General features: G+C 47.5%; 1 protein-coding gene across 1 annotated transcript; it reads left to right on the top strand.

Annotated features, from left to right (window-relative positions):
• The first annotated feature begins 24,483 nt into the window (after nucleotides 1-24,483).
• On the top strand, nucleotides 24,484-119,054 carry LOC140077902 (complement factor B-like). Its single transcript, XM_072125505.1, has 18 exons — nucleotides 24,484-24,592; nucleotides 57,778-57,978; nucleotides 58,915-59,100; nucleotides 59,385-59,558; nucleotides 66,096-66,191; nucleotides 81,990-82,123; nucleotides 85,756-85,894; nucleotides 86,100-86,231; nucleotides 86,621-86,716; nucleotides 87,250-87,387; nucleotides 87,594-87,697; nucleotides 97,536-97,653; nucleotides 100,920-101,064; nucleotides 101,285-101,364; nucleotides 105,962-106,065; nucleotides 107,206-107,338; nucleotides 115,416-115,465; nucleotides 116,772-119,054. Exons 1-18 carry the CDS (start codon nucleotides 24,559-24,561, stop codon nucleotides 116,934-116,936), a joined length of 2,229 nt encoding a protein of 742 aa, XP_071981606.1. The 5' UTR covers nucleotides 24,484-24,558; the 3' UTR covers nucleotides 116,937-119,054.
• Nucleotides 119,055-144,179: the final 25,125 nt, after the last annotated feature.

Here is a 144,179-nt window from a genome sequence, read left to right on the forward strand (position 1 = left end):
GATACAGTCAGTAATAAATGTGAAGCAGTCAGTAATAAATGTGGAGCAGTCAGTAATAAATGTGATGCAGTCAGTAATAAATGTGGAGCAGTCAGTAATAAATGTGATGTAGTCAGTAATAAATGTGGTGCAGTCAGTAATAAATGTGATGCAGTCAGTAATAAATGTGATGTAGTCAGTAATAAATGTGGATCAGTCAGTAATAAATGTGATGTAGTCAGTAATAAATGTGGAGCAGTCAGTAATAAATGTGGAGCAGTCAGTAATAAATGTGGAGCAGTCAGTAATAAATGTGATACAGTCAGTAATAAATGTGGTGCAGTCAGTAATAAATGTGATGCAGTCAGTAATAAATGTGATGCAGTCAGTAATAAATGTGATGTAGTCAGTAATAAATGTGGAGCAGTCAGTAATAAATGTGATGCAGTCAGTAATAAATGTGATGCAGTCAGTAATAAATGTGATGCAGTCAGTAATAAATGTGATACTGTCAGTAATAAATGTGATGCAGTCAGTAATAAATGTGGAGCAGTCAGTAATAAATGTGGAGCAGTCAGTAATAAATGTGGAGCAGTCAGTAATAAATGTGATACAGTCAGTAATAAATGTGGTGCAGTCAGTAATAAATGTGATGCAGTCAGTAATAAATGTGATGCAGTCAGTAATAAATGTGATGTAGTCAGTAATAAATGTGGAGCAGTCAGTAATAAATGTGATACAGTCAGTAATAAATGTGATGCAGTCAGTAATAAATGTGATGCAGTCAGTAATAAATGTGATGCAGTCAGTAATAAATGTGATACAGTCAGTAATAAATGTGGAGCAGTCAGTAATAAATGTGATACAGTCAGTAATAAATGTGATGCAGTCAGTAATAAATGTGGAGCAGTCAGTAATAAATGTGATACAGTCAATAATAAATGTGATACAGTCAGTAATAAATGTGGAGCAGTCAGTAATAAATGTGATACAGTCAGTAATAAATGTGGAGCAGTCAGTAATAAATGTGATACAGTCAGTAATAAATGTGATGCAGTCAGTAATAAATGTGGAGCAGTCAGTAATAAATGTGATACAGTCAATAATAAATGTGGAGCAGTCAGTAATAAATGTGGAGCAGTCAATAATAAATGTGATACAGTCAGTAATAAATGTGGAGCAGTCAGTAATAAATGTGATACAGTCAATAATAAATGTGATACAGTCAGTAATAAATGTGGCGCAGTCAGTAATAAATGTGATACAGTCAGTAATAAATGTGGAGCAGTCAGTAATAAATGTGATGCAGTCAGTAATAAATGTGGAGCAGTCAGTAATAAATGTGATGCAGTCAGTAATAAATGTGATACAGTCAGTAATAAATGTGATGTAGTCAGTTATAAATGTGATGCAGTCAGTAATAAATGTGATGTAGTCAGTTATAAATGTGATACAGTCAGTAATAAATGTGATACAGTCAGTAATAAATGTTGAGCAGTCAGTAATAAATGTGATACAGTCAGTAATAAATGTGGCGCAGTCAGTAATAAATGTGATACAGTCAGTAATAAATGTGGAGCAGTCAGTAATAAATGTGATGCAGTCAGTAATAAATGTGGAGCAGTCAGTAATAAATGTGATGTAGTCAGTAATAAATGTGATACAGTCAGTAATAAATGTGATACAGTCAGTAATAAATGTGATGCAGTCAGTAATAAATGTGATGCAGTCAGTAATAAATGTGATGCAGTAAGTAATAAATGTGAAGCAGTCAGTAATAAATGTGGAGCAGTCAGTAATAAATGTGATGCAGTCAGTAATAAATGTGATGCAGTAAGTAATAAATGTGATACAGTCAGTAATAAATGTGATGCAGTCAGTAATAAATGTGATGCAGTCAGCAATAAATGTGATACAGTCAGTAATAAATGTGATGCAGTCAGTAATAAATGTGATGCAGTCAGCAATAAATGTGGAGCAGTCAGTAATAAATGTGATGCAGTCAGTAATAAATGTGGAGCAGTCAGTAATAAATGTGATACAGTCAGTAATAAATGTGATGCAGTCAGCAATAAATGTGGAGCAGTCAGTAATAAATGTGATGCAGTCAGTAATAAATGTGGAGCAGTCAGTAATAAATGTGGAGCAGTCAGTAATAAATGTGATACAGTCAGTAATAAATGTGATGCAGTCAGTAATAAATGTGATACAGTCAGTAATAAATGTGAAGCAGTCAGTAATAAATGTGATGCAGTCAGTAATAAATGTGAAGCAGTCAGTAATAAATGTGGAGCAGTCAGTAATAAATGTGGAGCAGTCAGCAATAAATGTGGAGCAGTCAGTAATAAATGTGGAGCAGTCAGCAATAAATGTGGAGCAGTCAGTAATAAATGTGGAGCAGTCAGTAATAAATGTGGAGCAGTCAGCAATAAATGTGGAGCAGCCAGTAATAAATGTGGAGCAGCCAGTAATAAATGTGGAGCAGTCAGTAATAAATGTGATGCAGTCAGTAATAAATGTGATGCAGTAAGTAATAAATGTGATACAGTCAGTAATAAATGTGGAGCAGTCAGTAATAAATGTGATACAGTCAGTAATAAATGTGATGCAGTCAGCAATAAATGTGGAGCAGTCAGTAATAAATGTGATGAAGTCAGTAATAAATGTGGAGCAGTCAGTAATAAATGTGGAGCAGTCAGTAATAAATGTGATACAGTCAGTAATAAATGTGATGCAGTCAGTAATAAATGTGATACAGTCAGTAATAAATGTGAAGCAGTCAGTAATAAATGTGATGCAGTCAGTAATAAATGTGAAGCAGTCAGTAATAAATGTGGAGCAGTCAGTAATAAATGTGGAGCAGTCAGCAATAAATGTGGAGCAGTCAGTAATAAATGTGGAGCAGTCAGCAATAAATGTGGAGCAGTCAGTAATAAATGTGGAGCAGTCAGTAATAAATGTGGAGCAGTCAGCAATAAATGTGGAGCAGTCAGTAATAAATGTGGAGCAGTCAGTAATAAATGTGGAGCAGTCAGCAATAAATGTGGAGCAGTCAGTAATAAATGTGGAGCAGTCAGTAATAAATGTGATGCAGTCAGTAATAAATGTGGAGCAGTCAGCAATAAATGTGGAGCAGTCAGTAATAAATGTGGAGCAGTCAGTAATAAATGTGGAGCAGCCAGTAATAAATGTGGAGCAGCCAGTAATAAATGTGGAGCAGTCAGTAATAAATGTGGAGCAATCAGCAATAAATGTGGAGCAGTCAGTAATAAATGTGATGCAGTCAGTAATAAATGTGATGCAGTCAGTAATAAATGTGGAGCAGTCAGTAATAAATGTGATACAGTCAGTAATAAATGTGGAGCAGCCAGTAATAAATGTGGAGCAGTTAGTAATAAATGTGGAGCAGTCAGCAATAAATGTGGAGCAGTCAGTAATAAATGTGATCCAGTCAGTAATAAATGTGGAGCAGCCAGTAATAAATGTGGAGCAGTCAGTAATAAATGTGGAGCAGTCAGCAATAAATGTGGAGCAGTCAGTAATAAATGTGATGCAGTCAGTAATAAATGTGATGCAGTCAGTAATAAATGTGATACAGTCAGTAATAAATGTGAAGCAGTCAGTAATAAATGTGATGCAGTCAGTAATAAATGTGAAGCAGCCAGTAATAAATGTGGAGCAGTCAGTAATAAATGTGATACAGTCAGTAATAAATGTGGAGCAGTCAGTAATAAATGTGATGCAGTCAGAAATAAATGTGATGCAGTCAGTAATAAATGTGGAGCAGTCAGTAATAAATGTGATGCAGTCAGTAATAAATGTGATGCAGTCAGTAATAAATGTGATGTAGTCAGTAATAAATGTGATACAGTCAGTAATAAATGTGATGCAGTCAGTAATAAATGTGATGTAGTCAGTAATAAATGTGATACAGTCAGTAATAAATGTGATGCAGTCAGTAATAAATGTGGAGCAGTCAGTAATAAATGTGATGCAGTCAGTAATAAATGTGATACAGTCAGTAATAAATGTGGAGCAGTCAGTAATAAATGTGATGCAGTCAGTAATAAATGTGATGCAGTCAGTAATAAATGTGATGCAGTCAGTAATAAATGTGATGTAGTCAGTAATAAATGTGATACAGTCAGTAATAAATGTGATGCAGTCAGTAATAAATATGAAGTAGTCAGTAATAAATGTGATGTAGTCAGTAATAAATGTGAAGCAGTCAGTAATAAATATGAAGCAGTCAGTAATAAATGTGATGCAGTCAGTAATAAATGTGGTGCAGTCAGTAATAAATGTGATGCAGTCAGTAATAAATGTGATGCAGTCAGTAATAAATATGAAGCAGTCAGTAATAAATGTGATACAGTCAGTAATAAATGTGGTGCAGTCAGTAATAAATATGGAGCAGTCAGTAATAAATGTGATACAGTCAGTAATAAAGGTGGTGCAGTCAGTAATAAATGTGGAGCAGTCAGTAATAAATGTGATGCAGTCAGTAATAAATGTGATACAGTCAGTAATAAATGTGGTGCAGTCAGTAATAAATGTGGAGCAGTCAGTAATAAATGTGGAGTAGTCAGTAATAAATGTGATGAAGTCAGTAATAAATGTGGTGCAGTCAGTAATAAATGTGGAGCAGTCAGTAATAAATGTGGAGTAGTCAGTAATAAATGTGATACAGTCAGTAATAAATATGAAGCAGTCAGTAATAAATGTGATGTAGTCAGTAATAAATGTGATGCAGTCAGTAATAAATGTGATACAGTCAGTAATAAATGTGGAGCAGTCAGTAATAAATGTGATGCAGTCAGTAATAAATGTGGTGCAGTCAGTAATAAATGTGGAGCAGTCAGTAATAAATGTGATGCAGTCAGTAATAAATGTGGTGCAGTCAGTAATAAATGTGATGTAGTCAGTAATAAATGTGAAGCAGTCAGTAATAAATATGAAGCAGTCAGTAATAAATGTGATGCAGTCAGTAATAAATGTGTTGCAGTCAGTAATAAATATGGAGCAGTCAGTAATAAATGTGATACAGTCAGTAATAAATGTGGTGCAGTCAGTAATAAATGTGGAGCAGTCAGTAATAAATGTGATACAGTCAGTAATAAATATGAAGCCGTCAGTAATAAATGTGATGTAGTCAGTAATAAATGTGGAGCAGTCAGTAATAAATGTGGAGCAGTCAGTAATAAATGTGATATAGTCAGTAATAAATATGAAGCCGTCAGTAATAAATGTGATGTAGTCAGTAATAAATGTGGAGCAGTCAGTAATAAATGTGGAGCAGTCAGTAATAAATGTGATACAGTCAGTAATAAATATGAAGCCGTCAGTAATAAATGTGATGTAGTCAGTAATAAATGTGGAGCAGTCAGTAATAAATGTGCTGCAGTCAGTAATAAATGTGGAGCAGTCAGTAATAAATGTGATACAGTCAGTAATAAATATGAAGCCGTCAGTAATAAATGTGATGCAGTCAGTAATAAATGTGATACAGTCAGTAATAAATGTGATGCAGTCAGTAATAAATGTGATGCAGTCAGTAATAAATGTGGAGCAGTCAGTAATAAATGTGATGCAGTCAGTAATAAATGTGATGTAGTCAGTAATAAATGTGATGTAGTCAGTAATAAATGTGATGCAGTCAGTAATAAATGTGGTGCAGTCAGTAATAAATGTGATGCAGTCAGTAATAAATGTGATACAGTCCGTAATAAATGTGATGCAGTCAGTAATAAATGTGGAGCAGTCAGTAATAAATGTGATGCAGTCTGTAATAAATGTGATACAGTCAGTAATAAATGCGATGCAGTCAGTAATAAATGTGGTACAGTCAGTAATAAATGTGATGCAGTCAGTAATAAATGTGATACAGTCAGTAATAAATGTGATGCAGTCAGTAATAAATGTGGAGCAGTCAGTAATAAATGTGATACAGTCAGTAATAAATGTGGAGCAGTCAGTAATAAATGTGATGCAGTCAGTAATAAATGTGATACAGTCAGTAATAAATGTGATGCAGTCAGTAATAAATGTGGAGCAGTCAGTAATAAATGTGATACAGTCAATAATAAATGTGGAGCAGTCAGTAATAAATGTGGAGCAGTCAGTAATAAATGTGATGCAGTCAGTAATAAATGTGATGCAGTCAGTAATAAATGTGGTGCAGTCAGTAATAAATGTGATGCAGTCAGTAATAAATGTGATGTAGTCAGTAATAAATGTGGATCAGTCAGTAATAAATGTGATGTAGTCAGTAATAAATGTGGAGCAGTCAGTAATAAATGTGGAGCAGTCAGTAATAAATGTGGAGCAGTCAGTAATAAATGTGATACAGTCAGTAATAAATGTGGTGCAGTCAGTAATAAATGTGATGTAGTCAGTAATAAATGTGGAGCAGTCAGTAATAAATGTGATACAGTCAGTAATAAATGTGGAGCAGTCAGTAATAAATGTGATGTAGTCAGTAATAAATGTGATGCAGTCAGTAATAAATGTGATACTGTCAGTAATAAATGTGATGTAGTCAGTAATAAATGTGATGCAGTCAGTAATAAATGTGATGTAGTCAATAATAAATGTGATTCAGTCAGTAATAAATGTGATGCAGTCAGTAATAAATGTGATGTAGTCAGTAATAAATGTGATGTAGTCAGTAATAAATGTGATGCAGTCAGTAATAAATGTGATGCAGTCAGTAATAAATGTGGAGCAGTCAGTAATAAATGTGATACAGTCAATAATAAATGTGATACAGTCAGTAATAAATGTGGAGCAGTCAGTAATAAATGTGATACAGTCAGTAATAAATGTGGAGCAGTCAGTAATAAATGTGATGCAGTCAGTAATAAATGTGATGCAGTCAGTAATAAATGTGATGTAGTCAATAATAAATGTGATGCAGTCAGTAATAAATGTGATGTAGTCAGTAATAAATGTGATGTAGTCAGTAATAAATGTGATGCAGTCAGTAATAAATGTGATACAGTCAGTAATAAATGTGATGCAGTCAGTAATAAATGTGGAGCAGTCAGTAATAAATGTGATACAGTCAATAATAAATGTGATACAGTCAGTAATAAATGTGGAGCAGTCAGTAATAAATGTGATACAGTCAGTAATAAATGTGGAGCAGTCAGTAATAAATGTGATGCAGTCAGTAATAAATGTGGAGCAGTCAGTAATAAATGTGATGCAGTCAGTAATAAATGTGATACAGTCAGTTATAAATGTGATACAGTCAGTAATAAATGTGATGTAGTCAGTTATAAATGTGATGCAGTCAGTAATAAATGTGATACAGTCAGTAATAAATGTGGAGCAGTCAGTAATAAATGTGATGTAGTCAGTAATAAATGTGATGCAGTCAGTAATAAATGTGATGCAGTCAGTAATAAATGTGATGCAGTAAGTAATAAATGTGAAGCAGTCAGTAATAAATGTGATACAGTCAGTAATAAATGTGATGTAGTCAGTAATAAATGTGATACAGTCAGTAATAAATGTGATGTAGTCAGTAATAAATGTGATGCAGTCAGTAATAAATGTGGAGCAGTCAGTAATAAATGTGATGCAGTCAGTAATAAATGTGATGCAGTCAGTAATAAATGTGATGCAGTCAGTAACAAATGTGGAGCAGTCAGTAATAAATGTGATGCAGTCAGTAATAAATGTGGAGCAGTCAGTAATAAATGTGATGCAGTCAGTAATAAATGTGATGTAGTCAGTAATAAATGTGTAGCAGTCAGTAATAAATGTGATACAGTCAGTAATAAATGTGGAGCAGTCAGTAATAAATGTGATGCAGTCTGTAATAAATGTGTAGCAGTCAGTAATAAATGTGATGTAGTCAGTAATAAATGTGGAGCAGTCAGTAATAAATGTGATGCAGTCTGTAATAAATGTGATACAGTCAGTAATAAATGCGATGCAGTCAGTAATAAATGTGGTACAGTCAGTAATAAATGTGATGCAGTCAGTAATAAATGTGATACAGTCAGTAATAAATGTGATGCAGTCAGTAATAAATGTGGAGCAGTCAGTAATAAATGTGATACAGTCAGTAATAAATGTGGAGCAGTCAGTAATAAATGTGATGTAGTCAGTAATAAATGTGGAGCAGTCAGTAATAAATGTGATGCAGTCTGTAATAAATGTGATACAGTCAGTAATAAATGCGATGCAGTCAGTAATAAATGTGGTACAGTCAGTAATAAATGTGATGCAGTCAGTAATAAATGTGATACAGTCAGTAATAAATGTGATGCAGTCAGTAATAAATGTGGAGCAGTCAGTAATAAATGTGATACAGTCAGTAATAAATGTGATACAGTCAGTAATAAATGTGATGCAGTCAGTAATAAATGTGGTACAGTCAGTAATAAATGTGATGCAGTCAGTAATAAATGTGATACAGTCAGTAATAAATGTGATGCAGTCAGTAATAAATGTGGAGCAGTCAGTAATAAATGTGATACAGTCAGTAATAAATGTGATACAGTCAGTAATAAATGTGGAGCAGTCAGTAATAAATGTGATGCAGTCAGTAATAAATGTGATACAGTCAGTAATAAATGTGATGCAGTCAGTAATAAATGTGGAGCAGTCAGTAATAAATGTGATGCAGTCAGTAATAAATGTGATGCAGTCAGTAATAAATGTGGTGCAGTCAGTAATAAATGTGATGCAGTCAGTAATAAATGTGATGTAGTCAGTAATAAATGTGGATCAGTCAGTAATAAATGTGAAGCAGTCAGTAATAAATGTGATGCAGTAAGTAATAAATGTGGAGCAGTCAGTAATAAATGTGATGTAGTCAGTAATAAATGTGATGTAGTCAGTAATAAATGTGGAGCAGTCAGTAATAAATGTGGAGCAGTCAGTAATAAATGTGGAGCAGTCAGTAATAAATGTGATACAGTCAGTAATAAATGTGGTGCAGTCAGTAATAAATGTGATGTAGTCAGTAATAAATGTGGAGCAGTCAGTAATAAATGTGATACAGTCAGTAATAAATGTGGAGCAGTCAGTAATAAATGTGATGTAGTCAGTAATAAATGTGATGTAGTCAGTAATAAATGTGATGCAGTCAGTAATAAATGTGATGTAGTCAATAATAAATGTGATTCAGTCAGTAATAAATGTGATGCAGTCAGTAATAAATGTGATGTAGTCAGTAATAAATGTGATGTAGTCAGTAATAAATGTGATGCAGTCAGTAATAAATGTGATGCAGTCAGTAATAAATGTGGAGCAGTCAGTAATAAATGTGATACAGTCAGTAATAAATGTGATGCAGTCAGTAATAAATGTGATGCAGTCAGTAATAAATGTGGAGCAGTCAGTAATAAATGTGATACAGTCAATAATAAATGTGATACAGTCAGTAATAAATGTGGAGCAGTCAGTAATAAATGTGATACAGTCAGTAATAAATGTGGAGCAGTCAGTAATAAATGTGATGCAGTCAGTAATAAATGTGGAGCAGTCAGTAATAAATGTGATGCAGTCAGTAATAAATGTGATACAGTCAGTTATAAATGTGATACAGTCAGTAATAAATGTGATGTAGTCAGTTATAAATGTGATGCAGTCAGTAATAAATGTGATACAGTCAGTAATAAATGTGGAGCAGTCAGTAATAAATGTGATGTAGTCAGTAATAAATGTGATGCAGTCAGTAATAAATGTGATGCAGTCAGTAATAAATGTGATGCAGTAAGTAATAAATGTGAAGCAGTCAGTAATAAATGTGATACAGTCAGTAATAAATGTGATGTAGTCAGTAATAAATGTGATACAGTCAGTAATAAATGTGATGTAGTCAGTAATAAATGTGATGCAGTCAGTAATAAATGTGGAGCAGTCAGTAATAAATGTGATGCAGTCAGTAATAAATGTGATGCAGTCAGTAATAAATGTGATGCAGTCAGTAATAAATGTGGAGCAGTCAGTAATAAATGTGATGCAGTCAGTAATAAATGTGGAGCAGTCAGTAATAAATGTGATGCAGTCAGTAATAAATGTGATGTAGTCAGTAATAAATGTGATGCAGTCAGTAATAAATGTGATACAGTCAGTAATAAATGTGGTGCAGTCAGTAATAAATGTGATGTAGTCAGTAATAAATGTGTAGCAGTCAGTAATAAATGTGATGTAGTCAGTAATAAATGTGGTGCAGTCAGTAATAAATGTGATGCAGTCAGTAATAAATGTGATGCAGTCAGTAATAAATGTGATGCAGTCAGTAATAAATGTGGTGCAGTCAGTAATAAATGTGATGTAGTCAGTAATAAATGTGATACAGTCAGTAATAAATGTGGAGCAGTCAGTAATAAATGTGATACAGTCAGTAATAAATGTGGAGCAGTCAGTAATAAATGTGATACAGTCAGTAATAAATGTGATGTAGTCAGTAATAAATGTGGTGCAGTCAGTAATAAATGTGGAGCAGTCAGTAATAAATGTGATACAGCCAGTAATAAATGTGGTGCAGTCAGTAATAAATGTGGAGCAGTCAGTAATAAATGTGGTGCAGTCAGTAATAAATGTGATGTAGTCAGTAATAAATGTGGAGCAGTCAGTAATAAATGTGGTGCAGTCAGTAATAAATGTGATGTAGTCAGTAATAAATGTGGAGCAGTCAGTAATAAATGTGATACAGCCAGTAATAAATGTGGTGCAGTCAGTAATAAATGTGGAGCAGTCAGTAATAAATGTGGTGCAGTCAGTAATAAATGTGGAGCAGTCAGTAATAAATGTGATACAGCCAGTAATAAATGTGGTGCAGTCAGTAATAAATGTGGAGCAGTCAGTAATAAATGTGGTGCAGTCAGTAATAAATGTGATGTAGTCAGTAATAAATGTGATACAGCCAGTAATAAATGTGGTGCAGTCAGTAATAAATGTGGAGCAGTCAGTAATAAATGTGATACAGCCAGTAATAAATGTGGTGCAGTCAGTAATAAATGTGGAGCAGTCAGTAATAAATGTGGTGCAGTCAGTAATAAATGTGATGTAGTCAGTAATAAATGTGATGTAGTCAGTAATAAATGTGGAGCAGTCAGTAATAAATGTGATGCAGTCAGTAATAAATGTAATGCAGTCAGTAATAAATGTGATACAGTCAGTAATAAATGTGGAGCAGTCAGTAATAAATGTGATACAGTCAGTAATAAATGTGGAGCAGTCAGTAATAAATGTGGTGCAGTCAGTAATAATTGTGGAGCAGTCAGTAATAAATGTGATGCAGTCAGTAATAAATGTGATACAGTCAGTAATAAATGTGATGTAGTCAGTAATAAATGTGATGCAGTTAGTAATAAATGTGATGTAGTCAGTAATAAATGTGATGCAGTCAGTAATAAATGTGATACAGTCAGTAATAAATGTGATGCAGTCAGTAATAAATGTGGTGCAGTCAGTAATAAATGTGGTGCAGTCAGTAATAAATGTGATGCAGTCAGTAATAAATGTGGTGCAGTCAGTAATAAATGTGATGCAGTCAGTAATAAATGTGATACAGTCAGTAATAAATGTGGTGCAGTCAGTGATAAATGTGATGCAGTCAGTAATAAATGTGATGTAGTCAGTAATAAATGTGATGCAGTCAGTAATAAATGTGGAGCAGTCAGTAATAAATGTGATACAGTCAGTAATAAATGTGATGCAGTCAGTAATAAATGTGGAGCAGTCAGTAATAAATGTGATACAGTCAGTAATAAATGTGATGCAGTCAGTAATAAATGTGATGTAGTCAGTAATAAATGTGGAGCAGTCAGTAATAAATGTGATGCAGTCAGTAATAAATGTGATGCAGTCAGTAATAAATGTGATACAGTCAGTAATAAATGTGATGTAGTCAGTAATAAATGTGATGCAGTCAGTAATAAATGTGATACAGTCAGTAATAATTGTGATGTAGTCAGTAATAAATGTGATGCAGTCAGTAATAAATGTGGAGCAGTCAGTAATAAATGTGATACAGTCAGTAATAAATGTGGAGCAGTCAGTAATAAATGTGATGCAGTCAGTAATAAATGTGATGCAGTCAGTAATAAATGTGATGCAGTCAGTAATAAATGTGATGTAGTCAGTAATAAATGTGGAGCAGTCAGTAATAAATGTGATGTAGTCAGTAATAAATGTGGAGCAGTCAGTAATAAATGTGATGTAGTCAGTAATAAATGTGATGTAGTCAGTAATAAATGTGATGCAGTCAGTAATAAATGTGGAGCAGTCAGTAATAAATGTGGAGCAGTCAGTAATAAATGTGATGCAGTCAGTAATAAATGTGGTGCAGTCAGTAATAAATGTGATACAGTCAGTAATAAATGTGATGCAGTCAGTAATAAATGTGGTGCAGTCAGTAATAAATGTGGAGCAGTCAGTAATAAATGTGGAGCAGTCAGTAATAAATGTGATGCAGTCAGTAATAAATGTGATGCAGTCAGTAATAAATGTGATACAGTCAGTAATAAATGTGGAGCAGTCAGTAATAAATGTGGTGCAGTCAGTAATAAATGTGGAGCAGTCAGTAATAAATGTGATGCAGTCAGTAATAAATGTGATGCAGTCAGTAATAAATGTGGAGCAGTCAGTAATAAATGTGATGCAGTCAGTAATAAATGTGATGCAGTCAGTAATAAATGTGGTGCAGTCAGCAATAAATGTGGAGCAGTCAGTAATAAATGTGATGCAGTCAGTAATAAATGTGGTGCAGTCAGTAATAAATGTGGAGCAGTCAATAATAAATGTGATGCAGTCAGTAATAAATGTGATGTAGTCAGTAATAAATGTGATACAGTCAGTAATAAATGTGGTGCAGTCAGTAATAAATGTGGAGCAGTCAGTAATAAATGTGGAGCAGTCAGTAATAAATGTGGTGGAGTCAGTAATAAATGTGATGCAGTCAGTAATAAATGTGATACAGTCAGTAATAAATGTGGAGCAGTCAGTAATAAATGTGATACAGTCAGTAATAAATGTGGAGCAGTCAGTAATAAATGTGGTGGAGTCAGTAATAAATGTGATGCAGTCAGTAATAAATGTGATGCAGTCAGTAATAAATGTGGAGCAGTCAGTAATAAATGTGGTGCAGTCAGTAATAAATGTGGAGCAGTCAGTAATAAATGCGATGCAGTCAGTAATAAATGTGGAGCAGTCAGTAATAAATGTGGTGCAGTCAGTAATAAATGTGGAGCAGTCAGTAATAAATGTGGAGCAGTCAGTAATAAATGTGGTGGAGTCAGTAATAAATGTGATACAGTCAGTAATAAATGTGATGCAGTCAGTAATAAATGTGATACAGTCAGTAATAAATGTGGAGCAGTCAGTAATAAATGTGGAGCAGTCAGTAATAAATGTGATACAGTCAGTAATAAATGTGGTGCAGTCAGTAATAAATGTGATGTAGTCAGTAATAAATGTGATGCAGTCAGTAATAAATGTGATACAGTCAGTAATAAATGTGGTGCAGTCAGTAATAAATGTGGAGCAGTCAGTAATAAATGTGGAGCAGTCAGTAATAAATGTGGAGCAATCAGTAATAAATGTGATGCAGTCAGTAATAAATGTGGAGCAGTCAGTAATAAATGTGATACAGTCAGTAATAAATGTGGTGCAGTCAGTAATAAATGTGATACAGTCCGTAATAAATGTGGAGCAGTCAGTAATAAATGTGATGCAGTCAGTAATAAATGTGATACAGTCAGTAATAAATGTGATACAGTCAGTAATAAATGTGGAGCAGTCAGTAATAAATGTGGAGCAGTCAGTAATAAATGTGGAGCAGTCAGTAATAAATGTGGTGCAGTTAGTAATAAATGTGATGCAGTCAGTAATAAATGCGATACAGTCAGTAATAAATGCGATACAGTCAGTAATAAATGTGGTGCAGTCAGTAATAAATGTGATGCAGTCAGTAATAAATGTGGAGCAGTCAGTAATAAATGCGATACAGTCAGTAATAAATGCGATACAGTCAGTAATAAATGTGGAGCAGTCAGTAATAAATGTGATGCAGTCAGTAATAAATGTGGAGCAGTCATTAATAAATGTGGTGCAGTCAGTAATAAATGTGATACAGTCAGTAATAAATGTGATACAGTCAGTAATAAATGTGATGTAGTCAGTAATAAATGTGGTGCAGTCAGTAATAAATGTGATGCAGTCAGTAATAAATGTGGAGCAGTCAGTAATAAATGTGGTGCAGTCAGTAATAAATGTGATGCAGTCAGTAATAAATGTGATGCAGTCAGTAATAAATGTGATACAGTAAGTAATAAATGTGATGTAGTCAGTAATAAATGTGATGTAGTCAGTAATAAATGTGGTGCAGTCAGTAATAAATGTGATACAGTCAGTAATAAATGTGGTGCAGTCAGTAATAAATGTGATACAGTCAGTAATAAATGTGATGTAGTCAGTAATAAATGTGATGCAGTCAGTAATAAATGTGGTGCAGTCAGTAATAAATGTGATACAGTCAGTAATAAATGTGATGTAGTCAGTAATAAATGTGATACAGTCAGTAATAAATGTGATACAGTCAGTAATAAATGTGATGCAGTCCGTAATAAATGTGGAGCAGTCAGTAATAAATGTGGAGCAGTCAGTAATAAATGTAGAGCAGTCAGTAATAAATGTGATACAGTCAGTAATAAATGTGGAGCAGTCAGTAATAAATGTGATGTAGTCAGTAATAAATGTGATGTAGTCAGTAATAAATGTGATGCAGTCAGTAATAAATGTGATACAGTCAGTAATAAATGTGATGTAGTCAGTAATAAATGTGATGTAGTCAGTAATAAATGTGGAGCAGTCAGTAATAAATGTGGAGCAGTCAGTAATAAATGTGGAGCAGTCAGTAATAAATGTGATGCATTCCGTAATAAATGTGGAGCAGTCAGTAATAAATGTGATACAGTCAGTAATAAATGTGATGTAGTCAGTAATAAATGTGATGTAGTCAGTAATAAATGTGATGCAGTCAGTAATAAATGTGGAGCAGTCAGTAATAAATGTGGTGCAGTCCGTAATAAATGTGATACAGTCAGTAATAAATGTGATACAGTCAGTAATAAATGTGATGCAGTCAGTAATAAATGTGATGTAGTCAGTAATAAATGTGATGCAGTCAGTAATAAATGTGATGTAGTCAGTAATAAATGTGATGTAGTCAGTAATAAATGTGATACAGTCAGTAATAAATGTGGTGCAGTCAGTAATAAATGTGATGTAGTCAGTAATAAATGTGGAGCAGTCAGTAATAAATGTGATGCAGTCAGTAATAAATGTGGTGCAGTCAGTAATAAATGTGATGTAGTCAGTAATAAATGTGATGTAGTCAGTAATAAATGTGATGTACTCAGTAATAAATGTGATACAGTCAGTAATAAATGTGATGTAGTCAGTAATAAATGTGATACAGTCAGTAATAAATGTGGAGCAGTCAGTAATAAATGTGATACAGTCAGTAATAAATGTGATGCAGTCAGTAATAAATGTGATGTAGTCAGTAATAAATGTGATGCAGTCAGTAATAAATGTGATGTAGTCAGTAATAAATGTGATACAGTCAGTAATAAATGTGATGCAGTCAGTAATAAATGTGATGTAGTCAGTAATAAATGTGATACAGTCAGTAATAAATGTGATGCAGTCAGTAATAAATGTGATGTAGTCAGTAATAAATGTGATACAGTCAGTAATAAATGTGATGTAGTCAGTAATAAATGTGGAGCAGTCAGTAATAAATGTGATGTAGTCAGTAATAAATGTGATACAGTCAGTAATAAATGTGATGTAGTCAGTAATAAATGTGATGCAGTCAGTAATAAATGTGATGTAGTCAGTAATAAATGTGATACAGTCAGTAATAAATGTGATGTAGTCAGTAATAAATGTGGAGCAGTCAGTAATAAATGTGATGTAGTCAGTAATAAATGTAGAGCAGTCAGTAATAAATGTGATGCAGTCAGTAATAAATGTGATGTAGTCAGTAATAAATGTGATGTAGTCAGTAATAAATGTGATGTAGTCAGTAATAAATGTGGAGCAGTCAGTAATAAATGTGATACAGTCAGTAATAAATGTGATGCAGTCAGTAATAAATGTGGAGCAGTCAGTAATAAATGTGATACAGTCAGTAATAAATGTGAAGCAGTCAGTAATAAATGTGGAGCAGTCAGTAATAAATGTGATGTAGTCAGTAATAAATGTGATACAGTCAGTAATAAATGTGATGTAGTCAGTAATAAATGTGATGCAGTCAGTAATAAATGTGGAGCAGTCAGTAATAAATGTGATGCAGTTAGTAATAAATGTGATGCAGTCAGTAATAAATGTGGTGCAGTCAGTAATAAATGTGGTGCAGTCAGTAATAAATGTGATGTAGTCAGTAATAAATGTGGTGCAGTCAGTAATAAATGTGGAGCAGTCAGTAATAAATGTGATACAGTCAGTAATAAATGTGGAGCAGTCAGTAATAAATGTGATGCAGTCAGTAATAAATGTGGAGCAGTCAGTAATAAATGTGGAGCAGTCAGTAATAAATGTGATACAGTCAGTAATAAATGTGGAGCAGTCAGTAATAAATGTGATGTAGTCAGTAATAAATGTGATGCAGTCAGTAATAAATGTGATACAGTCAGTAATAAATGTGATGCAGTCAGTAATAAATGTGGTACAGTCAGTAATAAATGTGATACAGTCAGTAATAAATGTGATGCAGTCAGTAATAAATGTGGAGCAGTCAGTAATAAATGTGATGTAGTCAGTAATAAATGTGATGCAGTCAGTAATAAATGTGATGTAGTCAGTAATAAATGTGATGTAGTCAGTAATAAATGTGATGCAGTCAGTAATAAATGTGGAGCAGTCAGTAATAAATGTGGAGCAGTCAGTAATAAATGTGGAGCAGTCAGTAATAAATGTGATGCAGTCAGTAATAAATGTGATGTAGTCAGTAATAAATGTGATACAGTCAGTAATAAATGTGATGTAGTCAGTAATAAATGTGATGTAGTCAGTAATAAATGTGGAGCAGTCAGTAATAAATGTGGAGCAGTCAGTAATAAATGTGGTGCAGTCAGTAATAAATGTGGTGCAGTCAGTAATAAATGTGGAGCAGTCAGTAATAAATGTGATGTAGTCAGTAATAAATGTGATGCAGTCAGTAATAAATGTGATGTAGTCAGTAATAAATGTGATGTAGTCAGTAATAGATGTGATGTAGTCAGTAATAAATGTGGAGCAGTCAGTAATAAATGTGATGTAGTCAGTAATAAATGTGGAGCAGTCAGTAATAAATGTGATGCAGTCAGTAATAAATGTGATGCAGTCAGTAATAAATGTGGAGCAGTCAGTAATAAATGTGGTGCAGTCAGTAATAAATGTGATACAGTCAGTAATAAATGTGATACAGTCAGTAATAAATGTGGAGCAGTCAGTAATAAATGTGATGCAGTCAGTAATAAATGTGATGCAGTCAGTAATAAATGTGATGTAGTCAGTAATAAATGTGATGTAGTCAGTAATAAATGTGGAGCAGTCAGTAATAAATGTGATACAGTCAGTAATAAATGTGATACAGTCAGTAATAAATGTGGAGCAGTCAGTAATAAATGTGGTGCAGTCAGTAATAAATGTGGAGCAGTCAGTAATAAATGTGATGCAGTCAGTAATAAATGTGATGCAGTCAGTAATAAATGTGGAGCAGTCAGTAATAAATGTGATGCAGTCAGTAATAAATGTGATGCAGTCAGTAATAAATGTGGTGCAGTCAGTAATAAATGTGGAGCAGTCAGTAATAAATGTGATGCAGTCAGTAATAAATGTGGTGCAGTCAGTAATAAATGTGGAGCAGTCAATAATAAATGTGATGCAGTCAGTAATAAATGTGATGCAGTCAGTAATAAATGTGATACAGTCAGTAATAAATGTGGTGCAGTCAGTAATAAATGTGGAGCAGTCAGTAATAAATGTGGAGCAGTCAGTAATAAATGTGGAGCAGTCAGTAATAAATGTGATGCAGTCATTAATAAATGTGATGCAGTCAGTAATAAATGTGATACAGTCAGTAATAAATGTGGAGCAGTCAGTAATAAATGTGATGTAGTCAGTAATAAATGTGGAGCAGTCAGTAATAAATGTGAAGCAGTCAGTAATAAATGTGGAGCAGTCAGTAATAAATGTGGTGGAGTCAGTAATAAATGTGATGCAGTCAGTAATAAATGTGAAGCAGTCAGTAATAAATGTGGAGCAGTCAGTAATAAATGTGGAGCAGTCAGTAATAAATGTGATGCAGTCAGTAATAAATGTGGAGCAGTCAGTAATAAATGTGGTGGAGTCAGTAATAAATGTGGAGCAGTCAGTAATAAATGTGATGTAGTCAGTAATAAATGTGGTGCAGTCAGTAATAAATGTGATGTAGTCAGTAATAAATGTGATGTAGTCAGTAATAAATGTGGAGCAGTCAGTAATAAATGTGATACAGTCAGTAATAAATGTGGAGCAGTCAGTAATAAATGTGATACAGTCAGTAATAAATGTGGAGCAGTCAGTAATAAATGTGGAGCAGTCAGTAATAAATGTGATACAGTCAGTAATAAATGTGGAGCAGTCAGTAATAAATGTGGAGCAGTCAGTAATAAATGTGGAGCAGTCAGTAATAAATGTGGTACAGTCAGTAATAAATGTGATGTAGTCAGTAATAAATGTGGAGCAGTCAGTAATAAATGTGGTGCAGTCAGTAATAAATGTGATGCAGTCAGTAATAAATGTGATGTAGTCAGTAATAAATGTGGAGCAGTCAGTAATAAATGTGGAGCAGTCAGTAATAAATGTGATACAGTCAGTAATAAATGTGGAGCAGTCAGTAATAAATGTGATGTAGTCAGTAATAAATGTGATGCAGTCAGTAATAAATGTGATGCAGTCAGTAATAAATGTGATACAGTCAGTAATAAATGTGATGCAGTCAGTAATAAATGTGATGCAGTCAGTAATAAATGTGATGCAGTCAGTAATAAATGTGGTGCAGTCAGTAATAAATGTGGAGCAGTCAGTAATAAATGTGATGCAGTCAGTAATAAATGTGGTGCAGTCAGTAATAAATGTGGAGCAGTCAGTAATAAATGTGGCGCACGTTCACACTAAGCAGTATCAGCTCCTTTAGGTGACATTATTCTGTCTGAGTTGTGTATTATAATGTTCCGCAAGAGCTTTAGTGTAAATAGGGAGGTTCTGCAGCAGCTGGTGCTGGTGTATTAGAAGGTTCTGATGCTCCTGTTCCTGTTTCTTAGTGACTTAGGAAAATGAAGCAAGGAGTCCAGAGATTTAACTCTTCCTCTGCTTTCTTGCGGCTAATGGCTCTTCAGACAAGCAGTGTAAGGGTTAAACCTTCTGACTAGTCGGTGCTGAGGAGGCACGGCCCATATACTGGTTCTGAGCAGGAGCCGCCATACTGATGGGTCTCACCACTGTCAAGGGTTTCTATTATGGAGAATATCAGGGACCGGCAGTAAAAAGAAGCTCCGCCCCCAGCGCCAGAACTTCTACCGTTACATATAACAGAGAGACATGCGCAGCCGCCGGCGTTACTATTACAGCTATTAATAGAGGATATAAGGAAACCTCCTGCAGCGCTTCATCTCCTGCTGCTCTATGTTATTCCCCTCCATTAGAGAAAAAGATAGTGGAAACCCCTATGTAACACTGAGGACCTATGGTTGGAGGGGGCCCCAGCCAAAAATTTGCTATGGGGCCACTCATTCCTAGTTACCCCACTGACTATGATACTATGATCAACGAGACCCCCACACGCCCATACGTCAACGAGACCCCCACACGCCCATACGTCAACGAGACCCCCACACGCCCATAAGTCAACGAGAACCCCACACGCCCATACGTCAACGAGACCCCCACACGCCCATACGTCAACGAGACCCCCACACACCCATAAGTCAACGAGACCCCCACGCGCCCATACGTCAACGAGACCCCCACACGCCCATAAGTCAACGAGACCCCCACACGCCCATATGTCAACGAGACCCCCACACGCCCATACGTCAACGAGACCCCCACACGCCCATATGTCAACGAGACCACCACACGCCCATACGTCAACGAGACCCCCACACGCCCATAAGTCAACGAGACCCCCACACGCCCATACGTCAACGAGACCCCCACACGCCCATACGTCAACGAGACCCCCACACGCCCATAAGTCAACGAGACCCCCACACGCCCATACGTCAACGAGACCCCCACGCGCCCATACGTCAACGAGACCCCCACACGCCCATACGTCAACGAGACCCCCACACGCCCATTAGTCAACGAGACCCCCACGCGCCCATACGTCAACGAGACCCCCACACGCCCATACGTCAACGAGACCCCCACACGCCCATACGTCAACGAGACCCCCACACGCCCATACGTCAACGAGACCCCCACACGCCCATACGTCTACGAGACCCCCACACGCCCATAAATCAACGAGACCCCCACACGCCCATATGTCAACGAGACCCCCACACGCCCATACGTCTACGAGACCCCCACACGCCCATAAATCAACGAGACCCCCACACGCCCAAACGTAATCAAGACCCCCACACGCCCATACGTCAAAGAAACCCCCACACGCCCATACTACAACAAGACCCCCACACGCCCATACGTCAAAGAGACCCCCACACGCCCATACATCAAAGAGACCCCCACACGCCCATACGTCAAAGAGACCCCCACACGCCCATACATCAAAGAGACCCCCACACGCCCATAAGTCAAAGAAACCCCCACACGCCCATACTACAACAAGACCCCCACACGCCCATACGTCAAAGAGACCCCCCATCACGCCCGTACGTCAACGAGACCCCCATACGTCAAGGATACCCCCACACGCCCATACGTCAACGAGACCCCCACACGCCCATACATCAAAGAGACCCCCACATGCCCATACGTCAATGAGACCCCCACACGCCCATACGTCAACAAGACCCCCACACGCCCATACGTCAACGAGACCCCCACACGCCCATACGTCAACGAGACCCCCACATGCCCATACGTCAATGAGACCCCCACACGCCCATACGTCAATGAGACCCCCACACGCCCATACGTCAACGAGACCCCCACATGCCCATACGTCAACGAGACCCCCACACGCCCATACGTCAACGAGACCCCCACACGCCCATACGTCAACGAGACCCCCACACGCCCATACGTCAACGAGACCCCCACAAGCCCATACGTCAACGAGACCCCCACACGCCCATACGTCAAAGAGACCCCCACACGCCCATACGTCAAAGAGACCCCCACACGCCCATACGTCAACGAGACCCCCACAAGCCCATACGTCAACGAGACCCCCACACGCCCATACGTCAAAGAGACCCCCACACGCCCATATGTCAACGAGGCCCCCACGCGCCCATACGTCAGAGACCCCCACACGCCCATACATCAGAGACCCCCACACGCCCATACGTCAACGAGACCCCCACACGCCCATAAATCAACGAGACCCCCACACGCCCAAACGTAATCAAGACCCCCACACGCCCATACGTCAAAGAAACCCCCACACGCCCATACTACAACAAGACCCCCACACGCCCATACGTCAAAGAGACCCCCACACGCCCATACATCAAAGAGACCCCCACACGCCCATACGTCAAAGAGACCCCCACACGCCCATACATCAAAGAGACCCCCACACGCCCATAAGTCAAAGAAACCCCCACACGCCCATACTACAACAAGACCCCCACACGCCCATACGTCAAAGAGACCCCCCATCACGCCCGTACGTCAACGAGACCCCCATACGTCAAGGATACCCCCACACGCCCATACGTCAACGAGACCCCCACACGCCCATACATCAAAGAGACCCCCACATGCCCATACGTCAATGAGACCCCCACACGCCCATACGTCAACAAGACCCCCACACGCCCATACGTCAACGAGACCCCCACACGCCCATACGTCAACGAGACCCCCACATGCCCATACGTCAATGAGACCCCCACACGCCCATACGTCAATGAGACCCCCACACGCCCATACGTCAACGAGACCCCCACATGCCCATACGTCAACGAGACCCCCACACGCCCATACGTCAACGAGACCCCCACACGCCCATACGTCAACGAGACCCCCACACGCCCATACGTCAACGAGACCCCCACAAGCCCATACGTCAACGAGACCCCCACACGCCCATACGTCAAAGAGACCCCCACACGCCCATACGTCAACGAGACCCCCACAAGCCCATACGTCAACGAGACCCCCACACGCCCATACGTCAAAGAGACCCCCACACGCCCATATGTCAACGAGGCCCCCACGCGCCCATACATCAGAGACCCCCACACGCCCATACATCAGAGACCCCCACACGCCCATACGTCAACGAGACCCCCACACGCCCATGCTGTCCAGGACACCATTAGAAATACTCGCTCTGCCGGGATTTTGGAAGGTTTCCTCTTTGTTTCCACCTTTTACCTTTTTGGCGAGTATTCTGTAAACCCTTTCCTCATTATCTGCCCCCCTCCTGCACTAATATGACCCCTGACATATGTACCTCTAATTACCCCTACATGACCTCCATGTGCCCTAATGAGACACAAATAATGGAGTTACCCAGCATTAGCGAGACAGCGCCACATCCGTCCAGAGCTGCAGTACCAGACACGACCTGTAGACAGGGGAGGCGCTGTCATCCTGGGCAGTGATGCTCGGGTTATATGCCCTTACATGCCTTGTCCTTAGATCCCCACAAGCCCATACGTCAACGAGACCCCCACACGCCCATACGTCAAAGAGACCCCCACACGCCCATACGTCAAAGAGACCCCCACACGCCCATACGTCAACGAGACCCCCACAAGCCCATACGTCAACGAGACCCCCACACGCCCATACGTCAAAGAGACCCCCACACGCCCATATGTCAACGAGGCCCCCACGCGCCCATACGTCAGAGACCCCCACACGCCCATACATCAGAGACCCCCACACGCCCATACGTCAACGAGACCCCCACACGCCCATAAATCAACGAGACCCCCACACGCCCAAACGTAATCAAGACCCCCACACGCCCATACGTCAAAGAAACCCCCACACGCCCATACTACAACAAGACCCCCACACGCCCATACGTCAAAGAGACCCCCACACGCCCATACATCAAAGAGACCCCCACACGCCCATACGTCAAAGAGACCCCCACACGCCCATACATCAAAGAGACCCCCACACGCCCATAAGTCAAAGAAACCCCCACACGCCCATACTACAACAAGACCCCCACACGCCCATACGTCAAAGAGACCCCCCATCACGCCCGTACGTCAACGAGACCCCCATACGTCAAGGATACCCCCACACGCCCATACGTCAACGAGACCCCCACACGCCCATACATCAAAGAGACCCCCACATGCCCATACGTCAATGAGACCCCCACACGCCCATACGTCAACAAGACCCCCACACGCCCATACGTCAACGAGACCCCCACACGCCCATACGTCAACGAGACCCCCACATGCCCATACGTCAATGAGACCCCCACACGCCCATACGTCAATGAGACCCCCACACGCCCATACGTCAACGAGACCCCCACATGCCCATACGTCAACGAGACCCCCACACGCCCATACGTCAACGAGACCCCCACACGCCCATACGTCAACGAGACCCCCACACGCCCATACGTCAACGAGACCCCCACAAGCCCATACGTCAACGAGACCCCCACACGCCCATACGTCAAAGAGACCCCCACACGCCCATACGTCAACGAGACCCCCACAAGCCCATACGTCAACGAGACCCCCACACGCCCATACGTCAAAGAGACCCCCACACGCCCATATGTCAACTAGGCCCCCACGCGCCCATACATCAGAGACCCCCACACGCCCATACATCAGAGACCCCCACACGCCCATACGTCAACGAGACCCCCACACGCCCATGCTGTCCAGGACACCATTAGAAATACTCGCTCTGCCGGGATTTTGGAAGGTTTCCTCTTTGTTTCCACCTTTTACCTTTTTGGCGAGTATTCTGTAAACCCTTTCCTCATTATCTGCCCCCCTCCTGCACTAATATGACCCCTGACATATGTACCTCTAATTACCCCTACATGACCTCCATGTGCCCTAATGAGACACAAATAATGGAGTTACCCAGCATTAGCGAGACAGCGCCACATCCGTCCAGAGCTGCAGTACCAGACACGACCTGTAGACAGGGGAGGCGCTGTCATCCTGGGCAGTGATGCTCGGGTTATATGCCCTTACATGCCTTGTCCTTAGATCCCCGATTGTCCTATTGATAATGCATTGGGTAAGATCCCGGCTCCTCCCCTCCGCAAACACCTTGTGCAACCCGAATGTTTATTCATCTATATCATTTACAGGATTTCACCCGTCCTCACCCCCTGCTATATACACTGCACCAAACCCTCAGCGAGCATCAGACGGCAGCAGGACACACAAGATGTTCCCTCTGCTGCTCCTCGTACACATCGCAGGTGAGTGACCGGGGGGGGGGGGGTCCCCAATATTTATTCCGGTTTCCTCATTATTTGATATGTAAAATGTTAACTATAAAATGGTAAATCATATTCATATTTTCGGACACCACATGGAAGAAAATTGTATAGTGAATAATGTACAGGACGTCCCCGGTTTACATACAAGATCGGGTCTTTGGGTTTGTTCTTAAGTTGAATTTGTATGTAAGTCGGAACTGTATATTTAATAATTGCTGCTCAAGCCAAATATTTTTGGTCTCTGTGACAATTGGAATTTAAAAATGTTGGATTGTCACAAGAATCGGGAGTAACAATAAACCTCATTACAGACGCCTGTGATAACTGTTACAATGGATTATTGTAGCCTAAGGATAAAGTACAGGAAATTACCAGCATCCAGAGGTCTGTTTGTAACTAGGGTTCGTCTGTAAGTCGGGTGTTCTTAAGTAGGGGACCGCATGTATACAAAACCATATACTATAGACCTAGAACTATTAAAGGACATTTCCCACCAGGATGAAGGACTGTAAAGGTGGATTTCCTTTAAATAATGTGGTGCCAATTAGTGAGACATTGGGGCAGATTTACTTCCCCGGTCCTGTAGCGATCCAGCGGCGCGTTCTCTGTGAAGAATTCGGGTCTTCTGGTGATTCCTCCGAAGTCCACCAGGTGTCGCTGCTGCGCTGAAGTCCGCCGAGGTCCGCCGGAGTGCACATTCCTATTCCTGGTGCCGGTAAGCTAGCGACATTTTTTTTAAAAAATACGGCGGTTTTTCCGGATTCGTCAGGTTTTCTTATGGCCACGCCCCCGATTTCGGTCGCGTGCATGCCGGAACGAATGCGACACAATCCGCTCTTGTGCGCCAAAATCTCGGGGCAATTCAGGGAAATTTGGCGCAAATCGGAAATATTCGGGTAACACGTCAGGAAAACGCAAATCGGGCCCTTAGTGAATGACCCCCGGTGTCTGAAAAAAATATACAACCACATAACTTAATGGGGGACATTTACGCCCAATATCCTGCCGCTTCCCCACTCAGGTCCCCGGAGTTCACCTTATTCTTCCTGGTGCATGTAAGTGCATTGTCCGTGTATAATGTGCTGTGCGGGGAGTCACGAAGATCCTGCGCCCGATATCCTGCATGTGTCGCTTCCCCGCTCAGGTCCCCGGAGTTCACCTTCTTCTTCCTGGTGCATGTAAGTGCATTGTCCGTGTATAATGCGCTGTGCGGGGAGTCACTAAGATCCTGCACCCGATATCCTGCATGTGTCACTTCCCCGCTCAGGTCCCCGGAGTTCACCTTCTTCTTCCTGGTGCATGTAAGTGCATTGTCCGTGTATAATGCGCTGTGCGGGGAGTCACTAAGATCCTGCACCCGATATCCTGCATGTGTCACTTCCCCGCTCAGGTCCCCGGAGTTCACCTTCTTCTTCCTGGTGCATGTAAGTGCATTGTCCGTGTATAATGCGCTGTGCGGGGAGTCACTAAGATCCTGCACCCGATATCCTGCATGTGTCACTTCCCCGCTCAGGTCCCCGGAGTTCACCTTCTTCTTCCTGGTGCATGTAAGTGCATTGTCCGTGTATAATGCGCTGTGCGGGGAGTCGCTAAGATCGTGCGCCCGATATCCTGTATGTGTCGCTTCCCCGCTCAGGTCCCCGGAGTTCACCTTCTTCCTGGTGCATGTAAGTGCATTGTCCGTGTATAATGTGCTGTGCGGGGAGTCACTAAGATCCTGCGCACGATATCCTGCATGTGTCGCTTCCCCGCTCAGGTCCCCGGAGTTCACCTTCTTCCTGGTGCATGTAAGTGCATTGCCCGTGTATAATGCGCTGTGCAAGGAGTCACTAAGATCCTGCACCCGATATCCTGCATGTGTCGCTTCCCCGCTCAGGTCCCTGGAGTTCACCTTCTTCTTCCTGGTGCATGTAAGTGCATTGTCCGTGTATAATGCGCTGTGCGGGGAGTCACTAAGATCCTGCGCCCGATATCCTGCATGTGTCGCTTCCCCGCTCAGGTCCCTGGAGTTCAACTTCTTCTTCCTGGTGCATGTAAGTGCATTGTCCGTGTATAATGCGCTGTGTGAGGAGTCACTAAGATCCTGCCCTGATATCCTGCATGTGTCGCTTCCCCGCTCAGGTCCCTGGAGTTCACCTCCTTCTTCCCGGTGCATGTAAGTGCATTGTCCGTGTATAATGCGCTGTGTGAGGAGTCACTAAGATCCTGCCCTGATATCCTGCATGTGTCGCTTCCCCGCTCAGGTCCCCGGAGTTCACCTTCTTCTTCCTGGTGCATGTAAGTGCATTGTCCGTGTATAATGCGCTGTGCGGGGAGTCACTAAGATCCTGCACCCGATATCCTGCATGTGTCGCTTCCCCGCTCAGTTCCCTGGAGTTCACCTTCTTCCTGGTGCATATAAGTGCGTTGTCCGTGTATAATGTGCTGTGCGGGGAGTCACTAAGATCCTGCGCCCGATATCCTGCATGTGTGGCTTCCCCGCTCAGGTCCCCGGAGTTCACCTTCTTCTTCCTGGTGCATGTAAGTGCATTGTCCGTGTATAATGCGCTGTGCGGGGAGTCACTAAGATCCTGCACCCGATATCCTGCATGTGTCGCTTCCCCGCTCAGGTCCCTGGAGTTCACCTTCTTCTTCCTGGTGCATGCAAATGCATTGTCCGTGTATAATGCGCTGTGCGGGGAGTCACTAAGATCGTGCACCTGATATCCTGCATGTGTCGCTTCCCCGCTCAGGTCCCCGGAGTTCACCTTCTTCTTCCTGGTGCATGTAAATGCATTGTCCGTGTATAATGCGCTGTGCGGGGAGTCACTAAGATCCTGCACCCAATATCCTGCATGTGTCGCTTCCCCGCTCAGGTCCCTGGAGTTCACCTTCTTTATCCTGGTGCATGTAAGTGCATTGTCCGTGTGTAATGCGCTGTGCGGGGAGTCACTAAGATCCTGCGCCCGATATCCTGCATGTGTCACTTCCCCGCTCAGGTCCCTGGAGTTCACCTTCTTCTTCCTGGTGCATGTAAGTGCATTGTCCTTGTATAATGCGCTGTGCGGGGAGTCACTAAGATCGTGCACCCGATATCCTGCATGTGTCGCTTCCCCGCTCAGGTCCCCGGAGTTCACCTTCTTCTTCCTGGTGCATGTAAGTGCATTGTCCTTGTATAATGCGCTGTGCGGGGAGTCACTAAGATCCTGCACCCGATATCCTGCATGTGTCACTTCCCCGCTCAGGTCCCCGGAGTTCACCTTCTTCCTGGTGCATGTAAGTGCATTGTCCGTGTATAATGCGCTGTGCGGGGAGTCACTAAGATCCTGCACCCAATATCCTGCATGTGTCGCTTCCCCGCTCAGGTCCCTGGAGTTCACCTTCTTTATCCTGGTGCATGTAAGTGCATTGTCCGTGTGTAATGCGCTGTGCGGGGAGTCACTAAGATCCTGCGCCCGATATCCTGCATGTGTCACTTCCCCGCTCAGGTCCCTGGAGTTCACCTTCTTCTTCCTGGTGCATGTAAGTGCATTGTCCTTGTATAATGCGCTGTGCGGGGAGTCACTAAGATCCTGTGCCCGATATCCTGCATGTGTCTCTTCCCCGCTCAGGTCCCCGGAGTTCACCTTCTTCTTCCTGGTGCATGTAAGTGCATTGTCCGTGTATAATGCGCTGTGCGGGGAGTCACTAAGATCCTGCGACCGATATCCTGCATGTGTGGCTTCCCCGCTCAGGTCCCCGGAGCTCACCTTCTCCTTCCTGGTGCATGTAAGTGCATTGTCCGTGTATAATGCGCTGTGCGGGGAGTAACTAAGATCCTGCACCCGATATCCTGCATGTGTCACTTCCCCGCTCAGGTCCCCAGAGTTCACCTTCTCCTTCCTGGTGCATGTGAGTGCATTGTCCGTGTATAATGCGCTGTGCGGGGAGTCACTAAGGTCCTGCGCCCGATATCCTGCATGTGTCACTTCCCCGCTCAGGTCCCTGGAGTTCACCTTCTTCTTCCTGGTGCATGTAAGTGCATTGTCCGTGTATAATGTGCTGTGCGGGGAGTCACTAAGATCCTGCATCCGATATCCTGCATGTGTCGCTTCCCCGCTCAGGTCCCCGGAGTTCACCTTCTTCTTCCTGGTGCATGTAAGTGCATTGTCCGTGTATAATGTGCTGTGCGGGGAGTCACTAAGATCCTGCATCCGATATCCTGCATGTGTCGCTTCCCCGCTCAGGTCCCCGGAGTTCACCTTCTTCTTCCTGTTGCATGTAAGTGCATTGTCCGTGTATAATGCGCTGTGCAGGGAGTCACTAAGATCCTGCCCCCGAAATCCTGCATTTGTCGCTTCCCCGCTCAGGTCCCCGGAGTTCACCTTCTTCTTCCTGGTGCATGTAAGTGCATTGTCCGTGTATAATGCGCTGTGCGGGGAGTAACTAAGGTCGTGCGTCCGATATCCTGCATGTGTCACTTCCCCGCTCAGGTCCCTGGAGTTCACCTTCTCCTTCCTGGTGCATGTGAGTGCATTGTCCGTGTATAATGCGCTGTGCAGGGAGTCACTAAGATCCTGCGCCCGATATCCTGCATGTGTCGCTTCCCCGCTCAGGTCCCCGGAGTTCACCTTCTTCTTCCTGGTGCATGTAAGTGCATTGTCCGTGTATAATGTGCTGTGCGGGGAGTCACTAAGATCCTGCGCCCGATATCCTGCATGTGTCGCTTCCCATCTCAGGTCCCCGGAGTTCACCTTCTTCTTCCTGGTGCATGTAAGTGCATTGTCCGTGTATAATGCGCTGTGCGGGGAGTCACTAAGATCCTGCACCCGATATCCTGCATGTGTCGCTTCCCCGCTCAGGTCCCCGGAGTTCACCTTCTTCTTCCTGGTGCATGTAAGTGCATTGTCTGTGTATAATGCGCTGTGCAGGGAGTCACTAAGATCCTGCACCCGATATCCTGCATGTGTCGCTTACCCGCTCAGGTCCCTGGAGTTCACCTTCTTCTTCCTGGTGCATGTAAGTGCATTGTCCGTGTATAATGCGCTGTGCGGGGAGTAACTAAGATCCTGCACCCGATATTCTGCATGTGTGGCTTCCCCGCTCAGGCCCCTGGAGTTCACCTTCTTCTTCCTGGTGCATGTAAGTGCATTGTCCGTGTATAATGCGCTGTGCGGGGAGTAACTAAGATCCTGCACCCGATATTCTGCATGTGTGGCTTCCCCGCTCAGGCCCCTGGAGTTCACCTTCTTCTTCCAGGTGTATGTAGGTGCATTGTCCGTGTATAATGCGCTGTGCGGGGAGTAACTAAGATCCTGCGCCCGATATCCTGCATTAGTCGCTTCCCCGCTCCGGTCCCTGGAGTTCACCTTCTTCTTCCTGGTGCATGTAAGTGCATTGTCCGTGTATAATGCGCTGTGCGGGGAGTCACTAAGATCCTGCGCCCGATATCCTGCATGTGTCACTTCCCCGCTCAGGTCCCCGGAGTTCACCTTCTTCTTCCTGGTGCATGTAAGTGCATTGTCCGTGTATAATGCGCTGTGCGGGGAGTCACTAAGATCCTGCACCCAATATCCTGCATGTGTCGCTTCCCCGCTCAGGTCCCTGGAGTTCACCTTCTTCTTCCTGGTGCATGTAAGTGCATTGTCCGTGTATAATGCGCTGTGCGGGGAGTCAATAAGATCGTGTGTCCGATATCCTGCATGTGTCGCTTCCCCGCTCAGGTCCCCGGAGTTCACCTTCTTCTTCCTGGTGCATGTAAGTGCATTGTCCGTGTATAATGCGCTGTGCGGGGAGTCACTAAGATCCTGCACCCGATATACTGCATGTGTCGCTTCCCCGCTCAGGTCCCCGGAGTTCACCTTCTTCTTCCCGGTGCATGTAAGTGCATTGTCCGTGTATAATGCGCTGTGCGGGGAGTCACTAAGATCGTTCCCCCTATATCCTGCATGTGTCACTTCCCCGCTCAGGTCCCCGGAGTTCACCTTCTTTATCCTGGTGCATGTAAGTGCATTGTCCGTGTATAATGCGCTGTGCGGGGAGTCACTAAGATCGTGCACCCGATATCCTGCATGTGACGCTTCCCCGCTCAGGTCCCCGGAGTTCACCTTCTTCTTCCTGGTGCATGTAAGTGCATTGTCCGTGTATAATGCGCTGTGCGGGGAGTCACTAAGATCCTGCGCCCGATATCCTGCATGTGTGGCTTCCCCTCTCAGGTCCCCGGAGCTCACCTTCTCCTTCCTGGTGCATGTAAGTGCATTGTCCGTGTATAATGCGCTGTGCGGGGAGTAACTAAGATCCTGCACCCGATATCCTGCATATGTCACTTCCCCGCTCAGGTCCCCAGAGTTCACCTTCTCCTTCCTGGTGCATGTGAGTGCATTGTCCGTGTATAATGCGCTGTGCAGGGAGTCACTAAGGTCCTGCGCCCGATATCCTGCATATGTCGCTTCCCCGCTCAGGTCCCCGGAGTTCACCTTCTTCTTCCTGGTGCATGTAAGTGCATTGTCTGTGTATATTGCGCTGTGCGTGGAGTCACTAAGATCCTGCACCCGATATCCTGCATGTGTCACTTCCCCGCTCAGGTCCCCGGAGTTCACCTTCTTCTTCCTGTTGCATGTAAGTGCATTGTCCGTGTATAATGCGCTGTGCGGGGAGTCACTAAGATCCTGCCCCCGAAATCCTGCATTTGTCGCTTCCCCGCTCAGGTCCCCGGAGTTCACCTTCTTCTTCCTGTTGCATGTAAGTGCATTGTCCGTGTATAATGCGCTGTGCGGGGAGTCACTAAGATCCTGCCCCCGAAATCCTGCATTTGTCGCTTCCCCGCTCAGGTCCCCGGAGTTCACCTTCTTCTTCCTGGTGCATGTAAGTGCATTGTCCGTGTATAATGCGCTGTGCGGGGAGTAACTAAGATCGTGCGTCCGATATCCTGCATGTGTCGCTTCCCCGCTCAGGTCCCTGGAGTTCACCTTCTCCTTCCTGGTGCATGTGAGTGCATTGTCCGTGTATAATGCGCTGTGCAGGGAGTCACTAAGATCCTGCGCCCGATATCCTGCATGTGTCGCTTCCCCGCTCAGGTCCCCGGAGTTCACCTTCTTCTTCCTGGTGCATGTAAGTGCATTGTCCGTGTATAATGCGCTGTGCGGGGAGTCACTAAGATCCTGCGCCCGATATCCTGCATGTGTCACTTCCCCGCTCAGGTCCCCGGAGTTCACCTTCTTCTTCCTGGTGCATGTAAGTGCATTGTCCGTGTATAATGCGCTGTGCGGGGAGTCACTAAGATCCTGCACCCAATATCCTGCATGTGTCGCTTCCCCGCTCAGGTCCCTGGAGTTCACCTTCTTCTTCCTGGTGCATGTAAGTGCATTGTCCGTGTATAATGCGCTGTGCGGGGAGTCAATAAGATCGTGTGTCCGATATCCTGCATGTGTCGCTTCCCCGCTCAGGTCCCCGGAGTTCACCTTCTTCTTCCTGGTGCATGTAAGTGCATTGTCCGTGTATAATGCGCTGTGCAGGGAGTCACTAAGATCCTGCCCCCGAAATCCTGCATTTGTCGCTTCCCCGCTCAGGTCCCCGGAGTTCACCTTCTTCTTCCTGGTGCATGTAAGTGCATTGTCCGTGTATAATGCGCTGTGCGGGGAGTAACTAAGGTCGTGCGTCCGATATCCTGCATGTGTCACTTCCCCGCTCAGGTCCCTGGAGTTCACCTTCTCCTTCCTGGTGCATGTGAGTGCATTGTCCGTGTATAATGCGCTGTGCAGGGAGTCACTAAGATCCTGCGCCCGATATCCTGCATGTGTCGCTTCCCCGCTCAGGTCCCCGGAGTTCACCTTCTTCTTCCTGGTGCATGTAAGTGCATTGTCCGTGTATAATGTGCTGTGCGGGGAGTCACTAAGATCCTGCGCCCGATATCCTGCATGTGTCGCTTCCCATCTCAGGTCCCCGGAGTTCACCTTCTTCTTCCTGGTGCATGTAAGTGCATTGTCCGTGTATAATGCGCTGTGCGGGGAGTCACTAAGATCCTGCACCCGATATCCTGCATGTGTCGCTTCCCCGCTCAGGTCCCCGGAGTTCACCTTCTTCTTCCTGGTGCATGTAAGTGCATTGTCTGTGTATAATGCGCTGTGCAGGGAGTCACTAAGATCCTGCACCCGATATCCTGCATGTGTCGCTTACCCGCTCAGGTCCCTGGAGTTCACCTTCTTCTTCCTGGTGCATGTAAGTGCATTGTCCGTGTATAATGCGCTGTGCGGGGAGTAACTAAGATCCTGCGCCCGATATCCTGCATTAGTCGCTTCCCCGCTCCGGTCCCTGGAGTTCACCTTCTTCTTCCTGGTGCATGTAAGTGCATTGTCCGTGTATAATGCGCTGTGCGGGGAGTCACTAAGATCCTGCGCCCGATATCCTGCATGTGTCACTTCCCCGCTCAGGTCCCCGGAGTTCACCTTCTTCTTCCTGGTGCATGTAAGTGCATTGTCCGTGTATAATGCGCTGTGCGGGGAGTCACTAAGATCCTGCACCCAATATCCTGCATGTGTCGCTTCCCCGCTCAGGTCCCTGGAGTTCACCTTCTTCTTCCTGGTGCATGTAAGTGCATTGTCCGTGTATAATGCGCTGTGCGGGGAGTCAATAAGATCGTGTGTCCGATATCCTGCATGTGTCGCTTCCCCGCTCAGGTCCCCGGAGTTCACCTTCTTCTTCCTGGTGCATGTAAGTGCATTGTCCGTGTATAATGCGCTGTGCGGGGAGTCACTAAGATCCTGCACCCGATATACTGCATGTGTCGCTTCCCCGCTCAGGTCCCCGGAGTTCACCTTCTTCTTCCCGGTGCATGTAAGTGCATTGTCCGTGTATAATGCGCTGTGCGGGGAGTCACTAAGATCGTTCCCCCTATATCCTGCATGTGTCACTTCCCCGCTCAGGTCCCCGGAGTTCACCTTCTTTATCCTGGTGCATGTAAGTGCATTGTCCGTGTATAATGCGCTGTGCGGGGAGTCACTAAGATCGTGCACCCGATATCCTGCATGTGACGCTTCCCCGCTCAGGTCCCCGGAGTTCACCTTCTTCTTCCTGGTGCATGTAAGTGCATTGTCCGTGTATAATGCGCTGTGCGGGGAGTCACTAAAATCCTGCGCCCGATATCCTGCATGTGTGGCTTCCCCTCTCAGGTCCCCGGAGCTCACCTTCTCCTTCCTGGTGCATGTAAGTGCATTGTCCGTGTATAATGCGCTGTGCGGGGAGTAACTAAGATCCTGCACCCGATATCCTGCATATGTCACTTCCCCGCTCAGGTCCCCAGAGTTCACCTTCTCCTTCCTGGTGCATGTGAGTGCATTGTCCGTGTATAATGCGCTGTGCAGGGAGTCACTAAGGTCCTGCGCCCGATATCCTGCATATGTCGCTTCCCCGCTCAGGTCCCCGGAGTTCACCTTCTTCTTCCTGGTGCATGTAAGTGCATTGTCTGTGTATATTGCGCTGTGCGTGGAGTCACTAAGATCCTGCACCCGATATCCTGCATGTGTCACTTCCCCGCTCAGGTCCCCGGAGTTCACCTTCTTCTTCCTGTTGCATGTAAGTGCATTGTCCGTGTATAATGCGCTGTGCGGGGAGTCACTAAGATCCTGCCCCCGAAATCCTGCATTTGTCGCTTCCCCGCTCAGGTCCCCGGAGTTCACCTTCTTCTTCCTGTTGCATGTAAGTGCATTGTCCGTGTATAATGCGCTGTGCGGGGAGTCACTAAGATCCTGCCCCCGAAATCCTGCATTTGTCGCTTCCCCGCTCAGGTCCCCGGAGTTCACCTTCTTCTTCCTGGTGCATGTAAGTGCATTGTCCGTGTATAATGCGCTGTGCGGGGAGTAACTAAGATCGTGCGTCCGATATCCTGCATGTGTCGCTTCCCCGCTCAGGTCCCTGGAGTTCACCTTCTCCTTCCTGGTGCATGTGAGTGCATTGTCCGTGTATAATGCGCTGTGCAGGGAGTCACTAAGATCCTGCGCCCGATATCCTGCATGTGTCGCTTCCCCGCTCAGGTCCCCGGAGTTCACCTTCTTCTTCCTGGTGCATGTAAGTGCATTGTCCGTGTATAATGCGCTGTGCGGGGAGTCACTAAGATCCTGCGCCCGATATCCTGCATGTGTCACTTCCCCGCTCAGGTCCCCGGAGTTCACCTTCTTCTTCCTGGTGCATGTAAGTGCATTGTCCGTGTATAATGCGCTGTGCGGGGAGTCACTAAGATCCTGCACCCAATATCCTGCATGTGTCGCTTCCCCGCTCAGGTCCCTGGAGTTCACCTTCTTCTTCCTGGTGCATGTAAGTGCATTGTCCGTGTATAATGCGCTGTGCGGGGAGTCAATAAGATCGTGTGTCCGATATCCTGCATGTGTCGCTTCCCCGCTCAGGTCCCCGGAGTTCACCTTCTTCTTCCTGGTGCATGTAAGTGCATTGTCCGTGTATAATGCGCTGTGCGGGGAGTCACTAAGATCCTGCACCCGATATACTGCATGTGTCGCTTCCCCGCTCAGGTCCCCGGAGTTCACCTTCTTCTTCCCGGTGCATGTAAGTGCATTGTCCGTGTATAATGCGCTGTGCGGGGAGTCACTAAGATCGTTCCCCCTATATCCTGCATGTGTCACTTCCCCGCTCAGGTCCCCGGAGTTCACCTTCTTTATCCTGGTGCATGTAAGTGCATTGTCCGTGTATAATGCGCTGTGCGGGGAGTCACTAAGATCGTGCACCCGATATCCTGCATGTGACGCTTCCCCGCTCAGGTCCCCGGAGTTCACCTTCTTCTTCCTGGTGCATGTAAGTGTATTGTCCGTGTATAATGTGCTGTGCGGGGAGTGACTAAGATCCTGCACCCGATATCCTGCATGTGTCACTTCCCCTCTCAGGTCCCCGGAGCTCACCTTCTCCTTCCTGGTGCATGTAAGTGCATTGTCCGTGTATAATGCGCTGTGCGGGGAGTAACTAAGATCCTGCACCCGATATCCTGCATATGTCACTTCCCCGCTCAGGTCCCCAGAGTTCACCTTCTCCTTCCTGGTGCATGTGAGTGCATTGTCCGTGTATAATGCGCTGTGCAGGGAGTCACTAAGGTCCTGCGCCCGATATCCTGCATATGTCGCTTCCCCGCTCAGGTCCCCGGAGTTCACCTTCTTCTTCCTGGTGCATGTAAGTGCATTGTCTGTGTATATTGCGCTGTGCGTGGAGTCACTAAGATCCTGCACCCGATATCCTGCATGTGTCACTTCCCCGCTCAGGTCCCCGGAGTTCACCTTCTTCTTCCTGTTGCATGTAAGTGCATTGTCCGTGTATAATGCGCTGTGCGGGGAGTCACTAAGATCCTGCCCCCGAAATCCTGCATTTGTCGCTTCCCCGCTCAGGTCCCCGGAGTTCACCTTCTTCTTCCTGTTGCATGTAAGTGCATTGTCCGTGTATAATGCGCTGTGCGGGGAGTCACTAAGATCCTGCCCCCGAAATCCTGCATTTGTCGCTTCCCCGCTCAGGTCCCCGGAGTTCACCTTCTTCTTCCTGGTGCATGTAAGTGCATTGTCCGTGTATAATGCGCTGTGCGGGGAGTAACTAAGATCGTGCGTCCGATATCCTGCATGTGTCGCTTCCCCGCTCAGGTCCCTGGAGTTCACCTTCTTCTTCCTGGTGCATGTAAGTGCATTGTCCGTGTATAATGCGCTGTGCGGGAGTCACTAAGATCCTGCGCCCGATATCCTGCATGTGTCGCTTCCCCGCTCAGGTCCCTGGAGTTCACCTTCTTCTTCCTGGTGCATGTAAGTGCATTGTCCGTGTATAATGTGCTGTGCGGGGAGTCACTAAGATCGTGTGCCCGATATCCTGCATGTGTCGCTTCCCCGCTCAGGTCCCTGGAGTTCACCTTCTTCTTCCTGGTGCATGTAAGTGCATTGTCCGTGTATAATGTGCTGTGCGGGGAGTCACTAAGATCGTGTGCCCGATATCCTGCATGTGTCGCTTCCCCGCTCAGGTCCCTGGAGTTCACCTTCTTCTTCCTGGTGCATGTAAGTGCATTGTCCGTGTATAATGCACTGTGCGGGGAGTCACTAAGATCCTGCACCCGATATCCTGCATGTGTCACTTCCCCGCTCAGGTCCCCGGAGTTAACCTTCTTCTTCCTGGTGCATGTAAGTGCATTGTCCGTGTATAATGCGCTGTGCGGGAAGTCACTAAGATCCTGCGCCCGATATCCTGCATGTGTCGCTTCCCCGCTCAGGTCCCTGGAGTTCACCTTCTTCTTCCTGGTGCATGTAAGTGCATTGTCCGTACATAATGCGCTGTGCGGGGAGTCACTAAGATCCTGCGCCCGATATCCTGCATGTGTCACTTCCCCGCTCAGGTCCCCGGAGATCACCTTCTTCTTCCTGGTGCATGTAAGTGCATTGTCCGTGTATAATGTCCTGTGCGGGGAGTCACTAAGATCGTGCGCCCGATATCCTGCATGTGTCGCTTCCCCGCTCAGGTCCCCGGAGTTCACCTTCTTCTTCCTGGTGCATGTAAGTGCATTGTCCGTGTATAAAGCGCTGTGCGGGGAGTCACTAAGATCCTGCGCCCGATATCCTGCATGTGTCACTTCCCCGCTCAGGTCCCTGGAGTTCACCTTCTTCTTCCTGGTGCATGTAAGTGTATTGTCCGTGTATAATGCGCTGTGCGGGGAGTCACTAAGATCCTGCGCCCGATATCCTGCATGTGTCACTTCCCCGCTCAGGTCCCTGGAGTTCACCTTCTTCCAGGTGTATGTAGGTGCATTGTCCGTTTGTAATGCGCTGTGCGGGGAGTCACTAAGATCCTGTGCCCGATATCCTGCATGTGTCTCTTCCCCGCTCAGGTCCCCGGAGTTCACCTTCTTCTTCCTGGTGCATGTAAGTGCATTGTCCGTGTATAATGCGCTGTGCGGGGAGTCACTAAGATCCTGTGCCCGATATCCTGCATGTGTCACTTCCCCGCTCAGGTCCCCGGAGTTCACCTTCTTCTTCCTGGTGCATGTAAGTGTATTGTCCGTGTATAATGCGCTGTGCGGGAAGTCACTAAGATCCTGTGCCCGATATCCTGCATGTGTCGCTTCCCCGCTCAGGTCCCTGGAGTTCACCCTCTTCTTCCTGGTGCATGTAAGTGCATTGTCCGTGTATAATGCGCTGTGCGGGGAGTCACTAAGATCCTGCGCCCGATATCCTGCATGTGTCACTTCCCCGCTCAGGTCCCTGGAGTTCACCTTCTTCCTGGTGTATGTAGGTGCATTGTCCGTGTGTAATGCGCTGTGCGGGGAGTCACTAAGATCCTGTGCCCGATATCCTGCATGTGTCACTTCCCCGCTCAGGTCCCCGGAGTTCACCTTCTTCTTCCTGGTGCATGTAAGTGTATTGTCCGTGTATAATGCGCTGTGCGGGAAGTCACTAAGATCCTGTGCCCGATATCCTGCATGTGTCGCTTCCCCGCTCAGGTCCCTGGAGATCACCTTCTTCTTCCTGGTGCATGTAAGTGCAATGTCCGTGTATAATGCGCTGTGCGGGGAGTCACTAAGATCCTGTGCCCGATATCCTGCATGTGTCGCTTCCCCGTTCAGGTCCCCGGAGTTCACCTTCTTCTTCTTGGTGCATGTAAGTGCATTGTCCGTGTATAAAGCGCTGTGCGGGGAGTCACTAAGATCCTGCGCCCGATATCCTGCATGTGTCGCTTCCCCGCTCAGGTCCCTGGAGTTCACCTTCTTCTTCCTGGTGCATGTAAGTGTATTGTCCGTGTATAATGCGCTGTGCGGGGAGTCACTAAGATCCTGCGCCCGATATCCTGCATGTGTCACTTCCCCGCTCAGGTCCCTGGAGTTCACCTTCTTCCAGGTGTATGTAGGTGCATTGTCCGTGTGTAATGCGCTGTGCGGGGAGTCACTAAGATCCTGTGCCCGATATCCTGCATGTGTCTCTTCCCCGCTCAGGTCCCCGGAGTTCACCTTCTTCTTCCTGGTGCATGTAAGTGCATTGTCCGTGTATAATGCGCTGTGCGGGGAGTCACTAAGATCCTGTGCCCGATATCCTGCATGTGTCACTTCCCCGCTCAGGTCCCCGGAGTTCACCTTCTTCTTCCTGGTGCATGTAAGTGTATTGTCCGTGTATAATGCGCTGTGCGGGAAGTCACTAAGATCCTGTGCCCGATATCCTGCATGTGTCGCTTCCCCGCTCAGGTCCCTGGAGTTCACCTTCTTCTTCCTGGTGCATGTAAGTGCATTGTCCGTGTATAATGCGCTGTGCGGGGAGTCACTAAGATCCTGCGCCCGATATCCTGCATGTGTCACTTCCCCGCTCAGGTCCCTGGAGTTCACCTTCTTCCTGGTGTATGTAGGTGCATTGTCCGTGTGTAATGCGCTGTGCGGGGAGTCACTAAGATCCTGCGCCCGATATCCTGCATGTGTCTCTTCCCCGCTCAGGTCCCCGGAGTTCACCTTCTTCTTCCTGGTGCATGTAAGTGCATTGTCCGTGTATAATGCGCTGTGCGGGGAGTCACTAAGATCCTGTGCCCGATATCCTGCATGTGTCACTTCCCCGCTCAGGTCCCCGGAGTTCACCTTCTTCTTCCTGGTGCATGTAAGTGTATTGTCCGTGTATAATGCGCTGTGCGGGAAGTCACTAAGATCCTGTGCCCGATATCCTGCATGTGTCGCTTCCCCGCTCAGGTCCCCGGAGTTCAGCTTCTTCTTCCTGGTGCATGTAAGTGCATTGTCCGTGTATAATGCGCTGTGCAGGGAGTCACTAAGATCCTGCACCCAGTATCCTGCATGTGTCGCTTCCCCGCTCAGGTCCCTGGAGTTCACCCTCTTCTTCCTGGTGTATGTAAGTGCATTGTCCGTGTATAATGTGCTGTGCAGGGAGTCACTAAGATCCTGCACCCGATATCCTGCATGTGTCGCTTCCCCGCTCAGGTCCCTGGAGTTCACCTTCTTCTTCCTGGTGCATGTAAGTGCATTGTCCGTGTATAATGCGCTGTGCGGGGAGTCACTAAGATCCTGCGCCCGATATCCTGCATGTGTCACTTCCCCGCTCAGGTCCCTGGAGTTCACCTTCTTCCTGGTGTATGTAGGTGCATTGTCCGTGTGTAATGCGCTGTGCGGGGAGTCACTAAGATCCTGTGCCCGATATCCTGCATGTGTCACTTCCCCGCTCAGGTCCCCGGAGTTCACCTTCTTCTTCCTGGTGCATGTAAGTGTATTGTCCGTGTATAATGCGCTGTGCGGGAAGTCACTAAGATCCTGTGCCCGATATCCTGCATGTGTCGCTTCCCCGCTCAGGTCCCTGGAGATCACCTTCTTCTTCCTGGTGCATGTAAGTGCATTGTCCGTGTATAATGCGCTGTGCGGGGAGTCACTAAGATCCTGTGCCCGATATCCTGCATGTGTCGCTTCCCCGTTCAGGTCCCCGGAGTTCACCTTCTTCTTCTTGGTGCATGTAAGTGCATTGTCCGTGTATAAAGCGCTGTGCGGGGAGTCACTAAGATCCTGCGCCCGATATCCTGCATGTGTCACTTCCCCGCTCAGGTCCCTGGAGTTCACCTTCTTCTTCCTGGTGCATGTAAGTGTATTGTCCGTGTATAATGCGCTGTGCGGGGAGTCACTAAGATCCTGCGCCCGATATCCTGCATGTGTCACTTCCCCGCTCAGGTCCCTGGAGTTCACCTTCTTCCAGGTGTATGTAGGTGCATTGTCCGTGTGTAATGCGCTGTGCGGGGAGTCACTAAGATCCTGTGCCCGATATCCTGCATGTGTCTCTTCCCCGCTCAGGTCCCCGGAGTTCACCTTCTTCTTCCTGGTGCATGTAAGTGCATTGTCCGTGTATAATGCGCTGTGCGGGGAGTCACTAAGATCCTGTGCCCGATATCCTGCATGTGTCACTTCCCCGCTCAGGTCCCCGGAGTTCACCTTCTTCTTCCTGGTGCATGTAAGTGTATTGTCCGTGTATAATGCGCTGTGCGGGAAGTCACTAAGATCCTGTGCCCGATATCCTGCATGTGTCGCTTCCCCGCTCAGGTCCCTGGAGTTCACCTTCTTCTTCCTGGTGCATGTAAGTGCATTGTCCGTGTATAATGCGCTGTGCGGGGAGTCACTAAGATCCTGCGCCCGATATCCTGCATGTGTCACTTCCCCGCTCAGGTCCCTGGAGTTCACCTTCTTCCTGGTGTATGTAGGTGCATTGTCCGTGTGTAATGCGCTGTGCGGGGAGTCACTAAGATCCTGCGCCCGATATCCTGCATGTGTCACTTCCCCGCTCAGGTCCCTGGAGTTCACCTTCTTCCTGGTGCATGTAAGTGTATTGTCCGTGTATAATGCGCTGTGCGGGAAGTCACTAAGATCCTGTGCCCGATATCCTGCATGTGTCGCTTCCCCGCTCAGGTCCCTGGAGATCACCTTCTTCTTCCTGGTGCATGTAAGTGCATTGTCCGTGTATAATGCGCTGTGCGGGGAGTCACTAAGATCCTGTGCCCGATATCCTGCATGTGTCGCTTCCCCGTTCAGGTCCCCGGAGTTCACCTTCTTCTTCTTGGTGCATGTAAGTGCATTGTCCGTGTATAAAGCGCTGTGCGGGGAGTCACTAAGATCCTGCGCCCGATATCCTGCATGTGTCACTTCCCCGCTCAGGTCCCTGGAGTTCACCTTCTTCCTGGTGTATGTAGGTGCATTGTCCGTGTGTAATGCGCTGTGCGGGGAGTCACTAAGATCCTGCGCCCGATATCCTGCATGTGTAGCTTCCCCGCTCAGGTCCCTGGAGTTCACCTTCTTCTTCCTGGTGCATGTAAGTGCATTGTCCGTGTATAATGCGCTGTGCGGGGAGTCACTAAGATCCTGTGCCCGATATCCTGCATGTGTCGCTTCCCCGTTCAGGTCCCCGGAGTTCACCTTCTTCTTCTTGGTGCATGTAAGTGCATTGTCTTGCAACACAATCCGAATCTTAAATCCTGTGCTCAGTCTGAATCCACCATATCGTTCGACGACCCGCCCCCGATCTCCGACGCATTAAAGCAGCGCAGCTGCTCAAAAATCAGATCGCGTGCGACACAATCCCCAGTTAAATACCTGTCCCAGTGCCGCAAATCCCAACAACTAGGGAAAAACCGATTAAAATGCGTCCGTGGAGCCTTAGTAAATAAGCCCCAATGGAACAAAATGGTCACAGCTTTATTTAAGAACTGAAATAAAACAGAGGAGGAGTCAGGTGACCGCAATCCACAGCTGCCTAACATACAGCACCCGGCCTGACCGCAATAAAGGGGCGGCCATTCTAGCAGAGCCCGGACACTTTAAGGGCAGTGATGACCCTAGTGAAGATCATCCCCCGGCTGCTTTCACCATTACCAGACCCCTAAGGCCACCTCCAGAGCCCTGAGGCCACTCCCAGAGCCCTGAGGCCCCTGCCAGAGCCCGGCCTGTTCACCACCAGGAGGTTTTACATCCTCTATAAATTACATTAGTCCACAAATAATTTGCCTGCACCTTCCACCTGACTCCTCCCCACCACAAAAAAAGGCCATTTGACACCTTAAATGGACACGACCACCACCAAACCACAAAATTCTATCAATAGGAATAAAACGGGAAAACTAAGAAAGTGAAAACTACCAACACAACCGACCTGCAAAATCTAGAGGCATTGTGGGACTCCAAACTAAAACCTGTCCGACAATACAGTCAGTAACGCAGGAGAACGTACAGCCGTGATGTGGAATAAATGCCCCCGGAGCTAAATGTATTCTGCAAGGAATAGACACCAAAGGCGTAGATTTACAACTCCCTCCTCCTGGGGATATACTGCAGGCCTAAGTATTATACTGTAAGCAGAAGTGGTGGTTGTTGGGTTGTCACTGCCCTGGTGATCTTTGTAATTGCAGTTGTAAGTCACTGGTCCATTCGCGATCCAGCGGCGCGCTCTCTGCGGTGGATTCGGGTCCGGCGATTCACTAAGGTAGTTCCTCCGACGTCCACCAGGTGGCAAGTTCCCCAAGGCCCGCCGGAATGCCCTGAAGTTCACCGGCCTATTCCTAGTGAAGGTAAGTGCAAGTCTTACGACACTTTTTTAAAAAAATGCGGCAATTTTTCCGAATCCACCGGGTTTTCGTTCGGCCACGCCTCCCGATTTTCATCGCGTGCATGGCAGCGGGTAACGCGTCGGGAAAACGCGAATCGGGCCCCCCACTGTCTAGTAAGGCAAGAGTTAAAATGGAGTCAGACCTCATGTCCTCAGGTCTGAAGTTCCAGAAGCAGTTTGAGAAGCAGGTCCAGTGTGCAGCTCCTGCAGAACTGCCATCCAGACGCACATGAGCAGGAAGAGGTGTCTCAGGCCGCTGCCTGACACCTTGGGCACATCAGGAGAATAAGCCCCAGAGCAGAGGTTCATCACCCGGACACAGCTCCACCTTTACCAGTCCAGCCTGAAGTTAATACCAGGCTGTGAGTAACCCTTCCTGCGGACCAGCTTTCCTGCCTGCAGAATACTGCTGCTGATGTTAAGGCCATTTGAAGTTGAATAAAGAACTGTAAGTTGATTTGCCTCCGTGTGATCCCTGTTACCATCACAGGCTTCCCATCCTCCATTACCCAGGGATTCCTATACACACCTAAGGGGTTGCCCCAGGGAGAAACCTCTTTCATCAGCCTCTACCTCTACTTTTCTTGCACACACCATCTGCTGGAGAGCTGCCAGGCTGTAGGCCCGTCCTCTGGTCCCCATACCAAGCACCGTCACCACAGCGTGCCCTAGGCAGCATTAGCTAGCCACTCCGGTATTCTGGGCCCGGCTGTCTACAGCCACCCAAAAAAGGCCCCGGTGGGGGATATTCCATAAACATGGACAGTCTATAATATATAAGACACAATTAAAGGCCACTTATGTATATAAGATGCAACCTGGTGCCATAACTACCAAGAAGCAGTGACCAAACACATAAGCATCTGAACGCAGCATGTGGTGAGTATATAGCAATGACCTGGAATGGGCTACCGTAGAGTCCATATATATATATCAGTAATATGGAGGTTCTAGAGCCTGGACATTATGTAATTGCAGCTGTAGCCTCTGCCGGGACAGGCAATAGTTAAATGGGTGTAAGTTATTGACCAATGAGTTGGCTGGATTGTAAACTGGAGTGTGATTGGAGAGGAGCTACCACCTGATGAGGGGGAGTATAAAACCTCTGTGCAGGGGGAGCCTATCATCTTTCAACACAGCAGACAGTTAGACCAGACCTACTGTCAGAGTGAAGAGAGAGTCAGTGCTCAGTCCTCAGAATCCAATCCCAGGAACTGAGTCAGGAGACTCTAACCCAGAGCTGCAGCTTCCACAGTTTGGACACAGCTCCATCTCCATTATCCCAGCATCTACTACTAGGCTGCATCTACCATCAGGCTGGTGCACTATTCCCGAGGACCATCTCAATAACCACTCCAGTATCAGAATCGAGATCTGATGTTAGACCGCTTAGGCCCGTTGCCTGCTACCTGTTGTTCAATAAAGAACCGTGAGTTGATTTGTACAACGTTGCCTCCGTCTGATCCCTGGATACGGCTGTCACCACCACGGGCTCCCCATCCATCACACAGGGGTTTCCCCAGGGAGAACCAGTACATCAGCCTCTCCCTCCATATTTCTTGCACCTGCTGGAGAGCTGCCAGGCTGTAGCACAGCCCTCCGGTCCCCATACCAAGCACCGTGACATCAGCGCGCCCTAGGCCACAACCGCCAGAGACTGTGCTGCCTAACCTTGCTGCCATCTGGGTTAAGGCCCAAGTGATTGTGTTCTACAGCATAAACTGTTATTTCACCGCCACATGCTGTCGAGCACTGCTCCAGCACCCATGAGGTTAATTCCTGCAAAAGAACTGTGTCAGCCCTGCTACATCCGGCGCTGCAGTGCCTAAAGTGTTAACCTCTGGAAGTCTGTGTGGCGCAGCAAGGAGCTCAAGCCCGCCAAAATCCTCACTGGTGGGAAACCCAGGTTGGTCGCTAAGCTCCGCCCATGCGCGAATGGCGCCAACCCCCACCTGCTAGTTCTGTGGCACAGGAGGAAATAAAGCCCGCCACAACTCCTGTCCGGAAGGACTTTGACTCCACCCCCTGACGCAAAGACACTTCCTGCCCCCACTTAATCCAGGGCCAGAACTTCGGTGTACCTGGAGGAGTAGGGAACTCGTCGACAGCATGTATAGCCCCGGGACTCTACCTCCCGCTGAGGAACCGGAGTTCCTCGGAGCCCTCGAGACCAATGCTCATGGTCTCTGCCCAGCCTGTTCGACGACCCTTTACGGGACACCGGCTGCATTGAGGCTTGACCCGGGGCTCCGTCATGCAGACGTATCTCCGGTCGGTGACGGAGCGCCATGTTCTGCACAGGCGGTACCATTTGCCTCTGCCCACTACCATGCTGGTACCAAGGGCCCGAATGACAACACCATGAGAGGAGGCCACTACCCGTGCTCCTGAGCCATTTCCAGGGCCTACTGCGGCTGAAGAGGTAACCATTTCCCCCCGCTGCTTCTACCACCACTCCTGCTGCCCCCTCTCCAGCTCCTGCCTTCCTCAGGGCAAGGGTGAAACCCTCTGCCAGCATCTCAGAGAAGCTGTCTCTGATCAACGCAGACAGGAGAGGGAGGCCTAGCGCCTTGTTGCAGGTTGGTCGAAAGAGGGCGTCTGGGTCCAAAGCCACTGGACCACAGGCCAAGTCCACTCCTTCGATAGACAGTGGGGTTTGGCTTGGCCACCGAGGAGTTTACCGGATGGGAGGTCTTTATTCCCTGCCGGTCCGTGAAGCAGCCCAATCTTCCAGTGCGACTCCACAATCTGAAAACTGGGGAGTGGATTGAGTTTAGTCTCCAAGAAGTACCCCAAGGACCCTGGGGTGCTAGTGTTATCCGGATTCCAGACACTGAGAGAGACACCTACAAGGATCTCTACGAGGAGGACTCCTGGCTGCATCTTCCAGCTGCTCCCCAATATGCAGTGCCCCAAGCGGTGACCCATGTGAGTGTCCCGTCTACCGTCATTGTGAGCACAGGCCCCATTTTCATCCATGGACCAGGCCTGGTCCAAGGAAATACCCCGGCGGCCTCTCCAGCGGCATGTATGATCGTGGCATCATATGATCAAGGGTCTTCCGTGGCTGAAGAAGCGTCTCCTTTCCAGTGGGGTGATAACCCGGCCCCAGAAGAGTTGGAGGCTGCAGAAGGAGCAATGGCCCATGAGCCCATTTATGCGGATCCACTGGCTGGTGAAGTTGACATCCTGGAGGTCAGCACTGCTACTCCTGAGCCTCAGGAGAGTAGCGACATCATCAAGGAGAATGCAGTTCCCGAAGTCACAAGCGGGTGCCCGCAGTCGGCTGCTGCCCTGCCAGATGACCTGGTTTCACCTGATGTGAACTCCAACTGTGAAAAGCTCTCTTATGGGCTAAAGCCCATTAACTACTTTTTGTAAATATGAATGTTTAATTTTCTCCCAGTTGGGCTGCACCCATTATCCCTAAAGAGCCAGAGACTTTCCTGGACTCCCATATTTATTACCAAAGTCAGAAACTTTCCTGAATTTTCCCCCAGTTGTGCTATGAAAGCACCCTTCTCTGCTGATGCAGAGCTACTCCTCAAAGGACTGTGTCCCTCATCTAAAGAGGAGACCCTTTGTATTATTGCTATACTTTTTCCTGCATCAAGGACTGTACCTAGATAATAGACTCTACCTACAAGAGCTCTCTGAGAGACTTATGGTCGGTTACACCAAGGAAAAAGTTTATTGTATTTGCACTTAATGCACTATATTTGCCCCTTGGAGTCAGTGAACCCCCTGGACCACTGCGGGAGATGGTACTAGTCGACACTTGGTACTAGTCTAAGTGGCACCTGGTCTTCGCCAGATCCAAAGTGGGATGGACTTGCTGCAGCAGGGTGCCACCAGGTTGTTCCCCAGGTACGACTAGCCCGCGGTGGCAGCCAAGGTTGCGGTACAGAATTGGAGTCCAGGCTCGTGGTCAAGTACAGGTAGGTTGTCAGGGCAGGCCGCAGAGATGCAGAGTCAGAACAGGAACGCAGGAGGGAAGCTTTCTCAATGGCATGAAGCTCAAAGATCCGGCCCGGAGTAAAGGGAGCTGCCGGTCTTTCTGGGAAACCCGAAGTGCCAGAACGGTGCGCTGGCCCATTAAAGCGGATACATCTGGAGGCCTCTGTCGGAAATTATATAGCCGAGGAATGGGAGACTGCATTTGTGAAACTGACATTTCTCCATCTTATCATAGAGACGGTTGGCCCGGAGGCGACCAAGAACTTGCCGTATGTGTGAATGATGGGTCTCAAGCTCTGGAGAGAAGACCAAGATATCTGTGAGGTAAACCACAACACAGGAGTACAGCAGATCCCTGAAAATGTCATTCACAAACTCCTGGAAGACAGCAGGAGCATTATATAGCCCAAATGGCATCACTTAATATTCAAAGTGACCATCACGGGTGTTAAACGCCATCTTCCACTCGTCACCCTTTCGGATCCGGGTGAGGTTATAAGCACCACGGAGGTCCAGTTTTGAGAACACCCTGAAACCGTGCAGACAATCAAAGAGTTCTATTATCAATGGCAGGAGATAGCGGCCCTTCTTGGTGACAAAGAAGAATCCGGCACCAGCCGGAGAGGACTTGCGTATGAAATGTCTGTGCAGGTTCTCTTTGATGTACTCGGACATGGCAGCCATCTCAGGAACAGAGAGAGCGTAGACACGGCCTCTAGGGGTGAGGTGCCAGGAAGCAGGTCCACAGGGCAATCATAGGGACGATGCGGTGGCAAAGTCTCTGCCTGTTTTTTGGAAAAAACATTGGCAAAGTCCCGGTAGCATGCTGGCAGACCCTCCTGAGACACGGAAGAAGTCAGGATAGGTAGAGGTGACGCCATGCAACGTGAGTGGCATTCTGATCCCCAACGCAGGACCTCCCCAGTCTCCTAGTTGAGGACCGGGCGTGAAGTTGCAGCCATGGAAGACCCAGGAGAAGAGATGAGGTGGAGCGTGGCAAAACATAGAAGGAGAGTCTTTCTTTGTAAAAATTGGTTCAGTGTGGTACCTGGCCCGGATCAGACAAGATTTGTCCAATGACTGAAGATATGTATAGGGGATTCTCGAGAGGAACCACCGGAATACAATGCCGGGAGACCCGGGCGGCATCCACAAAGTTTCACAGGAGTGTGGGTAGCGACACCGAAGAGCACTGGAACTGTCAGGCGTGGAGAAACTGTATTTACACCTAGGGATGTTTCTCCCAGGAGCCCTGGGTGCTGCCATCTCCTGGACGTGGGGGGACGGACAGGACAAGCCCCAAGGAAGTGCTCAGGACTGAAGTTCTCCTGACAATGTCTGAAACGTTCCTTGACGGCGAGTCGGGCTCTGTAGACCTGCATAGGCTCCACTTCTGACTGTGCGTCTGGAGGCTGGAGCAGCTTTTGGGAGACTGGAGCCAAACAAGGTAGATGTGGAAGCAGGACCTGTGGTTGCTCGTGATGCAATTCCTCAGCATGCTCCATAAACCACTCGTCTATCCGAGTGGCCAGGGTGATGAGACCACTCAGAGTAGCCGGCAAGCCGGCAGGACACAGGTGGCCAGTGCATCTTTGACCTGACAGGGCAGTCCCTTTTTGAATGTTGCGGACAACATGCCGCGTCATTCCAGGAGAGCTCGGAAGATAGGGTATGGAACTTGACAGCGTATTCGGATACAGACGAGTACCCTTGTTTTAAGTTCAGCAGTGCCGTTTCAGCTGAGGAGGCTTGTGCGGGTTCCTCAAATACGGATCAGAATTCAGCCAGTAATGCAGTATGGGTAGCCATGACTGGATTTCCTCTATCCCATAGAGGGGTAGCTAAGGCCTTTCCTGGAGAGTAAACTGACAATGAATGCCACCTTGGAGCGTTCGGTAACAAACTGGGATGGCATAAGTTCAATGTGCAGCAAGCACTGTATAACGAAGCCCCTGCACAGCTCGGGATCGCCATCATACTTATCAGGCATGGAGAGTCTGAGCCTGGGTTCTGCCGCCGGAAAACAAGCTGGAGTAACCGGAGAGGTCGCAGTAACCGTCGCAGAAGTAGTCGCTGGAGCCAGATGCTGGTGCATAGCGGTAAACAGCTGTTGCAGTTTGGCTGTAACTTGACCAAGTAGTTCTCCATGTGTAGCAATCTGCAGGGTCTGCTGGGTGACAACCCGGGAAATATCATCCAGTATCAGAAGCGGCACCTCAGCAGGGTCCTTGGCCCGATCTTACTGTCAGGACTCGGGGTCAGTGAACCCCCTGGACCACCGCAGCGAGATGGTACTAGCCAACACCTGGGACAGGACTCTAAGTGGCACCTGGTATTCACCAGATCCCACCGCAAAGTAGGATGGACTTTCTGTGGCAGGGTGCCACCAGGTTGTTCCACAGGTGCGACTAGCCCGCAGTGGCAGCCAAGGTCGCCGTACAGAATCAGAGTCCAGGCTCATGGTCAGGTACAGGGCAGCTGAGGGAGGCAGGAGGGAAGCTTTCTCAATGGCATGAAGCTCAAAGATAAGGCGGGGAGTGAAGGGAGCCGCTGATCATTATGGGAAACCTGGAATTGCCAAAGCCGATCAGCGGTGGGCTGGTCCTTTAAATCTTCGAGGGAAGAGCGGAGATGTGCACCCGACCTAGCCTGGACGGGAGCAGGAGCGTGGGGAGGTGAGTGCGGGCTGGAAGGCGGGGCATTGCTGGGACGGTCCCCATACCAAGCACCGAGGCGTCAGCGCGCCCAAGGGCCCAACCAACAGCCACTCCGGTATTCTAGGCCCCGGCTGCCTCCAGGGCCCAAGAAAAGGCCGTGCCCCGGTGGGGGATGTTGCAGATGTAGGTTTCCTACATGTAGGCGTATGTCACTTACACTGGCTGAGCCATTACAGGCGCTGAGTTGTACGCTCTCTCTTCTGGTATATGAGGTTACAGATGAGGACGCTCTCTCTTCTGGTATATGAGTTTACAGATGAGGACGCTCTCTCTTCTGGTATATGAGGTTACAGATGAGGACGCTCTCCCTTCTGGTATATGAGGTTACAGATGAGGACGCTCTCTCTTCTGGTATATGAGGTAATAGATGAGGACGCTCTCTCTTCTGGTATATGAGGTTACAGATGAGGACGCTCTCTCTTCTGGTATATGAGGTAAAAGATGAGCACGCTCTCTCTTCTGGTATATGAGGTTACAGATGAGGACGCTCTCTCTTCTGGTATATGAGGTTATAGATGAGGATGCTCTCTCTTCTGGTATATAAGGTTACAGATGAGGACGCTCTCTCTTCTGGTATATGAGGTTATAGATGAGGATGCTCTCTCTTCTGGTATATGAGGTTATAGATGAGGACGCTCTCTCTTCTGGTATATGAGGTTACAGATGAGGACGCTCTCTCTTCTGGTATATGAGGTTACAGATGAGGACGCTCTCTCTTCTGGTACATGAGGTTACAGATGAGGACGCTCTCTCTTCTGGTATATGAGGTTACAGATGAGGACGCTCTCTCTTCTGGTACATGAGGTTACAGATGAGGACCCTATCTCTTCTGGTATATGAGGTTACAGATGAGGAAGCTCTCTCTTCTGGTATATGAGGTTACAGATGAGGACGCTCTCTCTTCTGGTACATGAGGTTACAGATGAGGACCCTATCTCTTCTGGTATATGAGGTTAGAGATGAGGACGCTCTCTCTTTGGGTATATGAGGTTACAGATGAGGACGCTCTCTCTTCAGGTATATGAGGTTATAGATGAGGATGCTCTCTCTTCTGGTATATGAGGTTACAGATGAGGACACTCTCTCTTCTGGTATATGAGGTTACAGATGAGGACACTCTCTCTTCTGGTATATGAGGTTACAGATGAGGACGCTCTCTCTTCTGGTATATGAGGTTACAGATGAGGACGCTCTCTCTTCTGGTATATGAGGTTACAGATGAGGATGCTCTCTCTTCTGGAATATGAGGTTACAGATGAGGACACTCTCTCTTCTGGTATATGAGGTTACAGATGAGGACGCTCTCTCTTCTGGTATATGAGGTTACAGATGAGGACACTCTCTCTTCTGGTATATGAGGTTACAGATGAGGACACTCTCTCTTCTGGTATATGAGGTTACAGATGAGGACGCTCTCTCTTCTGGTATATGAGGTTACAGATGAGGACGCTCTCTCTTCTGGTATATGAGGTTACAGATGAGGACGCTCTCTCTTCTGGTATATGAGGTTACAGATGAGGACGCTCTCTCTTCTGGTATATGAGGTTACAGATGAGGACGCTCTCTCTTCTGGTATATGAGGTTACAGATGAGGACGCTCTCTCTTCTGGTATATAAGGTTACAGATGAGGACGCTCTCTCTTCTGGTATATGAGATTATAGATGAGGACGCTCTCTCTTCTGGTATATGAGGTTACAGATGAGGACGCTCTCTCTTCTGGTATATGAGGTTACAGATGAGGACGCTCTATCTTCTGGTATATGAGGTTACAGATGAGGACGCTCTCTCTTCTGGTATATGAGGTTACAGATGAGGACGCTCTATCTTCTGGTATATGAGGTTACAGATGAGGACGCTCTCTCTTCTGGTATATGAGGTTACAGATGAGGACGCTCTCTCTTCTGGTATATGAGGTTACTGATGAGGACGCTCTCTCTTCTGGTATATGAGGTTACAGATGAGGACGCTCTCTCTTCTGGTATATGAGGTTACAGATGAGGACACTCTCTCTTCTGGTATATGAGGGTACAGATGAGGACGCTCTCTCTTCTGGTATATGAGGGTACAGATGAGGACGCTCTCTCTTCTGGTATATGAGGTTACAGATGAGGACTCTCTCTTCTGGTATATGAGGTTACAGATGAGGACGCTCTCTCTTCTGGTATATGAGGTTACAGATGAGGACGCTCTCTCTTCTGGTATATGAGGTTACAGATGAGGACGCTCTCTCTTCTGGTATATGAGGTTACAGATGAGGACACTCTCTCTTCTGGTATATAAGGTTACAGATGAGGACACTCTCTCTTCTGGTATATGAGGGTACAGATGAGGACGCTCTCTCTTCTGGTATATGAGGGTACAGATGAGGACGCTCTCTCTTCTGGTATATGAGGTTACAGATGAGGACTCTCTCTTCTGGTATATGAGGTTACAGATGAGGACGCTCTCTCTTCTGGTATATGAGGTTACAGATGAGCACGCTCTCTCTTCTGGTATATGAGGTTACAGATGAGGACGCTCTCTCTTCTGGTATATGAAGTTACAGATGAGGACGCTCTCTCTTCTGGTATATGAGGTTATAGATGAGGACGTTCTCTCTTCTGGTATATGAGGTTACAGATGAGGACGCTCTCTCTTCTGGTATATGAGGTTACAGATGAGGACGCTCTCTCTTCTGGTATATGAGGTTACAGATGAGGACGCTCTCTCTTCTGGTATATGAGGTTACAGATGAGGACGCTATCTCTTCTGGTATATGAGGTTATAGATGAGGACGCTCTCTCTTCTGGTATATGAGGTTATAGATGAGGACGCTCTCTCTCCTCTGGTATATGAGGTTATAGATGAGGATGCTCTCTCTTCTGGTATATGAGGTTACAGATGAGGACGCTTTCTCTTCTGGTATATGAGGTTACAGATGAGGACGCTCTCTCTTCTGGTATATGAGGTTACAGATGAGGACGCTCTCTCTTCTGGTATATGAGGTTACAGATGAGGACGCTCTCTCTTCTGGTATATGAGGTTACAGATGAGGACGCTCTCTCTTCTGGTATATGAGGTTACAGATGAGGACGCTCTCTCTTTTGGTATATGAGGTTACAGATGAGGACGCTCTCTCTTCTGGTATATGAGGTTACAGATGAGGACGCTCTCTCTTCTGGTATATGAGGTTACAGATGAGGACGCTCTCTCTTTTGGTATATGAGGTTACAGATGAGGACGCACTCTCTTCTGGTATATGAGGTTCCAGATGAGGATGCTCTCTCTTCTGGTATATGAGGTTATAGATGAGGATGCTCTCTCTTCTGGTATATGAGGTTACAGATGAGGACGCTCTCTCTTCTGGTATATGAGGTTACAGATGAGGACGCTCTCTCTTTTGGTATATGAGGTTACAGATGAGGACGCTCTCTCTTCTGGTATATGAGGTTACAGATGAGGACGCTCTCTCTTCTGGTATATGAGGTTACAGATGAGGACGCTCTCTCTTTTGGTATATGAGGTTACAGATGAGGACGCTCTCTCTTCTGGTATATGAGGTTACAGATGAGGACACTCTCTCTTCTGGTATATGAGGTTACAGATGAGGACGCTCTCTCTTCTGGTATATGAGGTTATAGATGAGGATGCTCTCTCTTCTGGTATATGAGGTCACAGATGAGGACGCTTTCTCTTCTGGTATATGAGGTTACAGATGAGGACGCTCTCTCTTCTGGTATATGAGGCTACAGATGAGGACGCTCTCTCTTCTGGTATATGAGGTTACAGATGAGGACGCTCTCTCTTCTGGTATATGAGGTTATAGATGAGGACGCTCTCTCTTCTGGTATATGAGGTTACAGATGAGGACGCTCTCTCTTCTGGTATATGAGGTTATAGATGAGGATGCTCTCTCTTCTGGTATATGTTACAGATGAGGACGCTCTCTCTTCTGGTATATGTTACAGATGAGGATGCTCTCTCTTCTGGTATATGAGGTTACAGATGAGGACGCTCTCTCTTCTGGTATATGAGGTCACAGATGAGGACGCTTTCTCTTCTGGTATATGAGGTTACAGATGAGGACGCTCTCTCTTCTGGTATATGAGGTTACAGATGAGGACGCTCTCTCTTCAGTTATAAGAGGTTACAGATGAGGACGCTCTCTCTTCTGGTATATGAGGTTACAGATGAGCACGCTCTCTCTTCTGGTATATGAGGTTACAGATGAGGACGCTCTCTCTTCTGGTATATGAGGTTATAGATGAGGATGCTCTCTCTTCTGGTATATGAGGTTACAGATGAGGACGCTTTCTTTTCTGGTATATGATGTTATAGATGAGGACGCTTTCTCTTCTGGTATATGAGGTTACAGATGAGGACGCTCTCTCTTCTGGTATATGAGGTTACAGATGAGGACGCTCTCTCTTCTGGTATATGAAGTTACAGATGAGGACACTCTCTCTTCTGGTATATGAGGTTACAGATGAGGACGCTCTCTCTTCTGGTATATGAGGTTACAGATGAGGATGCTCTCTCTTCTGGTATATGAGGTTATAGATGAGGACGCTCTCTCTTCTGGTATATGAGGTTATAGATGAGGATGCTCTCTCTTCTGGTATATGAGGTTACAGATGAGGACGCTCTCTCTTCTGGTATATGAGGTTACAGATGAGGACGCTCTCTCTTCTGGTATATGAGGTTATAGATGAGGACGTTCTCTCTTCTGGTATATGAGGTTACAGATGAGGACGCTCTCTCTTCTGGTATATGAGGTTACAGATGAGGACACTCTCTCTTCTGGTATATGAGGTTACAGATGAGGACGCTCTCTCTTCTGGTATATGAGGTTACAGATGAGGACGCTCTCTCTTCTGGTATATGAGGTTATAGATGAGGACGCTCTCTCTTCTGGTATATGAGGTTACAGATGAGGACGCTCTCTCTTCTGGTATATGAGGTTACAGATGAGGACGCTCTCTCTTCTGGTATATGAGGTTACAGATGAGGACGCTTTCTCTTCTGGTATATGAGGTTACAGATGAGGACGCTCTCTCTTCTGGTATATGAGGTTACAGATGAGGACACTCTCTCTTCTGGTATATGAGGTTACTGATGAGGACGCTCTCTCTTCTGGTATATGAAGTTACAGATGAGGACGCTCTCTCTTCTGGTATATGAGGTTATAGATGAGGACGTTCTCTCTTCTGGTATATGAGGTTACAGATGAGGACGCTCTCTCTTCTGGTATATGAGGCTACAGATGAGGACGCTCTCTCTTCTGGTATATGAGGTTACAGATGAGGACCCTATCTCTTCTGGTATATGAGGTTACAGATGAGGACACTCTCTCTTCTGGTATATGAGGTTACAGATGAGGACCCTATCTCTTCTGGTATATGAGGTTACTGATGAGGACGCTCTCTCTTCTGGTATATGAAGTTACAGATGAGGACGCTCTCTCTTCTGGTATATGAGGTTACAGATGAGGACGCTCTCTCTTCTGGCATATGAGGTTACAGATGAGGACGCTCTCTCTTCTGGTATATGAGGTTACAGATGAGGACGCTCTCTCTTCTGGTATATGAGGTTACAGATGAGGACGCTCTCTCTTCTGGTACATGAGGTTACAGATGAGGACGCTCTCTCTTCTTGTATATGAGGTTACAGATGAGGACGCGCTCTCTTCTGGTATATGAGGTTATAGATGAGGACGTTCTCTCTTCTGGTATATGAGGTTACAGATGAGGACGCTCTCTCTTCTGGTATATGAGGTTACAGATGAGGACACTCTCTCTTCTGGTATATGAGGTTACAGATGAGGACCCTATCTCTTCTGGTATATGAGGTTACTGATGAGGACGCTCTCTCTTCTGGTATATGAAGTTACAGATGAGGACGCTCTCTCTTCTGGTATATGAGGTTACAGATGAGGACGCTCTCTCTTCTGGCATCTGAGGTTACAGATGAGGACGCTCTCTCTTCGGGTATATGAGGTTACAGATGAGGACGCTCTCTCTTCTGGTATATGAGGTTACAGATGAGGACGCTCTCTCTTCTGGTACATGAGGTTACAGATGAGGACGCTCTCTCTTCTTGTATATGAGGTTACAGATGAGGACGCGCTCTCTTCTGGTATATGAGGTTATAGATGAGGACGTTCTCTCTTCTGGTATATGAGGTTACAGATGAGGACGCTCTCTCTTCTGGTATATGAGGTTACAGATGAGGACGCTCTCTCTTCTGGTATATGAGGTTACAGATGAGGACGCTCTCTCTTCTGGTATATGAGGTTACAGATGAGGACGCTCTCTCTTCTGGTATATGAGGTTACAGATGAGGACGCTCTCTCTTCTGGTATATGAGGTTACAGATGAGGATGCTCTCTCTTCTGGTATATGAGGTTACAGATGAGGACGCTCTCTCTTCTGGTATATGAGGTTACAGATGAGGACGCTCTCTCTTCTGGTATATGAGGTTACAGATGAGGACTCTCTCTTCAGGTATATGAGGTTACAGATGAGGACGCTCTCCCTTCTGGTATATGAGGTTACAGATGAGGACTCTCTCTTCAGGTATATGAGGTTACAGATGAGGACGCTCTCTCTTCTGGTATATGAGGTTACAGATGAGGACTCTCTCTTCAGGTATATGAGGTTATAGATGAGGACGCTCTCTCTTCTGGTATATGAGGTTACAGATGAGGACTCTCTCTTCAGGTATATGAGGTTACAGATGAGGACGCTCTCTCTTCTGGTATATGAGGTTATAGATGAGGACGCTCTCTCTTCTGGTATATGAGGTTATAGATGAGGATGCTCTCTCTTCTGGTATATGAGGTTACAGATGAGGACGCTTTCTCTTCTGGTATATGATGTTATAGATGAGGACGCTTTCTCTTCTGGTATATGAGGTTACAGATGAGGACGCTCTCTCTTCTGGTATATGAGGTTACAGATGAGCACGCTCTCTCTTCTGGTATATGAGGTTACAGATGAGGACGCTCTCTCTTCTGGTATATGAGGTTACAGATGAGGACGCTCTCTCTCTTCTGGTATATGAGGTTACAGATGAGGACGCTCTCTCTTCTGGTATATGAGGTTACACATGAGGACGCTCTCTCTTCTGGTATATGAGGTTACGGATGAGGACGCTCTCCTGGCACGGTGCTGTGATCACTGCGGCTCTAATGCTGGGAATGGATGTTGGTGTTTAATACAGATCTCTATCTAGATCAGGGAAGTGGAAGCTGTGGCCTGGGCTGAAAGTGAAGAGCGGCCTCATCTGTACACTCCAATCCTGACTGAAAATCTCCTCAGCTTCCTGTCACTGGCTCCTCCCTCTGCTTCACAGGCTTGACTTGTGAGGCTCCTCCCTCAGAAGATTCATGTGACCACAACTCTTACACCTATACAAGTGTGCCAGTAGGTGGCAGCACAGAGCAAACATTAACTGAATAATATAGTACACGAGGCAAATCCTTACCACCAGACATCTGTATTATCCAGTAGCTGGGACATATATATATATATATATATATATATATATATATATATATATAATGAGAGAGACAGCTCTGTATACTACTACCATTGGTGCCTTTGAACATGAGGCCCCGCTTGGGGGTGAGAAGAGAGGTAGAAGCAGATTATCTCCAAGAACCCTCCTACCTACATTCATTATAATAAGTTATGTTATAGATGTAACTGTAATGTAATAAAATGGCTTCTGTGGCCAAAAAGATCCAACTAGTTCTAGTTTATCGTGTGTTCGGGGGCGGCCGGTATAAATACAGTTTTGGCAAGTGACGTCATTACCTTTGACTTTGCTGGGGTCATGGAGATGAAGCTCTTTAAGGAAGTTCCTTTTGCAACTTTTCCCGTGAATCTACACATTTCTGTATCATTGAGCGCTGGTACTTCTTAAGAAGTCATAGAAATGTCTCAAAATTCTCCCACGACTCAACGAGCCAACGGACTTCTGTGTGGTGCACAACATCTCCAGTCTTGCACTATGCTAGCCCTCCCCGAGGAAGAAGCATTTCAATGATTTCCTATGGGAAACCTGGCATTGATATAGAAGCGTTCATGGGAAGAATTGTGCTTGTAATCCAAGGCTCCACTCTAACAGCCGTGTAGATCCCTCTGCAGAGAGCTCCCCCTAGTGGTGGATGTAGACGCACACGAGTCTTGGTTATTTTATTATAAGAACAAATAAAAGCTACATTTTAAAGTGATACACCCACAACTTTCCCTCTCCCCCAAAAACCTCCCTTCATACATACAGATCCTAATATAAAGGCCACACAGGGACGGTGAGATATGAAACAGGCAGAACTGTGAGTGCAGCTCCGGAGGATGACGCCAGGTGTAAGTCAGTATCGTGATATACTATTCATGGTGGGGAAAGACAACCCTACAACAACATGAATCTCATTCCCATAACTTTCCTCTCTGGTTTCAGGCTCCATTGCTGCCCCCGCACCCAAATGTGCTCTGGATAACATCGACATTAAAGGTGGAGAATATCGGGTCGTTGATGTGGAAAATTTTATGAGGGTGGTGTACAAATGCCCTGAAGGCTTGTACCCGCACCCGTCCTACTCACGGGACTGCCTCTACAATGGGAAATGGTCGAATGATAAAGTCAAGGCCGAATGCAGAGGTAAGAGATGATTGATGTGTAGCTATAGGGGCAGGGTCAGAGGTCACGCCTGGGACCCCAGGTAAGATAACAACACAGTTAGAAATGCCTCATGGAATATAAGACCCAGAAGCTCCAAGTTACATCGTTACGCCTCTATGCAATGTCCATCTGCTCCTGAGGAGGCTTCAAGAAACTTTGGCTCCTACCAAGGGGCAGAATGAGACTAAATCTATGAATAGTTCTGCTTCGCTTTCTTACAATGTAAAGTAAATTCTGGTTCAGAAATGTTTTTTTACCTCCTGAGCTGCCGTAACCGTCCACAAAATGGCGGCAGATGGAGGGTCATGTGATCTCTACCTGTCCATGACTGATGTACCTTCCAGGAGCTTATGATGGTATTCATGAATATTAATGAGCGGACCATCAGTATTTGGGTCTGGTGGGTTTTAATCAGGCCCCGGTCTGGGGTGTCATCCCTTACGTGCCATGGGCAAAGCTGCCCCCATCATGCAATGGCCAGCGATCTTGTTATTTCCCTGGTACCGATCACAGGTGTTACCAGTGTGGAGATAAACCCAACTTGGACTTCTGACTCAAGTCCGGGTTCTTATTCTGCAGACCCATACCCGCAAAGTTTGGTACACACCCGAACTTTGGAGTTCATGTGCTCCCATCACCATTCATGAACATATGAAGGTCCTGGACATGACCCTCCACTTCCTGGCGGCTGATGAGGTGAACCAGAAGGCTTCACATTGCACAACAATAAAACCACGCAGAGCTTTCAATAGATGGATTTTGGTAATCTGCCTATCATCCCCCCCCCCCCCGGACGTAACCGAAAAAAGGAAAGTGGACCCTCCCTTTAATCTTTGGGATCCATTACCTTGGAGGATACATTGGTAGCAGAGCCCACACTCCTCATACTCTCCTTGTGTTTCCCTCCCTCTCTAGCCGTGGAGTGCCCCAGACCGGTCATGTTTGATAATGGAGTATACTATCCCCGACAAAAAAAATATTTCATAGGAGACGTTCTGCACTTCGAGTGTTGGGAAGGACTCGAAATGTTTGGACCTGGAAACCGAACTTGTCAGCCAAATGGGAAATGGAGCGGAGAAGTAACGAAATGTGACGGAAAAGGTACAAATAATCTAAAATATCTCATGAATATCAAAAATGATATAATAATTATCTCCAGTCACTGGCTGCAGGACTCTGTGCAGGTCCTGTAACAATGAAAGGTCCTGGAAATATTTGGGATCTTTGCACTTTGTAGATTGTTCTTGTTTTTTGACAACATTCATGGAGCCCCCAATTTATTATCATTTTAGATTTTGTTATATTATATTATTATTATATTAGATTGTGTTATATTATTATTTCTTCTCTCACTATTGTCATTCCCCATTAATAACCCCACACAGACGGCGACTGTCCGAATCCGGGGGTTCCTATCGGGTCTACTAAAGTAGGGACCTCCTACATGATTGAAGGTACAGTGAAGTATGAATGCCAGTCCGGGCTGCGGATGTTCGGCTCCAAGGAGAGAACATGTATGGAGAACAAGCGCTGGTCCGGAGCAGAACCGTCCTGCAGATGTAAGAATATACACAGTCTGTAGATAATCCTCAGCCACCGCTAACGAGATAACGTCCGGTAGTAATGAGCCTAATTACCATAATGGGGCAGATCGGGGAGGCGGGATGTAATAAGCCCCATTACAACCAGTTTCAAACCCGCACGCCACTGTGGGTATAAAGGGATGTGGGGCGTGATGGGACGGGCAGGGAGGCAGCGGAGATCAAACCTGATCCAGGTCAGACACGTTTAGACCAGGTCTCAGATTCTGGATTTACAAAGAGACCAGAGACACTTAGGGGGGGGGGGGAGCATTAATCATTTACTAAGAACAGTGCAGTGTGTACTGTGTGCAGTGTGTACTATGTGCAGTGTGTACTATGTGTGGTGTCCTGTGTACTATGTGCAGGGTCCTGTGTACTATGTGCAGTGTGTACTATGTGCAGTGTGTACTATGTGCAGGGGGTGTGTACTATGTGCAGTGTGTACTATGTGCAGTGTGTACTATGTGCAGTGTGTACTATGTGCTGGGGTCCTGTGTACTATGTGCAGTGTCCTGTGTACTATGTGCAGTGTCCTGTGTACTATGTGCAGGGTGTACTACGTGAAGGGTCCTGTGTACTATGTGCAGTGTGTACTATGTGCAGGGTGTGTACTATGTGCAGTGTGTACTATGTGCATTGTGTACTATGTGCAGTGTGTACTATGTGCAGGGGGTGTGTACTATGTGCAGTGTGTACTATGTGCTGGGGTCCTGTGTACTATGTGCAGTGTCCTGTGTACTATGTGCTGGGGTCCTTTGTACTATGTGCAGTGTCCTGTGTACTATGTGCAGTGTGTACTATGTGCAGGGTGTACTATGTGCAGGGTGTACTACGTGAAGGGTCCTGTGTACTATGTGCAGTGTCCTGTGTACTATGTGCTGGGGTCCTTTGTACTATGTGCAGTGTCCTGTGTACTATGTGCAGTGTGTACTATGTGCAGGGTGTACTATGTGCAGGGTGTACTACGTGAAGGGTCCTGTGTACTATGTGCAGTGTGTACTATGTGCAGGGTGTGTACTATGTGCAGTGTGTGTACTATGTGCAGTGTGTACTATGTGCAGGATGTGTACTATGTGCAGTGTGTACTATGTGATACTGTGTGTATCTTTGTCCCCTTAAATAAAGCGCATACACACAAAATTAACTTAACCAAAATATGGAGTGACATCAGGGAGTCGGTCACAGCTTTTATTTAAATTGTTACAACATTATAACATATACTCATAGAGTATCAACTTTACTTACCCATATATCTTCAAGGATTAACTACAAGAATTAAGGGGCACCTGAAATGTCAGCCTCCTTGGAGGGCATGTAGGTCCTCACCCCAAACCACCACACCGCCACGGAGGAGGACATGTACACCAACATGTCCCTCCGACCCCCCCACATAAGGGACAATGCCCTTTCAATACCGTCCTGCAAACCTGACAGGAAGATATCCAGCCCTATATCAGTTAAATGCACACCGTTGGGCAGTAACAGGCCCCGATTGTCACCCTCCAACTCCCTGTGTCTGACAACTACTCCATCTCTCTCTCTCACAACCTCCTCCAATACCCGCTGCATCTCTCGCACCCTCCCAGATAGCCCTGGGAATGATCGCGGACCAAACTAAAACAAATTTAGAAAAGAATGAGGAAAATCCCTCCAGATCCGACTGGATCAAAGAGATCAATTCCCCCAGGCAAACTGAGCAAAGATCGTTACCCCCGAGGTGCAGTACAAGTATAGAAGGGGCTTCCGAGTACCGGCTAATATCAACTAACTCTGGTAACACCTGCAACCAGCGCAGACCCTTGATTCCCCTCCAAAGGACGTCTGCGTTGTAGAAGCCGAGTGATCGTCCACCTGGTCACAGCAACGCCCTCTGCCTGGCCCAGAAAATAAATGAATGGCCCAGAATCCATACTGTAGGACGGGAATCTAAAAGAAGGAAGAAATCAATTAATAAGTAAATCAGGGCGAATATACCCAGCAAAACAGTCTGACCGCCAACGCCCTATCCTCTGAACTTCGGCATCTGATAAGCCCAACTCGCTTGCAGTAGTCGCAGCGCCAATCCGGAATGAGTGCGTGCCGCAATCACCCGGGGGAAGACCAGCAGCCACAAGCGCTTTCTTAAAAACCACTGAAAACTTAAAACACGTAAGTAGGGAACAGTCTGCTTGCCACAAAAATTGAGATCCACCCACTCTAACTGCCAAGAACCTCTCCACAGCCGCTACTGGACAAGCTAAACCACCCATAGGACGCAGGCCACCCAACAACCACGACTGAAAACATCAGTTTTTGACCGCCGTATGCGGAACCGCAATCCCCCGGCTGAGATCGACACATTCTCATACAGGAGCCCCCCTGTCCTAGACGCAGTCGGAGCGACCAACTCAGAAACCCAAAGAGCCCCAAAGAAAGCGATCACAAAAGCCGCTTGGAATAAATGTACCTCAAAATGGTCCCGACATACGCCTTCTAATACAGGCAACAAACGCACCAGAACGGAATAAGAAACAGGTCGACGCGATTCGCGACGCACCGACTCCTATTTCCACCCCTTAATAACTTGTCTAATGAAAAAACTCTGCGTTACGTCCGCCCAACCATGTAACCTGAAGAAAAAAGCGATCCCAGCTAAACGCCGCTGCGCCCCTAACCCGGACAAACCTTGGGATCTCAAATTTTCTAGATAATACAAGGTAACCTCCAACTGGGAGACAACATCAACTGCAAACCCCACCCCCGCTACCTCGCACCACTCCCGCCATGCTTTACCATGTGCGGACCATGTAGATGGGGCCAGCGAAGACTGGATCAACGGCAGAAGTTGACTTCCAGGGTTGACCATAGGGAACCTGGGCACGGGGTCCCCTCCACATCCGCCGAAGGGCAAAGCGACCGGAACACCTGCCAACGAAAGCGTGAAAGAGCGTCAGCTATCCTATTATCTACCCCTGGTATGTGCCGCGCCTTAAAGGAGATATTGTACTGTAAGCACCGCAATACAAAATGACGCAACAAGCACAACACAGGGAGGGAAGAGGATGACAGGCTGTTCACCACATGAATAACACATATATTTTCGGTCCAGAAGACCACCGACTTATTCGCCAGCAGGTCGCCCCACAACTCAACCACCACCACTAGAGGGAACAACTCTAGCAAGGCTAGATTACCACACCACCCCCGTTCGTTCCAACGGGCGGGCCGCTGCTCTGCACAGCACGCCGACCCATCAACACACCAAACACCCCCCCCCCGACGCATCAGAGTATAGCTGTAGATCTGGGCTAGCAACCTCTGCCTCACGCCCGTTGTAGTCGGCTAGAAAGACCTCCCAAACCCACAAATCTGACTTCAACCCCTTCGTCATACGAATACGGTGATGAGGGGCCCAAGCCCCTGCTGTAGCCAGTGAGAGGCGGCGCAAGAAAACCCGCCCCATGGGCATCACACGGCAAGCAAACACCAACAAACCCAGCAGTGACTGTACCTGCTGCAGTGACGCTTTTTGGCTCGACAAACATACCTGCAACGCTGCGCGCAACTTAGCTATCTTATCAGACGGCAGCCGAAACTCCATAGCAACGGAGTCAATTTCAATACCCAAAAATGATAACACTGTGCAAGGTCCCTCAGTTTTTTCCTCCGACAGGGGTACCCCAAAATGCCGCGCAAGATAGCGTAAGGAAGCAAGCAAGTAAGCGCAATGGCCAGAGCCCTGAGGCCCTACAAAAAGAAAATCATCCAAATAGTGAGTTACCAGCGTGGAGGACGTTTCGTGCCTAATCACCCATTCCAAGAAGGTGCTAAAAGCCTCAAAATAATAACAGGAGATGGAACAGCCCATAGGGAGGCACATATCGTAATAAAATTTGCCGTCCAGCTGCCAACCCAATAAATGAAAACAATCCGGATGAACCGGCAGGAGCCTGAAAGCAGATTCTATATCGGATTTTGCCAATAAGGCCCCTGACCCTGCCGCGTGGACCAGGTCGATAGCCCTGTCAAAAGATACATACGCTACTGACGCCAAATCCTTCCCAATACCATCATTTACCGAAGACCCGTGAGGGTGCGATAGATGATGAATAAGTCTGAATTTCCCCGGCTCCTTTTTAGGTACCACCACGAGGGGGGAGACCCACAAGTTAGGGAAGGGCAACGAATGATAAGGGCCTGCCATTCTCCCCAACTCAACTTCCTTTGCAATTTTATTATGTGTAATTTCAGGCCACTCAAAAGCGGACTTCAGATTCTTTGCAAAAGTCGGGAAGTTGCTAGGGGAGAATGGAATAAAGAAGCCAAACGTAAAACCCGTCCTAAGTAGCGCGGCTTCCGCTCTCTTGGGATACATTTCTAACCAGGGCAACATCTTTTTGATGCAAACCGGTGTCCTGTGCCCTACTGACACCCTGAGCTCGCGGATGTACTGTCGCCGGGCGGGAACAGCGGATGGCGGCGTGAGCTTCCCCGCAGTTGGAACACTCATGCCTAAACTTACACGATCTATAGAAACGGCAGTGGCCGTCATTGAACATCCAGCATGTTCCCGACCTTCAAGCCGCCCCCAGCCCAAGGGATCCCGCCAGAGTGGAAGACAAAGAGGAGGAGGAGGAGCCGGCCGGCGGAAAGGGCTTCGTATTAGCCATCAGGCGAAGCCACACATCAGTGGCTTTCGAATCCCAACTGACCTCAGGCCTCTGCGCCAACCGCCTCCGGAACTCCTCATCATACTGCCACCAAGCGGAACCCCATGAGACCGAAACGTGCTAAAAATAATATCCAAATAGATAAAAAGTTGGGGGGCTTTTTTAGGCGTCTTCTGAGTGATTACACAACCCAATACAGCAAACGCCTGAATCCAATTATTAAACATTTTTGCAACCTTCGCCTTCCGCTCCACACCACGTTTGAAACGTCGCTCCTTATCGACAGTCACCGAGTCCACGGACACCAAGGACCAAATATCAACATAATTGTTGCGGTAAATCCTATCCTTAGTGTCCTCGGACAGACGAGTGCTAAAAGTCGGGCACCACTGGGGTGAACGTAGATGTTGAGGCTTCCGCCGTAGGTTTTACCTGGATGTTCAACTGCGGGGCCACAGGAGCCGCCCCAACAGCTGACCCTAAAATTAATCTAATGGACGACAATATAGCAGAGTCAGAACCCAACCCACCCCAAGCCTGCAGGCGGACTCACCAACCGCATTAAGAGGCTGAGGCATTACTGTCGCCGACCCTGCTGCTGCTGCTGCCGCCGCAGCCGGAACTTGCTGTACGGCATCCCTCTGTGACCGGCGGGAACTGGTTGAACCGTGACGGAACCTGACGCCACCATGATTGTGTTTTGGCGACGGAGATCTGGAGGAATCAGAAGAGGCACAGCGAGACGAGCGGGAGGACCCAGACCTGGACGAGGATCTGCTGGCCTGCGAACGACGCCGTTTTTTCTTTCCAGACCGCGAGCGGGAGGCTGCCCGGCGCCCGGAGGAGGCGGAGCGCCGGTTGAGACTGGAACAAGCCCTGGATGTGACAGACGGATCCCGCAGCGGGCCCTGGGCCAGCACGTAACCCGGTCCCAGATTCCCAGCCATCATAGGAGCCACCAGAGGGGGAGGGACCACCAAGGTATGGGGGTCAAGCGGGGTCGCTTTGCAGAATATCCTTGTCAGACGCGGCATCCTCGGGATCAGCAACCCCTACGGAGGAGGAAGGAACATGATTGGTATAGCCTATACCCGGGAAGTATGACAGGGGATTAATGGCCGAGGCTGGGGTCTGGGTGGGCAGATGCAAACCAGCTGCCCCCATACCTGGCGATGAGACTAGGGCCGTACACTGAAGTGGAAACGGGGGCACGGGACACCCTAGGGTGTCCTGTGTGCTATGTGCAGGGTGTCCTGTGTGCTATGTGCAGTGTCCTGTGTGCTATGTGCAGTGTCCTGTGTACTATGTGCAGGGTCCTGTGTACTATGTGCAGGGTCCTGTGTGCTATGTGCAGTGTGTACTATGTGCAGGGTCCTGTGTACTATGTGCAGGGTCCTGTGTGCTATGTGCTGTGTGTACTATGTGCAGGGTCCTGTGTACTATGTGTAGTGTCCTGTGTACTATGTGCAGTATGTACTATGCAGTATGTACTATGCAGTGTGTACTATGTGCAGTGTCCGCTGTGTCGCTTCCCCGCTCAGGTCCCCGGAGTTCACCTTCTTCTTCCAGGTGCATGTAAGTGCTTGGGCTTGCGACACAAATTGTAATTTAAATCCCGCAATCAGTCCGAAACAGTCGGATCGTCTTACTCCAAAAACCAATCGTGTGCGGCACAATCCCAGCGCAGACACCTGTTATACCTGTCACAGCCGCGTAAAGTCCGACAATAGTGCAGCCACAACACTTAGTAAATAAGCCCCATAGAGAAGACTTGCGCTGTTTCTGGTAAAGTGGCAAAAAGCCAACAAGTTGTAGAACGTTTTCTGCCAGTTTCGTATAATAATAATGTGTCTCTTTTCCACAGTCCCGTTTACATTTGATACTCCAAAAGAAGTGGCCGAAATATTTTCTTCCTCCTTGTCTGAAACCATTGAAGCTTCCGACCCGGATAAACTAGACGGTAAGAAACCAGGCAACGACCACGCAGAATACCTAGGATAGAGCGAGAGGATGGAGTATTATCAATGCTGTGGATACTCTGGTGTCGGTGCTGCGGATACTCTGGTATCGATGCTGCAGATACTCTAATGTCTGTGGATACTCTGGTGTCTGTGGATACTCTGGTGTCTGTGGATACTCTGGTGTCGATGCTGTGGATACTCTGGTATCGATGCTGTGGATACTCTGGTGTCTGTGGATACTCTGGTGTCGATGCTGTGGATACTCTGGTATCGATGCTGTGGATACTCTGGTGTCGATGCTGCGGATACTCTGGTGTCGGTGGATACCCTGGTATCGATGCTGTGGATACTCTGGTTTCTGTGGATACTCTGGTGTCGATGCTGTGGATACTCTGGTATCGATGCTGTGGATACTCTGGTGTCGATGCTGCAGATACTCTGGTGTCGGTGGATACTCTGGTATCGATGCTGTGGATACTCTGGTAACGATGCTGTGGATACTCTGGTGTCTGTGGATACTGTGGTGTCTGTGGATACTCTGGTGTCTGTGGATGCTCTGGTATCGATGTAGTGGATATTCTGGTATTGATGCTGTGGATACTCTGGTATCGATGCTGTGGATACTCTGGTGTCTGTGGATACTGTGGTGTCTGTGGATACTCTGGTGTCTGTGGATGCTCTGGTATCGATGTAGTGGATATTCTGGTATCGATGCTGTGGATACTCTGGTGTCGATGCTGTGGATACTCTGGTGTCTGTGGATACTCTGGTGTCTGTGGATACTCTGGTGTCTGTGGATACCCTGGTGTCTGTGGATACTCTGGTGTCGATGCTGTGGATACTCTGGTGTCTGTGGATACTCTGGTGTCTGTGGATACTCTGGTGTCGATGCTGTGGATACTCTGGTGTCTGTGGATACTCTGGTGCTGTGGATACGCTGGTGTCGATGCTGTGGATACTCTGGTGTCTGTGGATGCTCTGGTGTCTGTGGATACTCTGGTGTCGATGCTGTGGATACTCTGGTGTCTGTGGATACTCTGGTGCTGTGGATACGCTGGTGTCTGTGGATACGCTGGTATCGATCCTGTGGATACTCTGGTGTCTGTGGATACTCTGGTGTCTGTGGATACTCTGGTGTCTGTGGATACGCTGGTATCGCTGCTGTGGATACTCTGGTGTCTGTGTATACGCTGGTATCGCTGCTGTGGATACTCTGGTGTCTGTGGATACTCTGGTATCGATGCTGTGGATACTCTGGTGTCTATGGATACTCTGGTATCGATGCTGTGGATACTCTGGTATCGATGCTGTGGATACTCTGGTGTCAATGCTGTGGATACTCTGATGTCTGTGGTTACTCTGGTATCGATGCTGTGGATGTTCTAGTATCGATGCTGTGAATACTCTGGTATCAATGCTGTGGACACTTTGGTGTCTGTGGATACTCTGGTGTCTGTGGATACTCTGGTATCGATGCTGCGGATACTTTAGTGTCTGTGGATACTCTGGTGTCTGTGGATACTCTGGTGTCTGTGGATACTCTGGTATCGATGCTGTGGATACTCTGGTATCGATGCTGCGGATACTCTGGTGTCTGTGGATACTCTGGTGTCTGTGGATACGCTGGTATCGCTGCTGTGGATACTCTGGTGTCATTGCTGTGGATACTCTGGTGTCTGTGGATACTCTGGTGTCTGTGGCTACTCTGGTGTCGATGCTGTGGATACTCTGGTGTCTGTGGCTACTCTGGTATCGATGCTGTGGATACTTTAGTGTCTGTGGATACTCTGGTGTCTGTGGATACTCTGGTGTCTGTGGCTACTCTGGTGTCGATGCTGTGGATACTCTGGTGTCAGTGGATACTCTGGTGTCTGTGGATACTCTGGTGTCGATGATGTGGATACTCTGGTGTCTGTGGATACTCTGGTGTCTGTGGATACTCTGGTGTCGATGCTGCGGATACTCTCGTGTCTGTGGATACTCTGGTGTCTGTGGATACGCTGGTATCGCTGCTGTGAATACTCTGGTATCGATGCTGTGGATACTCTGGTGTCTATGGATACTCTGGTATCGATGCTGTGGATGCTCTGGTGTCTGTGGATACTCTGGTGTCTGTGGATACTCTGGTGTCTGTGGATACTCTGGTGTTAATGCTGTGGATGCTCTGGTGTCTGGGGATACTCTGGTATCGATGATGTGAATGTTCTGGTATCGATGCTGTGGATACTCTGGTGTCGATGCTGTGGATATTCTGGTATCGATGCTGTGGATACTCTGGTGTCTGTGGATACTCTGGTGTCTGTGGATACGCTGGTATCGCTGCTGTGGATACTCTGGTGTCTGTGTATACGCTGGTATCGCTGCTGTGGATACTCTGGTGTCTGTGGATACTCTGGTATCGATGCTGTGGATACTCTGGTGTCTATGGATACTCTGGTATCGATGCTGTGGATACTCTGGTATCGATGCTGTGGATACTCTGGTGTCAATGCTGTGGATACTCTGATGTCTGTGGTTACTCTGGTATCGATGCTGTGGATGTTCTAGTATCGATGCTGTGAATACTCTGGTATCAATGCTGTGGACACTTTGGTGTCTGTGGATACTCTGGTGTCTGTGGATACTCTGGTATCGATGCTGCGGATACTTTAGTGTCTGTGGATACTCTGGTGTCTGTGGATACTCTGGTGTCTGTGGATACTCTGGTATCGATGCTGTGGATACTCTGGTATCGATGCTGCGGATACTCTGGTGTCTGTGGATACTCTGGTGTCTGTGGATACGCTGGTATCGCTGCTGTGGATACTCTGGTGTCATTGCTGTGGATACTCTGGTGTCTGTGGATACTCTGGTATCGATGCTGTGGATACTTTAGTGTCTGTGGATACTCTGGTGTCTGTGGATACTCTGGTGTCTGTGGCTACTCTGGTGTCGATGCTGTGGATACTCTGGTGTCAGTGGATACTCTGGTGTCTGTGGATACTCTGGTGTCGATGATGTGGATACTCTGGTGTCTGTGGATACTCTGGTGTCTGTGGATACTCTGGTGTCGATGCTGCGGATACTCTGGTGTCTGTGGATACTCTGGTGTCTGTGGATACTCTGGTATCGCTGCTGTGAATACTCTGGTATCGATGCTGTGGATACTCTGGTGTCTATGGATACTCTGGTATCGATGCTGTGGATACTCTGGTGTCTGTGGATACTCTGGTGTCTGTGGATACTCTGGTGTCTGTGGATACTCTGGTGTTAATGCTGTGGATGCTCTGGTGTCTGGGGATACTCTGGTATCGATGCTGTGGATGTTCTGGTATCGATGCTGTGGATACTCTGGTGTCGATGCTGTGGACACTTTGGTGTCTGTGGATACTCTGGTGTCTGTGGATAGTCTGGTATCGATGCTGTGGATATTCTGGTTTCGATGCTGTGGATACTCTGGTATCGATGCTGTGGATACTCTGGTGTCTGTGGATAGTCTGGTGTCTGTGGATACTCTGGTGTCTGTGGATGCTCTGTTATCGATGCTGTGGATATTCTGGTATCGATGCTGTGGATACTCTGGTATCGATGCTGTGGATACTCTGGTATCGATGTCTAAACTGCAGGCTGTCTCCATCTTTGTGGTCCTGTACAGCTTGCCCCTCTCCAACTGATATCAGGTTGACCAGGCTGTGACCTCTGAGAAGGAGCATGAGGGGGAGCCGTACCGGAGCTGAGAGGTGAGGAGTCTACAGCACAGACAAGTCACATGTTGTTTTTTGAAATGCAACCAAACCAAAGCCCAACCCCTGGGACTAAACAGAGGATTCTGTCAGGGTGCAAAATAAGTTATAACACACAATTATATTGTGATTTAGATGCTTAGAAAAGGCAGAGAGGCAGATGTGCACTGCAGGTGTAATAAGCTTCTGCATCCTATCTTTAGGGAAAATTAGGTCCCTGGTGACAGGTTCCCTTTAATTGGAACCTCTCTTGCACATCTCCAGGTACTCTGGAAATGATCCTGTGGTTATTCTGATATCCATGGGGTGTTACAAACATGACAACCTAAATATTTCAGAAATCAACTTTGACCAGAAACCCGGATAAGTTACCAGAGTCAAATAAAAAGAACAAACAGAGCCAGGTCCAGGGTCCAGTTATGGTTTATAGATGAATTTCCTAAGAAGTGAAATCTCATGTTTACATTGATGTGTGATCAGCAGTATAGTATGGGACATGATGGACAAAGCCGGAGATGTCTGATCAGCAGTATAGTATGGGACATGATGGACAAAGCCGGAGATGTCTGATCAGCAGTATAGTATGGGACATGATGGACAAGGCCAGAGATGTCTGATCAGCAGTATAGTATGGGACATGATGGATAAGGCCGGAAATGTCTGATCAGCAGTATAGTATGGGGCATGATGGACAAGGCCGGAGATGTCTGATCAGCAGTATAGTATGGGGCATGATGGACAAGGCCGGAAATGTCTGATCAGCAGTATAGTATGGGACATGATGGATAAGGCCGGAAATGTCTGATCAGCAGTATAGTATGGGACATGATGGACAAGGCCGGAGATGTCTGATCAGCAGTATAGTATGGGTCATGATGGACAAGGCCAGAGATGTCTGATCAGCAGTATAGTATGGGACATGATGGACAAGGCCGGAAATGTCTGATCAGCAGCATAGTATGGGACATGATGGACAAGGCCGGAGATGTCTGACCAGCAGTATAGTATGAGACATGATGGACAAGGCCGGAGATGTCTGATCAGTAGTATAGTATGGGACATGATGGACAAGGCTGGAGATGTCTGATCAGCAGTATAGTATGGGACATGATGGACAAGGCTGGAGATGTCTGATCAGCGGTATAGTATGGGACATGATGGACAAGGCCAGAGATATCTGATCAGCAGTATAGTATGGGACATGATGGACAAGGCCGGAGATTTCTGAACTGCAGTATAGTATGGGACATGATGGACAAGGCCAGAGATGTCTGATCAGCAGTATAGTATGGGACATGATGGACAAGGCCAGAGATGTCTGATCAGCAGTATAGTATGGGACATGATGGACAAGGCTAGAGATGTCTGATCAGCAGTATAGTATGGGACATGATGGACAAGGCCAGAGGTGACTGATCAGCAGTATAGTATGGGATATAATGTACAAGGCCGGAGATGTCTGATCAGCAGTATAGTATGGGACATGATGGACAAGGCCAGAGATGTCTGAACAGCAGTATAGTATGGGACATGATGGACAAGGCTAGAGATGTCTGATCAGCAGTATAGTATGGGATATAATGTACAAGGCCGGAGATGTCTGATCAGCAGTATAGTATGGGACATGATGGACAAGGCCAGAGATGTCTGATCAGCAGTATAGTATGGGACATGATGGACAAGGCCGGAGATGTCTGATCAGCAGTATAGTATGGGACATGATCGACAAGGCCGGAGATGTCTGATCAGCAGTATAGTATGGGACATGATGGACAAGGCCAGAGATGTCTGATCAGCAGTATAGTATGGGACATGATGGACAAGGCTGGAGATGTCTGATCAGCAGTATAGTATGGGACATGATGGACAAGGCCAGAGATGTCTGATCAGCAGTATAGTATGGGACATGATGGACAAGGCCAGAGACCTCTGATCAGCAGTATAGTATGGGACATGATGGACAAGGCCGGAGATGTCTGATCAGCAGTATAGTATGGGACATGATGGACAAGGCCGGAGATGTCTGATCAGCAGTATAGTATGGGACATGATGGACAAGGCCGGAGATGTCTGATCAGCAGTATAGTATGGGACATGATGGACAAGGCTGGAGATGTCTGATCAGCAGTATAGTATAGGACATGATGGACAAGGCCAGAGACCTCTGATCAGCAGTATAGTATGGGACATGATGGACAAGGCCAGAGATATCTGATCAGCAGTATAGTATGGGACATGATGGACAAGGCCGGAAATGTCTGAACTGCAGTAAAGTATGGGACATGATAGACAAGGCCGGAGATGTCTGAACAGCAGTAGAGTATGGATCATGATAGACAAGGCCGGAGATGTCTGATCAGCAGTATAGTATGTGACATGATGGACAAGGCCAGAGATGTCTTAACTGCATTATAGTATGGGACATGATGGACAAGGCCGGAGATGTCTGATCAGCAGTATAGTATGGGACATGATGGACAAGGCCAGAGATGTCTGATCAGCAGTATAGTATGGGACATGATGGACAAGGCCAGAGATGTCTGATCAGCAGTATATTATGGGACATGATGGACAAGGCTAGAGATGTCTGATCAGCAGTATAGTATGAGATATAATGTACAAGGCCGGAGATGTCTGATCAGCAGTATAGTATGGGACATGATGGACAAGGCCAGAGATGTCTGAACAGCAGTATAGTATGGGACATGATGGACAAGGCTAGAGATGTCTGATCAGCAGTATAGTATGGGACATGATGGACAAGGCCAGAGGTGACTGATCAGCAGTGTAGTGTGGAACATGATGGACAAGGCCGGAGATGTCTGATCAGCAGTATAGTATGGGACATGATGGACAAGGCCAGAGATGTCTGATCAGCAGTATAGTATGGGACATGATGGACAAGGCCGGAGATGTCTGATCAGCAGTAAAGTATGGGACATGATGGACAAGGCCAGAGATGTCTGATCAGCAGTATAGTATGGACCATTTTGGACAAGGCCAGAGATGTCTGCTCAGCAGTATAGTATGGGACATGATGGACAAGGCCGGAGATGTCTGATCAGCAGTATAGTATGGGACATGATGGACAAGGCCAGAGATGTCTGATCAGCAGTATAGTATGGGACATGATGGACAAGGCCGGAGATGTCTGATCAGCAGTATAGTATGGGACATGATGGACAAGGCCGGAGATGTCTGATCAGCAGTATAGTATGGGACATGATGGACAAGGCTGGAGATGTCTGATCAGCAGTATAGTATGGGACATGATGGACAAGGCTGGAGATGTCTGATCAGCAGTATAGGATGGGACATGATGGACAAGGCCAGAGATGTCTGATCAGCAGTATAGTATGGGACATGATGGACAAGGCCAGAGACCTCTGATCAGCAGTATAGTATGGGACATGATGGACAAGGCCGGAGATGTCTGATCAGCAGTATAGTATGGGACATGATGGACAAGGCCGGAGATGTCTGATCAGCAGTATAGTATGGGACATGATGGACAAGGCCGGAGATGTCTGATCAGCAGTATAGTATGGGACATGATGGACAAGGCTGGAGATGTCTGATCAGCAGTATAGTATGGGACATGATGGACAAGGCCAGAGACCTCTGATCAGCAGTATAGAATGGGACATGATGGACAAGGCCGGAGATGTCTGATCAGCAGTATAGTATGGGACATGATCGACAAGGCCCAAGATGTCTGATCAGCAGTATAGTATGGGACATGATGGACAAGGCTGGAGATGTCTGATCAGCAGTATAGTATGGGACATGAAGGACAAGGCCAGAGGTGAGTGATCAGCAGTATAGTATGGGACATGATGGACAAGGCCTGAGATGTCTGATCAGCAGTATAGTATGGGACATGATGGACAAGGCCGGAAATGTCTGAACAGCAGTATAGTATGGGACATGATGGACAAGGCCGGAGATGTCTGATCAGCAGTATAGTATGGGACATGATGGACAAGGCTGGAGATGTCTGATCAGCAGTATAGTATGGGACATGATGGACAAGGCTGGAGATGTCTGATCAGCAGTATAGGATGGGACATGATGGACAAGGCCAGAGATGTCTGATCAGCAGTATAGTATGGGATATAATGTACAAGGCCGGAGATGTCTGATCAGCAGTATAGTATGGGACATGATGGACAAGGCAAAAGATGTCTGACCAGCAGTATAGTATGGGACATGATAAACAAGGACAGAGATGTCTGATCAGCAGTATAGTATGGGACATGATGGACAAGGCCGGAGATGTCTGATCAGCAGTATAGTATGGGACATGATGAATCGGGTTGGAGATGTCTGATCAGCAGTATAGTATGGGACATGATGGACAAGGCCGGAGATGTCTCACCAGCAGTATAGTATGGGACATGATGGACAAGGCCGGAGATGTCTGATCAGCAGTATAGTATGGGACATGATGGACAAGGCCGGAGATATCTGACCAGCAGTATAGTATGGTACATGATGGACAAGGCTGGAGATGTCTGATCAGCAGTGTAGTATGGGACATGATGGACAATGCCAGAGATGTCTGACCAGCAGTATAGTATGGGACATGATAGACAAGGCAAGAGATGTCTGATCAGCATTATAGTATGGGACATGATGGACAATGCCAGAGATGTCTGTTCAGCATTATAGTATGCGGCATGATGGACAAGGCCAGAGATGTCTGACCAGCAGTATAGTATGGGACATGATGGACAAGGCAAGAGATGTCTGAACAGCAGTATAGTATGGGACATGATGGACAAGGCCAGGGATGTCTGATCAGCAGTATAGTATGGGACATGATGGACAAGGCCAGAGATGTCTGACCAGCAGTATAGTATGGGACATGATGGACAAGGCCGGAGATGTCTGACCAGCAGTATAGTATGGGACATAATGGACAAGGCCGGAGATGTCTGATCAGCAGTATAGTATGGGGCATGATGGACAGGGCCGGAGATGTCTCACCAGCAGTATAGTATGGGACATGATGGACAAGGCCGGAGATGTCTGATCAGCAGTATAGTATGGGACATGATGGACAAGGCCGGAGATGTCTGATCAGCAGTATAGTATGGGTCATGATGGACAAGGCCGGAGATGCCTGAACAGCAGTATAGTATGGGACATGATGGACAAGGCCGGAGATGTCTGATCAGCAGTATAGTATGGGACATGATGGAAAAGGCCAGAGATGTCTCATCAGCAGTATAGTATGGGACATGATGTACAAGGCTGGAGATGTCTGATCAGCAGTATAGTATTGGACATGATGGACTAGGCCGGAGATTTCTGATCAGCAGTATTTTATGGGACATGAAGGGCAAGGCCAGCGATGTCTGATCAGCAGTATAGTATGGGACATGATGGATCGGGTTGGAGATGTCTGATCAGCAGTATAGCATGGGACATGACGGACAAGGCCGGAGATGTCTGATCAGCGGTATAGTATGGGACATGATGGACAAGGCTGGAGATGTCTGATCAGCAGTATAGTATGGGACATGATGGACAAGGCCGGAGATGTCTGATCAGCAGTATAGTATGGGACATGATGGACAAGGCCGGAGATGTCTGATCAGCAGTATAGTATGGGACATAATGGACAAGGCCGGAGATGTCTGATCAGCAGTATAGTATGGGACATGATGGACAAGGCCAGAGGTGACTGATCAGCAGTATAGTAAGAAACATGATGGACAAGGCTGGAGATGTGTGACCAGCAGTATAGTATGGGAGATGATGGACAAGGCCGGAGATGTCTGAGCAGCAGTATAGTATGGGACATGATGGACAAGGCCAGAGATGTCTGAACAGCAGTATAGTATGGGACATGATGGACAAGGCTGGAGATGTCTGAACAGCAGTATAGTATGGACCATGATAGACTAGGCCGGAGATGTCTGATCAGCAGTATAGTATGGGACATGATGGACAAGACCGGAGATGTCTGAACAGCATTATAGTATGGGACATGATGGACAAGGCCGCAGATGTCTGAACAGCAGTATAGTATGGGACATGATGGACAAGGCCGGAGATGTCTGATCAGCAGTATAGTATAGGACATGATGGACAAGGCCGCAGATGTCTGATCAGCAGTATAGTATGGGTCATGATGGACAAGGCCGGAGATGTCTGATCAGCAGTATAGTATAGGACATGATGGACAAGGCCGGAGATATCTGATCAGCAGTATAGTATGGGTCATGATGGACAAGGCCGGAGATGCCTGAACAGCAGTATAGTATGGGACATGATGGACAAGGCCGGAGATGTCTGATCAGCAGTATAGTATGGGACATGATGGACAAGGCCAGAGATGTCTGATCAGCAGTATAGTATGGGACATGATGTACAAGGCCAGAGATGTCTGATCAGCAGTATAGTATTGGACATGATGGACTAGGCCGGAGATTTCTGATCAGCAGTATAGTATGGGACATGATGGACAAGGCCAGACATGTTTTATTAGCAGTATAGTATGGGACATCATGTACAAGGCCAGAGATGTCTGATCAGCAGTATAGTATTGGACATGATGGACTAGGCCTGAGATGTCTGAACAGCAGTATAGTATGGGACATGATGTACAAGGCAAGAGATGTCTGATCAGCAGTATAGTATGGGACATGATGGACAAGGCCAGAGATATCTGACCAGCAGTATAGTATGGGACATGATGGACAAGGCCGGAGATGTCTGACCAGCAGTATATTATGGGACATGATGGACAAGGCCGGAGATGTCTGACCAGCAGTATATTATGGGACATGATGGACAAGGCCGGAGATGTCTGATCAGCAGTATAGTATGGGACATGATGGACAAGGCTGGAGATGTCTCACCAGCAGTATAGTATGGGACATGATGGACAAGGCCGGAGATGTCTGATCAGCAGTATAGTATGGGACATGATAGACAAGGCCGGAGATGTCTGACCAGCAGTATAGTATGGGACATGATGGACAAGGCCGGAGATATCTGATCAGCAGTATAGTATGGGTCATGATGTACAAGGCCAGAGATGTCTGATCAGCAGTATAGTATTGGACATGATGGACTAGGCCTGAGATTTCTGATCAGCAGTATAGTATGGGACATGATGGACAAGGCCAGACTTGTCTCATTAGCAGTATAGTATGGAACATGATGGACAAGGCCGGAGATGTCTGATCAGCAGTATAGTATGGGACATGATGGACAAGGCCTGAGATGTCTGAACAGCAGTATAGTATGGGACATGATGTACAAGGCAAGAGATGTCTGATCAGCAGTATAGTATGGGACATGATGGACAAGGCCAGAGATATCTGACTAGCAGTATAGTATGGGACATGATGGACAAGGCCGGAGATGTCTGACCAGCAGTATAGTATGGGACATGATGGACAAGGCCGGAGATGTCTGATCAGCAGTATAGTATGGGACATGATGGACAAGGCCGGAGATGTCTGATCAGCAGTGTAGTATGGGACATGAGGGACAAGGCCGGAGATGTCTGATCAGCAGTATAGTATGGGACATGATGGACAAGGCCGGAGATGTCTGACCAGCAGTATAGTCTGGGACATGATGGACAATGCCAGAGATGTCTGATCAGCATTATAGTATGGGGCATGATGGAAAAGGCAAAAGATGTCTGACCAGCAGTATAGTATGGGACATGATGAACAAGGACAGAGATGTCTGATCAGCAGTATAGTATGGACGATGATGGACAAGGCCCGAGATGTCTGATCAGCAGTATAGTATGGGACATGATCGACAAGGCCGGAGAAGTCTGACCAGCAGTATAGTATGGGACATGATCGACAAGGCCGGAGATGTCTGATCAGCAGTATAGTATGGGACATGATGGACAAGGCCAGAGATGTCTGAACAGCAGTATCGTATGAAGCATGATAGACAAGGCCGGAGATGTCTGATCAGCAGTATAGTATGGGACATAATGGACAAGGCCGGAGATGTCTGAACTGCATTATAGTATGGGACATGATGGACAAGGCCGGAGATGTATGATCAGCAGTATAGTATTGGACATGATGGACAAGGCCGGAGATGTCTGATCAGCAGTATAGTATGGGACATGATGGACAAGGCCGGAAGTGTCTGAACTGCATTATAGTATGGGACATGATGGACAAGGCCGGAAATGTCTGATCAGCAGCATAGTATGGGACATGATGGACAAGGCCGGAGATGTCTGACCAGCAGTATAGTATGAGACATGATGGACAAGGCCGGAGATGTCTGATCAGTAGTATAGTATGGGACATGATGGACAAGGCTGGAGATGTCTGATCAGCAGTATAGTATGGGACATGATGGACAAGGACAGAGATGTCTGATCAGCAGTAAAGTATGGGACATGATGGACAAGGCCGGAGATGTCTGATCAGTAGTATAGTATGAGACATGATGGACAAGGCCGGAGATGTCTGATCAGTAGTATAGTATGGGACATGATGGACAAGGCTAGAGATGTCTGATCAGCAGTATAGTGTGGGACATGATGGACAAGGACAGAGATGTCTGATCAGCAGTAAAGTATGGGACATGATGGACAAGGCCAGAGATGTCTGATCAGCAGTATAGTATGGGACATGATGGACAAGGCTGGAGATGTCTGATCAGCGGTATAGTATGGGACATGATGGACAAGGTCAGAGATATCTGATCAGCAGTATAGTATGGGACATGATGGACAAGGCCGGAGATGTCTGAACTGCAGTATAGTATGGGACATGATAGACAAGGCCGGAGATGTCTGAACAGCAGTAGAGTATGGATCATGATGGACAAGGCCAGAGATGTCTGATCAGCAGTATAGTATGGGACATGATGGACAAGGCTGGAGATGTCTGATCAGCAGTATATTATGGGACATGATGGACATGGCCAGAGATGTCTGATCAGCAGTATAGTATGGGACATGATGGACAAGGCCGGAGATGTCTGATCAGCAGTATAGTATGGGAAATGATGGACAAGGCCAGACGTGACTGATCAGCAGTATAGTATGGGACATGATGGACAAGGCCAGAGGTGACTGATCAGCAGTATATTATGGGACATGATGGACAAGGCCGGAGATGTCTGATCAGCAGTATAGTATGGGACATGATGGACAAGGCTGGAGATGTCTAATCAGTAGTATAGTATGGGACATGATGGACAAGGCCAGAGAAGTCTGATCAGTAGTATAGTATGGGACATGATGGACAAGGCCGGAGATGTCTGATCAGCAGTATAGTATGGGACATGATGGATAAGGCCGGAAATGTCTGATCAGCAGTATAGTATGGGACATGATGGACAAGGCCGGAGATGTCTGATCAGCAGTATAGTATGGGACATGATGGACAAGGCCAGAGGTGACTGATCAGCAGTATATTATGGGACATGATGGACAAGGCCAAAGATATTTGATCAGCAGTATAATATGGAACATGATGGGCAAGGCCAGAGGTGACTGATCAGCAGTATAGTATGGGACATGATGGACAAGGCTGAAAATGTCTGATCAGTAGTATAGTATGGGACATGATGGACAAGGCCAGAGATGTCTGATCAGCAGTATAGTATGGGACATGATGGACAAGGCCAGAGATGTCTGATCAGCTGTATAGTATGGGACATGATGGACAAGGACAGAGATGTCTGATCAGCAGTATAGTATGGGACATGATGGACAAGGCCAGAGATGTCTGATCAGCAGTATAGTATGGGACATGATGGACAAGGCAAATGATATCTGATCAGCGGTATAGTATGGAACATGATGGACAAGGCCAGAGATGTCTGATCAGCAGTATAGTATGGGACATGATGGACAAGGCCGGAGATGTCTGAACAGCAGTATAGTGTGGGACATGATGGACAAGGCCGGAGATGTCTGAACAGCAGTATAGTATGGGACATGATGGACAAGGACAGAGATGTCTGATCTGCAGTATAGTATGGGACATGATGGACAAGGCCGGAGATGTCTGAGCAGCAGTATAGTATGGGACATGATGGACAAGGCCGGAGATGTCTGATCAGCAGTATAGTATGGGACATGATGGACAAGGACAGAGATGTCTGATCTGCAGTATAGTATGGGACATGATGGACAAGGCCGGAGATGTCTGATCAGCAGTATAGTATGGGACATGATGGACAAGGCAAAAGATGTCTGACCAGCAGTATAGTATGGGACATGATAAACAAGGACAGAGATGTCTAATCAGCAGTATAGTATGGACGATGATGGACAAGGCCGGAGATGTCTGATCAGCAGTATAGTATGGGACATGATGGACAAGGCCGGAGATGTCTGACCAGCAGTATAGTATGGGACATGATGGACAAGGACAGAGATGTCTGATCAGCACTATAGTATGGGACATGATGGACAAGGCCAGAGATGTCTGAACAGCAGTATAGTATGGACCATGATAGACAAGGCCGGAGATGTCTGATCAGCAGTATAGTATGGGACATAATGGACAAGGCCGGAGATGTCTGAACTGCATTATAGTATGGGACATGATGGACAAGGCCGGAGATGTCTGATAAGCAGTATAGTATGGGACATGATGGACAAGGCCGGAGATGTCTGATCAGCAGTATAGTATGGGACATGATGGACAAGGCCGGAGATGTCTGACCAGCAGTATAGTATGGGACATGATGGACAAGGCCGGAGATGTCTGATCAGCAGTGTAGTATGGGACATGATGGACAAGGTCAGAGGTGATTGATCAGCAGTATAGTATGGGACATGATGGACAAGGCCGGAGATGTCTGATCAGCAGTATAGTATGGGACATGATGGACAAGGCCGGAGATGTCTGATCAGCAGTATAGTATGGGACATGATGGACAAGGCCGGAGATGTCTGATCAGCAGTATAGTATGGGACACGATGGACAAGGCCAGAGATGTCTGACCAGCAGTATAGTATGGGACATGATGGACAAGGCCAGAGATGTCTAATCAGCAGTATAGTATGGGACACGATGGACAAGGCCAGAGATGTCTGATCAGCAGTATAGTATGGGACATGATGGACAAGGCCGGAGATGTCTGATCAGCAGTATAGTATGGGACATGATGGACAAGGCTGGAGATGTCTGACCAGCAGTATAGTATGGGACATGATGGACAAGGCTGGAGATGTCTGATCAGCAGAATAGTATGGGACATGATGGACAAAGCCAGAGATGTCTGACCAGCAGTATAGTATGGGACATGATGGACAAGGCTGGAGATGTCTGACCAGCAGTATAGTATGGGACATGATGGACAAGGCTGGAGATGTCTGATCAGCAGAATAGTATGGGACATGATGGACAAAGCCAGAGATGTCTGATCAGCAGTATAGTATGGGACATGATGGACAAGGCCGGAGATGTCTGACCAGCAGTATAGTATGGGACATGATGGACAAAGCCAGAGATGTCTGATCAGCAGTATAGTATGGGACATGATGGACAAGGCCGGAGATGTCTGACCAGCAGTATAGTTTGGGACATGATGGAGCGGGTTGGAGATGTCTGATTAGCAGTATAGCATGGGACATGATGGACAAGGCCAGAGATGTCTGATCAGCAGTATAGTATGGGACATGATGGACAAGGCTGGAGATGTCTGACCAGTAGTATAGTATGGGACATGATGGACAAGGCCGGAGATGTCTGATCAGCAGTATAGTGTGAGACATGATGGACAAGGCCGGAGATGTCTGATCAGCAGTATAGTATGGGACATGATGGACAAGGCCGGAGATGTCTGATCAGCAGTATAGTATGGGACATGATGGACAAGGCTAGAGATGTCTGATCAGCAGTATAGTATGGGACATGATGGATCGGGTTGGAGATGTCTGATCAGCAGTATAGTATGGGACACGATGGATCGGGTTGGAGATGTTTCGCCATTGATGGAGTTGTCTGATAACTTGTTTTTTTCTCCGAATAAATTGACTTTCTTTTGGCTCAGTTCTGACTTCCATAAGGTTTTAAGATTCCAATAATGATACTGATATGTTCCTTTTATATTTTGTAGAGCAAAGTGATCGTAAAATACAAGTAAGGAAAGACGGTCTCATGAACATCTTCATTATCATCGATTCTTCTAAAAGTGTAGGAGTGGAGAACTTCAAAACCGCTAAGGCGGCCAGCATTGTGTTCATAGATAAGGTATGAAGAACATGTGCAATCTGATGACCTCTGACCTCTTAGTTATATGCAGGGGCAGGTTCATGTTGGATGGGGACGGGAGTGGTTCCTTCTTCTGACTGCACTCTGTCTCTAATCCCTTATATGTTATGAGTTCACAGAATATATAAAAAAAATATATCATATAGGGGGTCATTTACTAAGGGCCCGATTTGCGTTTTCCCGACGTGTTACCCAAATATTTCAGATTTGCGCCGATTTTCCGTGTATTGCCCCAGGATTTTGGCGCACGCGATCGGATTGTGGCGCATCGGCGCCGGCATGCACGCGACGGAAATCAGGGGGCGTGGCCGAACGAAAACCCGACATATTTGGAAAAACCGGCGCAATTAAAAACGGAAAATGTGTCGCGGAGCTTGCACTTACCTTCACTCAGCCCGGCCCGGTGTATTCCAGCGCGTTCCGATGCTCTTCAGCGCAGCAGCACCACCTGGTGGACATCGGGGGAACTACCTTAGTGAATCCCGTCCGGACCCGAATCCACCACAGAGAACGCGCCGCTGGATTGCGAATGGACCGGGTAAGTAAATCTGCCCCATAGTGTCTGTATATCAGTATCATCCAGACATAGACTGGGATAGTAGCAGCATAAGATATAAATCACCTCCATGTAAATGGATTAACCCCTTATGACCAACACTAGTTTTCAGCTCAATGACCAGACTCGATTTTTTGAATTTGCCCTGTCTCACTATAATTGGTTATTACTTCGGAAGCTTTAACATATCCAAGTGATTTTGAGATGTGTTTTCTCGAGACACAATGGGGCAGATTTACTTACCCGGTCCATTCGCGATCCAGCGGCGCGTTCTCTGCGGTGGATTCGGGTCCGGCCGGGATTGATTAAGGCAGTTCCTCCGACGTCCACCAGGTGGCGCTGCTGCGCTGAAGTTCCCCGGAATGCACTGATCACCAAGCCGGACCGAGTGCAGGTAAGCGTGAGTCCCGCAACCCTTTTTTTTTTAAATGCGGCGGTTTTTCTGAATCCGTCACAATCCGATCATGTGCGCCAAAATCCCAGGGCAATTCAGGGGAAATCGGCGCAAATCGGAAATATTCGGGTAACACGTCGGGAAAACGCGAATCGGGCCCTTAGTAAATGACCCCCATTGTACTTCATGATAGTTGAAAAATTTAAGTGATAAGTTTTGCGTTTCATTCGGAAAAAAAATGAAAATTTGGCAAAATTTCTGAAGAAATCTTCATTTTCAAAGTTTGAAATGTTCTGCATTCCAGACAGGAAGTAAAACTACCCCAAAAGCTTCATAAGTAACATTTCTAGAATGTCGGCTGTATGTTGGAATGATATGTTATCCGTCCTCTCATTTTTCTCGGATGTTATGAGGTGCAGAACTTTAGGTGCCATTTTTCTAATTTTCATGAAAATTGCCAAAACTCACATTTTAAGGGACAACTCAGCTTCCAAGTGACCGAGGCCTAAATAATAGTAACACCCCATAAATGACCCCACTATAGAAACTTCACCCCTCAACGTATGTAAAACAACTTCTATTGAGTCTCTTAACCCTTTAAGTTTTTTTATAAAATGGATTAAAACAATATGGACGAGCGATTTAGAAACTTTTGACTGTTTTTTGGAAAATACATTCATTTAGGCCAAAACTAACACTTTAATAATGACTAAAATGATGAAATGCTCTGCAGAGTGTGATGCCCAATTTCTCCCGAGTACCAATCCCCCTATATGTGGTGGTGACTGTACGGGGGGCGCACGGCCGGGCATAGGATGAAAATGACATTTTTTTTTGGTAATGTGAACCTACGAGGCTTATTATTTGCGGGATGAGATACAATGTATACATCATTCCTTCCGGGCGTCTATCGCTTATTCATGAGATTTTATAACTATTTCAAGGGGGACACAAAAGAAATGATCCATTTCTATTTTGGATTTTTAGCACTTTTTTTCCCCACTTGCCATAACATAGAAATATTATTTTATCTTTATTCTCTGGTCACTACGATTACGGCGATACCTCAGTTATATCGTTGTTCTTATCTTTGTTCAATTTTACTGAGCAAAAGGCGTCGCGTCAGAAGAAGTACCCTTAATGACCGACGTAGATTCCCGAAAGGGCGGACATTAAGGGGTTAATAATAACCCCCCTCATTGGGGCAGATATACTTACCCGGTCCGTTCGCGATCCAGCGGCGCGTTCTCTGAACAGGATTCGGGTCCGGATGGGATTTATGAAGGTAGTTCCTCCGACGTCCACCAGCTGGTGCTGCTGCGCTGAAAATCATCTGAACGCACCGGAATGCACCGAGCTGGACCAGGTGAAGGTAAGCGCTTCCCAAGCGACACTTTTCCGAATACGTCAGGTTTTCGTTCTGACACGGCACCCGATTTCCATCGCGCACATGCCGGCGCTGATGCGCCACAATCCAATCGCGTGCGCCAAAATCCCGGGGCAATTCATGTACAATCGGCGCAAATCGGAAATATTCAGGTAACACGTCGGGAAAACGCGATTCGGGCCCTTAGTAAATGACCCCCATTGTGTCTAACTGACCACCGCATCTAAGGGGTTATGTTCCCAGCAGCAGGACCCCTGAGGGTTGTAATTTAGACCTTATGGGGGACATTACTAGTCTCCTGTCATATCTTTGTAAGTTACTTGCTATGATTGTGTTTGAAGACTTGATGGAACATATAGGGCCACATTTATCACTTTTGTGTGCCTAAGTGTAGTAGTTGCGCCTAAATTCAGGCACACTGTTTTGCCAGAATTATCACAAGCTACAACCATCTGTGATAAGGTAATTTCCTGCCTCTTATTAATCACTTTACTTTAACACAGTTTAGGCGCAGTTTAGGCGCAGTTTAGGCGCAATGTTAGATTCGGGCAGTTACATGTGATCCTGCTACAAGCTCCTCTCTGCTTCTCCCACATCCCAGAAGGAGAATGACCCTCACAGCAGCACCCAGGTGTGTGACACCCAGCACCCAGTGACCTCCTCAGCAGTGGCTTCTCCTGGTGGGGATCCCCCAGTGCTGATCTCCTGCTGCACCCCTGTAATTCTGCACAGTATCCCCCTCAGACACACTGGTGATACTGTGCAGAATTACATGGGGGACACTTGTCTGTAGAATCTGCAACATTCTGCAAACTTCTGCAAACTCCTGCAAAATTCTGTCCTGTCTTGCTTTGAGCTCAGGAGTTTGCAGAATGTTTTGTAAATAGAAGGTGATGAACTGTAAATAGAGTCTGCAGCTCCTGTCTGTAATGTATCTATTATATGTTCCAGTGTCTGGCTGAGCTTTGCTGCTAGAAATGAGCTGTTCTGCACAGGGGCTCAGTGCTTTCTTCTCAGTTAACGCCACTTTCGGGCTGGAGTGTTTTTGCGCCCGTTTTTGCACCTAAATGAAAACGTTGCAAGTGATGAATATCATTAGGTGCAGCAAAACATCTGGATCGGTAAGATAGATGAGGGAAAGCTGCTTATTTTTGCTGCGCAGCTAGTTTGGCGTTTAATCGCAAAAATGGCGCAAAAACGGTGCACCTGAATGAAAAGGCGCAAAACCAACAGAAAAAACAAGTGATACATGTGGCCCATAATTGTCTCCACAGATGGCCAGCTTTGACTTCACCCCTCGCTATGGTGTTATCTCCTACGCTTCGTTTGCCAAACCCATTGTGCGGCTCTCTGATGATGACAGCACGGACGCTGAGGCCGTCATTGAGAGGATAAGAAAGTTCAATTATCGAGGTGAGGATTGACCATCAACACAAAATCCTGGACAACCCCACAAATGTTTAGGTGAATTCCGGACATTTGGCTCGGAGGGTCCTAGGAAATGATGTATAACCCCGGAGTTGCCCCATTACAATTGTCTTATTTTGGACACACCTGAAGACCTTTCTTACTTTCCGTCTTGTCCATCATTTCAATGTTCTTGGGTTTTGTTCAATAGAACATGACGATAAAATGGGAACCAACACTCGGGGTGCACTGATCGAAGTCCACGGCATGTTGTCTCTGCAAAACACTAATGAGCCCCAAAAATTTCTGGAAACAAGAAATGTTATCCTGCTGATGACAGATGGTGAGTAACCGCTGAGGGTTGGACATGAGTTTCTCTTCCACACCTCACCAGTATTTCCTCCTTGTACCATCGCAGACATCCTTCTACTTATTATTTCCTCTTAAATGTGCAGCCAACGCTTCATCTTCCTCTACAAATTCCCACAAATTCTCTGCCATGGTTAAAGCAGCCACCAAAATACAAAGAAGTCCCCTGAAAGCCCAGGTGATCATGCCCTAACTGTCTGCCGAAGACAATCCCTGTTGGCTTTGACTTTACAATCACTTAGGACCTTAGAACGATCTCCAGGACCTCAAGGGATCCCGTCTAACACTGCTCTTATCTTACCTCCCTGATTTGCTGTTATTGTCATCATTTCCACTTCACAACCTCATCTTTCACCCGGCTAGGAAAGCATAACATGGGAGGGGACCCAGTTGTGGAGATGAAGAAGATCAGAGAACTTCTGGACATTCGGAAGAACAATAATCGTGAAGATTTTCTAGGTATGAAATCTATATGGTACATACATACATATAATGCAGTCATATAGGGTGGGGGAGTTCTAGGATTTATTTGGTTCTTTTTGTTTAGAGGATAGGACATGTTCTTTTGGACCTTGGGTGGGAAAAGCCCATTTAATCTTACCCTCTGCTGTACAGGGATCTTGTGGGTACTGACCTAAGTATTGTGGTACACATCCCTAAGGCCACCACAACTGGTATAAGACTCCTGACAAGCTAAGAGTAACACGTCCATACACCAAAGTGATGAGTATTTCTCTACTCGGTCATCATGTGAGTTGTCTGGCGTTCTCCTTGGATGGTCTATTTTACCATCTTTATGGATGACCCCATAAAGATTGTATAACACCTGGTGCCCCTTTCCTCACCAAACTAATATGTTCTAGAAGGGCCAACGTTGACGTTGGCCAACCCTGCCGATTTTGTTGGACCTGACCTCCGCTGTTATGTGTAGAGGGGCCTAACATTCTCTGATGATATCTAAGTGTGATGGACCTCTTCTCTCTACCTGACAGATGTCTATGTCTTTGGTCTGGGAGAAGACATAAGCGAGAATGAAATCAATGATATTGCATCCAAGAAAAATCCTGAGAAGCACGTCTTCAAGATGAAATCTGTAGATCATATGAAGGAGGCCTTTGACGAGATGTTAGGTAACATCATTTACACGTCTTCCTTCCCATTGCTGTGAGGAGGTGATTACACCTTCAATGTTGTGAGCTGTGGTCATCCACAACTTCTCCTCTATGTGCCACTAATGGGTTTGGCCTCATAGAGGGGCGATGGTCACCCACAAACCTTGCTCTGACCATGAATACATGGCTTGTATCTATCTAGCATGCGTCTTACTTGCTTTCAGATGAAGCAGAAGTTCTCCAGATGTGTGGACTTTCTAAAGATCCATCTAAAGGGGAGGAAGGAGTGCAAGAAGTGTATCCCTGGATTGCCAAAATTACCATCACTGTACGTATCCATCACCAGCTCTTATCAAGAAGTAAATCTGCCCTTTTATCCCTTTGTAGTTTGAGTTCTGCTCCGTGTAATAAAACCATTGGTGGACACTATAGGGTAGGTGACACCGGCTCTATGGAGGTTGTCCTGTACTGCACGCTCTCTCCTGCCCCCTGTGCACTCTGGGGACATAGATCCAGGCACCGTCACTGTGGTAATTAGCTTTTTTTTAAACTGTATTAGAGATGAGCGAGCACTAAAATGCTCGGGTGCTCGTTATTCGAGACGAACTTTTCCCGATGCTCGAGTGCTCGTCTCGAATAACGAGCCCCATTGAAGTCAATGGGAGACTCGAGCATTTTTCAAGGGGACCAAGGCTCTGCACAGGGAAGCTTGGCCAAACACCTGGAAACCTCAGAAAAGGATGGAAACACCACGTAAATGGACAGGAAACAGCAGGGGCAGCATGCATGGATGCCTCTGAGGCTGCTTAATCGCACCATTATGCCAAAATTATGGGCAACAGCATGGCCATGACAGAGTGACCGAATGAGGCTAGATAGCATGTAAAACATCCAATAATTGACCCTGACACTATAGGGGACGGCATGCAGAGGCAGCGGCAGCAGCGGCAGGCTAGAGAGTGGCATGGCGTCATACCCTAAATGGACTCAGGATTCAAACCAATGGGTGGCAGAGAGGAACCAAAGGAGGTGAGCAAGAAGCGCTGAAATGATTTCCTATGTCTACAAAAGGTTGACGCTATATTTAGTCGATAACACAGCATGGTGGCGACATAGTGACCAAGTTCCATAACGTATCTGGTGAAACACCCAAAAAATGAGCCTGACACTGCTCGTTTGATAAGGGCATGACATGTGGAGGCAGCCATGGAGACGACTTCCATGATTAAGAGCGACAGTATGGGGCATTCATATTGCGCTGCTATGATTGCAACTTCAGGTCTCCAGCATGGCGGCGACAGATGGGCCGAGTTCCACTATGTATCTGGTGAAACACCTGAAAATTCTGCCTGACACAGCTAGTTTGATAAGGGGATGATGTGCTGTATATCCTCTCGTGCTCCAGCGTCTGGGGTATAGAGAGTTGAAATGAGACATTGGTGGACGCTGTGGAGGATCGTGGAGGCAAAATGGACAGGAAACAGCAGGGGCAGCATGCATGGATGCCTCTGAGGCTGCCTAATCTTGGGATGGAGCTGGCGGTCCACTGCCAGGCGAGCTTTCGCCTGTCCAAGCCCCTGTGTCTTGGCTCCTCCCCACCCAAAATGGGCCTGGGGGCCAGAAGCGTTTACTTTGAAAAAATTATAATTTTCAAAGCAGGCCGGGTCGTTTGAATATTTCACCTAGGAATAATGGAATAGCATAGTGGTTCTATTTTTAATTGTTTTTTCGGAAATGGTTCCATGATTAAGAGCGACAGTATGGGGCATCCATATTGCGCTGCTATGATTGCAACTTCAGGTCTCCAGCATGGCGGCGACAGATGGGCCGAGTTCCACTATGTATCTGGTGAAACACCTGAAAATTCTGCCTGACACAGCTCGTTTGATAAGGGGACGATGTATGGAGGCAGTGAACTAGTAGTAGATTAAAGGTGCTGCAGTTAAAACTATGTTAGTTGGATCTTGGCATGGAGCTGGCGCTCCGCTGCCAGGCGAGCTTTCACCAATCCAAGCCCCTGTCTCTAGGCTACTCCCCAAACAGCACTTCTAAGAACCTTTTGTATAAGATCAAGTGTAGTTGTGTTCTTATAAGTTTGGGTTCTGGCGGGTGAGGGGAATGTAAACAGATGCGCAAGAAGCGCTGAAATAATATCGGTAAATGATAAAAGTTTGCCAGTATATTTTGTGGATTACACAGCTGGGTGGCAACAAAGTTAACAAGTTTGATGTGGAAGCCATGAAAACAACCCAAAATTCTGCCTGACAAAGCTCGTTTGCTAAGGGGACCATGTATGGAGGCAGCTATATGGACGACTTTTGGAGGCAGCTATGGAGATGATGTGTGGAGGTAGCAATGGAGACAACGTGTGGAGGCAGCTATAAAGACGACATGTGGAGGCTGCTATGGAGACAATTAAATTTGGATAGTGCCTGTATGTGGCAGTCCAAAAAAGTTTTCAAACCAGAGGAGCAGGTAGGTGGTCCTCCAGAAAAATTAAATAGATTGAGTGCCTGTATGTGGCACTCCCAAAAATTGCTTAAAACAGAGGACTGGGTAGGTGGCTCTCCAGAAAAATTAAATACATGGAGTACTATAGCTAGAGCCAGTTGTTCCTGGCAAAAAATAGCCAGTTTCCTCTGCTTTAGTGTACAAAGAGGAGGAGAAGGAGGACAATGAGGAGGAGGAGTGCATACATTATTCAGGTTGAGCTTCTTTCACCTGGTGGAGAATGGAAATCTGGAGAAATCCAGGCTTTATTCATCTTGATAAGCGTCAGCCTGTCAGCGCTGTCAGTCGACAGGCGTGTACGCTTATCGGTGATGATGCCACCAGCTGCACTGAAAACCCGCTCGGACAACACGCTAGCGTCAGGGCAGGCAAGAACCTCCAAGGCGTACAGTGCCAGTTCGTGCCACATGTCCAGCTTTGAAACCCAGTAGTTGTAGGGAGCTGTGTGATCATTTAGGACGATGGTATGGTCAGCTACGTACTCCCTCACCATCTTTCTGTAAAGATCAGCCCTACTCTGCCGAGACTGGGGACAGGTGACAGTGTCTTGCTGGGGTGACATAAAACTGGCAAATGCCTTGTAAAGCGTACCCCTGCCAGTGCTGGACAAGCTGCCTGCTCGCCTACTCTCCCTCGCTACTTGTCCCACAGAAGTACGCCCTCTGCCGCTAGCGCTGTCAGAAGGGAAATAGTGTTTCAGCTTGTGCACCAGGGCCTGCTGGTATTCATGCATTCTCACACTCCTTTCCTCTCCAGGGATGAGAGTGGAAAGATTTTGCTTGTACCGTGGGTCCAGGAGAGTGAATACCCAGTAATCGTGCTGGAATAAATTCTTTGAACGCGAGGGTCACGGGATAGGCAGCCTAGCATGAAATCTGCCATATGCGCCAGAGTCCCAACGCGCAAGAATTCACTCCCCTCACTGGCCTGACTGTCCATCTCCTCCTCCTCTAACTCCTCCAACTCCTCTTCTTCTGCCCATACACCGCTGAACAGTGAAGGTCTGAGCAATGCTCCCCTCTTCTGTCTCGCCAACATTCTCCTCCTCTTCCTCCTTATCCTCCTCCACCTCCTCCGATATGCGCTGAGAAACAGACCTAAGGGTGCTTTTGCTATCAACAAGGGAATCTTCTTCCCCCGTCTCTTGTGACGAGCGCAAAGCTTCCGACTTCATGCTGACCAGAGAGTTTTTCAACAGGCCAAGCAGCGGGATGGTGAGGCTGATGAGGACGGCATCGCCACTGACCATCTGTGTTGACTCCTCAAAGTTACTCAGCACCTGACAGATATCAGACATCCACGTCCACTCCTCATTGTAGACTTGAGGAAGCTGACTGACCTGACTACCAGTTCTGGTGGAAGTTGACATCTGGCAGTCTACAATCGCTCTGCGCTGCTGGTAAACTCTGAATAAGATGGTCAGTGTTGAATTCCACCTCGTGGGCACGTCGCACAACAGTCGGTGAGCGGGCAGTTGGAGGCGGCGCTGCGCTGCCCTGAGAGTGGCAGCATCTGTGCTGGACTTCCTGAAATGCGCACAGATGCGGCGCACCTTCGTGAGCAAATCAGACAGATTGGGGTATGTCTTGAGGAACCGCTGAACTATGAGATTTAACACATGGGCCAGGTATGGCACATGTGTCAGTCTGCCGAGTTGCAGAGCCACCACCAGGTTATGGCCGTTGTCACACACAACCATGCCTGGCTTCAGGTTCAGCGGTGCCAGCCACAGATCAGTCTGCGCCGTGATACCCTGTAATAGCTCTTGGGCGGTGTGCCTTTTATCGCCTAGGCTCAGCAGTTTGAGCACCGCCTGCTGTCGCTTAGCAATGGCACTGCTGCTGTGCCTAGAGCTACTGACTGATGGCGCCATGCACACGGATGGTAATTCGGAGGAGGAGGTGGAGGAGGGGTGGGAGGAGGAGGAGGCATAGAAGGCCTTTGAGACCTGGACCGAGTTAGGCCCCGCAATCCTCGGCGTCAGCAGTATATGACCAGCCCCAGGGTCAGACTCGGTCCCAGCCTCCACCAAGTTAACCCAATGTGCCGTCAGCGATATATAGTGGCCCTGCCCGGCAGCACTCGTCCACGTGTCCGTGGACAGGTGGACCTTGTCAGAAACGGCATTGGTCAGGGCACGGATGATGTTGTCTGACATGTGCTGGTGCAGGGTTGGACGGCACATCGGGAAAAGTAGTGGCTGCTGGCGACCGAATACAGAGTGGCGGCCGCTGCCATGAGGTTGCAAAAGGCCTCGGTCTCTACCAGCTATAGGGCAGCATCTCCAGGCTAAGCAGTTTGGAGATGTGGACGTTGAGGGCTTCGGCGTGTGGGTGGGTTGCACTGTACTTCCTCTTGCGCTCTTGCGTCTGGGGTATGGAGAGCTGAACGCTGGTGGATGCTGTGGAGGATCGTGGAGGCGAAGGTGTGGTTTTCGCATGGGAGGTGTTTGGGCCGGGGTCCCAGGCAGGGGGCTGACTAGCAGATGACACAGGGGAAGGAGCAGTGGTGTGCCCGGCCGGCGGTGAACGGGCTTGGTGCCATTGAGTGGGGTGTTTAGCATTCATATGTCTGCGCATACTGGTGGTGGTTAAGCTGGTAGTGGTGGAACCCCCGCTGATGCACCAGCTCTGGCCCTGCCTCTCCGTCTGGCCCCACCACTGCCTCTTCCAACCTGTTCTCGTCGAGGACTCTCCTCCGTCTCAGAAGCACTGTGTTCACCTGGCCTATCAACCCAGCTTGGGTCTGTCACCTCATCATCCTCCGATCCCTCAGTCTGCTCCCCCCTCGGACTTCCTGCCCTGACAACAACTTCACCACTGTCTGACAACCGTGTCTCCTCATCGTCCGACACCTCTTTACACACTTCTTCCACTACGTCAACAATGTCATCATCACCCACAGACTGCGACCGGTGGAAAACCTAGGGATCGGAAAAGAGCTCAGCAGCAACCGGACAAGTGGTTTGTGACTGTGGGAAGGGTCCAGAAAACAGTTCCTCAGAGTATGCCGGTTCAAATGCAAAATTTTCCTGGGAGGGGGCAGACTGGGGGGAAGGAGGCTGAGGTGGAGGAGCTGGAGGAGTGCTGATTTCGGTGACATGGGTGGACTGCGTGGAAGACTGACTGGTGGACAAATGGCTAGAAGCATTGTCCGCAATCCACGACATCACCTGTTCGCATTGTTCTGGCCTCAACAGTCCTCTACCACGAGTCCCAGTAACTTGAGACATGAACCTAGGGAGTGTAGCTCTGCGGCGTTCCCCTTCTCCCTCATCAGCAGGTGGTGTCGAGGACCACGACCTCTGACCCCTGCAGTAGTGGGACGCCCACGCCCTCGTCCTCTACCCCTAGCCCTCGGGTTCAACATTTTCAAAATTAAAGTGTAAACTGTAAATTTTTTTTGTGTTTTTGTTTTTTTAACAAAACGATGCTATCCTATTGCTATGGCTAGTTTCTAACCTACACTGACAGCACACAACTGGATTTTGTGCAGTGCCTGATGACTTTGAGTTAAAAAAAAAAAAAAAAAGAAAAGTAAAAGCAGACTGTGCCTAATTCAATCAAACCCCTAATAAATTGTTGTTGGGTTCTTGTAGACTCACTCCTGCCTAACACTATTCTAATAGAACACCCTAACGCTTTCCCTGACCAGCAGCAGCTCTCTCCCTAACGGCATCCAGACAGAGAATGATCCGAGCAGCGCGGGCAGGGGCTAGTCTATTCCAGGGTCACCTGATCAGGCCAGCCAACCACTGCTATCCACGTGTAAGGGTACCACGTCATGCTGGGTGGAGTGCAGAGTCTCCTTGCTTGTGATTGGCTCTGTTTCTGGCCGCCAAAAAGCAAAACGGCGGGAGATGCCATTTTCTCGAGCTGGCGAAGTATTCGTCTGAGCAACGAGCAGTTACGAGTACGCTGAGCATCAAGCTTGGACGAGTATGTTCGCTCATCTCTAAACTGTATTTATTGAAAATTTTAGAGAAAGTAAGACCTCAACACAAACAGTGGAGGGGGGCAAAGGAAAGAAGGCGTAGGGAGAAGGGAGCTGGGTAGTTAGTCACTAGGTTCTATTTAGTCCTGAGTTTCAGCCACTGTTCCCTTCAACATTTGAGTCCTTCTTCCAGTTCAGGATTCATATTCCTCGGAGAGTTGGCCAGTGAAGCAATATCCTTGTAAAATAATTTTACCAGGTGCAAAGAGAAAGTAATACGTAAATGTGACACTTGCTTGTCATCTCATCCCTGGAAGTCAAGCACCCCCACTTCATCCCTAGTATTACCACAGTCCTAAGCTATATACGCTATTGAAACATCCCCCACCAGGGCCTATCTTTGGTGGTTGTAGACAGCTGGGGCCCAGAATACCGGAGTGGGTGGCTAGTGCGGCCTTGGGCATGCCGTGGTCATGGCGCTTGGTATTGTGACGGGTGTACGGGCCTACAGCCTGGCAGGTCTTCAGCAGGTGGGGTCTGCAGGAAATGTGGAGGGAGAGGCTGATGCAATAGGTTTCTCCCTTTGGGAAAACCCTGAGGTCTATATGGGAATCCCTTGGTGATAGAGGATGGGGCACCCGTGATGGTGAAGCAGCCTTATCCAGGGATTACATGAAGGCAACATTGTGCAAATCAACTCACAGTTCTTTATATGAACTGCTACAGCAGTTCCTAAGGCTGGTAGGAGATGGCTGGTCTGCTGGAAGGGTCGCTCACATCCTGGTGATAGCTTCAGGCTGGGCTGGTAGATGGAGTCAAGTCCTGACAGTGGACCTCTGCTCTGGGGCTTAGTCTTCTGACTTGCCCAAGTTGTCAGGCAGCGGCCTGAGACACCTCTGCTTCCTGGTAGCTTGTCTCGATGGCAGATCTGCAGGAACTGCACACAGGACCTGCTTCCTACTCTGCTTATAAAATCCAAGATGGACCATGAGGCTTCTATCCAGTCCCAACACATTGGGGCACATTTACTTACCCGGCCCATTCGCGATCCAGCGGCGCGTTCTCTGCACAGGATTCGGGTCCGGCTGGGATTTAAGATGGTAGTTCCTCCGCCGTCCACCAGGTGGCGCTGCAGCGCCGAAAATAATCTTAACGCCCCGGAATGCACCATCCCATAGAAGGTGAAGGTGAGCGCTCCCCAAGCGACACATTTTCGGTTTTTAAATGCGGCGGTTTTTCCGAATACGTCGGGTTTTCGTTCGGCCACGCCCCCCCCGATTTCTGTCGCGCGCATGCCGGCCCCGATGCGCCACAATCCGATCGCGTGCGCCAAAAACCCGGGGCAATTCATGTACAAGCGGCGCAAATCGGAAATATTCGGGTAACACGTCGGGAAAACGCGAATCGGGCCCTTAGTAAATGACCCCCATTATGAACGTGAGTCTGTCCAAGAATGATCTAAAAGAAGCGCATAGGGGCGGATTTGTGGCAGCCATGAGTAAGAGTGCATAACGCACTCGAAACGCGTAGGCAAAGAACCATAGTCCCCACCGTGGACACAGTGCTTGAGCGTATGTAACTGTACTATTGTTACTATTGGAGCCAATAAAAAGTGCCTAAAGATTTTTTCACTATCCCGCGCTGGATCGTTGTATCTTTTTTGGATTTTTCCCTGTTGTGCATGCTGGTCACGTGGAGATCCGAGTCGCAGAAGTGGAAGTTGGTGCCAGAAGCATCTATCTGGTGAGCATTTTGGCTTTTTTTCTACAATGTTTTCTCTTTGCCGTAAATAGCATATGGGCTACGCCAGGTTTGAAGGATGCTGCGCCACTGCTGTCAATAATCTCAGACACACTTTGGTGCAACACTGGTGTGGTAATCCATGGCCTCCTGTCACGGTTCGAGGGACAAACCATCTGAGAGTCTCTGTGGGAAGAGTCTGTGGCCAAAGTAACAAATACAGGAAACAGTCACAACCTGAGATGACAGCAGGAACGCAGAGGAACACTGGTAACGCTGGTATGGAGTAAGGACACCTCTGGGCTGGAACCCTGGAAGGCACAGCAGAAGAACAGGATAGCAGGAGGTCACCACTGGGCTGGAACCCTGGACGGCACAGCAGGAGCACAGTCGTATGGGAATGGACCACAGGACATGGACCACTGGACACGGACCACAGGAGGCGTCTGGAAACACACAGGAACACAGAGGGGTTTGGAAACACACGGGAGGTTTCCCTTCAGTGGGAAGACTTGAAGATCTGGCGGGGAGTGAAGGGAGCCAGGATATATAGGAAACCCGGGAGTGACCAGCGCCAGTGGGAAGGACGCTGGCCCTTTAAGTTCTGAGAGGTCAGCGCGCACGTGCCCTAGCAGCGGAAGCGCGGCCTGGAAGGGAGGGGGAGTGCGGCCTGCTCGCCGGGACCAGGAGCACAGCCAGGAGCCAGGAGAGGTAAGTCCGGGCAGGGGGACGGGGACAGGCACACAGCAAGGCATGGGTGAACCCGTGATCTGCGACATGGATCGCGGGAGCACCCGTGACTGCCCCCCCCCCCCTTAAGGGCCTCTTCTTTCTTAGCCTCTTCTTTCACCTCCTCCAAGTCATCCCGGTGACAATACACCTAAGGAGGAAAGCAGAAACAGGACAAACCCCGATGAGGTGGTTCAAACCTGGACCAGATTTTTTCCAGAAACGTGGTATGGGTAGCCATGCCTGGATCACCACTATCCCACAGAGAAGCAGCCCAGGCCAGGGCCTATCCAGAGAGCAGGGAGAAGAAAAACGCCAGCTTGGAGCGTTCGGTGGTGGTCTGGGAGGACATCAGTTTAATGTGCAGCGAGCACTGGGAAACAAAGCTCCAGCAAAAATTGGGGTTGACATCAAATTTGTAAGGCATCAAAAATTCGGGTTCAGAGTCTACTGCTGGAAAACACGATGGGGTGACTGGAGCAACAGGAGGAGTAGCCGCGGGAGCTTGTCGCTGGGAGGCAATCATCCATCGAAGGGTGGCAGTGAGTTTAGCTAGGAGTTCTTCTTGGACAGCAATCTCTTGAGACTGCTGGGCGAGAATGCTTGGAAGATCAGCCAGCGGCCGATGTGGATCCTTAGCATAGTCCATGGCTTTAGCAGGATACAAGACCTTGGCGGAGTCCATGGCCAGATCTCACTGTCAAGGTTCGTGAGGGACAAACCATCTGTCAATATGTCACAGAAGGGCCTGCGGCTATCAATCGGTAACCTGCAGGTCCTCCTCCCATTCTAACATGAAAGGTAACTTCACGTCCCTTGGGGGTTCACTTATCAGTCCGCACAGTAGGGAGGGAGATGCTGAACTAGTAAAAGTTGATGTTGGAAGGAAGAAGACCACGGATAAGAAATACAAGAAGATAACCACGGCCACGGTGCCGGGATCTATGAGTGATGTCCCTGGGTTATCAGGATGGATTTTCATGGGAGATTTCCTTTAAATGCCCCCAAATAAGAGGAAGATAAGATCATCATTGTGCTGTCCCATTATATTATCAGTCTTGTAGTGTCCCGGGAGCAGATAACGGTGTCAGTAAGCTGCTACAAAGCCGTATACTTCTACTTGCTGTAGAATACACACAGGGAAGGGACTTAAATTCCATACACATCCAAATTGTGGCCCCACAAATGAAGGTCCCAGATGATGGGGGGGTCACAGAAAGGCTTATTGTTATTTGATTTTTCTTCTATGAAAGCGTCCGGGATCTGAAGACAAATGTAAAGGATCAATCGTGAGCAGATTTTTTATCCTGACGGCTGCTCACTGCCTCCATCTGGATGACTCCCCCCAGAATGTCAATGTCAGAGTCGGAGGTAAGTCCATCAGTCCCTCTAAGCTCCTGCTGTGGTCCACCTTGGAGACGACCCTGTAAGTGTAAGGTCCTTATTTCCCAATACATTCATGTGATTAAGGCTTCATGCCCTGATTGGCACCTGTGGAGAGAGCAGTGGCTATAGGTAATGAGCACAATACAGGCCTGAACAGGACGCGCTGTCGTTTTTGGCACGCAGCCGCTCTGCACAGTCATAGTGTCACCAAGGGTACACGCTCTGTGCCCATACACAATAGAAGTCTACGGGTCCATGACCAGGTATCACCAGGTCACAGCCAAAAGCAAACAGCAGTGTGCACGAAGCCCTGCGGAGACAGTACAGGACTGGAAGGGGCTGAGCCCATCACAGTAACACACATATCATAGTTATACATTAAAGATGATCAATGTTATCCTTTATATAGTGAAAAACTGTACAATATACTAGACTGATGCTTTGGACAATCCCTTTAAGGCCCCCCACAGTCAATTAGCTGTGATGGAAGAGACATGACATGGAGATGAATGGACGCTGGGGATTCTCATGTTTTATCTTCTCTCAATAGGAGAAGTGAAATCCCACCCTGTCCTGTATCCGCAGCACAGTCCCAATCTTTACGAGATACTTGTGTATTACACCCGGGTGGACACCCTGGGGGTCATTTACTAAGGGCCCGATTCGCGTTTTCCAGACGTGTTACCCGAATATTTCCGTTTTGTGCCACTTTTCCCTGAATTGCCGAGGGATTTTGGCGCACGCGATCGGATTGTGACGCATCGGCGCCGGCATTCACACGACGGAAAATGGGGGCGTGGACGAACGAAAACCTGACGGATTCGGAGAAACCACCGCATTTTAAAAAAAAGTGTCGCTGGACTTGTGCTTACCTTCACCAGGAATAGGCTCGTGCACTACGGCAGACCTCGTCGGACTTCAGCGCAGCAGCGACACCTGGGGGACTAGGCTCTCGTCCCCTGATGACAGGTTCCCTTTAAAGGAAATCTACCACCAGGATGACGGGTTGTAAACCAAGCACCCTGACATACTGGTGTGTGCCCCCATCTGCCAGTATCCGCTCTTCTTTGAGCTTCCTATGCCCTTGGTTTTAAGAAAAGAAGGGCTAGAGATTATGCAAATGGACAAGTTGTGTCTTATATATCATAGACTGTCCATGTTTATGGAACATCCCCCACCGGGGCCTTTTTTGGGTGGCTGTAGACAGCCGGGCCCAGAATACCGGAGTGGCTAGCTAATGCTGCCTAGAGCACGCTGTGGTCACGGTGCTTGGTATGGGGACCAGAGGACGGGCCTACAGCCTGGCAGCTCTCCAGCAGATGGTGTGTGCAAGAAAAGTAGAGGTAGAGGCTGATGAAAGAGGTTTCTCCCTGGGGCAACCCCTTAGGTGTGTATAGGAATCCCTGGGTAATGGAGGATGGGAAGCCTGTGATGGTAACAGGGATCACACGGAGTCAAATCAACTTACAGTTCTTTATTCAACTTCAAATGGCCTTAACATCAGCAGCAGTATTCTGCAGGCAGGAAAGCTGGTCCGCAGGAAGGGTTACTCACAGCCTGGTATTAACTTCAGGCTGGACTGGTAAAGGTGGAGCTGTGTCCGGGTGATGAACCTCTGCTCTGGGGCTTATTCTCCTGATGTGCCCAAGGTGTCAGGCAGCGGCCTGAGACACCTCTTGCCTTACCAGACAGTGGGGGTCATTTACCAAGGGCCTGATTCGCGTTTTCCAGACGCGTTACCCGAATATTTCCAATTTCCGCCGATTTTCCCTGAATTGCCCCGGGATTTTGGCACACGCGATCGGATTGTGCCGCATCGGCGCTGGCATGCACGCGATGGAAATCGGAGGGCGTGGCCAAACGAAAACCCGACGGATTCGGAGAAACCGACGCATTTAAAAGAAAAAAAAAAGTGTGCTCTCGTCCCCTGGGTCTCCTGATGACAGGTTCCCACCAGGATGAAGGGTTGTAAACCAAGCTCCCTGACATACTGGTGTGTGCCCCCATCTGCCAGTATCCGCTCTTCTTTGAGCTTCCTATGCCCTTAGTTTTAAGAAAAGAAGGGCTAGAGATTATGCAAATGCTCCATAAACACATTTGGAGCCTGGAACCCCTCAGGTTCATTTGCATATTTGATTAATCCTTTTTTTGGTAAAAACCAGGGAATAAGATGCTAAACTAAGAACAGATCCTGGCAGAGGGCGCACACACCAGTATGTCAGTGCTTGGCTAACAATCCTTCATCCTGGTGGTAGATTCCTTTATAAAAATGTTTGCATCCTACGGAAGACGTTTATAGCAGCCTTGTACCACATGTGAATTCACCTTTATACACATAGACTGCTGCATTCATTTACACATAATACTACTTTGTGTGTTGTCTGGATGAGTTTGGATGAGTCTTATCTTGTTTTATCCACAAGCAGCAGAGACTGTAGAGGGGGACCAGAAGGATGGGAAAGTCTTCTTCTGGGGTCACTGGTCTCTCTGGAGACATAACCCAATGACAGCTAATACATAAGTCATCAGCAGCCTCCTCACCTATATACAGCCCTGACATGGAGGCTTAAAGGAAGCCTACCATTTCATGTGATGCAGTATGAAACAAACATACCCTGAGACTGCTGCAGCTACACTGACGCAGGATCAGATCTTGGTTAATCCCTGAGCTGTATGGTTTTTCTGAAAAAACAAATATATCATTCAGGACCTTGGGAAAGCTGGGACAGACTGGCTTACACATTACACTGGAATTGTAAATGGCTGCTAAATAAAGCATGACTAGTCAAGCACTAATCAACCTGAGCTGGATCACTCAACACAGGAGCTGGGGGATGGTGCTGCAATTGATTATTCTGTCTGGCAGGAAGAGAAGTGCAGGAGATGATGATGCAATCAGAGAGAAACTCTCCTGCTATGAGAAGCGGCAAAGCAAGCGCCAGAGCAGAGATAGAAGCCACAGAGCTTCATTATCATAAAGTTATATCTGTTTTATCAGCAAAACCACTCAGCTCAGGGATTAACCAAGATATGCATCAGTGTAGCTACAGCAGCCTCAAGGTATGTTTGCTTCATACTGCATCACATCACATGGTAGGTTTCCTTTAAGGAGACAATGACCACAGGCCAGGACTGGAATAAGAGAATTATTGGAGACGACCACTTTATGAGCGGCCCACCAGGACTCTGTTTGGGAAGACCCCACCTGTGTCTGTGTATATTTCTGGTGACCCCATTTGCCTCTATTGTAGATACGGCCCTGAAAGTGAAGAACCTCCACCGTCATAGTAAGTACAACCCCGCCGGGAAACAGGACAAGAAGGTGGAGAAATCCTTTGACTATGATTTGGCTCTCATCGAGCTGCAAAGTAAGATTGAATACTCCAGAAAAGTCAGGTAAAACGAGACGCCATCATTTCTTACTTCTGGGGTTTGCAGATTTTGGGCCGCTGGCACTGACGAGGGTTAGATCTATTGTTGGTCATAGTTTTTTGGGGGCTCTGTATGGGGGGGGCACTGAGTATGTGACATGGTGGCCATTAGATACCATAGAGTCTGTTGTCCTTTATAATGTATATCTATATGTGAGATGTAACAAGCCTCGCTGTTCCCGCAGACCCATCTGTCTCCCATGTACCTCAGCCACAACGTGGGCCTTAAAGAAACGGGGACAAGCCGTCACATGTAACGATCATAGTAAGTGTCCAAGTGCAGACGTGAGGGACTCGTGTGCATCATTAAGATGCACCAGGGCCTTTTCTTGGGGCCTGGAGGCAGCCGGGGCCCAGAATACCGGAGTGGCTGGCGGAACACTGTCTCTCTCTGTTCACTCTGACTCTTCAGACAGACCTTGCGTTCTAGAGCATGTGCAGGCTCCCGAGAAGGTCCAAGAGGCTTGTGCTTCCCCTGCACAGGGGTTTTATTACTCCCCCTGGTCAGCTGGTAGCACCTCTCCAATCACAATCCAGCCAACTCAATAACTTACAAATAGTTAATTATTGCCTTCCCAGGCAGTATTCACAGGCTGTAATTACTAAGTCTCTCATGTTGCAGCTTGTGACACGGAGATGTACTCTTTCGCAACACCTACCTAACCCTTTGCATCCGCAGGGGTGTGGCATACCCCCCTAGTAATTGAACAAGCCGTCCACAACTTGACTATGGACCTGATGGATATAAGGGCTAGGGGCCGGATGTAGTACACAGCCTCCAGATGGTCCATGCACACTATGGGGCTCATTTACTTACCCGGTCCAGTCGCGATCCAGCGGCGCGTTCTCCGACGTTGATTCGGGATCTGCTGGGAGTCACTAAGGTAGTGCGCCCGATATCCAGTAGGTGTCGCTGCTGCGCCGAGGTCCGCCGGAGTTCACCTTCTTCGCCCGGTGCATGTGAGTGCTATTCTGGCAACACAATTTTTTTTAAAAAATTCCGCCGTTTTTCCGAATTCACAGTGTTTTCCGACGGCCACGCCCCCCGATTTCTGCCGCATGAAAGCCGGCACTGATGCCCCACAATCCCATCGTGTGCGCCAAAATCCCGGGGCAATTCAGCGAAATCGGAAATATTCGGGAAACCCGACGAAAATGCGCGATTCGGTAAGGCGAGGTGTCACGTCCTGTGATCCACTCCTTGCACCAAGGCCTGAAATTTGTCCGAGGACACATCACCTAGGTGGCATAATCACAGACAAACATATAGATGAAGAGATGGTCTGACTCAGCTGCAAAGCCTATTAAAGGTTAATGGAATCTAACATATATTACTGGTTACCATATGGCTCCCTATAGTAGCTGCAATAAGAATGTCCTTTTTCCTTCAAAGAAGACGGTGACTATCAGTCTCTCAGAGGGCTCAGCTGCATTAGAGTCCGTTCTCTGGGCACAGTCCTTGATGAAGGGAAAAAGGTGAAGAGGGGTGCTTTCATAGCATAAACGGAGACAAGTTCAAGGACTTATAAATAAATAAGGAAGAGTCCCAGGAAAGTTTCTGGCTCCAAAATGATAATGGGCGCAGCCCAACTGGGAATAATAATCCCAGCAGTAGACTATTTATATCCTGAAAAGGGCCTCAGCCCATCAGGGAGTTACTCGCTGTCTGCAGAAGGAGTTAGGGCCTCAGGATCCAAGAAGTGTACCTGCCTAGGGTTTTGACCCTTGCACATGGACAGCTGGCACTCCTGCAGGTATGCAGGAGGCTTCCTTCTTGACACCTGTTGAGACCTCCAAATTACCTGTTGGGAAAAGATCAGCCGTCGTCATCATCTGAATCAGCCACTGGAGCTTCTCAGATCCACTGGGGAGTCTCCCACATTTTGCAGCCCTGGCTGCCAAAATGCATAGGTCTTCATCAGCTGGTAGTGGTTCTAGCATGGCCTGGTAGTCTTGACCTTGAACACCCATGCAGGCTCGGCACCATACTAACATCTCAGTCCCAGGTTGAAAATAGACAGGTTGAGGATCTTTGATCCTCTGGACTTGCATGGTCTCTTGAATCGCCTTCCGAGAATCACTGGGAATCATTGGTAGGGAGTTCTGGTGTCAGGACTTGAACCGACGGACTCTGCTGTTCCAGGCTGCAGCTCTACCAACTGAGCCATGCAACTCTCTGGACAGCTCCAGTGCTGATCCTTGGCCTAGTTTTTGATTTTCCTGTTCCTAGTTCCTGTTTCCCTGGCCTTGCTCCACCCCTTCCTAGATTAGACTTCCTATTTAAACCCAACCTTGCCTATACATCCTTGCAAATTTATTGTGCTTCCAGTCTGTAGTCTAGCTTGTCTCCTTCTCTCCTGCGATTGACTCCTCTATTGTGCAACGACCCCCGGCTTCCTCCTGACTACGAGACCTGCCTGCTCCTCTGTACTGCTAAGCCTCTCCTGTGTTCCGACCTCTGGCTTCACTGACTAAGATTCCTGCCTACAATAACTCAAGTAAGTTACAACACTTAGACTCCAAAACCAGACCCAGAATGTTACATCTGGAGAGCCTTCAGCACTTCAGAATAGCAGTGGCGGAGGACATTGGTACCCAGCACCAGGGAGAAGTTCCCGTCTTCAGACACTTGTGTTACCACTACGCCTTATCTGGAGGCTGTGTCAATGATACTCCTCTTTGGCATCTCTCAAAGGTAGCACTGCGGTTGGTGGTCACTTGACAGCCAGTAGCGATTAAGGCCAGTAGGGTTACTTCATTTATGGTCACAGGAACCATGGGGCAAGTCCCCACAAACCTTGGCATCCAGGTGGAGTCTCTCGGATTTGATGGTTCTTTCTTTGAGGAGCGTTCTTCATTTCTCAATTTCTGGCGTCTCAGCTGCCAATAAGTGTCTTCCTGATGTCTGAACCGGTGACAGTATCCACATCGGGACCTTCTAGGGCTACTATAACCGGAGTCAGGAGGTCTTGGCAGTGTTTGACACTCTTGATCTCGGTCCGCAGGTAGTGGTGGAGACGGTATGTGGGCTGGAAGTTCTGATTTCTGTTGCCAGGATAATACCTCTAACTGTTCCATACATTCTAGGAGTTAGTGTAATGTTGCAGACAAGCAGGACACTTGATCCACTAGGGTGGCAACCAGTCAGGGCTGCTGATTCCTCTTGTGTCTCAGATGGAAGTCGTTCCTCAAGTACATCAATGGCCATCTCCTTAATAGGTAGGAAGTGTTAGGATGATGAGGGGCTAACATTTTTAGCTGACATTTGTGGTGGTTAGAAACACCAGGAAGGAACTGCTCTCTCAGGGTTTGGTCCTGATTCTCTGCCTCTCTGGGCTCTTCATGTGTAATCGCCTCCCAGGCTTATTGCAATGAGAGGGCAAAGTCTCTGAGGGACTCTTGTGGCTGTTGTCTCTTCCCAAAGAACCGCTGTTTTAGTTCACATACAGCGCGGTTCTCACAGGTAGTTCTCAGCCCATCCAGTATCTGAATTACAGTCTGACATTCCTGCGGAGGCCAGGATTTGACCTCACGAAGAGCTGGTCCCTGCAACTGGCCAATCAAGATGGTTATCTGCTGCTCTTCAGTCATGGTATAAGGCGAATCCCAAAATTCATGGAGCAGCCAAGGAGCCCCAGGTAATAGGGCATTGTAAGAGGCATGACTGCATTTGTGGTGGTGGATACAGCAGATTGGTTGGGGCTGGCAGGGGCACTTGGCAGACGCCTGCGCACGGGTGAAGGTAGTGGAGATGGACGGTACTCCAATGTGGCATTCTCTTCCTGACCCGACATAGTGGCACCAGGTCTACTAAGTCTGAGGGACTAAGACATGTAACAATGTACCTAGCTATGTGCGGCGGCTGGTAATGGGGACATGGTCCCTTTAAGGCACAGTCACTATTCCCTGGGAGGTGAGCTAATTACACCTAGCTCCGGAAACAATCTCTACCCTTTAACTTCCCCATTGGTAATCACTCAGGATCATTCGCGGTGATAGGACCGTTCTGGTGCACAATGATCCTTTTTCCAGACATCTGGCAGGCAGAAGGTGCTCAGCCGGGATCAGCGATGCTCCTTTCCGGTGGTAGGACACGTGTGTCGGCACTCCAGCACTGGGTGTATGACTCTGGTCCTGGGATTAGGATAAGTATCAGTACTGACACTTCTTTCCCTTCACTTTGTCTCTGTAGACAGACCATGCAGTCTAGAGGCCTGTGCTTCCCTTGCACAGGGGTTTTATACTCCCCCTGGTCAGGTGGTAGCTCCTCTCCAATCATAGTCCAGTTTGCAATACAGCCAACACATTGGTTAATAACTTACACATAGTTAACTGTTGCCTTCCCAGACAGTATTCACAGGCTGTAAGTACTAAGTCTCTCATGCTGCAGCTTCTGACATGGAGAGGGACACTTTCACACCACCTACCTAACTATTTGCATCAGCAGGGGTGTTGCACTTATGTCCCACAGCTGTGGGTTTATCTGCTGTGGCCCCTGATCACAGGTATGAGGGCCCCGTACATATGGGCTCTACTGCTCCATTCATGTCTGTGTGATGTGACTGGACTGAGATATTTCCGCCTGAGACTCCATCACTTGAAATTCGGGAAAGAAGACGCCATTTTTGTACTAGTGGGGATCCAAGCAATCAGACTCGTAACACCAAACCTGTATAAACCAGTTACTATCCTGGGACAATCCCTTTACTAAGGACAATCATGAGCTCCCCCTAGTGGTGGCTTCCTGGAGACAATATTCCTATGTCTATAGTTCAGGTGCAGTTGATATCCATAGAAATGTAGTTATATGACCTATGTACCAGCTAAATGTTCTTTAACCCTTTATATATCATATTTTTTAGAAAATACAGTCCTTGATTCGGAATTGGTGAAAGCCATGTTTGTTGCAGAGGAAACCAGATATAAATTTGAGCGAATGAATGTGACCATAAAGCGCGGAGACAAGGTAAGGAGAATGGATAACGACAAGAAACATTGCAAATCATAGTTCCCTGATATCTATATACACACATACAGGAGATAGACAATCACATGCAGCATATACACAGCATATACACACATACAGCATATACACACAGTATACACACATACAGCATATACACACAGTATACACACATACAGTAGATACACAGAATATACATACACATATACAAACAGTATACACACATACAGCATATATACATACATATCATAGATACACACCTTATATACGGAGCATGTGCACCCTGTATAATCCAGGGGGCGTGTTCACGCAGTATAACATGTGCAACACCAATGCCGATGTATAGGCAAGGGAGTGCTTGCGAATGAGGCCCTCTACCTCTAGAACCCCTCTAAGTGAGTCTAATCAGCTCAAAAGGAGAATGCCATAGGTCTTAGGCACTCAGCAGGTAGATTCTGCCTGAACAGGCAAGGGTTAAATCTGTGTTTAATATATGTTATCCAGTTATATGCTTTATTGTAAGCTGGAGTGTGATTGGAGAGTGAGACCACCTGACCAGGGAGTAACAAAACCCCTGGACAGGAAGCTCTCTTGGGATCCAGCTCTCTAGGAGATTACACCTAGGAGATGATCCACCGAAGCGTGTGCCTCACACAGAACACCCAGGACAAAGCTGCAGCTTCCATACCTGGACACAGCCACCCCCAGCCTGCACCTACTACCAGGCTGGTGAGACAACTTCTGAGGATCACTCTCCATGACCACTCCAGTAATCCGGCATCTGTACAACATCATTTGGCACGTTGCCTGCAGTTGGTTGAATAAAGAACCGTGAGTTACTTTTGCACAACGTGTTCTCCGTTTGGTCCCTAAATACCATCAAGGGCTCCCCATTCACTACTCAGGGACTGCAGTGTGTGCAGGCAGAGCGCAGTGTTGTGAATCTGCGTGCTCTCGTAATTAATTTTGGGTCGCTGCCTGCTGTCCCCTCCCCCTCCAACAATATTTCTTACCTGGGACCGGGCTGAGCTGTGTCTGTGGATTATTTGGGGGTTATATACATATTATACTCTGTGGGCCCCTTTGCAGCCACTATGGCTGCTCCCCCTGTAGTGACGCCCCTTGTCCCCTTCTCTATCACAGAGGAACGCCTGTCTAGAAGACACAAAGAAGATAGAAAAGTTTAAAGATATTCCGGACATCACGGACGCCATCACTGAGAATTTCTTATGTACTGGGGGTGTACAACCTTATGTGGATCCACAAACCTGCAAAGGTAAGTTATTTATCTTCCCTCCTTATATCTCATTCATTATTCACAATTATGAGAAAACAACGTCCACTGTGATTTATCATGACATTATATATGACATCACACTGCCAATAATGACATCACACGGCCAATAATGACATCACACGGCCAATAATGACATCACAGGGCCAATAATGACATCACAGGGCCAATAATGACATCACAGGGCCAATAATTACATCACACGGCCAATAATGACACCAAAGTGGCAATAATGACATCACAGGGCCAATAATGACATCACATGGCCAATAATGACATCACAGGGCCAATAATGACATCATAGGGCCAATAATGACATCACAGGGCCAATCATGACATCCCACTGCCAATAATGACATCACAGGGCCAATAATGACATCACAAGGCCAATAATGACATCACAGTGCAAATAATGACATCCCACTGCCAATAATGACATCACACTGCCAATAATGACACCACACTGCCAATAATGACATCACACTGCCAATAATGACATCACACTGCCAATAATGACACCACACTGCCAATAATGACACCACACTGCCAATAATGACACCACACTGCCAATAATGACATCACAGTGCCAATAATGACATCACACTGCCAATAATGACATCACACTGCCTATAATGATATCACACTGCCTATAATGACATCACACTGCCTATAATGACATCACAGGGCCAATAATGACATCACACTGCCTATAATGACATCACAGGGCCAATAATGACATCACACTGCCTATAATGACATCACACTGCCAATAATGACATCACACTGCCAATAATGACATCACACTGCCTATAATGATATCACACTGCCAATAATGACATCACACTGCCAATAATGACATCACACTGCCAATAATGACACCACACTGCCAATAATGACACCACACTGCCAATAATGACACCACACTGCCAATAATGACATCACAGTGCCAATAATGACATCACACTGCCAATAATGACATCACACTGCCTATAATGATATCACACTGCCTATAATGACATCACACTGCCTATAATGACATCACAGGGCCAATAATGACATCACACTGCCTATAATGACATCACACTGCCAATAATGACATCACACTGCCAATAATGACATCACACTGCCTATAATGATATCACACTGCCAATATTGACATCACACTGCCTATAATGACATCACACTGCCTATAATGACATCACAGGGCCAATAATGACATCACACTGCCTATAATGACATCACAGAGCCAATAATGACATCACAGAGCCAATAATGACATCACACTGCTTATAATGACATCACAGGGCCTATAATGACATCACACTGCCTATAATAACATCACACGGCCAATAATGAAATCACAGGGCTAACAATGACACCAAAGTGGCAATAATGACATCACACTAACAATAATGACATCACAGTGCTAATAATGACATCACAGGGCCAATAATGACATCACAGGGCCAATAATGACATCACACGGCCAATAATGACATCACACTGGCAATAATGACATCACACTGCCAATAATGACATCACAGGGCCAATAATGATATCACACTGCCAATAATGACATCACAGGGCCAATAATGACATCACACTGGCAATAATGACATCACAGGGCCAATAATGACATCACACTGGCAATAATGACATCACACTGCCAATAATGACATCACAGGGCCAATAATGACATCACAGGGCCAATAATGACATCACAGGGCCAATAATGACATCACAGGCCAATAATGACATCACACTGCCAATAATGACATCACACTGCCAATAATGACATCACACTGCCAATAATGACATCACAAGGCCAATAATGACATCACAGTGCAAAAAATGACATCACAGGGCCAATAAAGACATCACAGGGCCAATAATGACATCACACTGCCAATAATAACATCACACTGCCAATAATGACATCACACTGCCTATAATGACATCACACTGCCTATAATGACATCACACTGCCTATAATGACATCACACTGCCTATAATGACATCACACTGCCTATAATGACATCACACTGCCTATAATGACATCACAGAGCCAATAATGACATCACGGAGCCAATAATGACATCACACTGCCAATAATGACATCACACTGCCAATAATGACATCACACTGCCAATAATGACATCACACGGCCAATAATGACATCACACGGCCAAAAATGACATCACAGGGCCAATAATGACATCACACTGCCAATAATGACATCACAGGGCCAATAATGACATCACAGGGCCAATAATGACATCACAGGGCCAATAATGACATCCCACTGCCAATAATGACATCACAGGGCCAATAATAACATCACACTGCCTATAATGACATCACACTGCCTATAATGACATCACACTGCCAATAATGACATCACACTGCCTATAATGACATCACAGAGCAAATAATAACATCACACTGCCTATAATGACATCACACTGCCTATAATGACATCACAGGGCCAATAATGACATCACAGGGCCAATAATGACATCACACTGCCAATAATAACATCACACTGCCTATAATGACATCACAGGGCCAATAATGACATCACACTGCCTATAATGACATGACAGGGCCAATAATGACATCACACTGCCTATAATGACATCACAGGGCCAATAATGACATCACAGGGCCAATAATGACATCACAGGGCCAATAATGACATCACACGGCCAATAATGACATCACAGGGCCAATAATGACATCACAGGGCCAATAATGACATCACACTGCCAATAATGACATCACAGTGCTAATAATGACATCACAGGGCCAATAATGACATCACACTGCCTAAAATGACATCACAGGGCCAATAATGACATCACACTGCCAATAATGACATCACACTGCCTATAATGACATCACACTGCCTATAATGACATCACACTGCCAATAATGACATCACGCTGCCAATAATGACATCACACTGCCAATAATGACATCACACGGCCAATAATGACATCACACGGGCAATAATGACATCACACTGCCTATAATGACATCACACTGCCAATAATGACATCACACGGCCAATAATGACATCACACGGCCAATAATGACATCACAGGGCCAATAATGACATCACACGGCCAATAATGACATCACACGGCCAATAATGACATCACAGGGCCAATAATGACATCACACTGCCAATAATGACATCACACTGCCAATAATGACATCACAGGGCCAATAATGACATCACAGGGCCAATAATGACATCACAGGGCCAATAATGACATCACACTGCCAATAAAGACATCACACGGCCAATAAAGACATCACAGGGCCAATAATGACATCACACGGCCAATAATGACATCACACGGCCAATAATGACATCACACGGCCAATAATGACATCACACTGCCAATAATGACATCACACTGCCTAAAATGACATCACAGGGCCAATAATGACATCACACGGCCAATAATGACATCACACTGCCAATAATGACATCACACTGCCAATAATGACATCACACTGCCTAAAATGACATCACAGGGCCAATAATGACATCACACTGCCAATAATGACATCACACTGCCAATAATGACATCACACGGCCAATAATGACATCACACTGCCTATAATGACATCACACTGCCTATAATGACATCACACGGCCAATAATGACATCACACTGCCTATAATGACATCACACTGCCAATAATGACATCACAGGGCCAATAATGACATCACACTGCCTATAATGACATCACACTGCCAATAATGACATCACACGGCCAATAATGACATCACACGGCCAATAATGACATCACACGGCCAATAATGACATCACAGGGCCAATAATGACATCACAGGGCCAATAATGACATCACACTGCCTATAATGACATCACAGGGCCAATAATGACATCACACTGCCAATAATGACATCACACTGCCAATAATGACATCACAGGGCCAATAATGACATCACACTGCCAATAATGACATCACACTGCCAATAATGACATCACACTGCCAATAATGACATCACACGGCCTATAATGACATCACAGGGCCAATAATGACATCACACTGCCTATAATGACATCACACGGCCTATAATGACATCACACTGCCTATAATGACATCACACTGCCAATATTGACATCACACTGCCAATAATGACATCACAGGGCCAATAATGACATCACACTGCCAATAATGACATCACAGGGCCAATAATGACATCACACTGCCAATAATGACATCACACTGCCTATAATGACATCACACTGCCTATAATGACATCACACTGCCTATAATGACATCACACTGCCTATAATGACATCACACTGGCAATAATGACATCACACTGGCAATAATGACATCACACTGACTATAATGACATCACACTGCCAATAATGACATCACACTGCCAATAAAGACATCACACTGCCTATAATGACATCACACTGCCTATAATGACATCACAGGGCCAATAATGACATCACACTGCCAATAATGACATCACACTGACTATAATGACATCACACTGACTATAATGACATCACACTGACTATAATGACATCACAGGGCCAATAATGACATCACAGGGCCAATAATGACATCACACTGCCAATAATGACATCACACTGCCAATAATGACATCACACTGACTATAATGACATCACAGGGCCAATAATGACATCACACTGCCAATAATGACATCACACTGCCAATAATGACATCACACTGACTATAATGACATCACAGGGCCAATAATGACATCACACTGCCTATAATGACATCACAGGGCCAATAATGACATCACAGGGCCAATAATGACATCACACTGCCTATAATGACATCACACTGCCTATAATGACATCACACTGCCAATAATGACATCACAGGGCCAATAATGACATCACACTGCCAATAATGACATCACACTGCCAATAATGACATCACACTGCCTATAATGACATCACACTGCCTATAATGACATCACACTGCCTATAATGACATCACACTGGCAATAATGACATCACACTGGCAATAATGACATCACAGGGCCAATAATGACATCACACTGCCAATAATGACATCACACTGCCTATAATGACATCACGCGGCCAATAATGACATCACAGTGCCAATAATGACATCACAGGGCCAATAATGACATCACACTGCCTATAATGACATCACACTGCCTATAATGACATCACACTGCCAATAATGACATCACACTGCCTATAATGACATCACACTGCCAATAATGACATCACACTGACTATAATGACATCACACTGACTATAATGACATCACACTGCCAATAATGACATCACACTGCCTATAATGACTTAAGAGAAGCTGCTCGAAGCGCCATTTTAAAGCGACACTTTATTGGCTGTTTGGAACTGCAGGAAAAGTGAGAAGGTGTGGACAGGGCTGCGGTATCTTTGAAGGTCATAGTGCTGGACCTTTCATTCTTCCTCTACAGAGAGACCCTGGAGAGAAGCTACAATGAGAGTCTTAATTTACCCACCTTCTTTCAACTGTATTGGTGGCCTCAGGGGCCGATACGATTGAAAGATGTAGAAAAACAGGGAGCAATAATTTACTGCTTAAAATGCCATGTTGGCACTTCATGGTAAATAAGTGGATTTTGGTTGTAGCTTGGGCACTCGGTTTGCCATCATTGCACTAGGAGAACAGTGTAACCCCCACACAAGAGGAATAAGGCCCTCTCAATGGCGTCCTGCAACCCAGAAAGGCCGATATCATTGAGGTGAACGCCGCCCTCCCTTATGAGGCCTGCATTATCGCCTTCCAGCTGCCGGTGCCGAACCACTAACCACATCTGGACCTAACAAGGCATGCAACCCTCATATTCAACATACGCCGCGCCCTTTTGATGGAGTCGGGGTTAAGGGCACCATTCCAGATCCTTCGTGGCACGATCTGCGACCATACCACCACCAAGTCCGTGAAGAAGGCTGCGAAATGCTCAAAGTCCAACTTCATAACTGAAATCAACTCGGCCAGGCGTGTTGAACACATGTCGTTTCCTCCGGCATGCACCACAAGCACCGTCGGGTCCGGGGAAGACTTGCTGATCGCCACCACCTCAGGCAGGACTTGAAGCCATTTCAGGCCCTTGATTCCCCTCTAAGACAGGTCCGCATTGGTGAAACCCAGGTTTAAACCTCCCGGCCGAACTGCAGCCCGCCGAGCCGCCCAATATATATAAGAGTGGCCGACCAGCCAAACCCTAGGCCGGGGGAAACCTAAAGAAGAAAAAACAATTAGTCCAACTACAAGTTTGGGCGAACATAACGCCTGAAACAATCAGATTTCCATCTGCCAATGCGCATGATATCCCCATCTGAAAGCCCAGCAGCGCCCGCCATCGTCGCAGCACATATCCAGAACGAATGGGTCCCAAACTCCGCTGCCGGAACGCCCGCCAGGGACAAAGCTCTCCTAAACAGTGAAGTAAATTGAAACTTGGTCAGGGGGGACCCATCCTGATGACACAAAAAGGCTTGAGCTGTGGGGCGTTGCGCAATAAAACTACTCAGTAATTGAACCGGACAAAATGGGCCGCCCACTTTCCCGACCGACAACCAACACCCAGAGCCATATATGTCTGTCTTAGATTGTTTAATATACACTTTGACAAACTCCCCGACTAACAGGACGTCTCCTTCCCCAAGACTAGCCTGCGCTCGGCCGGAAGCAGCCACTAACTCGCTAACTCACATGGCACAAATGAAAGCTAGCGCAAAACTGCACTGAAGCAATAAAACCTCAAAAGGTGAAGAGCATACGTCCACAGCGACCGCGCATAAGCGTTGCAGCAAAGCAAAAGAAATAGGTCTACGGGAATCCCTGCGAATTGGTTCCTTGCCCCAGCCCCGCAACAGCAAAAGAACCTGGACATCTTTAGTGACATCCTGAATACCCCACAGTTTAAAAACAAAGGAAACCCCGCAACGCGCTTTTTAACTGCGGTGATTGACAAACCCTGCGAACGTAGGCAGGACAGGTAGCGCAGTGTAGTGGTCTTAGCTACTGTTACCCGATCCCCTCGTTCCTCCGTCAGCAAGCTGTACCACTCGCCCCACGCCTTAGCATCGCTGTTCCAGGTGCTCTCTGCCAACGATGACTGGATCAACGGTGTCAACAGTTCACCACCAGGTCCCACAGGAAGAGGGGGCAGGGGGACCCCTCCGGGTCTGCCAGGGGGTGGAAATCCCTGAACCGCTGCAGCTGGAAACGAGATAACACATCAGCAACCACATTAACCTCGCCAGGAACATGCCTGGCCCTGAAGACTATATTCAACTGCAAACATTGCAGAACCAAATGCCTAAGCAGAGCTAGAACCTGCAAAGAACTGGAGGTGAGACCGTTCAGGGCCCGGACCGTACTTTCTGCGTCTGTATAACTGTAAGTCAGCGTTGTCAATCTCGTGCTCAAGAAATGTCGACACACCAGCATAATCAGTCAAAAAGGACCTCCAGACCCGCAAATCGTCTTTCAAAACCGCCGTCAAACATATATGGTGATACGGCTTTGAAGTACCGGCTGTAGCCATCGACAACCTCCTGGCAAAAACTCTACCCATGGGAAAAATTCTGCAAGCAAAAGCCACTGGACTGCAAATGCTGCAAGGTCACTTTTTCGGACAAAAGGCACAAGTCAATGTCACCCCGCAAACGTTCCAATTTATCGGCAGGGAGGCTGAGAGTCATGTTCTCTGAGTCAATTAAAATACCCAAAAAGGTCAACCATTGAGTGGGACCCTCAGTCTTCTCTGCCGACAAAGGAACGCCGAAGAACTCTGCCAAGTGACGGAACAGGTTCAATAGTCTCAAGCAATCCTGAGAGTCCTTCGGACCCACAAAAAAAAATCATCCATCACACTGCCAATAATGACATCACAGGGCCAATAATGACATCACAGAGCCAATTATTACAGCACACTGCCTCACTGTGACATCAGAATGCTCATATATTTCCGAGCCCTGACAAGTGTCCCCCATGTCTTCTTCCTCCAGGTGACTCGGGGGGTCCTCTTATCGTGCAGTACAAACAACGCTACGTTCAGGTAAGTGACTCCTCTCATTGTCTTGTAGTTTTACGGCTGTTTATACAAGAAACAGCAACAAAAAACTAAATGGAGATAGGAAAACCATGGATTGTCTTCTTCTCATGGTCTGCGCAGTACATGGACGATGCCTCAAGCTGAGGCGCCTCCTCCTTACACCTCCAGCATGTGCTCTATGTCTCCCTAATTATCAGGACATGTGGTGAATGTTCCTCTGGTGAGGGGCTTCTATCTGTGCTTCAGACAACTCCAAGGTCCTGAGGGAAAAAACATGGCCGACAGGAAATAGGTGGAAAAGTTACTTCCTGTCAGCCATGTTCTGTGACACGGGTCACCCAGACAACACTTGGCTTTACCCAAGGATGGGATATGGTGGAACATTGTCAGGCTTGCGGGTTGTGGATCCTCTGGACCACTGCAGACGATGACTCAAGCCACTACCTGGGACCGGAGTCTAAGTGGTACCCGGTTTTCACCAGAGCCCGCCGCAAAGCGGGTTAGACAAGCTGCGGCGTGGTGCCACCAGGTTGTTCCTCGGGCGTGAACGGCGTGAACGGTGAAAGGTTGAGGTACAAGAACTGCAATCAATCTCGTGGTCAAAGTCCAGGCACAGGGTCAGGGCAGGCGGCAGAAATGCAACGTCAGAGTCCAATCCGGGGTCAGCAACAGGAGATCCAAGCAGAAGGGTACAGGAACACAGCACACACGGCAGCAACACGGAGGAACACTGGTACACAGGAACACGGAGGAGATCAGGTAACAAAGGAACACGGAGGAGGTCAGGTAACACAGGAACACGGAGGGAGTCAGGAACGCAGGAGACACAGGAACGCAGGAGACACAGGAACGCAGGCTAATCGCAGTAAAGCTTTCTCTCAGGCTGTGAGGCACAAAGATCCGGCAGGGCTTACAGGAAGAGGCAGGCTTATATAGAATTGGGCAATATGGCCAGCGCCAATTAATGGCGCGCTGGCCCTTTAAATCTGGAGAAGGAGCCGCGCACGCGCCCTAGCAGTCGGGGACGCGCGCGCAGCGGGGAGGGGAGCGAGCCGGGAGCCGGGCCAGGTGAGACGTGCTGGTGGGGGCAGAGCAGCACGGGTGAGCCCACAACCCAAGAGCCTGGGTATAGAAAAGGGGGATTTCTGTACAATATACACTGTATATAATCCCGGGTTCTTATATTTAGTGAGTTTTGTTATTCCCTCTTCATTCCCGTTTCATGTAAGATCGAGGCTCTACAATAAATGTGGGGATCAGGAGGAGCACAAGTTCTGGTTTGTACTGATTTCATTCCTTTCCCGTTCAGGTGGGTGTTATCAGCTGGGGGACCATCAACAGTTGTATTGGACCCAAAAGGAAACCTGAACCGGTACCGGCGCTGTCTCGGGACTTCCATACTGACCTGTTCCACATGTTGGATTGGCTCGAAGGAATTAAACTCTTGGCTGAAGAACTTCAATTCCTGAAATAAATTGTCCGGGTCCAGGAGCTGCACGACTAAACGCTGAGGCCCAAAGACGACCCAAGTAATGGCTGGACACTCGTAATCTGACCAATCACTGGAGTCACCTGCAGAAATATCCTGTACACATCCCCCGAGATGTAGGACCCGATCACTCAGGTCCTCCAAACCCCTAAAGACACAGAAACACCAGAAGAGAATTGTACAATCACCTCCCGGGACATGACAGGAGGCCTCGCGTCATCGAAACAAGTAGCCGCATGTCTTGTGTCCCGAGGGGATTCTGCCGGAAATACAGAACATGGAGCAGATATTGGGGCAGATTCCTCCCTGTGATCATCTCCTTCAGGCTCCTCGGTTTTGGACGCCATCTCTTCTGTCACTAGTGGAGGTGGGAGCGAGGATCCACTGATCTGATCCGTACAATCTTCTGAGTGGTTTATGGACGGATCGGAGAATTAATGATCCAGCGATGAACCTGAGAAGTAACTTACCTTAATCATCCCCCATCAAGAGACCCAAAATGTCCCAGGAAGGGGATGAAATGTCTCACAGATTCCTAGAGGAGAAGTCCAGGAGACAATTTTACATCTATTTAAAATAATACGACAGAGGAACGTTTATAACTTAAAGGGATTGTCCCATATCAGGAAATTAATGTTATTGTTTGTATTATAAAAACTTTTCTTTTCCAATATCATTCTGTAGAAAACTTCTACATTTAGTTTTAGAGGCAATTAATCTGACCCTGATCACACAGGTGCACGGCTCGTTATATCCCTGGTCATGTGATGTCACACAGGTGCACGGCTCGTTATATCCCTGGTCATGTGATGTCACACAGGTGCACGGCTCGTTATATCCCTGGTCATGTGATGTCACTCAGGTGCACGGCTCGTTATATCCCTGGTCATGTGATGTCACACTGTTGCATGGCTCGTTATATCCCTGGTCATGTGATGTCACTCAGGTGCACGGCTCGTTATCCCTGGTCATGTGATGTCACACAGGTGCACAGCTTGTTATATCCCTGGTCATGTGATGTCACACAGGTGCACAGCTCGTTATATCCCTGGTCATGTGATGTCACACAGGTGCACGGCTCGTTATATCCCTGGTCATGTGATGTCACTCAGGTGCACGGCTCGTTATCCCTGGTCATGTGATGTCACACAGGTGCACAGCTTGTTATATCCCTGGTCATGTGATGTCACACAGGTGCACGGCTCGTTATATCCCTGGTCATGTGATGTCACTCAGGTGCACGGCTCGTTATCCCTGGTCATGTGATGTCACACAGGTGCACAGCTTGTTATAGCCCTGGTCATGTGATGTCACACAGGTGCGCGGCTCATTATATCCCTGGTTATGTGATGTCACACAGGTGCACGGCTCGTTATATCCCTGGTCATGTGATGTCACACAGGTGCCAGGCTCGTTATATCCCTGGTCATGTGATGTCACACAGGTGCCAGGCTCGTTATATCCCTAGTCATGTGATGTCACACAGGTGCCAGGCTCGTTATATACCTGGTCATGTGATGTCACACAGGTGCACGGCTCGTTATATTCCTGGTCATGTGATGTCACACAGGTGCACGGCTCGTTATATCCCTAGTCATGTGATGTCACACAGGTGCCAGGCTCGTTATATCCCTAGTCATGTGATGTCACACAGGTGCCAGGCTCGTTATATCCCTGGTCATGTGATGTCACACAGGTGCACGGCTCGTTATATCCCTAGTCATGTGATGTCACACAGGTGCACGGCTCGTTATATCCCAGGGTCAGATTTCTGTCCTCTAGAAATAAACATAGAAGTTTTCTATAGAATGACAGCAAGCAGAGATCTAGAAAAATGTGAGGAATTGATACAGAAAGGATATTGGAAAATTTATAGAATTTTTTTATAATATAAACAATAACATTAATTTGCCAAAATGGGACAATCCCTTTAAGGCTCCTCCCCCTTTCTTGGATTCTGACGTCGCTTTCTATGGTTGTAACCTTTGACCTCTGATCTCAGCGATTCTGAGTGTTTTCTCGTCACTTGTTGTTCTTCATTTTACTGGTAAATTTTGGCCGATAAGTTTTGCGTTTATACATAAAAACAAATTTAAAAAACGATTAATTTTCTGAAAAATTTGCCATTTTCAAAATTCTAAATCCTGTGATTTGCAGTCGGAGAGATTCGCCACCTGAATATCATTCCCCATGTTATTACTTTACATTTTCATCATTTTTTAAGCATCCGGATAATTTATTTTGATTTCTCGCGGCTGCAAACCGGACGTCGGTTTTCAGGAAGACTTTTTGGAGATCATTATTAATTTTAATGAAATTAAATATATAACATTATAACCCCCCCCCCATTTATTAACCCATTGTCGCATCTGCCCCCCTCAAACTATCAGAAGCAGCTTTTAGGAAGATTGTTAACCCCTTGAGATCTTCATAGTAATTGAATCAGAATGGAGGTGACAATTAAAATGGTCAAATTGTGTCGGTTATACCTTCATTTAGCCCTAAAACTTACACATTTCCAAATTATCCAAATGTTTCCTCTCCTGTAGATGGATCTCTCTTCTTCCTCTCCGGTAGATGGATCTCTCTTCTTCCTCTCCTGTAGATGGATCTCTCTTCTTCCTCTCCTGTAGATGGATCTCTCTTCTTCCTCTCCAGTAGATGGATGTCTCTTCTTCCTCTCCTGTAGATGGATGTCTCTTCTTCCTCTCCTGTAGATGGATCTCTCTTCTTCCTCTCCTGTAGATGGATCTCTCTTCTTCCTCTCCTGTAGATGGATGTCTCTTCTTCCTCTCCCGTAGATGGATCTCTCTTCTTCCTCTCCCGTAGATGGATCTCTCTTCTTCCTCTCCCGTAGATGGATCTCTCTTCTTCCTCTCCCGTAGATGGATCTCTCTTCTTCCTCTCCTGTAGATGGATCTCTCTTCTTCCTCTCCTGTAGATGGATCTCTCTTCTTCCTCTCCCGTAGATGGATCTCTCTTCTTCCTCTCCCGTAGATGGATCTCTCTTCTTCCTCTCCCGTAGATGGATCTCTCTTCTTCCTCTCCCGTAGATGGATCTCTCTTCTTCCTCTCCCGTAGATGGATCTCTCTTCTTCCTCTCCCGTAGATGGATCTCTCTTCTTCCTCTCCCGTAGATGGATCTCTCTTCTTCCTCTCCCGTAGATGGATCTCTCTTCTTCCTCTCCCGTTGATGGATCTCTCTTCTTCCTCTCCCGTTGATGGATCTCTCTTCTTCCTCTCCCGTTGATGGATCTCTCTTCTTCCTCTCCCGTTGATGGATCTCTCTTCTTCCTCTCCCGTTGATGGATCTCTCTTCTTCCTCTCCCGTTGATGGATCTCTCTTCTTCCTCTCCCGTTGATGGATCTCTCTTCTTCCTCTCCCGTAGATGGATCTCTCTTCTTCCTCTCCCGTAGATGGATCTCTCTTCTTCCTCTCCCGTAGATGGATCTCTCTTCTTCCTCTCCCGTAGATGGATCTCTCTTCTTCCTCTCCCGTTGATGGATCTCTCTTCTTCCTCTCCCGTAGATGGATCTCTCTTCTTCCTCTCCCGTAGATGGATCTCTCTTCTTCCTCTCCCGTAGATGGATCTCTCTTCTTCCTCTCCCGTAGATGGATCTCTCTTCTCCTGCAGTAATAGGTGACCCCCATCTCCCTCCTGCAGTGATAGGTGACCCCCATCTCCCTCCTGCAGTGATAGGTGACTCCCCATCTCCCTCCTGCAGTGATAGGTGACTCCCATCTCCCTACTGCATCTCTGGGACTTCATTTGGGACTGCATGTCCGGGGTCTTCTTTACCTCTCTGAACCAAGGCTCTTCTCTCATGATTACTTAGTTTGGATTGTCGGCCAGATCAAGGAAGAGTTATGGTCGTCCCAAACGTCTTTGTTTTAAGGATTATGGAGGCCACTGTGCTCTTAGGAACCTTTAGTGCTGCAGAAACTCTTTTGAAACCTTGGCAGATCTGTGCCTTGCCATAATTCTGTCTCTGAGCTCCTTGAGCAGTTCATTAGACCTCATGATCCTCATGTGCTGTGACCTGCACTGTGAGGTCTTATATAGACAGGCGTGGCCTCTCCTAATCAAGTCCAATCAGTTTAACTGAACACAACTGGACTCCAATGAGTAGAACCATCTCAAGGACGATGAGAAGGACATGGACAGAATGTGAGTCACATATAAGTGTCACAGTAAAGGGGCTGGAGACTTAAGACCATGTGATGTTTCAGTTTTTCTTTAAAATAATAATCTGCATTTCTATATCACCATCATATTCCATAGCGCTGTACATATCATAGGAGACAGATACATTACAGAGGACAAGCAGTCATAGGAGTGAGGGCCCTGATCACAGGAGCTTACAGTCTCTGAGGATGAGGGGGTGACACAAGAGCTTACAGTCTATGAGGATGAGGGGGTGACACAAGAGCTTACAGTCTATGAGGATGAGGGGGTGACACAAGAGCTTACAGTCTATGAGGATGAGGGGGTGACACAAGAGCTTACAGTCTATGAGGATGAGGGGGGACACAAGAGCTTACAGTCTGAGGATGAGGGGGGACACAAAAGCTTACAGTCTATGAGGATGAGGGGGTGACACAAGAGCTTACAGTCTATGAGGATGAGGGGGGTGACACAAGAGCTTACAGTCTATGAGGATGAGGGGGTGACACAAGAGCTTACAGTCTATGAGGATGAAGGGGGACACAAGAGCTTACAGTCTATGAGGATGAGGGGTGACACAAGAGCTTACAGTCTATGAGGATGAGAGGAGGACACAAGAGCTTACAGTTTATGAGAATGAGGGGTGACACAAGAGCTTACAGTCTATGAGGATGAGGGGAAAACACAAGGGCTTACAGTCTATGAGGATGAGGGGTGACACAAGAGCTTACAGTCTATGAGGATGATGGGGTGACACAAGTGCTTACAGTCTATGAGGATGAGGGGGTGACACAAGAGCTTACAGTCTGAGGATGAGGGGGACACAAGAGCTTACAGTCTATGAGGATGAGGGGTGACACAAGAGCTTACAGTCTATGAGGATGAGGAGGGACACGAGCTTTCAGTCTATGAGGATGATGGGGTGACACAAGAGCTTTCAGTCTATGAGAATGATGGGGTGACACAAGAGCTTACAGTCTATGAGGATGAGAGGACACAAGAGCTTACAGTCTATGAGGATGAGGGGATGACACAAGAGCTTACAGTCTATGAGGATGAAGGGGAGACACAAGAGCTTACAGTCTATGAGGATGAGGGGGTGACACAAGAGCTTACAGTCTATAAGGATGAGGGGGGGCACAAGAGCTTACAGTCTATGAGGATGAGGGGGTGACACAAGAGCTTAGAGTCTATGAGGATGAGGGGGAGGACACAGGAGGTTACAGTCTATGCGGATGAGGGGGTGACACAAGAGCTTACAGTCTATGAGGATGAGGGGGAGGACACAGGAGGTTACAGTCTATGAGGATGAGGGGGTGACACAAGAGCTTACAGTCTATGAGGATGAGGGGGTGACACAAGAGCTTACAGTCTATGAGGATGAAGGGGGACACAAGAGCTTACAGTCTATGAGGATGAGGGGGTGACACAAGAGGCTGTATAATGGTCCAGCCATTCTTTATAAGGGAACAGTATAAAATAAAATAATAATTTAACATATATAAAATAATAATTTGGAGAATTGGAGCAACTCGGGAGAAGTCCTTGAGACGTGCATGAGAGGTTCGAATTATGGGGTCAGAGTTCCCATAACTGGGGGGCAGAGGGCACATTACTGAGGAGCAGAGAGCACATTACTGGGGGGGGGGGAGGGGGCACATTACTGGGGGGGCAGAGAGCACATTTCTGGGGGGGGCAGAAGGCACATTACTGGGGGGTAGAGGGCATATAACTGGGGGGGAGGGCACATTGCTGGGGGGGGGGAAAGGGCACATTACTGGGGGGCAGATGGCACATTACTGGGGGGGCAGAGGGCACATTACTGGGGGGCAGAGAGAACATTACAGGGGGGCAGAGTGCACATTACTGGGGGGAAGAGTGCACATTACTGGGGGGCAGAGGGCACATTACTGGTGAGCAGAGCGCACATTACTGGGGGGGCATAGAGAACATTACAGGGGGGCAGAGGGTACATTACTGGGGGCAGAGAGAACATTACTGGGGGGGGGGCAGAGGGTACATTACTGGGGGGACAGAGGGCACATTACTGGGGGGGCAGAGAGAACATCACAGGGGGGCAGAGGGTACATTACTGGGGGGGGGGCAGAGTGCACATTACTGGGGGGCAGAGGGCACATTACTGGGGGGCAGAGTGCACATTACTGGGGGGCAGAGTGCATATTACTGGGGGGCAGAGAGAACATTACAGGGGGGCAGAGGGTACATTACAGGGGGGCAGAGGGTACATTACTGGGGGCAGAGGGCACATTACTGGAGAGCACATGCTTTTATATGAGGGGGAGGAAAAACAGCTCACAGGTTTTCCCATAGGTGGGAGGTGACGGACATCATTCTAGAAATGTATTTAGTGTGTATGGATTTGATGTTTGTGGATCAGTTGTTGATGCATAATACAAAATACCTGAAATTTTTAGTGATGATATTTTCCTCATGGTCACCTAATCATCATAAGAGGACTATATAAACGTATATTGAAGGTCACACAGATTCACCTGCTGATTTATAGCCCCTGCTTACTCCCATAGACACTTGTACCCTAGCAAGCTGTAAATTCCCCTCAGGCTCCATGTTGGTGGAGTGTTTGTGCAACACCCCGGCCAGTGCAAGGGTTGTGTCTAGTGTTGCAAAATCCAATAAGTTTTCTTAGGGAGCCGCAGAACTCCTCAGCACATGGCCTGTCTGGAGACCAGGCCCAAGCAGACACCCACCATCTGGAGTCTGTCTTATCCTGCTGCTGGAGTAGCCGACTATCCTCTCCAGCCTGAAGCCACCAGTGCCAGGCAGTGAGCACCTCCTGTGGAACCATATCCAACCAGCCATCTCTATCCAGTTGCTGTTGTGGCCGTTGCCAAGAAACAAACTGTACAAACAACAAACTGTTTGTAATTGTTACAAAGTCTCCGGCATCAGGTGTTATAATGGTAATTTGCATATTCTCCAGAATGTTATAAAGAGGGATCAGCTTATCAGCAATTCATTACAAAGTCAGTATTTGCCTAAAAAATAAACTTTTTCCCCCAAAACACATTTCCCCTTCATTGCAGGTGCCTTAGGCGGAGCAGCGGCCCTGGTGTCAGTGATGTCTCCAGTAACACAGGTGCGGGGGCTGATGGGGACAGGGCTGGGGACAATGTGTCATGTGTAAGTAACAATCACCACTGGGCAGTATAATAGGAGCAGGTAACATGGTGTCAGTGATGTCTCCAGTAACACAGGTGCGGGGGCTGATGGGGACAGGGCTGGGGACAATGTGTCATGTGTAAGTAACAATCACCACTGGGCAGTATAATAGGAGCAGGTAACATGGTGTCAGTGATGTCTCCAGTAACACAGGTGCGGGGGCTGATGGGGACAGGGCTGGGGACAATGTGTCATGTGTAAGTAACAATCACCACTGGGCAGTATAATAGGAGCAGGTAACATGGTGTCAGTGATGTCTCCAGTAACACAGGTGCGGGGGCTGATGGGGACAGGGTTGGGGACAATGTGTCATGTGTAAGTAACAATCACCACTGGGCAGTATAATAGGAGCAGGTAACATGGTGTCAGTGATGTCTCCAGTAACACAGGTGCGGGGGCTGATGAGGACAGGGCTGGGGACAATGTGTCATGTGTAAGTAACAATCACCACTGGGCAGTATAATAGGAGCAGGTAACATGGTGTCAGTGATGTCTCCAGTAACACAGGTGCGGGGGCTGATGGGGACAGGGCTGGGGACAATGTGTCATGTGTAAGTAACAATCACCACTGGGCAGTATAATAGGAGCAGGTAACATGGTGTCAGTGATGTCCCCAGTAACACAGGTGCAGGGGCTGATGAGGACAGGGCTGGGGACAATGTGTCATGTGTAAGTAACAATCACCACTGGGCAGTATAATAGGAGCAGGTAACATGGTGTCAGTGATGTCTCCAGTAACACAGGTGCAGGGGCTGATGAGGACAGGGCTGGGGACAATATGTCATGTGTAAGTAACAATCACCACTGGGCAGTATAATAGGAGCAGGTAACATGGTGTCAGTGATGTCTCCAGTAACACAGGTGCGGGGGCTGATGGGGACAGGGCTGGGGGACAATGTGTCATGTGTAAGTAACAATCACCACTGGGCAGTATAATAGGAGCAGGTAACATGGTGTCAGTGATGTCCCCAGTAACACAGGTGCAGGGGCTGATGGGGACAGGGCTGGGGACAATGTGTCATGTGTAAGTAACAATCACCACTGGGCAGTATAATAGGAGCAGGTAACATGGTGTCAGTGATGTCTCCAGTAACACAGGTGCGGGGGCTGATGGGGACAGGGCTGGGGACAATGTGTCATGTGTAAGTAACAATCACCACTGGGCAGTATAATAGGAGCAGGTAACATGGTGTCAGTGATGTCTCCAGTAACACAGGTGCGGGGGCTGATGGGGACAGGGCTGGGGACAATGTGTCATGTGTAAGTAACAATCACCACTGGGCAGTATAATAGGAGCAGGTAACATGGTGTCAGTGATGTCCCCAGTAACACAGGTGCGGGGGCTGATGGGGACAGGGCTGGGGACAATGTGTCATGTGTAAGTAACAATCACCACTGGGCAGTATAATAGGAGCAGGTAACATGGTGTCAGTGATGTCTCCAGTAACACAGGTGCGGGGGCTGATGGGGACAGGGCTGGGGACAATGTGTCATGTGTAAGTAACAATCACCACTGGGCAGTATAATAGGAGCAGGTAACATGGTGTCAGTGATGTCCCCAGTAACACAGGTGCGGGGGCTGATGGGGACAGGGCTGGGGACAATGTGTCATGTGTAAGTAACAATCACCACTGGGCAGTATAATAGGAGCAGGTAACATGGTGTCAGTGATGTCCCCAGTAACACAGGTGCGGGGGCTGATGGGGACAGGGTTGGGGACAATGTGTCATGTGTAAGTAACAATCACCACTGGGCAGTATAATAGGAGCAGGTAACATGGTGTCAGTGATGTCCCCAGTAACACAGGTGCCGGGGCTGATGAGGACAGGGCTGGGGACAATGTGTCATGTGTAAGTAACAATCACCACTGGGCAGTATAATAGGAGCAGGTAACATGGTGTCAGTGATGTCTCCAGTAACACAGGTGCAGGGGCTGATGAGGACAGGGCTGGGGACAATGTGTCATGTGTAAGTAACAATCACCACTGGGCAGTATAATAGGAGCAGGTAACATGGTGTCAGTGATGTCTCCAGTAACACAGGTGCGGGGGCTGATGGGGACAGGGCTGGGGACAATGTATCATGTGTAAGTAACAATCACCACTGGGCAGTATAATAGGAGCAGGTAACATGGTGTCAGTGATGTCTCCAGTAACACAGGTGCGGGGGCTGATGGGGACAGGGCTGGGGACAATGTGTCATGTGTAAGTAACAATCACCACTGGGCAGTATAATAGGAGCAGGTAACATGGTGTCAGTGATGTCTCCAGTAACACAGGTGCGGGGGCTGATGGGGACAGGGCTGGGGACAATGTGTCATGTGTAAGTAACAATCACCACTGGGCAGTATAATAGGAGCAGGTAACATGGTGTCAGTGATGTCTCCAGTAACACAGGTGCGGGGGCTGATGGGGACAGGGCTGGGGACAATGTGTCATGTGTAAGTAACAATCACCACTGGGCAGTATAATAGGAGCAGCCAGTAACACAGGTGCGGAGGCTGATGGGGACAGGACTGGGGACAATGTGTCATGTGTAAGTAACAATCACCACTGGGCAGTATAATAGGAGCAGGTAACATGGTGTCAGTGATGTCCCCAGTAACACAGGTGCGGGGGCTGATGGGGACAGGACTGGGGACAATGTGTCATGTGTAAGTAACAATCACCACTGGGCAGTATAATAGGAGCAGGTAACATGGTGTCAGTGATGTCTCCAGTAACACAGGTGCGGGGGGCTGATGGGGACAGGGCTGGGGACAATGTGTCATGTGTAAGTAACAATCACCACTGGGCAGTATAATAGGAGCAGGTAACATGGTGTCAGTGATGTCTCCAGTAACACAGGTGCGGGGGCTGATGGGGACAGGGCTGGGGACAATGTGTCATGTGTAAGTAACAATCACCACTGGGCAGTATAATAGGAGCAGGTAACATGGTGTCAGTGATGTCTCCAGTAACACAGGTGCGGGGGCTGATGGGGACAGGGCTGGGGACAATGTGTCATGTGTAAGTAACAATCACCACTGGGCAGTATAATAGGAGCAGGTAACATGGTGTCAGTGATGTCTCCAGTAACACAGGTGCGGGGGCTGATGGGGACAGGGCTGGGGACAATGTGTCATGTGTAAGTAACAATCACCACTGGGCAGTATAATAGGAGCAGGTAACATGGTGTCAGTGATGTCTCCAGTAACACAGGTGCGGGGGCTGATGGGGACAGGGCTGGGGGACAATGTGTCATGTGTAAGTAACAATCACCACTGGGCAGTATAATAGGAGCAGGTAACATGGTGTCAGTGATGTCCCCAGTAACACAGGTGCAGGGGCTGATGGGGACAGGGCTGGGGACAATGTGTCATGTGTAAGTAACAATCACCACTGGGCAGTATAATAGGAGCAGGTAACATGGTGTCAGTGATGTCCCCAGTAACACAGGTGCAGGGGCTGATGGGGACAGGGCTGGGGACAATGTGTCATGTGTAGAGATGAGCGAACATGCTCGTCCGAGCTTGATGCTCGGTCGAGCATTAGGGTACTCGAAACTGCTCGTTGCTCGGACGAATACTTCGCCCGCTCGAGAAAATGGCAGCTCCCGCCGTTTTGCTTTTTGGCGGCCAGAAACAGAGCCAATCACAAGCCAGGAGACTCTGCACTCCACCCAGCATGACGTGGTACCCTTACACGTCGATAGCAGTGGTTGGCTGGCCAGATCAGGTGACCCTGGGATAGACTAGCCGCTGCCCGCGCTGCTCGGATCATTCTGTCTCTGGATGCCGCTAGGGAGAGAGCTGCTGCTGGTCAGGGAAAGCGTTAGGCTGTTCTATTAGCTTACTGTTAGGCAGGAGTGATTCTCAAAGAACCCAACAGCCCTTCTTAGGGCTACAATAACGTTCTACTTTTTTTATTTTAATTTGCATCTAGTACCATTTTGTGAGGAATTAGCAGGGGGACTTGCTACCGTTGTGTTTAGCTCTTAGTGGCACACATATCCATAGCAAAGACCGAAGTGGGAAAATTTAGTAGGGGTTGGATTTCAATTAGGCACTAACTCAGTGTCATCTCATCTGGCATAGTAGTGTGCTTCCTTTGATACTTGGCTAGAAAATAGCCATAGCAATAGGATAGCATTGTTTGGTTTTAAAAACTCAAAAAAAAAACAAAAAACACAAAAAAAAAAAAAACACAAAAAAAAACAAAAAAAAGTAAAAAAAAAAATAAAGTTATAACTCTCATTTTAAAAATGTTTAACCCGAGGGCTAGGGGTAGAGGACGAGGGCGGGGACGTGGGCGTCCAACTACTGCAGGGGTCAGAGGCCGTGGTCCTGGGCGGGGTGAGACACCACCTGCTGATGAGGGAGCAGGGGAACGCCGCAGAGCTACACTCCCTAGGTTCATGTCTGAAGTTACTGGGACTCGTGGTAGAGCACTGTTGAGGCCAGAACAGTGCGAACAGGTGATGTCGTAGATTGCGGACAATGCTTCTAGCCATTTGTCCACCAGTCAGTCTTCCACGCAGTCCACCCATGTCACCGAAATCGGCACTCCTCCAGCTCCTGCACCTCAGCCTCCTCCCCCCCAGTCTGCCCCCTCCCAGGAAAATTTGGCATTTGAACCGGCATACTCTGAGGAACTGTTTTCTGGACCCTTCCCACAGTCACAAACCACTTGTCCGGTTGCTGCTGAGCAATTTTCCGATGCCCAGGCTTTCCAACAGTCACAGTCTGTGGGTGATGATGACCTTCTTGACGTAGTGGAAGTGTGTAAAGAGGTGTCCGACGATGAGGAGACACGGTTGTCAGACAGTGGGGAAGTTGTTGTCAGGGCAGGAAGTCCGAGGGGGGAGCAGACTGAGGGATCGGAGGATGATGAGGTGACAGACCCAAGCTGGGTTGAGAGGCCGGGTGAACACAGTGCTTCTGAGACGGAGGAGAGTCCTCGACCAGAACAGGTTGGAAGAGGCAGTGGTGGGGCCAGACGGAGAGGCAGGGCCAGAGCTGGTGCATCAGCGCCAAATGTGTCAACTAGTGAAGCTCCCGTGGCGAGGGCTCCTGCGGCGAGGGCTAGATCTTCAGAAGTCTGGAGGTTCTTTAAGGAAACACCGGATGACCGACGGACTGTGGTGTGCAACATTTGCCAAACCAGGCTCAGCAGGGGTTCCACCACTACTAGCTTAACTACCACCAGTATGCGCAGGCATATGAATGCTAAACACCCCACTCAGTGGCAACAAGCCCGTTCACCTCCGGCCGTGCACACCACTGCTCCTTCCCCTGTGTCAGCTGCTAGTCAGCCCCCTGCCCAGGACCCTGCCACAAAAACCCCATCGTCGCCTCCACGATCCTCCACAGCATCCACCAGCGTTCAGCTCTCCATACCCCAGACGCTGGAGCGGAAACGCAAATATAGTGCAACCCACCCGCACGCCCAAGCCCTTAATGTGCACATCTCCAGATTGCTTAGCCTGGAGATGCTGCCCTATAGGCTAGTAGAGACCGAGGCCTTTCGCAACCTCATGGCGGCGGCCGCCCCTCGGTATTCGGTCCCCAGCCGCCACTACTTTTCCCGATGTGCCGTCCCAGCCCTGCACCAGCACGTGTCAGACAACATCATCCGTGCCCTGACCAACGCCGTTTCTGACAAGGTCCACCTGACCACGGACACGTGGACGAGTGCTGCCGGGCAGGGCCACTATATATCGCTGACGGCACATTGGGTTAACTTGGTGGAGGCTGGGACCGAGTCTGACACTGGGGCTGCTCATATACTGCCGACGCCGAGGATTGCGGGGCCTACCTCGGTCCAGGTGTTTCAGGCCTACTATGCCTCCTCCTCCTCCCACCCCTCCTCCACCTCCTCCTCCGAACTACCATCCGTGGGCACGGCGCCATCAGTCGGTAGCTCTAGGCACAGCAGCAGTGCCGTCGCTAAGCGACAGCAGGCGGTGCTCAAACTGCTGAGCCTAGGCGACAAAAGGCACACCGCCCAAGAGCTATTACAGGGCATCACGGCGCAGACTGATCTGTGGCTGGCACCGCTGAACCTCAAGCCGGGAATGGTTGTGTGTGACAACGGCCGTAACCTGGTGGCGGCTCTGCAACTCGGCAGACTGACACATGTGCCATGCCTGGCCCATGTGTTAAATCTGATAGTTCAGCGTTTCCTCAAGACATACCCCAATCTGTCTGATTTGCTCACGAAGGTGCGCCGCATCTGTGCGCATTTCAGGAAGTCCAGCACAGATGCTGCCACTCTCAGGGCAGCGCAGCGCCGCCTCCAACTGCCCGCTCACCGACTGTTGTGCGACGTGCCCACGAGGTGGAATTCAACACTGACCATGTTATCCAGAGTTTACCAGCAGCGCAGAGCGATTGTAGACTGCCAGATGTCAACTTCCACCAGAACTGGTAGTCAGGTCAGTCAGCTTCCTCAAGTCTACAATGAGGAGTGGACGTGGATGTCTGATATCTGTCAGGTGCTGAGTACCTTTGAGGAGTCAACACAGATGGTCAGTGGCGATGCCGCCATCATCAGCCTCACCATCCCGCTGCTTGGCCTGTTGAAAAACTCTCTGGTCAGCATGAAGTCGGAAGCTTTGCGCTCGTCACAAGAGACGGGGGAAGAAGATTCCCTTGTTGATAGCCAACGCACCCTCAGGTCTGTTTCTCAGCGCATATCGGAGGAGGTGGAGGTGGAGGAGGATGAGGAGGAAGAGGAGGAGAATGTTGGCGAGACACAAGAGGGGACCATTGTTGAGTCCTTCACTGTTCAGCGTGTATGGGCAGAAGAAGAGGAGTTGGAGGAGTTGGAGGAGGAGGAAATGGACAGTCAGGCCAGTGAGGGGAGTGAATTCTTGCGCGTTGCTACTCTGGCGCATATGGCAGATTTCATGCTAGGCTGCCTATCCCGTGACCCTCGCGTTCAAAGAATTTATTCCAGCACCGATTACTGGGTGTTCACTCTCCTGGACCCACGGTACAAGCAAAATCTTTCCACTCTCATCCCTGGAGAGGAAAGGAGTGTGAGAATGCATGAATAGCAGCAGGCCCTGGTGCACAAGCTGAAACAGTATTTCCCTTCTGACAGCGCTAGCGGCAGAGTGCGTAGTTCTGCGGGACAAGTAGCGAGGGAGAGTAGGCGAGCAGGCAGCTTGTCCAGCACTGGCAGGGGTACGCTTTACAAGGCTTTTGCCAGCTTTATGTCACCCCAGCAAGACACTGTCACCTGTCCCCAGTCTCGGCAGAGTAGGGCTGATCTTTACAGAAAGATGGTGATGGAGTACGTAGCTGACCATACCATCGTCCTAAATGATCACACAGCTCCCTACAACTACTGGGTTTCAAAGCTGGACATGTGGCACGAACTGGCGCTCTACGCCTTGGAGGTTCTTGCCTGCCCTGCCGCTAGCGTCTTGTCCGAGCGGGTTTTCAGTGCAGCTGGTGGCATCATCACCGATAAGCGTACACGCCTGTCGACTGACAGCGCTGACAGGCTGACGCTTATTAAAATGAATAAAGGCTGGATTTCTCAGAATTTCCAATCTCCACCAGGTGAAGGAAGCTCAACCTGAATAATTGATCCACTCCTCCTCCTCCTCATTTTCCTCCTTCTCCTCCTCTTTGTACAGTAAAGCAGAGGAAACTGGCTATTTTTTGACAGGGCCCACTGGCTCTTGCTATAGTACTTCATGCATTTAATTTTTCTGGAGGGCCACCTACCCGGTCCTCTGTTTGAAACAATTTTTGTGAGTGCCACATACAGGCACTCAATCTATTCCATTTTACTGCAGGGCCACCTACCTGCTCCTCTGGTTTGAAACATTTTTGGGACTGCCACATACAGGCACTCAATCTATTCCATTTTACTGCAGGGCCACCTACCTGCTCCTCTGGTTTGAAACATTTTTGGGACTGCCACATACAGGCACTCAATCTATTCCATTTTACTGGAGGGCCACCTACCTGCTCCTCTGGTTTGAAAAATTTTTGGGACTGCCACATACAGGCACTCAATCTATTCCATTTTACTGCAGGGCCACCTACCTGCTCCTCTGGTTTGAAACATTTTTGGGACTGCCACATACAGGCACTCAATCTATTCCATTTTACTGGAGGGCCACCTACCTGCTCCTCTGGTTTGAAAAATGTTTGGGACTGCCACATACAGGCACTATCCAAATTAAATTGTCTCCATAGCAGCCTCCACACGTTGTCTCCATTGCTACCTCCAAAAGTCGTCCATATAGCTGCCTCCATACATCGTCCCTTTATCAAACGAGGTGTGTCAGGCAGAAATTTGGGTTGTTTTCATGGATTCCACATCAAAGTTGTTAACTTTGTCGCCACCCTGCTGTGTTATCCACAAAATATACTGGCAAACTTTTACCATTTAGGGATATTATTTCAGCGCTTCTTGCGCATCTGTTTACATTCCCCTCACCCGGCATATCCTAAACTTATAAGAACGCTACTACACTTGATCTTATACAAAAGGTTCTTAGAAGTGCTGTTTGGGGAGTAGCCTAGAGACAGGGGCTTGAATTGGCGAAAGCTCGCCTGGCAGCGGAGCACCAGCTCCATGCGCATCATGCGCTTCTTGCGCATCTGTTTACATTCCCCTCACCCGCCATATCCCAAACTTATAAGAACGCTACTACACTTAACTTGGTGCAGGCTGGGACCGAGTCTGACCCTGGGGCTGGTCATATACTGCCGATATATGTCTCAGTGGGAGGAGTTATATATTTTTTCGGACACCAACCCATATTCTCAATCCATTGTGTGGTTCGGTAGATTTATTGATGATTTGATATGGGTCTGGGGAGACTCGAAGGATAGATTCATTGAGTTTGTACATTACTTAAACATTAACGAAATGAATTTAAGATTTACTTCAGAATTTGGAGGGGATTCGATTAGCTTTTTGGACATCACTCTTACTGGTATAGGTGATAGGGTATCAGTTAAACCTTTTAGAAAGAAAGTCTCAGGAAATACTACCCTTTTAGCCACCTCATGTCATCCCCAACACGTTATTAGGAATATCCCTTATGGGGAAATGATTAGGCTACGACGAAACTGTACATCCGATCAGGATTTCAAATTGGAGAGACAATACTTGGGTCAACGATTAAGAACTCGTCGATACAAAAACAAAGACATAGCTATAGCGGCCAAAAAAATTAATAATGTTTCACAAAAAGCACTATTGAATATGAACGAAAAGAAACACACTAAGGAAGTAGGGAAACAAAGGGTGCCATTTATTACGTCATACAGTAACCAATATTCCCAAATAACGAATATTATAAAAAAATTTATTCCAATGCTTATCCAAGACCCCATTTTACGAGAAATCATATCTCCAGGAATAAAATATATTGCCAGACGAGCTCCCACCCTAGGCAATAGTCTTTCCCCGAGCCTCTTTCTCAGTGAAGAGAAGAAAAAACCCACTTGGCTTAAATATAGAGGCAACTTTAAGTGTGGACATAAGCAGTGTATAGCTTGTGACTACATTAAAATAGGGGATACTGTTACATCCATGCACACAGGCACATGTCATAAAATTAAATCCTATATCAATTGTAACACCTCCAATGCCATCTATGTAGCTTCCTGTTTGAAATGCAATAAACAATATGTAGGACACACAGCTGGCCCCCTAAAGATAAGGATACGCAGGCATCTATCTGACATAAGCAATAACTCTGTCAACATCTCTTCTATTTCCAAACATTTTAGAGATTGCCATAATAAACGCACTGATGGCTTTTCTTGGACTGGTATAGAGAGAGTATACCAACCCATTAGAGGGGGAGATATTAAACGTAAGCTTCTCAATCGAGAGACTTTTTGGATGTTTACCCTAGCCAGTCGGCAACCAGAGGGTTTGAATAAAAGATCTGATATCATATTAACATATTAACATCACCCTCTCTCCTCCTAGATATGTGTGTTTTTCCCTTCTGCATTGGTTTACTTACATCTCCCTTTCCTTGTTTTGTTTATGTCATTGTTTACATATTGTTTACATATTGTTTACATATTGCATGTCTCTTTAGAACAACTTATGTCACTCTAACATCATTTATGTGCCTCTATATTTGCTTTCATATATGGTTCCACCCTCCAATTACCACGGTAACTCATCTTAGGTTTACACCCAGGCACTGTACGAGTGTGATGTTTACGAATGTTATGTTTACGTAGTCTCTTTGTACATGACATGTTACCAGAGCACTTTATATATACCTTATTTAATGGTTAACATAGAGACGTACCTGTGGTCCCGTTTCCCCATAGATGTTACTTGACGTTTACATATTGTTTACATATTGTTTACATATTGTTTACATATTGCATGTCTCTCTAGAACAACTTATGTCACTCTAACATCATTTATGTGCCTCTATATTTGCTTTCATATGTGGTTCCACCCTCCAATTACCACGGTAACTCATCTTAGGTTTACACCCAGGCACTTTACGAGTATTATGTTTACGAGTGTTATGTTTACGTAGTCTCTTTGTACATGACATGTTACCAGAGCACTTTACATATACCTTATTTAATGGTTAACATAGAGACGTACCTGTGGTCCCGTTTCCCCATAGATGTTATTTGACGCACTTTATGCCATTGCGTTTTTCCACATGTTGTGTCATTTATAATCCAACAATGTGAATAATGACCTGTGTTTACTTATTTGTGCATTTCCTGCCTCAGCAATTGATGTAGAATTTCATGTATTGCAGTACCTCATCTTTTTGTGGATGCCAGTTACATTCTTTCAGTGCGTTGTGTGTCGTGCCATGATTGGAGTCCCATTTGTCTTTTTTGTAAAGTTTACAATGTTTTATTGCCGGATTTCTTCTGCCCCACGATTTCAGGTTCATGAGGGTTGACACCGCATCACATGATTTCATGATTGACATGTTGTCCATCAACTTCACGTGTGTAACCCCTCCCACATTGGTCACCTGACTCGTGAGGTCATGAAGCGGGTATTTTAAAAGCACCATGTTCTATTGTATATATCAGATCATGACTAAGGCAGCTCCTGCCGAAACGCGTTGATCCCTTACAATCAGCTTTTGTGTGTCCGCATGATTTTATCTTCAATAAAGGATTATATTTTTTCTGCATTGGACCGTCTCCGTGTTTGGCATAAGAGTGCTGGATCCAAATCTACCTTTTCTACACTTAACTTGGTGCAGGCTGGGACCGAGTCTGACCCTGGGGCTGGTCATATACTGCCGACGCAGAGAATTGCGGGGCCTACCTCGGTCCAGGTCTCAAAGGCCTACTATACCTCCTCCCACCCCTCCTCCACCTCCTCCTCCTCCGAATTACCATCCGTGGGCATGGCGCCATCAGTCGGTAGCTCTAGGCACAGCAGCAGTGCCGTCGCTAAGCGACAGCAGGCGGTGCTCAAACTGCTGAGCCTAGGTGATAAAAGGCACACCGCCCAAGAGCTATTACAGGGCATTCCACATCAAAGTTGTTAACTTTGTCGCCACCCTGCTGTGTAATCCACAAAATATACTTGCAAACTTTTACCATTTAGGGATATTATTTCAGCGCTTCTTGCGCATCTGTTTACATTCCCCTCACCCGGCATATCCTAAACTTATAAGAACGCTACTACACTTGATCTTATACAAAAGGTTCTTAGAAGTGCTGTTTGGGGAGTAGCCTAGAGACAGGGGCTTGGATTGGCAAAAGCTCGCCTGGCTGCAGAGCGCCAGCTCCATCCCAAGATCCAACTAACATAGTTGCAGCACCTTTAATCTACTACTAGTTCACTGCCTCCATAATAATAATAATAATAATCTTTATTTATATAGCGTCATCATATTCTGTAGCGCTTTACAAATCATAGGAAACAAATACAAATGTAATGTAACAGAGCACAACATTTGTATGGAACAACAGGAGTGAGGTCCCTGCTCGCCAGAGCTTACGGTTTATGAAGATGATGGGGTAACACGAGGTAAAAGAATATTTAATGGTCAAGCCATTCTTCTTAGGGAATAGAAAAAAATATAATAAATGGAATTGCTGTCGCTTGAACCACTCAGCCGTCATCATATATACCAGGTCCAGGGTGAATGGGACAGCAGAGAAGTCTGGTGCCTGTTGGTTGCTGGATAACAGATGGGAGGACGACACAGGACGGGTTAGTAGAAGAGTTAAAACTTCATGCAGTTAATGAGTGTTATAGGCTTGCCTAAAGAAATGGGTTTTAAGAGCACGTTTGAAACTTTGGAGGTTAGGTATTAGTCTGATAGTCCGGGGCAGAGCATTCCATAGAATTGGTGCAGCTCTAGAGAAGTCTTGGAGACGCGAGTGGGAGGTCCGCACTAGGGTAGAGGTTAATCTAAGATCACTGGCGGATCTAAGAGCACGGGTTGGGCGATAGACTGAGATAAGAGAGGAGAGGTAGGGGGGTGCAGCATTATACAGAGCTTTATGGATGAGGGTTATTATTATTTTAAACTGTATTCGAAAGGAGACTGGCAGCCAGTGCAGCGACTGGCATGAACTGTAAGCATACATGGTCCCCTTATCAAACGAGCTGTGTCAGGCAGAATTTTGGGTTGTTTTCATGGCTTCCATGTTAACTTTGTCGCCACCCTGCTGTGTAATCCACAAAATATACTGGCAAACTTTTATCATGTACCGATATTATTTGAGCGCTTCTTGCTCACCTCCTTTGGTTCCTCTCTGACACCCATTGGTTTGAAGCCTGAGTCCAATTAGGGTATGTTGCCATGCCACTCTCTAGCCTGCTGCCGCTGCCTCTGCATGCCGTCCCCTATAGTGTCAGGGTCAATTATTGGATGTTTTAGATGCTATCTAGCTTCATTCTGTCACTCTGTCATGGCCATGCTGTTGCCCATAATTTCGGCATAATGGTGCGATTAAGCAGCCTCAGAGGCATCCATGCATGCTGCCCCTGCTGTTTCCTGTCCATTTCCGTGGTGTTTCCATCCTTTTCTGAGGTTCCCAGGTGTTTGGCCAAGCTTCCCTGTGCAGAGCCTTGGTCCCCTTGAAAAATGCTCGAGTCTCCCATTGACTTCAATGGGGTTCGTTATTCGAGACAAGCACTCGAGCATCGGGAAAAGTTCGTCTCGAATAACGAGTACCCGAGCATTTTAGTGTTCGCTCATCTCTAGTCATGTGTAAGTAACAATCATCACTGGGCAGTATAATAGGAGCAGGTAACATGGTGTCAGTGATGTCCCCAGTAACACAGGTGCGGGGGCTGATGGGGACAGGGCTGGGGACAATGTGTCATGTGTAAGTAACAATCACCACTGGGCAGTATAATAGGAGCAGGTAACATGGTGTCAGTGATGTCCCCAGTAACACAGGTGCGGGGGCTGATGGGGACAGGGCTGGGGACAATGTGTCATGTGTAAGTAACAATCACCACTGGGCAGTATAATAGGAGCAGGTAACATGGTGTCAGTGATGTCCCCAGTAACACAGGTGCGGGGGCTGATGGGGACAGGGCTGGGGACAATGTGTCATGTGTAAGTAACAATCACCACTGGGCAGTATAATAGGAGCAGGTAACATGGTGTCAGTGATGTCCCCAGTAACACAGGTGCGGGGGCTGATGGGGACAGGGCTGGGGACAATGTGTCATGTGTAAGTAACAATCACCACTGGGCAGTATAATAGGAGCAGGTAACATGGTGTCAGTGATGTCCCCAGTAACACAGGTGCGGGGGCTGATGGGGACAGGGCTGGGGACAATGTGTCATGTGTAAGTAACAATCACCACTGGGTAGTATAATAGGAGCAGGTAACATGGTGTCAGTGATGTCTCCAGTAACACAGGTGCGGGGGCTGATGGGGACAGGGCTGGGGACAATGTGTCATGTGTAAGTAACAATCACCACTGGGCAGTATAATAGGAGCAGGTAACATGGTGTCAGTGATGTCTCCAGTAACACAGGTGCGGGGGCTGATGGGGACAGGGCTGGGGACAATGTGTCATGTGTAAGTAACAATCACCACTGGGCAGTATAATAGGAGCAGGTAACATGGTGTCAGTGATGTCTCCAGTAACACAGGTGCGGGGGCTGATGGGGACAGGGCTGGGGACAATGTGTCATGTGTAAGTAACAATCACCACTGGGCAGTATAATAGGAGCAGGTAACATGGTGTCAGTGATGTCTCCAGTAACACAGGTGCGGGGGCTGATGGGGACAGGGCTGGGGGACAATGTGTCATGTGTAAGTAACAATCACCACTGGGCAGTATAATAGAAGCAGGTAACATGGTGTCAGTGATGTCTCCAGTAACACAGGTGCAGGGGCTGATGGGGACAGGGCTGGGGACAATGTGTCATGTGTAAGTAACAATCACCACTGGGCAGTATAATAGGAGCAGGTAACATGGTGTCAGTGATGTCTCCAGTAACAGAGGTGCGGGGGCTGATGGGGACAGGGCTGGGGACAATGTGTCATGTATAAGTAACAATCACCACTGGGCAGTATAATAGGAGCAGGTAACATGGTGTCAGTGATGTCTCCAGTAACACAGGTGCGGGGGCTGATGGGGACAGGGCTGGGGGACAATGTGTCATGTGTAAGTAACAATCACCACTGGGCAGTATAATAGGAGCAGGTAACATGGTGTCAGTGATGTCTCCAGTAACAGAGGTGCGGGGGCTGATGGGGACAGGGCTGGGGACAATGTGTCATGTATAAGTAACAATCACCACTGGGCAGTATAATAGGAGCAGGTAACATGGTGTCAGTGATGTCCCCAGTAACACAGGTGCAGGGGCTGATGGGGACAGGGCTGGGGACAATGTGTCATGTGTAAGTAACAATCACCACTGGGCAGTATAATAGGAGCAGGTAACATGGTGTCAGTGATGTCCCCAGTAACACAGGTGCGGGGGCTGATGGGGACAGGGCTGGGGACAATGTGTCATGTGTAAGTAACAATCACCACTGGGCAGTACAATAGGAGCAGGTAACATGGTGTCAGTGATGTCCCCAGTAACACAGGTGCGGGGGCTGATGGGGACAGGGCTGGGGACAATGTGTCATGTGTAAGTAACAATCACCACTGGGCAGTATAATAGGAGCAGGAAACATGGTGTCAGTGATGTCTCCAGTAACACAGGTGCGGGGGCTGATGGGGACAGGGCTGGGGACAATGTGTCATGTGTAAGTAACAATCACCACTGGGCAGTATAATAGGAGCAGGTAACATGGTGTCAGTGATGTCTCCAGTAACACAGGTGCGGGGGCTGATGGGGACAGGGCTGGGGACAATGTGTCATGTGTAAGTAACAATCACCACTGGGCAGTATAATAGGAGCAGGTAACATGGTGTCAGTGATGTCTCCAGTAACACAGGTGCGGGGGCTGATGGGGACAGGGCTGGGGACAATGTGTCATGTGTAAGTAACAATCACCACTGGGCAGTATAATAGGAGCAGGTAACATGGTGTCAGTGATGTCTCCAGTAACACAGGTGCAGGGGCTGATGGGGACAGGGCTGGGGGACAATGTGTCATGTGTAAGTAACAATCACCACTGGGCAGTATAATAGGAGCAGGTAACATGGTGTCAGTGATGTCCCCAGTAACACAGGTGCGGGGGCTGATGGGGACAGGGCTGGGGACAATGTGTCATGTGTAAGTAACAATCACCACTGGGCAGTATAATAGGAGCAGGTAACATGGTGTCAGTGATGTCTCCAGTAACACAGGTGCGGGGGCTGATGAGGACAGGGCTGGGGACAATGTGTCATGTGTAAGTAACAATCACCACTGGGCAGTATAATAGGAGCAGGTAACATGGTGTCAGTGATGTCCCCAGTAACACAGGTGCGGGGGCTGATGGGGACAGGGCTGGGGACAATGTGTCATGTGTAAGTAACAATCACCACTGGGCAGTATAATAGGAGCAGGTAACATGGTGTCAGTGATGTCCCCAGTAACACAGGTGCCGGGGCTGATGAGGACAGGGCTGGGGACAATGTGTCATGTGTAAGTAACAATCACCACTGGGCAGTATAATAGGAGCAGGTAACATGGTGTCAGTGATGTCCCCAGTAACACAGGTGCCGGGGCTGATGAGGACAGGGCTGGGGACAATGTGTCATGTGTAAGTAACAATCACCACTGGGCAGTATAATAGGAGCAGGTAACATGGTGTCAGTGATGTCCCCAGTAACACAGGTGCCGGGGCTGATGAGGACAGGGCTGGGGACAATGTGTCATGTGTAAGTAACAATCACCACTGGGCAGTATAATAGGAGCAGATAACATGGTGTCAGTGTCTCCAGTAACACAGGTGCAGGGGCTGATGGGGGCAGGGCTGGGGACAATGTGTCATGTGTAAGTAACAATCACCACTGGGCAGTATAATAGGAGCAGGTAACATGGTGTCAGTGATGTCCCCAGTAACACAGGTGCGGGGGCTGATGAGGACAGGGCTGGGGACAATGTGTCATGTGTAAGTAACAATCACCACTGGGCAGTATAATAGGAGCAGGTAACATGGTGTCAGTGTCTCCAGTAACACAGGTGCAGGGGCTGATGGGGACAGGGCTGGGGACAATGTGTCATGTGTAAGTAACAATCACCACTGGGCAGTATAATTGGAGCAGGTAACACGGTGTCAGTGATGTCTCCAGTAACACAGGTGCGGGGGCTGATGGGGACAGGGCTGGGGGACAATGTGTCATGTGTAAGTAACAATCACCACTGGGCAGTATAATAGGAGCAGGTAACATGGTGTCAGTGTCTCCAGTAACACAGGTGCGGGGGCTGATGGGGACAGGGCTGGGGACAATGTGTCATGTATAAGTAACAATCACCACTGGGCAGTACAATAGGAGCAGGTAACATGGTGTCAGTGATGTCTCCAGTAACACAGGTGCGGGGGCTGATGGGGACAGGGCTGGGGACAATGTGTCATGTGTAAGTAACAATCACCACTGGGCAGTATAATAGGAGCAGGTAACATGGTGTCAGTGATGTCTCCAGTAACACAGGTGCGGGGGCTGATGGGGACAGGGCTGGGGACAATGTGTCATGTGTAAGTAACAATCACCACTGGGCAGTATAATAGGAGCAGGTAACATGGTGTCAGTGATGTCTCCAGTAACACAGGTGCGGGGGCTGATGGGGACAGGGCTGGGGACAATGTGTCATGTGTAAGTAACAATCACCACTGGGCAGTATAATAGGAGCAGGTAACATGGTGTCAGTGATGTCTCCAGTAACACAGGTGCAGGGGCTGATGGGGACAGGGCTGGGGGACAATGTGTCATGTGTAAGTAACAATCACCACTGGGCAGTATAATAGGAGCAGGTAACATGGTGTCAGTGATGTCCCCAGTAACACAGGTGCGGGGGCTGATGGGGACAGGGCTGGGGACAATGTGTCATGTGTAAGTAACAATCACCACTGGGCAGTATAATAGGAGCAGGTAACATGGTGTCAGTGATGTCTCCAGTAACACAGGTGCAGGGGCTGATGGGGACAGGGCTGGGGACAATGTGTCATGTGTAAGTAACAATCACCACTGGGCAGTATAATAGGAGCAGGTAACATGGTGTCAGTGATGTCTCCAGTAACACAGGTGCAGGGGCTGATGGGGACAGGGCTGGGGACAATCTGTAAGTAACAATCCACCCCTGGACACTTTACAAGGAGGCTGGTGCTTGGCATCATTGTGTCTCTTCTGTTACCCATGGTTATCTCTAAAGAAACACGTTCAGTCATCATTGCACTGCACAAAACTGACCACAGGGAAGAGTATCGCAGCGAGAAAGATTGCACCTCAGTCACCAATCTATCGCATCATCAAGGAATCCAAGGAGAGAGGCTCCATTGTTACCAAAAAGGCTCCAGGAGCCCAAGAAGGACCAGCAAGCGCCAGGAGCGTCTCTTACAAGTGTCTCAGCTTGGGGATGGGGCTCCCAGCATCGCAGAGCTCAGGAATGGCAGCAGCAGGTGTGAGGCATCTGCACGCACTGTGACACTGTGGAGACTCCTGGAGCAAGGCCTGGTGTCCAGGGGGGCAGCACAGAAGCCCCTTCTCTCCAGGAACCATCAGGGACAGACGGATATTCTGCAGGAGGTGCAGGGAGTGGACGCTGAGGACTGGGGGACAGACGGATATTCTGCAGGAGGTGCAGGGAGTGGACGCTGAGGACTGGGGGACAGACGGATATTCTGCCGGAGGTGCAGGGAGTGGACGCTGAGGACTGGGGGACAGACGGATATTCTGCAGGAGGTGCAGGGAGTGGACGCTGAGGACTGGGGGACAGACGGATATTCTGCAGGAGGTGCAGGGAGTGGACGCTGAGGACTGGGGGACAGACTGATATTCTGCAGGAGGTGCAGGGAGTGGACGCTGAGGACTGGGGACAGACTGATATTCTGCAGGAGGTGCAGGGAGTGGACGCTGAGGACTGGGGGACAGACGGATATTCTGCAGGAGGTGCAGGGAGTGGACGCTGAGGACTGGGGGACAGACGGATATTCTGCAGGAGGTGCAGGAAGTGGACGCTGAGGACTGGGGGACAGACGGATATTCTGCAGGAGGTGCAGGGACTGGACGCTGAGGACTGGGGGACAGACGGATATTCTGCAGGAGGTGCAGGGAGTGGACGCTGAGGACTGGGGGACAGACGGATATTCTGCAGGAGGTGCAGGGAGTGGACGCTGAGGACTGGGGGACAGACGGATATCCTGCAGGAGGTGCAGGGAGTGGACGCTGAGGACTGGGGGAAAGTCATTGGGGCAGATTTACTTACCCGGTCCATTTGCGATCCAGCGGCGCGTTCTCTGCGGTGGATTCGGGTCCGGCCGGGATTTATTAAGGCAGTTCCTCCGACGTCCACCAGGTGCCGCTGCTGCGCTGCAGTTCATCGGAATGCACTGAATTTCACCAAGCCAGGCCGAGTGCAGGTGAGCTCTTGTCCAGCGACACTTTTTTAAAAAAAATGTGGTGGTTTCTCCGAATCCGTAGGGTTTTCGTTCACTCCCCCCCCCCGTTTTCCGTTGCGTGCATGCCGATGCGCCACAATCCGATCGCATGCTCCAAAATCCAGGGGCAATTCAGGGAAAATTGGCGCAAAACGCGGTTAGTAAATGACCCCCATTGTCTCTGATGAATCCCCTTTCCGAGTTTTGGAGAAGACAAGGTGAGCGATGCCCCCAGTCCTGTCTCCTGCACCTGTAAAGCTCCTGCAGCCATTCATGTGGGGGGGGGGGGCGGCTTCTCAGCCAAGGGAATCGCCTAAAAACACCTCCATGAATAAGAAATGGAGCAGAATGTCCTCCAGGAGCCGCTTCTCCCAACCCTCCAGGAGCCGCTTCTCCCGACCCTCCAGGAGCAGATGGTGATGAGCAGAGCCTCCTCCAGCATGATGGAGCACCGGCCATACAGGGGGGAACTAAATGGTGCAGGGAACAGAACACAGAGATTCTGGGTCCATGGCTCCGGGAACAGAACACAGAGATTCTGGGTCCATGGCCCGGGAACAGAACACAGAGATTCTGGGTCCATGGCCCGGGAACAGAACACAGAGATTCTGGGTCCATGGCCCGGGAACAGAACACAGAGATTCTGGGTCCATGGCCCGGGAACAGAACACAGAGATTCTGGGTCCATGGCCCCAGGAACAGAACACAGAGATTCTGGGTCCATGGCCCGGGAACAGAACACAGAGATTCTGGGTCCATGGCCCGGGAACAGAACACAGAGATTCTGGGTCCATGGCCCGGGAACAGAACACAGAGATTCTGGGTCCATGGCCCGGCAAATCGGAAATATACGGGTAACCCGTCGGGAAAACGCGAATCGGGCCCTTA

Source organism: Engystomops pustulosus, chromosome 9 (genome assembly GCF_040894005.1).
Source record: "Engystomops pustulosus chromosome 9, aEngPut4.maternal, whole genome shotgun sequence".
Classification (NCBI taxonomy): domain Eukaryota; kingdom Metazoa; phylum Chordata; class Amphibia; order Anura; family Leptodactylidae; genus Engystomops; species Engystomops pustulosus.

Coding starts and splice junctions, on each gene's coding strand:
- LOC140077902 (XM_072125505.1), top strand. CDS start 24,559: ATGTTCCCTCTGCTGCTCCTCGTACACATCGCAG. Junction 24,593..57,777: donor GCTCCTCGTACACATCGCAG/GTGAGTGACCGG, acceptor CTCTGGTTTCAG/GCTCCATTGCTGCCCCCGCA. Junction 115,466..116,771: donor ACAAACAACGCTACGTTCAG/GTAAGTGACTCC, acceptor TTTCCCGTTCAG/GTGGGTGTTATCAGCTGGGG.